Source organism: Phascolarctos cinereus, unplaced genomic scaffold (assembly GCF_003287225.1).
Source record: "Phascolarctos cinereus isolate Bilbo 61053 unplaced genomic scaffold, phaCin_HiC Scaffold_3;HRSCAF=262, whole genome shotgun sequence".
NCBI classification, from domain to species: domain Eukaryota; kingdom Metazoa; phylum Chordata; class Mammalia; order Diprotodontia; family Phascolarctidae; genus Phascolarctos; species Phascolarctos cinereus.
In genome coordinates, this window is record NW_027555736.1 from 23884125 (window position 1) to 24028303 (window position 144179).

At 39.5% G+C, this 144179-nt stretch overlaps 1 protein-coding gene across 1 annotated transcript; it reads right to left on the reverse strand.

Annotated features, from left to right (window-relative positions):
* Positions 1–419: 419 nt before the first annotated feature.
* Positions 420–81180, reverse strand: RTKN2 (rhotekin 2). The gene is given in 13 exon segments (XM_020998247.2): positions 420–5793; positions 5795–6143; positions 7947–8054; positions 13721–13886; positions 19916–20047; positions 21565–21671; positions 27147–27241; positions 41431–41628; positions 44243–44360; positions 46110–46163; positions 57267–57325; positions 71375–71571; positions 80956–81180. Coding segments are annotated over 13 exon segments (1803 nt in total). The 5' UTR covers positions 81004–81180; the 3' UTR covers positions 420–5621.
* Between the last annotated feature and the right edge of the window lie 62999 nt (positions 81181–144179).

The window sequence follows — 144179 nt, forward strand, 5'->3', positions numbered from 1 at the left end:
CAGAGCTACTTAGACATTGGGGAAATTCCACATCAATAAGCTATGAGTAAGCTTCAGAGTTTCCATTTCATGGATTGCTGATAGTATGGACTATGAAAAGAGGAAGTCTAGTATTCAAGGAAAGGTTATATGCGAAGAGCGTGGGATGCTAAATACACCCAATTCTGCATTTGACAAATGTTAGCTTCGTCAGACAAGGCTACAAGGACATTAGTTTTACAATTAACACAAGTGCCTGGCATGTCTGTCCATTTGACCGAGCTCGGGTCACCATACTGTTTATTATTGTCAGTATTAACTTAGAGGAGAGTTCTTTGAGGAAGAGGCAAAAAAAAAATGTACTCATGAACTGGTTCTTTGAATTTAGAGTTGCCATGAACTCATGGCCTCTACTTGCTTAAGGAAATAGAAGTCCTTGGTATAATAGATCCCTTTAATCCAAAAATTTCAGTTTAATACAGATTTTAAGCAGAAAAAACATACAGAATACAAATTATACATTTCTCAGCCAAAATAACATTCCTTAAACAATTTCATGTCAGATGAAAACTTTTAATCAAAAATAAAAGTGGTACTTCCTCGTTGTTAAAGCTAAAAAGCATTAACCGCAAGGTTAGACCATCCAGAACAAACCTTTGCCTATGATTGGTACCCATAAAGTAATTAAAAGTAAATACGTAAACATTTAACTTCGGCAATGCCTTTGAAATGTAAGTGTGGAAAGACATCGCCATCTACATTACAGTTTAAGACTAATGGAACATTTAAGATGTACCAGGAAATTAAACTGTCATCAGTTAAAGTTTAATTAGTGTTTTAATATTTCACTCTTAAAACACAATTTGTGTTTTGCTAAATTCCTTCCATACTGAAAAAAAAAATTCTTGGAGCAATGGCATTTGTCTGCCAGTTCAGAGTAGGATTCTATCTCCACTACCTCTCCTCTCCTCACCCCGCATTACAGGTGATTGCTTTTTAAAATGGCATTTCACATAAATTGTACCACACTGCCCTATAATTCCATTTGGGGCTGAACTAATTAACTTCTCAGCAGGTGGCTGAGGTGCTTGAATCCATGCCTGAAGAAATACTTGACTGCTTATACAATACAAACATGTCTAACTGACCTTACGTGGGTTGTCTCTAAATCATCACAATTTCCATTTTTAATAGTAGCAGGTAAAATACATTTAATAGAACCCTAAAGGGCAAAGATAAGGCATTTATAAATGGATTTAACTTTTCCACATACATTTGAATCCACTTAAAAAGGTGCTGTCATAGGTCAGGGGGTACCTGAGAAAGTTAAAATGGATTTCGCAAAACTCGCCAGAGAATTGGTATGTCTGCTATTTCCTGAAAAGCTGTTTACCTTAGGAGGCGTAAATTATATGCTAACCAAATGCCTTCTAGATTTACATCTCCGTCCCCACTCTGTGATTCTATTATTTTTGTATTTAACCACACTGTGACTGTCATTGTTTAAAAATACATTAATGCTATTAGAGGGAATTCACATAGCAGGGCATAAAATGCAAATGTGCTACCAGAGTCATCTTCTGAGCATCAGAATAGCATCACAGAATTGCCATACATCTATTAGCTCTATCAAGTTTCACCAATTAGACCGTCATTACCAAGATTGGGCTGAAGTCTCTAGCCAAAAAAGGCTGTGTTTCAAGTTTATCGTCTGTCTACACGAAGAAACAATTTAAAGGGGCACACAAGGAATGTGAAAGGACAGCCCATTCATTAAAGCTGAACCAGCATTTTTTTTACAACTCAGCATACATTACTCTATATCATAAACTGCCACCCTTTATTGGAAATGAGATAAAACAAACAGGTCTTTGATGAGCATCATGGGTTTAACTCAATACCTTCCAACAGTTTCTTCAAGGGATAATAGAGGCCTGGAAGGTTTTTGTATGACAAGGACGTCTTCCATAGGGTATGTATGTGAGAAGGAAAGAGGAGGGAAATCCTATTCCAGAAACCTTTCAATTCAGTGTGTCTGTCTAGGGGGAAAATAATATTCTTTCTAGTATCTCCCAACAATGACTGTAAATCTGGTGGGGATACAGAAATTTAGAATTAAATTAGAAAACTTGCTTTGGGGTAGGAAGTGGTATAGTTGATTGACCAATACCTACCAATTGATAGGTTATGCTTAAAATAGGAAGATTTTTGGGAGTCATTAATTTAGTCCTATTCCTGTCTTTTGTATGTTTTTGTAATATTTGCATGTTATGTATATGATATACAATCCTCTTACAGGCATATTTCCTAGAAGTTGTTTCTAGGAAGCATATTACTTTATGGAGTTATATTTTCACTTTAACATCTAGAGTGATGACATTTATTAGGCCATGGTATAGCTATGAGACAGTAAAGTCCCTGTTCTATTACAACAGCTATGGAAAGAAGTTTCATTAATTTATCCTAGATTTTTTTTTAAGAGCTAGCAGATACCCTAATGGTAATTATGCAGTTGTCTACACCAAAGCATAATGGGAAAATGTACAACTTAAAATATTTTTTACTAGATTCCATGCTTTTGTGCTACTTAATCTAATAAACCATAAGCAAACAGGGCCCAGATCTCACCAATAGCAAGAGAGGAAGCTGCTTTAGGTTTTTTTTTTTTGTGGGGGGGGGGTTGGAAGCAATTTAACTCTTTCCAGACATTATGGTAACAATAATGAGTTATTTCCTTTAGTGCACAAATGGTGCCAGAGATACCTCAGAGTCAGTGAAACTCTAAAAGGGCAAACAATTTACTTGGGGCTCACAAATAGGATTGGATTACTCTAGACTAAGTCCTTATTGAATCAGATGTTGGGTATTCTGCTTAATGGTCACTCAATTCATATACATTTCTATTAAATTACCATCAATATAAATTTTCCTTTACGTGCTATTTATAATCAATTGACCTCTACCTATTTAGAATCTATTCACATAATTTACCTATCTGTAATCACTCTGCAGACCTTAAAGTGATATACAAATGAGAATTATTATCATTCGCTTTATTTACAACAGAAGTTACAATCCAAGACGAAGAATTAGATGGACATTTTTAGATATGGCCAATGTGGGACATGCTTTGCTTGACTTGTACATATTGATTAAAAGGTCTTTTTTTTCTTTCTCTTTCATGGGAGGAGACAGAAAGAGGGACAGAAAAGATGTTTGTTAACTGAAAGAATAAAATGAAAACTTTAAAATAAAGAGAACCTGTATTATTCTTGGTCTCGGCCCAGCAGTAACCAAGAGGTCATCAGGAAGAATATAAGGGGCTCCAGTTCATCCATGTCCAAAGGCAGAGAAACAGTGGAGACATCTATCTCTAAGACCTTCAAAGTGGCCCACTGAGGAAAGGTACGACTGGTGTGTAAATTATTTTTTGTAGCCAGGAACTTTTAACTCACATCAAACTAAAATCCCTCCCTGTTGTAATTTACATGAGAAATGAGAAGGATGGAATTCAAAAGTTTCCAGAGAGGTTAGTGGTTCCAACTATGAAAGAGAGAATGGCTGAGCCTAGTGACACAAGCCATTCTGCCTCTGGCATAGTCTAGATATACAATTAAGTAGAAACAGATGACAGAAAATACTGCCTAAAACAGCTCTATTTTTTAAAAAGAATTACTTTACATTTTAATGCTGGTATTTTCCTTTTAGACTTTCAATGTCATTTGTTAAAAGGGCAATCAAAACTGCAATTAATATCAACTTCTTTGACTGGAGAAAGGAAGTTAGTTTTATTTCTAGGATTTCATAGGCAGAATCTTTTATAAGTTATACTAGCCGAGTATTCAGGGTTGCCTTCTCACAGAGGATCTTGTCTCTCCTTGTTCCTTCAGTGTTTGGGAAATTCTCCCCCATTCTTTGTATGTATCTTGGCTACGCAAAAAGGTACCAATACCAGATAAAGCAGCACCATTCTACGTGTTCAATTCTACCTAGATATATATATATACATATATATATGTATATATATGTATATGTACATATGTATATATATATGTATATATATAGGCACACATACATATTCTACACTTAAAAATTACATGTAGGGCCACAGATATCATCAGAAAAAATAAAGGCTCCAATTAAATTAACAGAGGCTCTTTTGGCCAAGCATTTATTTTTGCATTGTAATAATGCAGGCCTGATCCAAGATTTGGAGCTTTTAATAGCTTTAAAAAGATCCCCAGAGATTAGAGAACAGGGCAGCAATTTAATCCCTGTATTTTTATTTCCTTCTTCCAACAACATTTAGAATTCGGTAAGATTTGAGATGGTTAGTGTTGCTACTGACACCTTATGGAAAATGCTTTGTTTGGAAATTTGGATCAGGTTTTTTTAAGAAGCCGCCCTCTGTTCTTGCTTACAAGGAATATTATAACAAGAAAAGGGTTTTTTGTTCCTTTAAGGAGTTCATCTGCTCCTGCTGTTTATTCCTCTCCTTGAATTCATAATCCCATTTCTGTCACCATGATTAGTTGCTATGGAAATTACCACCTATGGAAATTATGTCACTGCTGTAAGAATCTGACTTTAGGTAGATAACAGAGACAACACATTATAAACCTAACTAAGAAAGGAAGATCACGTTTAATACCAACACTATTTATCTGAGTTAAATATGGAAAATTAATACCATATTCAACTTCTCTAAGAATTCCTAATCTGCCATCTCCTTTGAACACAACTGCTAATTAAATGTTAAAATGTTGGCCAAGCACTCAATTACAAACCAAAGTTTGAAAATCCAGTGTTACACAATAGGAAATTAGCACTGGATACAGAAAAGTGAATCTCTTGTTCAATAATGCATATAGAACATGTAGTCACGTGTAATTTCTGTAGGCCAAAACTGGGGATATTTGACTTTCAGGGATTATCGGTAAAACACAGCTATGGGGCATATCAAGGAAACAATTTTAAATAGTGTATTAAAAATTCCTTTTAAAGATGAAGAATTCAATACGATTCCAGAATTTATCCCAAGAATTTAAAAGGTCAAGTCTATAAACTGGTGACTAATACTGAACTGGAGCCAGTGAAATGTCAGATGAGAATTCCAGAATATTAAAGAAACTTTCTTGGGCGGATTCGGCAATTTGTGGTTTGAATAAAACTTTTGAAATATGAATTAAAACAAACTTTGATTCCCATTAAAATTCACAGGATGAATATATGACACATATTTAATAACAGAACTAGAGATTCTCTTCCTAACAACCTTCAATTTTTTCAGCTCTTATTTTCCCTGGGGCCAAAGTTTTAAATCCTGGTGTTGAGGTGGGTGCAAGTTAACTCTTCCAGACTCTTAAGACTACGTTTAGAATCTGACTCATTCATTCAGTTGTGTAAACTACATGGAGACAATTAGGCATAGAAAATAAATATATTCCCCCCCCCAAGAAACAAACCAGTTCTCTCCCCTAATAGTATAAAAAATCCCTATCCATTCGCAATATGAATAGTTACCACAGTCATTAAGCAGCAATACATCTCAAAGCCTCTGAAGCAACAATAGCCTCAATGGCTAACAGCAACTAACATTGGCTTTTGTTAAGCCATGTATTCCAGAAGAGCAACATCTAGGATTACAACCAAGATCTTGGGTCAAGAACACTTTTGACGGTTTTCTGTCCTGGAGCTGGCACTGGCATGGCCTCTACATCTGGTTTCATGCCCGAAGAGGCCAAGATCTCACCACCAATGAAACTATTATCTCCACTGGGAAGTGGCTGATGAGGTGAAGCCATAGGTCTGCGTCACTGATGTATCCAAAGAGGAGGTCTGAGACATGAAGCTGGTCTTTTCCCAGACGTTCTCCTTGTCCAACTGGTCTGCCTCTGTCTGTCCTTTTGTACTATATGGTGGCTTATCCGAAGGAGGAAGAGGGGCCCGCCTTTTCTTTCTCTTCCCATCTTTATTACTTAATTCTTCATTTGTTGGAGACACCTCAACATTTTTCTCGAAGACTATTTGACGAGTCCCATCAAAGAATGCACCCCATGGGGGTGATGGTTGTTTTTCACCAATGAGGAACTGCCCATTAGAATCTTCAATTTTCTTCTTTATCATATCAGTTAAACCCTCAAGTTTCACTGGGGAATCAATGCCTATAATGATTTTAAGGGGGAAAAAATGGTGATAAAAATCCAAAGTTACAATAATTTTTCACTAGAGAGTAACTATTCATTTCCTAACTTTAAGAGCTAGTCAGCGTCTTAGATCAATACCTTAGATAAATCTAAATCATTTTAGGATGTTTGTGATAAAAGATGATCAAGTTTAAAAAAACAAAAAGTCAAAATAAAAATTTCATTCATGTTAACGAACATCTCTGAGTCCCAGCTTCCTCATCTGTAAAGTGACGAGTTTGGAATAGATATATTCTATGCTCCCTATCCCCTCAAGGTCTAAAATTCCATGTTTCTTAATCAATATAATTCTCCTGCAAGCAGCTGGTCAAAAGTGTTCCTACTTGTGGATAGAGAACATTGCTAGGGGAGATGTTATGCCCTAAACTAAAACTGCTCCTGAAGGGTTTTCTGCAATCTGGAGTCTGTCATATGTGCACACACATGCATGTACACACACATACATATATGTATAATATGCATATGTTAAATGCATATTACATATAGTATATATGTATTATATGGTATATATAATGTATATCTAATATATTATACTTATATATTACGTAACACACACAAATACACATATACATGTGTTAAATATATTTTATGGTCTACATTTCATATTATATGTCTACATATATTATATATTTAATATATCATATGCTTATATATTATATTATATATACATATACATGTATATTAAATATATTTTATATTCTATATTTCATATGTCTATGCATACATTTATATGTATACATATATGTACACACATCTGTGTGTACATATATTTTTATATTATACATATTTTAGAGAGTATATCTGTACACGTAACATACACATCCACATTCATAGATTTATATACATATATATGAACAGCTCTAGGTGGAAAAGCTCCACCTCACTTCTGAGTAAGGGTAATGTTTCCATTTCCACTGCAGCCTGCATGACAAAATTTCAGACTGTTGTGACTGCATGAACATTTGGCTTCTAGACTGTAATCGCCTTGGCCAGGGGGGAAAAGCCCAGAGCCACAGAGTGAGGCCTCCCCTCTCACATCTATCTACTTTCTTCTGTAAGGAACACGTCCTGAGCATAAATAGCTAGTTGAACATTTACTCTTAAACAAAACATAGTATTTTCAAACATTCTGCCAGGCTTGAGGAGTATGTAAGTTTGGATACATGGGGATGATGATAGATTAAAACAGAAGGTCATTGTGATTTCCTATCTATACACAATATGGCTGAAAACTCACAAAGCTTAGATCTTAAATACCCTTTAAAATATGGTAGATTGGAATATCAATGAGACTGGAAGTTTCAAACTTTTCCAAGTACCAAACATTGCAATTTTCTTTGGCCAAAGATGAAAGCTTTCCTTTCATTAATATTCATTTTCTAAAACCACTTAAAAATGAATTTAATAAAAAAGAAAAAATTACAGTACATGACTGTAATTTGGAATATTGTAAGCTTTCATTTTCAAAATTTTCATCAGCTACTCAGTTAATGTTTATTTCCCCTGTACCTTTATTCATACGGAAGCCTTAAAATTGTGTTTGATCTTAAGCATTCAAGCTATGAAAAATGTGTATTCATTAATTTTGTATTAATTCATATATTAAACATGAACTCCTTAGGATGTAATCATAGTCTTTTTTCATTCATTCTGACGGCCCCTAAAAAATTCAGCATTTTAATGTCAATAGAACAAGCTGTTTGAATACAGACAATGTTGTTTTTGTTACCCTGCAGCTTGGAAAAGACAAATCCCACTTACTCATATCATGGTAGACTGAGGTCGCCTCTTTTGTCAAGAACAAAGGTGGTTTCCGTGGTGACATAATCTCAATTTTCATAAGTTCTTCACAACAATGCTTCCATTGGCCTGAGAAAGAAAAGACAGACTAGACTAAAATATAAATGCAAATCCATATATTTTATTTTTAACAGATGCCAGTAAATTTAATTTGATTTGTGAGTAAACCTGAAAAACATCACCTTTAAATAAACTTGCATAAAGCCCTAACTTTCCTTACTGTTAGTTTAAAAACCCAAATCTTGATGTTATGACAATATTAAAAAATAGAATAATTTTTTTTTAAAAAAAGGAAAAGCCCCTTGTGCAGATATTAAGCTATGACATTAGGATAGTAAACGTTTTATTTCTTTAAGGACAGTAACCACCACTTTGTTATTCCTACTCATGATTAAAATATGGAGATATTCATCTATATAATGAATAAAAGCACTCTGTCTAAGACAAAATCAAAAGTAAAAATTATCTGAGATGAAATTAACTGAAAGCAGAAAATGTGTAAAAAACCCCCCAGTAGTTTTGATGCATAATTTTAATTTGGGAAAATGTAACTAAGAAATAAGAAATGCCAATTTAACAAACAATTGTTCTGTTATCTAAGATGATTATCGTTCTTTTGACAACCATATAATGTTGGAAAATCATTCTATTTTCTTTAAGTGAAACCAGTTATTAATAAAAGATTGGAGAGATATCACACAATCTATTTCTAACTTGAGCAAATTTGTTTTAGGAGAGACATTTTAAAATGAGTAGGCATTGGAATCTGAAAAAATCTAATCTTGGAGAAAGTTAAATTTAAAGAGCTTGGGAAAGATTAACTGTTCTTTCAGAACTTTTATTTTAAAATCAAACCGTCAGATTGAGTTCCCTTGGCGGGGCTCCAGTAACATACATACATTCATCCGTCTGTTCATTTCTTCATTCCAGTACTTATAGAGGACCTACTATGCACAGATAACATCACTGTCCATCACTGCAATTGCTATTAATTACCCAATATAAAGACATTCAGCCATCCTCAGGCACAATGCTCATGTCCTCCACGGGACCAGGAAAACGACTGTAGTACAAATGCATGGAACTTTTTAAGACTGATTTATGGCCCACAGTTCCCTGCATTTTATTATATTCTCAATATCCACGCTCATGATCCAGTCTGACTGGTTTTCCTGGCTTTAAGAAATTAAAGACATCTCATTTTCACTCAAGTTATCTGCACAGTTTTCCGAGCTTTGCTCTAAAACACTAGCAGGTTAATTAATACAGTTACAACTTCTCAATCTATTCACCTTAAGTAAATAAGGAAAATAAAAAACCTTTTGGCATGTTTTAATTACAGCCTGTTAAGTATGGTATATGGTAAAGATATGGAAACAAGCAGGACAGCAATTTATGAAAGGAATAAAATTCCGAGGATAAACCTTCAAGAGTGCTCTAAGCCAAGTTTAAATCTCAGGGGATCTCGGGCCCGGTACTTTCCCTCTCTTTTAAATAAAGACATAAAAGACACAAAAATAAAGACTGCTCCTCCCCGCCCCCCGCCCCCTGCAAATCAACCTCTAGTCTAATGAGAAAATAATGAAACAGATTGTGGACAAGCCAAGCAGGATGTCTCTGCTGCCTTTCTCGACAAATTCTGAAGTGCAGTGTTTTTACTGCACCCGATTAGCTGAAGGAGTTTCATTGTTAAACTGCTGGCTGAATTTTGTAAAAGATACTAATCTTGTTCGAAATTGGAACATAATACCACCTTCCCCACCGTACCCCTCACAACAGCAAAATCTACTAAAGGAAGAGAAGCATAAATTTAGGTGAAATGTTGACTGGCTGAATCTTCACAACTGAACGCAGATACTCTGGCAAGGGAATAAAAATTGGTGCATATGGTTGTGGGTGGCTGCATCTTAACATCCCAAACCAAATCTCCCTCACGAAATATCAAATACAAATGCTGAGCTCACACAGAAGCAGCTTCCATTGTGCAGAGTGAACAGGCGTCTCTAGTCATATAGTTAGTCATCATCTCATGTCCCTAATCACTTACCTGGTTGATGTGCGGGCCAGGAAGCTGGTGGCAGCTAGGAAAGAAGGGCTACGTCCATCTTGGATACAGTCACCCAGACAATCTCCCTGATGCCTCTGCCTGACTCACTTTCTTGTACCCAACCATTCCCAGAGGCTCCCTACTGCCTCTTTGTTGTTGTTTCAGTCATGTCCTACTCTTCACAACCCCACTTAGGGTTTTCTTGGCCAAGATTTTAGAGTGGTTGGCCATCTCCCTCTCCAACTCATTTTACAGATGAGGAAACGGAGCCAAACAGGGTTAAGTGAGTTGCTCAGGGTCACAAAGCTAGTTAAGTGTCTGAGGCTGGATTTGAACTCATGCAGATGAATCTTCTTGACTCCAGGCCCAGCACTCTGCACTACAGTGCCACCTAGCTGCACTCTACGGTCTCTAGGACAACATAGAAAATCCTCAGCCTCTGTAAACAGCCAATGGCCTGGGTCCAAAATGGTGCAGTAGGAGGAGGAGAGAGGGCTGCGTTGTGTTTGGGAAGTTACACAGTGCTTCAAGTGGTCCAATGCTCTAGTTCTCATTGATCTCCTCTGTATTTCAGCCAAACAGCCTAGACATCCCCCCAGCTTCGCCCAGGATTCTCCTACTCTGTATTCAATCAGGACAGACTTTGTCACGGGACTCCCTTCCTCAAGTCTGTTGAAATCTTTTTTACCTCCTATTACAAAATATTTTGAATCAGCCTGTTTTCAAGGGAAAGGGGGGAGAAATCAACTACTTGTCAACAAGCATTTTTCATCCACCTGATTTTTCCTGCATGGATAGTAAGAGGAAACCTTCCTGAGTGATGATGGATCTCATTCAAGGGGCTCTAGCAGTGATACTCAGAGTACCAGCAGACATCTGATTCAGACAATGGTAACCATGTGTTAAGATATAATCAGTATAGTTTTTTGTGATTTTGTTTGGTGCCTGATACACACAGTGCCTCCCAACTTTCTTCCCGACAAACATTCAGGCTATATGGTGTAGTCTACATGCTTTTCGTTGTTGATGCATGTATTTTTCACAGTCCTCCCCTTGCATTGGAGTCTCTGGATATTAAGTAGATGTTGATTTAATTTAGAAAGTCTTATCAAATTCTTGGAAGGATTTTTGTTTCCTCATCCTCTATAATAACTTCATGGTTTTTTTTGGAAAATGCTCATTCAGCCCCCAGCAATATAAGATAGCTATGTCTCCTGTGAAATGGTATTTTTTATTGCCTTGAGGAATATGGTAAAGACAATTGTAACACCTTCTTTATTTGCCATTCTAAGAAGAATCTGTGAGAAACATATCCATTAAGCTGCCATCTCCTTGTTAACACATGTTAATATTGATAGAATTCAGTTACTCCAGTCATATGTCTGGTCATTGGTCAATGGAGAATCCCCAGTTTGGAGCAGTGAATGTCGGTCTCAAACCTCGAGATTATTAGAACGTCTCTCTCCTTTTCTGCTGTTGGTTACCACCAGTACCCAATGAGAAGGTGGCAATATAGAAGCCTTGTTTGTATTCAGTTGTCTTTCTTTCACGGATTGCTATGGCCAAAGAGTGTCTATAAGACTTGCTTCCTCTTTAAAAGAAGGTGAGCTCGTAGCTTAACAACAACAATAACAACACAGACAACTTTATTATGCTAGCAATTCTTTAATAAGTGGGGAGGGAGTGTAAGGAGGTAAAAGGATTGAAGATGATAAATTCTAAATATAACGCTTTGATCCCGGCTCTTAGATATCATAATGTGTTGCATCTTGTTTGCTTGAATCCCATTGTAACACTGTTCTTGGATTCTTAGCCAGAGAATGGGGACTCTCTTGCCAAGGCCAACCCCACTACATGTGCTCTTGGTCCCAACCCCTCACTCTTGTTTCACCAGCATCCCCATCATCTCTTCCCCTTCTCTCATCTTCAAACCCTCTTTCTATTGGTTCCTTCCTTGCTGTCTGCAAACATGCCAAAGTCTGCCCTAGCTCAAGCCATTATACCACATTTTTAACAGCCAATCGGGTAGAAATAGATGTCTATACCATTGCTTTCACTCACTTCTGAACCTTCTACAATCAAGCTTCCCACCTTATCACTCAACTCAAACTGTTCTCTTGAAAGTTACCAGTGATCTCTTAATGACCTTGCCTGATGGCTTTTCTCCATCCATAGCCCTCTCAATCTCCTTCAAGCTTTTGGCCCTGTTGGCCAACATCTGCTCCCAGATGCCAATTCTCTCCTGGCTTGTGACACTGCTCTCTTGATCTCCAGCTGTATGTTTGATTTCTCCTTCTCAGTCTCCTTCACTGGTCCATCTTCCATACAACATCCTTTAACTCTGGGTGGACCCTAAACCTATGCTGGATCCTTGTCTACTCTCTCTCTGTACTCTTGGAGACCGCATGAGCTCCTATGGATGTAAGCATCATTATCTCTATGCAGATGACTCCCAAACCAGCCTTAGTCTCTCTCCTGAGCTCAGACGCCCACAGGCATCTCAAACGCAGCATGCCCACCAATGAACTCATTCTTTCATTATCTTTCCCCATTCAGAAGTTCCTTATGCATTGGCAAGGGCACCACAATCCTGCTCACCACTCAGGCTGGCATTATGCTTGGTTGCTCACTCTTCCGCACCCCACATATTCAATCCATCACCAGATCTTATTTCCACCTCCACAACATTTCTCTTGAAGATGACCACTTCCCTCTGCTCACATGATCACCGCCCTCATTCAGTTTCTTATCCCCTCTCCCTGATTCAGTTTGTCTTCCTGTCGCAAGTCCCTCCACCTCCAAACCAACCTCCAAGCAGCTGACAGAGTAATTTCCCTAATGCATGGGTTTGACCAGATTGCTCTCCTACTTAATACACTTCAATAGCTCCCTCTGTCTCTAGAATTAAATATCAGTTCTCTGGTTAGCTTTTGGAGTCCTTCACAATCTGGTCCCAACCTGCACTTCCAACCTTTTAAACATGTTGGCCACAGTCCATCCAAACCGGCCTTCTTACTGTTCCTCGCATATGACGCTCCATCTCTCACCTCCACACCTATGTACAGGCTCTCCTCCATACACAGGGTTGCCATTCTCTGCCTCTCAGAATTCCCTCGTTTCCTTCCAAACACTGTTCGGCTCCCATCTTCTCCAGGAAGCCCTACTTGCCCTCCTCAGCAGCCAGTGCCCTTTCTCCAACATATTTACCTCATCCATTTTGTACAGATTTATTCGGATACAGATTCCTTGAATAGAATGCATGCTCCTTTTCCCATCTGTATCCTCAGTGTCTAGCACAGTGCATGGCACACAGCAGGTGCAAATGCTTGTTCACCGGCTGACTGACTGGAAGAGGTAAAAGACCTTGCAATTTGAGGAAATCACCGTAAATGAATCTTAAGAAGAAAGGAGAGGAAGGGAATAAGCATTTATTAAGCACCTATGATATGCCAGGCACTGTAACAAATGTTATTTCATTTAACCCTCACAATAGTGGCAATGACTACTACTACTACTATTCCCATTTTGTAGATGAGGAAAGAGAGGCAGACTTGCCCAGGGTCAATACAGTGAGTACCTGGAGTCTTCACCCCTCCACCCCTGGCACTCTGTGGACCAGGGTGCCCCCTGGCAGCAGGATTTATTACACACAACTATGCCCCCCAGAAAGCCCCAAATGTCTACTCACTGAGGTCAAAAATATGCTGTCTGAAAACGCCCATCCACTTGTGAAGCTCTTCCGAGCTCTCAGCAGCAAACGTCTGGGTCACCACCTTATCACCCAGGAGGTTGATCACGAAGAAGCGATTCGGTCTTTTCTTGGGATCGTTATCCACTGTGCGGATTCTGGTTTCCTAAAAGTTCAGATAAAACACCAACTGGCACTTAGCTCAACAATCCATCCAAAGACTGTGGTGCTCGGCTGGCACATTGTGCCCAGGGCACAGTGAGAAATCTGACTACTTAGTGATCAGTCCAGGCCTAAAAGGAGCCCTTCCTAGGACTGATTTTCAATATTCAAACTTCAAACTCCTATCAAGAGTGCAGGGGTTTCCTGCATTGGCTCTCTATACTGACTGAGCTAATTTCTATGAGGTGAAAATCTAGCCACTGTTTGAATCTCCCTTGGCGTAAAGGGGATGGGTCGGGGGGAGACTTATTTGCAGCTCTTAACCTGATCAAGCATATGATAACTGTAATGCAGAGTACACGTTATCTCTATTTTCAACAGTAATAAAATGGAAAAGAATCAGTAACATGCTCCTCATTCTGACATTCATGCCAGGAACCAGAAGGATCAGCTGAGACATGGAACGGACAATACAGTTTCTACTGTAGTGAGATGTTGTGAGGGTTCCCTCATTAACATTTATTTTATATCTACTGTTCATTTATAAAGCTCATAGCTAAAGGTCTATAAAGCGATATTACTCCCATAAGATGTTCAAATTCAATTTTTGGAATGCTAGAAAGCATTAAAAGGAAACCCCAGATTCAAGTCCCTGAAAAGACAATAATTCTACTGGGCCTGATTTGCCCACAGAAAGAGGAAAGGAGAGTCATGGGGCTGCATGCTGTTAGACAAGGTAGATCTAAACAGTGAGTGGGAAGAGGGCTCCCCCTGCCCTCTGGGGGAACACCCTGCTGCGGAAAGGGGATAATAATATAATTAGGTAGATGCAAAAGTGGTTAAGGGAACACACCTCAGAGAGCAGTGACTTTAAAAGTCATTTCAACTTGGGGAGTCACAAATGGGATAAACGAGGGTCATGACCCCTGTGCTGGGCAATTTAAAAAAAATTAAATGTTTATTGATATCTTTGGCTTTTACATTCCCTAAACTTTCTGTTTCTTTTCCCTTATCTCACTGAATAATTTAAAAAAATATTTTTAAAGAGAAACAACCCCCCTACCCAGAAAAATAGATCAATAAATTGAAAAAAAAATCTGACGATGTATGTCAATGTTCTACACCCATGGATCCCTGCCTCTGCCCTCCCCCACTTCTGCAAAGGAGGGGTGGGGGTGCTTTCTTCTATCTCTTCTTTGGTTTCTGGCTTGTTCCCTGGCATTTTGCAGCACTTCCTCCCAACCTCTTTAAATTCTAGTCTGTTCCCTCTCAATTCCTATTTATTGTGTACATAGCTCACTTTGCATGTTGTCTTCCCTGTTAGACTGTAAGCTCCCTGAGGGCAGGAATGGTCTTTTGCCATGTTTTATATCCCGACCACCTAGCACACAGTAGGCACTTAATAAATGTTTGACTGATTACTTTGTGGTTGGGCTTCTCTCCATTCACTGTGTTGTAGCCATTGTGGGTAGATGGGCATTTTGCTGTGGTTGTTTTCCCTTGCATTAGTTCATGTCTTTCCACACATTACATTCCTTACGTTTACATACTTTAATTCACAGATCCTTTTCCCTAATGAGCATCTACTCTGTTCCAAGTTCTCTGCCACTACAAAAAGTGATACAATAAATATGTTGTTGCATTATGGGACCTCGGAATCTCAGTTTTAAAGGACACGTGTATTTCAGTCACTCTATTTGTGTAAGTATAAATTGCTTCCCAAAGTGGTCAACTAATTCACTGCTCCACCAAGGCATATGTATAGTATATGCTTGTCTTTCTACATCTCCAGCATTGACTACTCCCACCTTGGCTGGGTGTGAGGTGAAACTCCAGGGTTGTTTTGATTTGCATTTCTCTTATAATTAGTGATCTGGAGCTTCTTTCAGATGGCTGAATTCTTCCTTTGAGAACTGTTTATTCATATCCTCAGACCACTTATCTACTGGGGAATGCATTGCCTTGTTGTTAGCTGTCCAAAAATCTTGGACAAAAATCCCTTATCTGAGAGTTTAATACCAACATTCTCTCCCCCATTTGACTGATTCTCTTCTTTACCTAGATGAGTTCATTTTGTTTGTGCAGAAGCTTTTCAATCTCATTTTATCAAAATCATCTATTTTATCCTTTATGATTGGCTCTGTCCCTGGCCTGGTTATGAATATATTTCTTAACTTTAACTTTGAAAGATATGTAATGTGCTTTTCTTCTAATTTTTTGTTTAATGGCAGTCTTTAACATTCAGGTCATGTATCCATTTTGAGTAATTGTAGAATATGGTATAAGATGTTGGTCCAACTTTGGCCAGGTTGCTTTCCAGCTAACTACTGGTTCTTATCAAAACAGGGAGTTCTTTTCTAAGCAATTAATGTTTTCAGGTTTATTGTATACTTGGTGATTTACTGTGTTTCATTATTTCCAGTTCTTCCTTGTCCACTTCCTATCACTGATTTATTCATACGTAGTTTAAATGGCTACCAAATGGTTTTGATGCTTGCTGCTTTATAATACAGTTTGAGGTATGCAAGTGCCATTCCCTTCATTCCTACGGTTTTTTTAATTTCTCTTTACAGGCTACATCTTTTGTTCCTTTAAATAAATTGTTTTTCTTTTATTGAGTTCTAAAGAATCCCTTTGATAGTGTGATTGCCATAGCATTAAAACTGTACATTAACTTTGCAAGTATTTCCATTTTTATTATATTGGCATGGCCTAGCCATGAGCACTAAAGATGCTTTCAATTGTTTACATGGTTCTTTATTTTCTTAAGGAGTCCTTTGTAACTGAATCTACATAAGTATTGAGTGTACAACTTTGCTTCTTCCACATTTTATCAATGCTGCAGATAAATGCCCACATGGAATGCCTTTGAAATACTGCATCATGCAAGCACTGAAAGAAAAGCTACACCCTAGATGACAGAAGCAAGATCTGTTGTTTCTCCATAGGGTAATGCCTTGACCTAAATGTGAATTGAATTTAAGTAAGGCAGAGCTCACTTTCTCCTCCAGAACCAAGATCTAAAAAGATTCTGCATTCTAAAATGATGTGCCATAAAGATGGCCTCAACAGCTGATGGGCCAATGAGTGAGGACGGACATGACAATAAAGGGAGAGCAAACTGGAAGAAGGGGAGGGAGGGGGGATAATGTTGATGATGAAGAATGACAAATTCTGAATTTCTCCCTCTCCCTCCAGGGTAAATAGTTCCCGTTCCTTCCCTTCAAATATTTATCTCTGTGTACTTAATACCAAAAAAGAAAGAATTGTCCACAATTTATAAGGAAAAATTTAACAAATCAGACATCACTTAACAGGGTAAGTTAATTAGAAGTGAATATAAAACTAATGCAAGTAGGCTAAGAAGGGGAGAGGTTGAGGCTGTATCAAATCCATAATCAATCAACAAACATTAAGGGCCTACTAGGTCTCAGGCCCAGCCCAATCCAAGGACACCAAAGATAGTCCCGGCCTTCAAGGAGCTCATGGGATATCAGGATCTGATAGTGATCCCAGATAAAGATAACTAAGACATATGTGACCAAAAGCTATTTGCCAGTAGATAGGATGGCAGATAGTAGATCAAACAATTCTCAAAAGAATTTTAAAGTATTCATGGCCTGATGAAAGAATTCTCCAGATCAGCAGGAATAAGAGAAATGCAAATGAATACCACTCCCAAGTTTTACCTCATACCCAAAACACTGGTGAAGCAGACAACAGGGACAATGAATGGAGGGGCTGCAGAAATACAAGCACAGGAATGCACTGTCAACCATTCTGCAATGCCATTTGCGATGATGCAAATGAAAAGATTCCACTGTGAAGCATATACCCTACCCAAGCAAGTCAATGAAGGACAGAAAGAAAAGAGGCCTATATATACACACCAAACCATTTACAGCATTTTTGTAATCAAAGGACAGGAAAAAGAAGCCTAGCAACTAAAAAACAGGTAACCGTAATAGGAGAATTTAATGGAATATTATTGTGCTGAAAGAAATGATGAATACAATAGTAAGTGAATTCTACCAAACATTTAAAGATCAACTAATTTCAATATCAAATAAATTATTTGGAATAATTTGCACCAGAAATGCAGGGATGGTTTAACATCAGGAAAACCATTAATAGAATTCATTATATCAATAACAAAAGTAACAAAAATCACAATGATACGAATAAATGCGAAAAAGGCTTTTGACAAAATGCAACATTCGTTCCTATTTAAAAATACCTGAAAGCAGAGGTATAAATGGATATTTCCTTAAGATGATAAAAAGGATCTACTTAAAATCATCAGCAAGCATTATCTGTAATGGGGATAGCCTTTGCAATATGATCAGGAGTAAAACAAGGATGCCCATTATCACCAATGTTATTTAATATTCTACTAGAAATGCTAGCTATAGCAATAAGACATGAAAAAGAAATTGAAGGAATCAAAACAGGCATTGAAAAAATAAAACTATCACTTTGAGGATGATACAGCGGTATACTTAGAGAACCCTAGATTTACTTGGAAAATCTAGGAAGCTATCTGAAAACAATTTCAGCAAAAGTAGCAGGATATAAGAAAAACCCGCATAAATCAGCATTTCTAGACAACACCAACAAAACCTTTCAAGAAGAGATACTCCATCTAAAATAACCATAGACAGCATAAAATATCTGGAAGTGTATCTGTCAAGACAAACCCATGAATGACATGTATGTAAGTATAAAACACGTTTTATACAAATAAAGTCAGATTTAAGTAACTGGAGAAATATTAATGTTCATGGATAGGCAGAGCCAATATAATAAATGGCAATTTTACGCAAGCTAATCTTTTTGCTAAAAAATTATTTTGAGCTAGAAAATATAATAATTCATTTGGAAGAGCAAAAGGTCAAGAATATTAAAGGAATTAATGAAAAAAAAAAAGGAAGGCTATTTGGCAATACCAGATCTTAAACTATATTATAAGGCAGTAATTGTCAAAACTTTGTGGTATTGGCTAAGAAAAAGAAAGGTGGATCAGTGGAACAGAGTAGGCAAACAATACACAGCAGTAAATGATTATAATAACCTTATGTTTGACAAATGTAAGACTTAAGCTTTGGGGATAAGAATCTACTATGCTGGTAAAAATTGTTGGGAAAACTAGAAAGCAGTCTGGCAGAAATTAGGCATAGATCAATATCCTACAGTATTTACCAAGCTAAAGTCTAAATGGATAAAAGATCTAGATATAAGGAAAATTAGAAGAACGTGGAAAATATTATCTATCAGACTGATGGATGCCCATCAATTGAGGAATGGCTAAACAAGCTATGATATATGATTGTGATAGAGTATTATTGTGCTATAAGAAATGACAAGCAGGTGGATTTCAGAAAAACTTGGAAAGACATGAACTGATGCAAAGTGAAGTGAGTAGAACCAGCAATAGGGTATGAAGAACTGTGAGTGACTTAGCCATACAATGATCCAAGACAATCCCAAGGGGACTCATGAAGCAAACTATCCGTCTCCAGAAAAACTGATATGGACTGAATATAGACTGAAGCATGCTATTTTTTGCTTTCTTTCTTTTTTAATTCCAGTCTTCTGGTACAAACATCTATTAAGCACCTACTACGTGCTGGGCAGTGTGCTCAGCACTGAGGATACTAAGAAAGGCAAAAGAGTCCCTATTCTCAAAAAGCTCACAGTTTAATGGAAGGGACAACATGTTAATAACTGTGTGCAAACAAGGCATATTCAGGATAAATTGGAGCTAATCAACAGCAGTGCATGGACAAGAAGGGGTGTGTAAGATTTCCAATTGAGACAACACTCTCTGAGATGGAAAGAAGAGAAGGGAATAGGTTTCAGTGTTTTAAAAGATGACAACATTTTAGTGAATAAGAGCGTAGGGAAGGTCCCCAACTCAAGAATTTTACATCTGGGGGCAGAACTGAACTGGCTAACTCAGAAGTGACCAAAAGCCACGTCTTTTTTAAGACTTTTTTTTTTTATCCTTACTGGCCTAAGAGCATCATATTTTACCTTGTTAAAAGGCACTACCAAAGTGGGTTCCATTTTAGCTTCAGTTTCTTCTGGGCTGTAATAGCAGAAGAGTTGGCCACTTCTCAGCACACAGTAGAGCCTTCTCCACATAATTAGGCCTTCGACCATTAGCTGAAGAAGAAATAATCAGCAAATTAACAACTTTCTCAGTTTTGCTAATTCTAATAAAGTTTTGAAATTCTCCAAGTTTACCCTATTTTTACAATTTGAAACCAGCACGAGATTTCCCTTTTAATTCTTTATGAAGTAAATCAGTTTCCAGAGATCAAAAAGCAAGTTAGCTTCAGGGAATTAAAGTACCAAATTCACAAAGAATCTAGACTAAACAATAAATACCACAGAGCTATCCCCCCCACAAAATAATAATCAATACATCGTTCTAAGAGATCTTTCACCAAATGAAGCAAGTCCGTTAAAAATCAGTGCCCCAAACACAGTGGCAATCTATTAAATGACCTGGCAAAATTAGAAAAAATAACTGGGTGATTTTCAAAATCAAAGCCACCCTCTGCTGGGAACACTGCAAATGCCAGCTACTCAGTAAGAATGCAAATCTTCTTTTCTTCTAATAATGGAATCTCTCTTGGAAAAAAGCTATTGATTCACTATAGTCCATAATGAATTATTTACTGGATGGAAATAACTATTTATGGTTATGAATAAATCAGTAGTAGGTGGTACAGAGGCAGATTTGGAAGCTCAGGGGCCTCGACAGTGCCAAAATCTCATCTCTGCCAGTAACTGGCTTGTGTGAACGGTGGCAAGCATTTCCCCCTCCCCAAATCAGGGCTTCACAAGAAGGGGCCTTCTGTTGCTACTGAATATCCAGCACAGAGCTGGGATGGGGAAAAATAGGGAAGAGTTCCTTATGCAACAGAAGGCTTCCCTCTGGCCAAACCCTCCCCTCTGACATAGACACCAAGAGTTCCTGACTGTCCTGGAGCCTCTGTGCAATTTACGTCTTCTCAGAAGAATGTTTTTAAATGCATAAAATAAAATACATAGGATTACATAGGAAACCAATTACATTGAAATAATTATCAAACAATTTAAGTTCACAGACATAGCACACATACACACACGTGTGTATATATATACATATATATATGCACATATATATATTATATATAATACACACCCACCCACCCACGTGCTCATGCCCACTTCCCTTACAGTCATGACACTCAGAGAAGTAGAGATGAGCACCCTGTTAATACTGATCATTCCCCATCCCCCCTAGATGTTTGGGGCAGCTGAGCGCCTTCCCAAGCCCCACCAGGGCCAAGCTCTGGACTAGACTACAATCCTGAGCCCAAGAACCCTACAGCAGGAACCTCTTAGCTTCCACTGCATGTTGGACTTTCCCCTTGTAAGCCCCATTCCAACAAAGATCTTTTTAGTTTATATAATGAGTACATAAGCACACCAACATCGGTCTAATGATTGATCAGATTTAGATATGACACTTTAATAACCCCATAAACCACGATATTCCACAACAGACTTTTCCCTATTGGAAGAAGGCCAGAGAACAACATCAGTATATACAGATTTAATTGGCTGTAATATTCTCTAATGCTTCAAACAGACATTCACTACTGCTAAAGGATATGGGAGAGCATTCGAACCTGCTGATTCAGAAATCCTTTGAATGCATCTTCAGCCATGCAAGCTGGCTGAGCAGCTAATCGGCAGCACATGCTGCCATACAAGGGAAGCCAAAATGATGACTCTTCTGTTTAAAAGAAAAAAAAATCAGAAGAAAAATCACACAACCATTGTGTAGCGATAGAAACTCATTTAAGCCAGTTACAAAATCCATTTTAATTTTGTGATGTTTTATCTTTGTGTAACAATAGGTTTTAAAATTCATTTTTAGCATTATAAGCTGTTGTACTGTTTATTATTCCTGTGCCGTCCAAGGCTCATTCCAATCAGAATACCAATGGCATGATCTGATACAAAGAAATGCTAGAATAAAACAAGAGATCAGGATGAAATTTGTAGGCTCGGTCAGCAGGGCCACAAGAAAGAAGTGGTATTAACAGTATTTATCCTGTATTTCTTCTGCTAAAATAAACAAGGGACTTTGTGTAGGTCACCTTTTCTTTTGCTGCTAATAAGTCAATAAAAGGGGGTTGGTCTATTCGTATAACACACTTTATTTACTAGATACAGCCTAAGAAGTTGCTAGGAAGAAGCTGATTTCTCTACTACATCAAATACTATTTTTAAACTGGTGTATATTATGAAAATTAGCTAGGTTCCCCTTTTTAAAAAGCGACTCCCAAATAATAATGTCAAACCTGAGGCTATAGTAAAGCTTTCAAATATGAACTTTAAAAGAAAAATTGCTTGCTGTTAGAATATTAATAATACTATAAATATGAATGTTCAGTAACCAGAATTCAGCCTTCTGTTTGGTTGGGTTAGGTTTGCTTACGGGGCTTACAGGAAAAAGAATAATGACTTAGCTTAACTAAACAGAACAGAGTCGATGGAAAAACCACGGTGCCTTTTGATCAAAGCCCTTCTCCAACATGACACAGCAGGATAAGACCACCACTTCTCCTGGGCTTCGGAGAGACCTCGTTTCTCAGCAGTCTGTGGAAGCTGCTGCCTTGTTTTCAGAATGAATGGGAATCTCATACCCATCAAAATGGAAAACAACGATGAAAAGCAATGAAGGTCAATGCTGGTGGCATTGTGGAGAAACAAACTTACTTTTTCACTGCTGATTCAAGTAGGTTCAAATGTGTTGAACTTTTTGGGAGAATAAGTCAAGACAACAGGTATTTGCTAAGCATGTGCTAATGTGAAAGAAGAGAGGCAATATTACAGTGGTTAAGAAGACCCAGGTTGAAGCCCTTCCTCCCATTCCTACCAGCTCTGTGACCAGGGGCAAGTTAACAAGTCTAATTTAGAAGTGAGTCTGGATTGGTGGAGGGAATTTCCATACTGGGGGTTCTTTATGTGGATGAAATCACCAAAGAGCCACATCTAGCCCCTCAAGAAAAAAAAATTATGGTGGACACTTGGCTAGGTAACAGTATTGAAAAAAAAAACAATCTGCAGGTTATATTGTCTTGGAATAACCTGGTAGCACACAGTCCAGGTTACAAAAGAAATCACACCCTTTGATCTAAGAATGGAATTTTGGGGACTACACCTGAAAGGATCACCAAAAACAAAGAACTATCAGTTTAAAGATTTTCACAGAAGCGCTGCCATTGTGAAAAGTGGGGATTGATCCGAGTTCAACAGGAGGGCAATATTTTTAAAATTGTGGCATATTAACTAAAGAATCAATAAGTATTTATTAAGTTCTTACTATGTGCCAGGCACTGTGCTCAGTGTTGGGGACAGAAACTTTGCTTGAGGCAGAAGGAATGACTGAGACTGATAACAGGGAGGGCAGACTTGCTCAGCTGGAGTTTGCTTCTGATTCCTCTGCCAAGGAGAATCACTACCGCCCTGGAAACGATGGAACAAAAATGACTAAAAGGTGGTTGATGTCCAAAATAAGAAGAGAATGAGAGAAGATCCAGCTGCCCTCGATGAAGTGAATTCACTTGTCGCAGAGGAACTCCATGCTCAGGTCCCAAGGAAACTGGCCAAGGTGAAGGCCAACACTCTGTCACTGAGGAAGGAAAGATCATGGAGAACTGGAGCCCATAAGCTTGACTTTGACTCCTGGGAAAATTCCCAAAAGCATCATTAAAGAGACGGCAGATCATTATCTAGAAAGGGAAGCCGTAATTACCAAGAAAAGGCAACATGGCTTCATCAGGAAGAGATCATGCCGGACTAAACTCATTTCGCTTTTTTTGGACATGACTACCAAACTTGGAGATGAGGCAAATGGTGGAGATGCAATTTATCTAGATTTCAGCAAAGATTTTGATAAAGTTCCTATTCTGACGAAGATGGAGAGATGTAGAGTAGATAATATCATCAGATGGATCCAGAACCAAGCAAACAGCTGGACTCAAGTAATTGTTAATGGTTCCTAGTCAACACGGCAGGTCTCCAGTGGAGGGCCCGAGGCACTTGTGCCTGGCCTTGTGTGGTCAAACATTTCTGACGATGACTCAGATAAAGGGACAGATGGATGGCACGCTTATACAATCTGCAGAAAATGCCAAAATGGTAGGAACTGCCAATACACTGGACGACAGGGTCTGGATCCCAAAGGTTCTTGACAGGCTTGACATTGGACTGAAACTAATAAGATGACATTCAATAGGAATCGATATAAAGTTTGATACAAGTGTAAGTGTAAGATGAGAGTGTGGCATAGTTGGGCAGTGGATCTGAGAAAGATCTGGGGGGCTGATTGGACAATAAGCTTAATGGAGGCTTCAGAGTGATAGAGCCCCCAAAAAGTCTGAGGTAATGCTGGACCACAATGGCAGGAATAGCTTTCAGGAAGGAGGAAGTGGTGGACCCTTCATCAGACCACACATGGAAGACTGTTTAGTTCTCAGCACCATAGTTTAAGGAGAACATAGGTAAGCTAGAGAGTGTCCAGAGGAGGATAACCAGGCTGGCAAAGGGCCTTGAGTCTATGACATATGAGAACCGCCTGAAGGAACTGGAAGAAAAGCCTCCAAGGGGACATGCAAAGGAGATTTGTTCTGGTTGGCCCCAAAGGAGAAGTAAAGAACAAATGATGGTAGGTGCAGAAAAGACAGCATTCACAGGCTCCATGTCAGGAAAAATTTCCTAACAATTGGCGCTACCCAAGATGGAACAGAGGGCCTCAAGCAGAGGCCGGCCAGCTGTGTGTGGGGTGTTCTAAGGGGAATCTCATTGGTGTGAGGGCTGGAGCTCCTCGATCCCCAAGTTTGTGATGCTTGATTCCACGAAAAAACAAAAACACAGTGCCTGACCTCAAGGAGCTTACACATTGGAACACTATATAAATATAAATGAGGAATAAAGCTAGAAGGACCTTTGGGAAATAATGCAAATTAACAAAAGCAAACCCAAAAGAACAGGGCATACGATAACTGTATTCACAAGAGGGAAAATAAAGGAGAATGAATGGACAAAGAAGCAATCCTGATGAGCCCAAGAGAGAGGTAAAAGTTAGGTTTAGGGTGGAGGTAAATGGACCATACCCACAACCATGTAACTTGGAGAATGTCTACATTTAGATTCTGAATAGCTTTCTGAGCCAGCATGGCCTGGAAGCCAGAAAGATCTGGGGTACCATCCAAGCTAACTTCTCAGTGCCCTTGGCCAGAAGTGTTAAACCTCAATAGAGACAAGGGGCCACTAATCTGTACATAGGGATCCCTGCAGGATGCCAACTGACTTAGTTTTAAAATGTAATTTTAAGTATGTTTGGTTGCATTTTTAGTTATTTTGTTAAATATTCCCCCATTACATTTTTAATCTGCTTCAGGCTACACTGGAGGGTTGTAGACAATGTGTCAACCTACAATAATTGAGGGAGTTTCTTCACCTGGAATTTTCCCATACCAGCCAATGAAAGAACAGGTCTCATCTGTGTCCTTATATCCCGTTTCCTCTAAACACTTGCTGCCACATTTAATGGCTAAAACCAGCCCCCTTAGAACTTCAGAAGGAGTATTTCTTTTCCTTTATGTAACCTTAAAATAATCTGTTAGCACACTATTACTGTAAAGTTACTAAGAATGTGCTAAAAGGGGACAGTTCAAAAGTCTTCAGGTGTACCATGGAGTATTTAGAACACATAAAACAAAATATATTATTTTTATGATTAGCTATTTTAGCCTTTTACTGAATTAACTGAACTTTGATTAAACTTTCAACGCCAACATATTAAAACCTTACATTCAACAACACTGTAACTGATCTAGCTCATCCAAAAGAATATAAGCTACTTGGAAAGCAGAGACAGTTTTCCATTTTTGTCTTCATATCCCCACATTAGTACAGCAGCCTGTCACGGGGCCTAACCTGATGGTTGTTGAATGGAACGTAAAGAAATAAGAATGAACCTATCCTCCAGTGATCTGAGATAAATAAAAAGATCTTCTCTTGAAAGCAAACCAGGAAGCTGAAATATGCCACTGTGTCTAAGATGGTGGAAAAAGGAGCAGCATTTTTGTGAATTTTTTTTCCTTGACACCATTTCTGGATTACCAAGCCAGAAAAAAACAGAATGGTGGCCACTGCTATTTATTTTCCAATTTGGGGACGACTGGCGGGGTCAACTCCACTAATTTTGTACTTTGTGGTATCACAGCCCTGGGTCCGACATTTACCATCCAGATCCTAACAGACGAGGAATTTAGGCATTAAATGAGATGAGACCGTGAGAGTTATTTTTTAAGTTTGGATGGTTTCCTGGGAAAGCTGACACTGAAAAAAAATATTCTGCTCCACAGACACTTTCTCATCAGAACCTGAACATGAAATATTATTCTTATGAGTGTACAGTCATTCCACTTGAAAAGTGAGCTTTACTCATTAAACTATTATGTTGATTTTTTTCTGCCTCATTCATGAACTATTATTAAAAATTGTTTAAAAAACAGTACAAATCAATTTACCTTTCAAAAATCAATTTTTTTTTTAACCTCCCATAGAAACCACCTAAGGAAAAGATAAGAGCTGAGCCTTCTAAATTCCCATGCTCCTCTTCCTTCCATTTTCCTCCAAATCTGAGCAGATGTGAGGTGATAGATACTTCTTTCTCCTCAGTTCTCCCCCGCCATCTTTCTTTTGCTACTGCCCACAAGATCCTCAGGTACTAGGATAGGAAGTTTTGGCCTAGCCCCACCCTCTTGCATTGGAGGTAGGCATCATCTGCTTCCTACCACCAGAGGGGGTGGGTGCCTCAATTTCAAGTCTGTTAGCAAACTCTCCAATTGCCCCTAAAGCGGCCCAGGGGAACTGCAATGGGCTTGTCTATTTCACAAGAACAGAAATGGATTCATAACATCTTCCTCTCGGCCCACCTTGTGATGGGAATATCTCAGACAAACACTCCCATCCCTTCCCATCCCATTCCTCAATTGCTCTGCCCCTAGAAAAGTGCAAAGAGAAAAGAAACTCCCAAGTCTAAAGACCAGTTTGAGAGGTCATGTCAATAGTGCTTGTGAACACAAATCCATTGTCAGACTGAAGACAACAGATGCATCTTTGAGAGAAACATGTTAAAATGTGAGCATTGTATTTAGTTATCTGTGTATTTTATAGAACTAAATAGACTTACCATTTCCAGTAACAGTGAGAGTATGGGTCCTGAAGCTGTCATCAATATTTTCCAGGGTCAAAGTAGCATGGGCTAGCAAACTGTACTTTACACCCCTAATAGCAAGAAACAAATTCTAATCAGTATTTCAGAACAGCTCAATATACAAAGAGAAAACATTTGGCTACGTGGAATGGTAGACAGCAGGGGGAGAGGGTGGTGTGGGGCAGTGTCTGATCCCACACCAATCAATACATGCTAACAAACTGTAGTATGTTTATTTCCCTTCTGTGTTTTTAAGTAATGTTTACAAATTATTTGGGAAATTCTCTACAAAAATACAGATAGGCAAACATATAACCGCACAGATAGATCCATTTCTTTAGGACATTTACTCTAGACAGCTGATATTTTCTCTTTTTTCTAAGGATTAATTAGTTCAAAGTTTTGGGCTTTCCTCCATGGTATAAGATGGTTAGGTAACTTGTTTTTAAATCCAATAGTTGTTTTCTTAATTGTTGCGTTTTGCTATGTGCTAAAATAGCACCCTTGTTAAAGCTTTTAGGAATTACAGCAATCAATTTCATCATATTGCACTGAGCATACTCATATAAAATTGATGAGAAGTTAATTTTCCTGTTTTTTATTTGCACCAATTTTCAAAAATAATCAAATTGTAATGGAGAAGCTGGCATCAGCATCAGGAAGACCCAGGTCCAGATTCGGCTCATGTCACATTCTGGATGTGTGACCCTGGGCAAGTCATTGAACTTAGCTGCTACCAGCGACTAACACTGTATGTTGTGGAATAGGTATTGGACTGCATCAGTGGATAGAATTTCTTCACAATTTTCCCCAAACACATTTATTAGTCATTCATGAACACTTTGTGGGTTTCTTTTTTTAAGGATAGTAACATTTAGGATTACCTTTGGTTTAAAAATCAAAGGTATATAATTGGTCACAGCAGAATAAATTGTCTCCAATGATGTCCAAGAATGGTGCTGCTACAGAGTGTTATAATGATGCTAGTGTTGAGGGGTAAGCGGAACACTTGTGCTATTATTGCATGTTTCTATGTTAGGTATGTATGGGAAGGTGGCATAAACAGGAGGATAAGTAAAAGGTGAAGGCAAATAAAACTGCCACAGAGCAAGGACTGATAGTCTCGTTGGGAATGGGCTCTCCTTCCACTGATGATGTTCACAACCTCAATGATTTATTTAGTCAATGTTTTTTGAAAGCTGTCACATCCTCCACATGCATCATCCCAAAGCATCCTACTGAAGAAGAGTTCTGGTTTTGGCTGGCCACATAGTTAAAACCAGAAAGGTTTGGTAGGATCTCTGCTCCCCTGGCACAGCCTTTAAAAATTACCACCATGCCACAGTGAGGCAAGGGAGGTCATCAAAGAGGATGTAACTAAAGCAAATCTTTTGCCAAAGTAAAGAATTAAAAACAAATTAAATGTCAATCAATTAGGAAATGGCTAAACAAAGGATGTGAGTGTACCATAAGAAATTATGATTACGAAGAATTCAGAGAAGTATGAGAAGACTTAGATGAACTGATACAGAGTAAAGTAAGTAGAATCAGGAAAACAATGTACACGACTGCAACAATGAAAATGAAAAAAAAACCCATCACAAAAAACCCCCAAAATCAAAAAAATGAACACTGAAATCACAATGACCAAGCTTATCTCCAAGAGAGTGAGACTTGAAATCTCAGAGAACATGCCTGCCTTCCCTTTGAAGATATAGGGAACCAGGGCTGTGGAACATGGCACTGAAAGCCACTCCCAAACTGCTTTTTGGTTCTTTCTTTCATTTTGTTCATGTTAGACCGCCGGTTCAATGAGTGGGGCCAGGGACTATACCCAATAAATTATTTTGATGAAAAATCAGGACAATAAATGTCTTCTGAAATCTTTTAGAAATCTCAAGTTATGCCAGAACGATCCTTACTATGTGATTTCTAATGTAAACCTTCAGTCTTTATTTCTATTTCTTAATCTGAAAGTAGCATATGAAAAGGCACATAGAGAAACTCCCCAAAGGAGGAGGCACAGACACTGATACACCATAGGTGGAGCTGTGAATTTCTAGGAAAGAAAAGCCATTACACTACTCATTCTTTGACCTAGTGATCTCACTACTAAGAATATGGGGAGAGGGGAGGAAATAAGCAATTAAGCACCTATTCTGTGCCAGGCATTGTGCTAAGCGCTTTAGAAATATTATCTAATCCCCCAAAGAAGTCAAAGACAGGAGACAAGATCCCATATAAAGCAAAATCATTTACAGCAACACTTTTTGTGGTAGATAAGAAAACTAGAAGTGGGTACTCATCAGCTGGCAAATGGATGGATAAACTATAGCCTATGAATGATTATAGTAAAGATAAGGAATTCAGAGAAACCCAGTAAGACTCACCTGAGTGGATGTAGTTTGATAAACAGAACCAGAGTATTCTAGCCAATGACTAAAATAATTTAAACGTAACACTAAGAGGCAGCAGAACTATGATTAGTTATAATGACCAATCCAGAGAACTGAGCAGGAAACACACAGAATCACAAGATGATAGAATTTGGGAGTCGGAAGAAACCGCAACAGCCACCAGGTCAAAGGCATTTTGGATAAAGCTCTCCCACACCCAACAAGCAGCAATCTAGCCTTTCCCACCACCTCCTCAGGCAGCTCAATCCACTTCCAATTATTAGGAAGCTTTCCCTCACGTTAAACCTAAACACACCTTGTTGCTTTTTAACCAGGTGTCCTAGTATTGCCCACTGGGGCTAAACAGCATCAGCTTACTCTTTCATCCATTCAATGCTTTCTCAGACACTTGAAGACAACTACCCATTCTCTTCTGAGTCTTCTCTTCTCCAAGCTAAACATCCCCAGCCCCTCACCAATCCTCATGGCATGAACGCAAGGCCCTTCCCCTTCCTGGTCAGCCTTCTCTGGACACACCATCTTATCAACGTCCTTCATATGATTTGTTTAGAATTGAACACAATACTCCAGATGTGATAGCCTGGATGAGGTAGAGAACAGAGAGCCTGTGACCTCTAACTTCTCTTCATAGAGAGAGAGCCCAAGATCACATGTCATCCTGATGACTCACAGACCAAGTGCTATTGAACCACACCTGTCTCCTCCATCTTACCTTTATAAAGTCAGTTTCCTAATTCAAGTGTTAGGCTTTATAGTTTCCCCTGTTAACTTTCATCTCACTGGGTCTATTAGGATCCAAACTCCGTCATTCATTATATTAACTATTATCCCGAGCTGTGTGCCCTTCAAATTTAATAAGAATGCTGTCTATGCCTTTATATAACAGCACAAGGTCAAGCACAGGTCCTTGGAGGAAATTCCACTACAGATATCTTTCTAAGCTGCCATTGAAGTGGTAATGATTACTCTCTGGGTCTATCCATTCAACCAATTCCAAATCCATCTAACTATATTATCAATCAGCCCACATGTCTCCATCTTTTCCATGAGAGCGGTATGCGGTATCTATCCCCACCCCTCATCTACTGTTTTGGTAACCCTAGAAAGAAACAAAAAGAAAGGAAAAGAATGAAGGGAGAGAGGGAGGAAGGCAGAAATAAGGAAGGGAGGGAGGAAAGAAAGGAAGGAGGGAAAAGAGAAGAAAGAAAGGATGGGGAAAGGGAAGGAGAGGAAGGGAAAAGAAGGGATTAGCCTGGCTTGTTTTGACGAAGTTGTGGTGGCTATTTTTAGGATTGCCACTTCCTTTTATTGAGGCTTACTAAGAAGATCTTTAACAATACACTTTCCCAGGAATTTAAGTTAGGTTGATCTTTAGTGTACAGATTCCATTCTCTCCCATTTTTTGAAAAGTGGGACAATGTTTGTCCCTCTCCAGGCCTGCAGTACATCTCCTACTTTACTGCCATGATCCCTCAAATATCAGACAGTTGTTTAACACACCTGCCATCCCTTCCAATCTCTACTCACGGACACCTAAACAGCCTTTTACTATCTCCTTTTGTGTACCAACTACCAATTAGCCATTTTTAATTACCAAATCAAAAAGTTACTGGCTGCTCTGCTTTGAACAAAGCCCTCCAGCTAAAGTCTGGATAACTGAAGTCGCCTATCATTACTACATCATGCCAGTGAACCAATCTTGTCATCTGTTTCCTGACCAGGTGATCTGTAATAGTCTGAGACAAAATTGCTTCCGCATGTTGTCCCATTAGCTGATATCCAGTCAAACACCCTCTATATTTCTCTTTCTCTGGTTCCTAGAACTCCTGACATAACCAGAACTCCATAATCTACAATGCCACTGCTCCCCCTTTCACCTCTCCTGTTTCTTTTCTGTAAGGAATACCTAGCAGAGCTACATTCCTGTCAAGGGTCTCATCCCCCCAAGCTCTGTGATTCCCATTTCTTCTTGGTGCTTGCCAAGGTTTTCTCTTGGAATCCTTTTGTAGATTGTTATCTCCTTTGAACTTTGGGGTCTGCAGCAGCTACTTTTCCTACATTTCTTTCAATGGTCTCTAGACAGTGATTTTCTCCCTCCTCCACCGGTGCTTTGTAGCTAAAAAGTCTTTTGATTACATTTGCAAGATTTCAGCATGTGCATCCTTTCAAGACTTTGTTGGGTGTACTCCTTCCTCCTAGCAGAAAGGAGGTGGGATCATGGATATAGAAAGAGAATAAGTTTTACTTAAATGTTTTTCTTTGTTCAAGGGAAGGTGCAGTGGGTGACAGCTGGGGTTCAGAGGAAAATGACTAATGTAAAAAACTTTTTATTCTTAAAAAAGAATGAGGCAATCGTGATGGAAAATGCTATCCACTTCCAAAGAAAGAACTATGGAGTTTGAATGCAGATTGAAGTATACTATTTGCAATTTTTTTTCTTTTGTTGAGTTTTGTTTCCTCTTTCTGATGGTTCCTCCTATTGGTTCTAATTCTCACTTACAAGATCACTAATGTGAAAATATGTTTAATAGGGAATGTATATGTATAGCTTATATTAGATTGTGCATCATCTTGGGGAGAGTGGTGGGGAAGAAGGGGGAGAAAAAATTCAAACTCAAAAGCATATGGAAGTGATTGTTGATAAATCAAAATAAATTTAAAAAATTAAAAAAGATCCAAAACAAAAAAGAATGAGGCAAAAAATATAAGCTACTTTAAAATATCAGGAAAATATTTGTAATCTATGATATTGCTTTTACTTAAAGATTCTGGATATTTATATGGACACTTTCAGGCTTATAAAGCACCTCATTTTTGTGATCGTCACATAAGCCCTCTGGGGTGCATGCCAGATATTATCACCCCCATTTTACAGATGAGGAAACTGAATCACACAGCCTATAAATGTCAGAGGCAAGATTTAAAAACTTAGGACTCTCTTGAATCTAAGGCCAACACATTTTCCACTCTAACATTCATGTTGCTTCTCTATCTTAGTGACTCATTATAATTCAATCTCTTTCAGAAAGCTTCAATGTTTTTCACAGCAGTGAAGTATTTTAATAACAATATATCTCACTCTTCCTCTATGCCTCATCTGGGTTGGAAGTGACCCAAGGGGTCTCCAAAGCTACATCAAGTGAAGTTCTAAAAGGTAACCCCACCCCCCAAAGGTAGAAAATGGCCACAGACCCAGCCTAGCTGGAGTAGGAGAGGATACTCATGGCATGATGATCTGGGAGGAAGGCACAATAATCATGAAAACCACGAGGAAGGGAGATACCAATGGAATCACAGACGCTCCAAGGATTCAAGTAAGCACCTCACTTTACACAATAGCTTTATATTCTTGACAAGTCCCACATAAAGCTACTTTTCCAAATTTAATCTCATTGTTAAAAGTACTAGGGCGCTTGCTATTTAAAGGAATCCTAAGGTGACTCATTTTGTAAAATGATCATCTGTTTGTAAAACCAGGCATTCACTCCATGTTTGCTTAAAGCAAGGTATACCTAATATACAATGAAGCAGTGATTTGTTGAAATCAAGCCCAAGGGACATTAACAGATAGCCTACAAAGGCACCCAATCAGTAGGCAGCTAATTGAGAGGCTGAGAATCTAGCGAAAGTTGCGTAAGACCAAACTCCTACGTTTTGCCAATAAAATGAAGAAATGAATCCAATCAGGAAGCATATTAAAAATTTTACCCCTAAATGTTCCGTGTCTTCTTTCAAATAAAACAATGCATGTTGATATTTCAAGTTACCTCATTGTTCAAACATGACTAATTATAACAATTCTGCCAAAAATAACAATGACCTTACTTTAAAAATATTCTTGTCAGTATTCTCCTTTCTTTCTAAAACATTACATTCATTCCTTTCAGCCAACCTCAACACAGAGTTTCCAAAAATTTAATCAGTAACTATTTTTCAAACCAAATAGACTAATCAGCATGGCAATTTATTGTCCAGAAAAATGTCGAGGCAAACAGAGGGGTACTTTAGAAGGCATGCTGGAAAACAACTGCCACATTTCTAAGATTCACAGAATCCCACAACAGAGCAAGGTGGGACCTCCAAGACCCTTTTGTACTACATTGTTTTTCTTCAGATGGGCAAACTGAGGAAGCCCAGGGAGGTGAGGAGATTTGCTCATGGCTAAACTGTCAGTCAGTGGCAAAAGTGGGGTTGGACTCAGCTGGTCTGCTGACTACATATAACTCATATTGTTTATGCCTATTCTATTATTAAAAGATGGATCACAAATTCTCATTCTAAGGGACTCCATCTCAGCTGTTTATTTCCCACCTTGGATTCTGGTAATAGGATGGGCGGTCAAGTAGAATAAATTCCAGGACCTTCTAGGAGACCATTTTCACACTTTAGACTCCCACATAAACCACTTCTAATGTCAGCAATGTTCCCGCTGTATTACAGAACAGCATTTTAATACTGGTGTTTTCATTAGTGACGGCGGAGCAAGACGGAATTGTAGAATTTTAAAATCCTATAACTTTAGGAATGAAAAGGATATTAAATCACCTACTTTAACCCTTTTATTTTACAGAGAGTAAAATTAGTTTTAGAGACATTCTGATTTAAACATTAACAGAAAGAACTAAAGGGATCCTGGAGGTTTTACAGATAAGGCTACTGAGGCCCACAAAGGTAACTTTCCCAAGGATAATCGGCCAGTTAAGTGTCTACGCCAGTACCAGCACTAGAACTCCAGGCTTCCAATCTTTCCACAAACTATACTGCCTTCTTTCTACCTGCTCATGAATGGATCTGGACACACTTCTCCATTCAGGCTGGTTGGCTAATGCCATGGCTTCTCCACACCTACTCCAAATTTCCAATATGTGATTTTGCTATAATGCTCCCTCCAGAGATCACTGCTCAGACACTACAAATTCTACTCTTCCTGAATTACGGCCATAGCTGTCTCTATGTTTGATTTCATCTGGGAAGGAGGGAATTTGTTCCTCTGACATCTCTCTTCTTGTTCTATATAAATAAAAATATCACTAAAAAGCCAAGAAATGAGGTTGTATGCACTTTCTCAAACTGCCATAGGGCTGAGCAGCACAAAGAGGGCCTCCCATACAGCCAAGTAGATGGTTTACTGCTGGTGCAAGGTCTCTAGTCAAATGACTCTCAGCCAACGGCCTAAGTGGGATCTACCAGAGAAGTGGTCATTTATTGTGCTAAGAAAACAGAAGAAAGGGGGGCAGCTAGGTGGCACAGTGGATAGAGCAGCAGGCCTGGAGTCAGGAGGACCTGAGTTCAAATCCAACCTCAGACCAGACACTTGACACTAGCTGTGTGACCCTGGGCAAGTCACTTAACCCTAATTGCCTCACCAAAAACAAACAAACAAACAAAAAACAGAAGAAAGGGGATACAGCATGATAATAGCATTTTTGTGAGGTAGAGCTGGAGACAGAGCCCAGACCTGTAATTTCATTGGAACTGACAATTCCTGGGTGAGGGCAACTCCTCCTAGCAATGACATCTTCTTTGACCCTTATTCTTGGAGTCTTGAAGAGTTGCCTATGCCACTGAGAAGTTAAGTGACTCCCCCAGGGTCACACAGCCTATATGTATCAGAGGCACAAAGATCACTCTCAAAGGTTTTTAGTCTGACTGACGAGAAGAAATGATTCTAGGGCTGCTAGGTGGCGCAGTGGATAGAGCACCGGCCCTGAAGTCAGGAGGACCTGAGTTCAAATGCGGCCTCAGACACATCACACTCACTAGCTGTGTGACTCTGGGCAAGTCACTTAACCCCAATTGCCCTCACCAAAAAAAAAAAAGACAGAGAAGAAATGATTCCTGCCAAGAATAATATATACTTGGCCTTAACAAATTATTTAATTCAAGACATATTAGTCAATGATGCATCTCTCAAAAATCCCTCTCAAAACTCTCAAAAGTATATATTGTTTCTATTATTTGGTCATCTTTTGGGACAAAATGGATATGAATTAAGATACAGATTCTCCATTTCTAAACCTGTGCTCGCTATTCTAAACAGTATTGCCTTGGGGTATGTTGGAAAAGTTTCTAAAGAACACTGGAGAACCAGATGAGCGATTTAAGCTCAACTCTCCCAATGTTCCCCTCCAAACAGCTTTAAAATATCTTCTCAAATAAAGTTTTGGACCAGCAGAGCCAACAAGAGGCCAGAGAGAGACACTGTTCCACCCTAAGAAGGGTCAGCAGGAGACATTCATGACACTGTGGCCGCAAGCCTAGAGCACAGCAGTAGCAATAGCAAGGCCTTAGAGGTGGCTGCAATAAGAATAGAAACAGAAGCTTAGGGAGCTCTTGGCTCACACAGTAAATGGGTTGGACAATGGGTCAGAAAGATTACAGGCAACCTTTGGTGGCACCAAGTGTAGCTGGCACCAACTGGCAACCCTCTTGCCTGTATGCAGGTCTGTCCCAGTTCCAGGGTGGAGAGGAGTGCTTGTGGTCAGTCACAAGGGAGAGTTCCAAAAGCCAAGAGGAGCAGTAGCGCTTAAGGATGTACTAGAGCAGGGGACCTAGGCACAGGTCCAGGGCCAAGAGAAGCACTAGTATTTGTGGCTGCAGGGGAACAGGGGTCCTTCCTGGGTAAAGACCAGAGCCACAGAATGGGAGAGCAGTAACCATACCTATCCCAGGATGTTATCACCTTGGAATCACCAAAAACTTGAAGACTTTTCAGAACTCAGTGCATATAAAAGTCAGAAGCTTGGAAAAGTGCCTCTCCATCTACAGGTAAGCAAAGCCCAACTTTATTTTGAAGTTCAAAGTCAAGAAAGAGGCTGTTAAAATGAGCTAACAACAGCAACAAAAAAGAACTGGACCACAAAAAGCTACCGTGGGAGCAGAGAAGACCACAGAAGAAAGACAATAATATGAAAGCACCTACAAGCAAAGCCTTAAAGAAAAATGCTAGTTGGATACATGCCCAACAATAACGACTAAAGAGTTAACGACATAAAAGTGGTAGACGTAAAATAGGGAAAAGAAATGAGTGATGCAAGAAAATTATGAAAAGAGAATTAATGGCTTGCCAAAAGAAGGCACAAAAATACTGAGGAAAATAACACCTTAAAAAACAATTGGCCTAATGGAAAAAGGTAAAAAATTTTACTGAAGAAAAAAATGCCTTAAAAAGCAAAATTGACCAAATGGAAAAAAAGATACAAAATCTCACTGAAAAAAATAATTCCTTAAAATTTAGAATTGGGCAAATGGAAGCTAATGATTCCATAAGACATCAAGAAACAATAAAGTCAAAAGAATAAAAAGATAGGAAAAAATGTGAAATCTCATCAGAAAAACAACTAACCTGGAAAAGATCTAAAGGAGAGATAATTTAAAAATTATTTGTCTAACTGAAAGCCATGATTAAAAAATAAAATTTATTAAAAAAACAATTACAAAGGAAAGCTGCCCTGATATATTAGATCCAGAAGGTAAAACAAAAATGCAAAGAATCCACTGATCACATCTTGAAAGACAGCCCAAAATGAAATCTCCCAGGAATATTATAGCCAAATTCCATAGTTCCCAGATCAAGGAAAAATACTGCAAGAATCCAGAAAGAAACAATTCAAGTATCACAGAGCCACAGTCATAATCACATAAGATTTAGCAGCTTCCACTTTAAAGGATTAGAGGGCTTGGAATACAATATTCTGGAGGGCAAAGGAGCTAGGATTACAACCAAGAATAACCTACCCAGAAAAATTGACTATATAATCCTTCAGGGGAAAAAACACACATTTAATGAAATTAAATTCCCGATGAAAAGACAGAGCTGAACAGTCAAATACAAGCCTGAAGAGAAACATAAAAAGGTAAACAGAAAAGAGAAAACACAAGGTTAAACTAATATTTAACAAATATTAATTTATTAGTATTTAACAATATTTTTATTGATATTGAAGATTTCCAACAATTCCTGATGAAAAGACCAGAGCTGAATAGAAAATCTGACATTCAAATTGAAGAAATGAGGTAAACAGGAAAGAGTAATCATAAGGGACTCAATAATTGTTCCTATATGGGAAGATGGTACAGTCCCCTAGTTCCTAACAACTTCATTATTAGGGCAGTTAGGAGTCTACATAGACAGAAGGCATGAATGTGAGTCAATTACGTTGGGATGAGCTCCAAAAAAAAAAAAAAGAGTGAGGGGTGAGAGAGATGCACTGGAAAAAGTGTAAAGGGAGAGGTGGAATGGGAAAAATTCTCACATAATAGGCCCGCAAGGAAGAGCTTTTATAGTGAAGGGAGAATGGGTGGGGGAGTTTAGGGAGAGGGGTGGCAAGTATCAGAATCTAACAATGTGGTTTATAGGAAATACACCTGACACAGTTAAAATGAAGGGCTGAAGCAGAAATCTGTGTTTCAGCTGAAGTAAAAAAGGCAGGGGTAGCAATCCTGATCTCAGACAAAGCAAAAAAGAAACCTAAGAGATAAGGAAGGAAACAATATCTCATTAAAAGGTACCATAGACAATGAAGCAATATCAAAAAATTTTATTGCAAGTTTCTCTGATAAAGGCTTCATTTCTCATATAGGGAGCTGAGTCAAACTTACAAAAATAAGAGCCATTCCTCAAGTGATAAATGGTCAAAGGTGATGAACAGGCAGTTTTCAGATGAAGAGATCAAAGCTATCTATAGTCATATGAAAAATGTTCTAAATAATTATGGATTAGAGAAAGGCAAATTAAAACAACTGAGGTACTACCTCACACCAGGGATGAGGGAAAATAGGTACATTAATGAATTGCTGACGGAACAGTGAACTGGTCCAACCATTCCGGAGAACAATCCGGAACTACGCCCAAAGGGCATACTCTTCGATCCAGCAATGCCACTAAGTAGGTCTGTACCCCACAAAAGATCAAAGAAAAAGGAAAGGACGTATATGTACAAAAATATAGCAGCTCTTTTGGTGAAGCTGTGAGTTGGAGAACAACTGAGCTGATGCTCACCAACCGGGGAATGGCTGAACAAGTTGTGGTATGTGATTTGGTGGAGTATGATTGTGGGATTCAGAAAAAGCATAAAGACACATATGAACTGATGCAAACAGTGAGAGGGTGCAGTAAGAGCACTGCTATACTAATCTACCGTGAAAGACTTGACTACTCTGATCAATGCAATGATCCAAGACAGCTCCAAAGGACTAAGGAGAAAAATGCCATCCAGCTCCACAAAGAGAACTGATGAACTCAGAGTACAAATGGAAGTAATTTTTTTTTTGTTTTTCTTTTTGTGATATGACTAATATGGAAATGTTTTGCATGACTTGACATGTATAACTGATACCTTCTCAGTGGGTAAGGGAGGCGTAGGAAGGAGGGAGAATGTCAAGTCTTTTTTTTTTTTAAATGAAGAACAACAGGGAGGCAATATCTACTCTAATCCCAGCTCCACCGCGGCCTAGCCATGCGTGCCTTTGGGCAGGTTTCCTCACCTCTTTGGGCCACAAATTTGTCATCCGTAAAATGCCTGCTGGATTAGATGATCCCTGAGGTCCTTCCCAGCTCTCCCATTACATGAGTCTATCATCCTACCTGAAAACACTAGCACATTTAAAGTCTATGAAGTTTAATGAAAATGAAAATTACATTTCCCTTCTGAGAATATGATTCAGGAGTAGAAGGATTAGCATATTTTTCAATGATCTTATTTTTTTCCTGTACTTCGCATTGCTGGTTTATATTAATAAAGATTATTGGTACTTCTAAGCCTAAAGACCATTTAACAAATGAGTGAAGTGGTTCATACAAAAAAGTAGAAGTTGGGGTGGTAGGAACTCACGCAACAGCAGGTTAAAATGGATTTACCAATGAACTTTGTAAAGTATTACTGGATTAGACATCTAGCTTTCAGTGGTATTAAAAATCTATAAAAACCTATCTCCTCCAAGTAGTATTAACCGTAAAATCATGTGCTGGTGTTTTTGTTTTTGTTTTTAACAAGTGAATAGAGCTCTGGCCTTAGAGTCGGGAGGACCTGAATTCAAATCCAGCCTCAGACACTTAACACTTACTAGCTGTGTGACTCTGGGCAAGTGACTTAACCCTGATTGCCTCACCAATAGAAAAAAAAAAAAGAACAAACCTACTAAAATGCACACATACTCCCTTGTCCATTTCCAAATGGTCATCTGGGAGTTTAGACACGTCTAGACAAAGATGTTACTCCCAATGCTTTGAGTTGCCTCTTTTAGCTTCGCTTTGAGAAATGGAGTGAATGGAAGCAGAAGAACGCTGCATGCAGTAACAGCAATAATTGTATGAGGATCAGCTGCGAATGACTTAGCTACTCTCAGGAATACAATGATCCAAGAATGCCAAATGCTATCCACCTCCAGAGAAAGAACCCATGGCACCTGAATGCAGATTGAAGCATATATTTACTTTTTTTATTCATGGTTTTTTGATCTGCATTTTCTTTGGTAACATGGATAATATGGAAATGATTTGCATGACTGCACATGTATAATCTATATCAAATTGCTTGCCTTTTCAAGGAGGGGGAAGGGGAGGGAAGGAGGCCAAAAATTCTTGGAATTCAAAATTTTAAAAAAAGAAAGTTAAAATTTTGTGTTTTCATGTAATTGAGAAAAAATTTTAAAGCCCCAGAATAAAAAAAAATTCACTAAAAAAATTTCTTTGCTTAAATAAAACAAAAGATTTACTTTGAGAGTCAGAAAAATGTTTCTTAATGACAGAGAGGCAGTGTGGTAGAGTAGAAAGAACCCTAAATTTGGAGCCAGAGAACTTGGCCTAAAAGTGTGGTCTAAGAGGTGAGCTGGTCAACCTCCCTGGGCACCAGTTTTTTCATCTGGTTGATTTAGAGCTGGAAAGGACTGAAAGGCCGTCCAATCCAACTCCTCATTTTATAGATGAGGAAACAGAGAGATGAAGCAATTGCCCCAGAATTATACAGCTACTAAGTGCCAGCTAGGATTTGAACCCAGGCCTCCCTAATTCTACGTCCATTATACACATGGCCCCATGGGGCCTGCCACATTCCTGAGTGCTACATTAGAATACGGCTAATGTTAATATATGGTTTTCTAAGTCAACATTCACAGAATCCTTAATTAGCAGCCGCTGTTCCTACTGGAATGACACCACTGCATTCCATCATGTTACCGCCTCCCCTCTAAGACAGTCAAGTACTTGCGACATTACATCTGGCACAAGGAGACAGGCTATATCCATCGCCGTTATTCATCTTAGAGAAAACTCGTTAAACATTTTCAGGATTGATAATTCCAGGACCTATGCCTTTAATTTATAGTGAAAGTATTGTCTTATGCCAGAGTGCCACTGACATTAAACCCATCCAACTTCGTTAATGGTTTGCCAAAAAAATTACAGACCTGATGGCAACCATTTGCTTGCCAACAAAGGAACATTTTCTTAAGTGACACCCTGTTAAGTTGGCTAAGGGCATACCTTATAATAAGGAGAAGTATAATGTACTTACTGCCTACTAGAAGCAGCAGGGTCCCCAACCATTAAGACAGATAGCATGTAAACACGTCAACACACAGATAACCCTTATGAGAAATGCAGACACTCAGATTCCCCAGCCAAGCCCTCTTCTATAAAACAGGCAGCCGCTAAACTTCCTGACTTCAAAGGAAGTTATCATTGGGAGTACCGTAGCCAATTAATTATTGGGATAACAGTAGCTTCCTTTCTATATCTGGATTCCCCCAACCAGTTTAAAATACAGATGTATACTAAACAGAGGCAAAAAAAAAAAGTGATCCTGTGACATATATATATAGCTATATTTAATTAAAAGACTTACAATTTTGCTGGGTTGAAGTGAAAGTCAGTTTCAAGGTCATTTCCTTGAAGTCCACAATTGATTTTTTTCCCTGTAGCTTTACTGAAAGATGTTCTCAGTCTCTTGGCCAATGTTTTCGGCGCATTTGCTAGAGACAGCTCGTCAGCACAGCAACTATAGACCTCCACCTTTACCTGAAAGTCTGGCCTTGCTTCATTACTAAAAACAAACACATGCATAACTTTAGCGGTTTTAGTCAGTTAAAAAAAAATGGAAAAATGACATAAAAGGCTATTGATAAGAGCCAAGAAATTTCTCATTGATGTTTTCTTAAGAGATACTCTAAATCAACATTTGAGATCGGCTTATGTTAATATATGCTAATAAGTCAGATTCTCAAAGTCCTTATTATTTAGTACCTTAATAACATGAGTTATTGAAATTTTTGGAGTTTCCAAGAACTAGCTTACACAGTTGATTACCTTAGCTCAGAACAGATGCTCAAAAAATAAAAAATAAAAATAAATAAAAAAATAAAAAAATCCCACAAAACCATAAATGGTCTGGGTAACTTGTTTTTCCCATGTTATTATTTCTCTTTGTCATTTCTATCATGGACATACTTTTAATGTATTTACATTACATGCCTCATTTCCTGAAGTGACTATTTCTCCAAAACACTGTCTTTTGCTGAAAGATCTCGTGTCAATACCCCCCTCACAAGGGCTTATTTGTAGGTTTCCACCTGAAGCCTGCCATGTTGGCAAGATCGTCCATGCCCAGCCCCCAGCCTGCCCCTGGCCCCTGGCTACGATTCATATTTCATTATTTGGTTTCATTTGGGGTGCTCAGAGGGTAAGTATACACATACTAGAGGATGATATCATTAACCACAGAAATATGCTGAGGCCACTTTGGCCCACTCCAGATAGCCTTTTCCATGACACCAGCCCCTTTACAACAGAAAAGTATAGTGTTTATAACCAACAAGAAAATGTACTTAGGACCTAAATAAGTGGATCAGCAGCAGCAGATGCTGCCTGCAGATGGAAAAATGAAAAGCCTTAGAGACTTTAAAAATGCAGCTTTAGCCTTTTAAGATTTAAATGAACAATCTATAGTTTGGATAAACCCAAGAAATCACTTCCAGATATTTCTGTAGTTTATTATTTGGCAACTTTTAAACATACAGTATTCCTAGTAATAACTAACAAATGTCAATATTTAGAGGAAAAACAGAGATTCATAAATACTGAATTCTTATTAAAAGAAACAATTATCATAACAAAAAGCACATTCTAAAAAAGCATTTTAAACATTTGTCAGGGTTTATTTTTTAAACAATTTAAAATATTTACCAGGGTGATTTTTAGTATGCTTTTTTTTTCAAAATAACTCTTAATTTGCTTCTTTTCCTACAAAAGATTCTGACTTGAGTTTTCAGAGCAAAAAAAAAAGTTTAGTGATTATCTCACCACATTAGCAAAATAGAATGAATCTTAGGCTAATTCTGGCCTTAAAAGATGGTAAGAAATAGCTGCTAATAGAGGTGAAAATAATCTCAGGTAACCTGAAAGAAGATACTTGCTCCTCAACTTCCAGACTATTTTTAGGAGAGTATTTTTCAAGGCCTGATCTGTCCAGGTAACGTCTTTGGTATTCACAGACACAGCCTGGGTCACACCCATTTTTGCTACTGATTGGCAATAATGTGTTATTTCTATGTTTTGAATTCTCTGTGTGTAAAATGTAATACAGAAAGAGGATTAAAGAGTATAGGCCCTACCACTTACCATTAGGACACTTGACCCTAGGACCCTAGGACCACACATGCTGGGACCAACTCAGCCCCAGCAATGCACAGAGTACAAGCCAAACTTGGATGTCCATCTTGCCTCTTTCACTGACTATCTCTGTGATCACAAGGGAACTCCCTTAACCTCTCTCAGCCTTAGTATATCAATCTGTAAAATGGGGATGATAATGCCTGTAAGCAAACAAGATGGTGCCTATCACTCTAGAGAACTGTGAGCTATCGTCATTCTCTGGCTCCACAGACAGCAGAGGAAAAGAGTGTAAGGCCAGGTTGCTATCAGTCTTTTGAGATTCTAGGAACAAACAGGAATCACATAGTGATGGGGGCTAAGAGGATATAGAAGGGGACAGAAAAGCCTTTTAGTCAACAGTAATTTTTAAGCTTACAAAAGGCATCCTATCCGGCCTATATTCTGACAACAATAAACCTGTAAAACAAACCTGAGCATCACAATTCTATTTTATTCTTTTGTCGTATTGGAGGAAAAAGTATCAACAAGGAGAAGTCAGTAGATCTCAAGTGGCTATTGTCCTCACATTTCAGCATTGCTGTGGAGGCAAGCTTACCTAATAATAATAATAGCCTCCTTGTTTGGGATTCAAGATGCACCTGCCTTAGACCAAAGGTGACTATTTTTTTATGAACTTCTAAAGAAGGTATAATTTAATTATGGGAATAGATCTAGAAACTGAACCCTTATTAATTTTATAAACACTAGTCCAACTCAATAAAACTTTAAATATTCATTGTTTTCATTCATCCACATAAAGGATTTTACATTCAAAATTTTAAGAACTGTCTTAAATTAAATGTAAAGATGTATTCTCTGTAGTCATGTTATTTTCAGATTCACTTCTCAGCATGTGTTCTACCTGAAAAGTATTTAAGCAGTTGAAATAAAATGTCTTATTGCCTCCCAAATAATTCAAAACTTGGAATTCTTAAGTCATGTGCTATTATGCCTTCTTTAATAAGGGATTAGCCTGTCTTTAGTCTTGGAAGATGAAAAATACTCACAATATAGTTAGATTTTCAAAACATATATCAGTGATTGTTTTATCAACAATCACCATGTCGGTGTCAAAGATTTCAGCTTCCATCTTGAACAAACAAAAAATGGCATAGCGCTGTGATCCTTTAAAAAAAAAAAGAACAATATTTTAGCAAATGAAGCTAAATCACTATAATAAGCTTGTCCTTTAAGTATGATAAACAATTTAAAGTTGCAAGTAGAAATTGAAGGTATTATCCCCAAAAGTTCTTATTTTCATAAATAACATAATACAGCAAGCCCCCAATTTATGTAAAAGGTGTGTGCGAAAGTTTTTGTGTTTGAAACTTAAAGCACATTTTCCCACAGAGTCAATGTTATAGGTGGCAGGTAGACTGGAGGAGTACTAAGGCTGGGTCTTTGACAAGGACTCATTGGGAATTCAGGGTAAGATCCAGCTTGTCCTTTGCAGTTATTTCATTGCATGTTCTCTATGGAAGAAAGGGAAGAAGTGCAGCAGAAGGTCGGTGACACTTCTAGGAAGTAGCAGGGGTGTAGAAGGTAACAATGAGCAGCAACACTGGCATGCTTCCTTCTCACCAGGGCAAGGCCAGCTTCGAGAACTAAGGGAGAAGTAGTGGGAACAAGGTTGTAGTGAGGGGCAGGAATCAAAGAAGGAGAGAGGAGAAAAGACAATGACAGAAATCAACAGGAGAGAAGTTCCTTTGGCCAATGGAACTATATAACGGACGAACGTTCTCAGCATGAGGGGCATAATTTGGATACTGCCTGTATCATACTTCACATTTTGTTTTGAATTTGTCTGGCAGCTCCATCAATAGATAGCAGCGCCTCACCTTTCTGGAACTTAAGTATTCCATAACTTCATCTAACTGGAACACGGCTGAAAACCAGTCAAGTAAACAAGAGATCGCTGAGCTGCCAAGACTGATGTTACAAAGTCCATGAACCAACAAAATGCTCATGTATTTTAGTCCCAGGAGAGTCGCTCTGCTAGCGCTCTCCTCACTTCAGACCTGTTTATGCTGATTGGGACATAATTTCAACAAGCTGAGTTATCTGGCTTCTAAACACACATAGAGGAGACTTGATGTAGCAAATCAGAAGGGAGATTTTGCTGGAATCATTGGAAAGATGATCTTCCTCTTTGACACACGCTCCTTTCTAAAAGCGCCTATAACTGCTTAAAGGAAATAGAAAACTAACCAAATTTTAGACCATTCCATGCAAAATTAATCACGCTTAATGTGATCCAGTTATTAAAGAAATATCAATCAGCTGAAAAAATGCTAATATAATATAGAAGAAAAAGTGAACTAGGTAAAAGATCTTTGTTTTTTCTTTGTGGGCTTTCTGAACTCATTGACAACAAAGGTGAAGGCTATGCTGGATAACAGCTGGAAATGATTTGGGGTTAATCTCCGTGACCTTGGAAAGTACATGAATTTGTAAAAACCATCCAAGACGCCACGAAATGCTGAAAATCAGAGACTAAGCTGCAGATTCTTTCCCTACCCTGTGCTACATATTCTGAAATATTGGAATGAGTTATAAATAAGTAAAGAGGCAGTAAAGTATTTCTAGCTGCCAGTCCAATTATAAATATCAACTTTCTTCCTTCTCATGACTTCTCTCCTATTTACTTTAACCATAACTATAGCTTTGCACATTTTCTTAGCAATAACCAAAAATATACTAGATACACATAATCCTTATTGGTGAGAAGTTACAACTGAGAAACGGTATCAGTCTGTTAAATAATTCAGCAAAATTCTTTCAATTAATCAAATGATATCTGCATCTCATTGTAGAAACAGACTGGCTTTCAATAATCCCACGTTTGATTTAAACTAAGAAAATTTTTATACATACCTTCTTTATTACTGAAATGATCAGAGTCTTTCCACATTAATGGTATTCGAATATCTAGAGGGGAAAAAAAAAAGAAATGACTACGTGTAATAATTTTCTTCCAGACTACATACCTTGAAGTAATCTTAGCCTGTGAATTCCAAAACGGATACTGACTACTAATGCCAGAAGAAAGTTTATTATTTAAATGCCCCAGTATGAGCTACCATTTTGCTTTTTTAAAAAAGTGTCAAGTTAGAAATTTTATATCTTACAGGCCTTTAATATTAATGAAAGATTACTAAAAATAATACGACCTCTCTTATTCAGGAAAAAAAACTATAATAAATTTACAATGTAACATTTTCATTTTGTGATATTTTACACTTGAAAAGTAGATCAGCTATGGGAAAATCTATTCATTGAATTTCTGTTTTGTGTAGGCATTAATAACAAATATAATGGAATATAAAGGGCAGCAATATGATTTCGTAGGCTCAATGAATGCTAGAGATAGAAGGAGCCTTTGAGATCACTGCATTAAATCTTCTTTTATTTTTTTACAAACAAGGAAACTGAGGCCCAGAGAGATTAAGTGACTTGAGCATCCAGAACTTTCTTGATGCACTGTTGTTCTAGTACCTCTGACAATCATAGCACTTCCTTCTATGATTTCACAGTTCTACAGCTTGAAAGGGCCCTTGAGGCCATTAATTCCAAGCCCTTCACTTTATAGAGGAAAAAGCTGGGATCCAGACAGGTTGCATGCCTTGTGCAAGGTCACATTTATAGTAATTAACTGTGCTTCTGACTCCCAGTCCAGGAGTTGGCTTTGGACCTTCACTCTTCAGACTGTATCTACTTCTATCCCATGGCTCTCACCAATACACAAAATACTGATGAGAGCACCACGGGCAAACTGATGGGGCCAGAATGATGGAAAATGGCCAAAGGCATTCATGAGCAAGTGAAATGAGTGGCCTTTAAAATAAAAGAGAAAGAATGCTGGGCTGGGTATCAGCCAACAGCTGAGCAGAACCTCCTTTAAATTCCAGATATGGAGTTTTTTATAATATTTCTTTCAGAGACCCTGAAACTGGGACAGGGTTTTTAAAAAATATCCTCCCCCCATTGACAAGCATCTATCTGCTCCTTCTCTTCTTCCTATTCCCCACATGGGCCCCAAAACAAACACAAACAGACAAACAAAGCACACCCCCATGCTGGCCACAGCCAAACATGCTTGTCTGTCTCACACTGTCTCTCTGCTGGATCACCTCTCTCTCAGGAGGTAGGCAATATTCAAAGTCATCAATCCTTTGGAATAATGGGTTGATCAGACTTAATTCTTTCAAAATTAGTAGCTTTTACAATGGTATTATTATAGTACGAGTCAGGGGTGGGGAACCTGCAGCCTTAAGGCCACGTGTGGCCCTCTAGGCCCTCAAGTTTGGCTCTTTTGATTGAATCCAAACTTCACAGAACAAATCCCCTTAATAAAAATATTTGTTCTATAAAACTTGGACTCAGTCAAAAGGCCACACCCAAGGACCTACTAGGCCACAGATTCCCCACCTGTGAACTAGGAAATCCCAAATTGTTGAATTATTTGGACAGTCCTCTCAATTTTCCACTTTGCTTTGGAAGAGGGGGCCATCAGTATTTCTCCCTTCCTGCCCTCTCTGTAAGAATAATCATACAAAACAGAGAAGCACGTGTGGGAACTGAGTGGATGAAATGGCACATGGGCCCCAACCTGAAGGATATAGTATTATCGAACTGTGTCTACAGACAAAGCCAGGTGGAGGGTGAGTTTCGGCTTGAAATACCTGGAGACTTTTGCCTAAATTATCTAGATAATTGCTTCAACCTTCTACTTCAATTTATTTCCTGAGAAACTGCCTAAAGCAGGTCTTTAATCCCTCCTTCAAACTTTTTTTCCCTCTATCATCACTTACCAAGTTTACACATGAAATTTTCACACCTATTAATTATGTCAGTTTTAATTAGTTACAAATCTGTATGGATTTAAGCTGGATACATTTATGAAGCGCTTCCCTTTTAGACCCCCTGGGACCTTGACTGTTCAATTAGAACTTTATCAGTCTGTCATCACCACCCGCTCCCTATTATGTTGGCTTATTTTTACTCTTCTGATCTCAATTTAGCATTGGAATTGACATCTAAAAATCAAAACTAGGAAAACAGGTAAGCTCAACTAATTATTCACACTAGGAATGGATTTTTCATTTCTGTGAAAAGATTCCAGGGAAGAGCCCTGTAAACAGTAAGCTCCCATGGCTCCCACAAGCCATGATTCAATTTGTACAAGTGTGATTTACAGACCTTTAGGAAACATATCTATTGCCATAAAGCAAGGCACATCTGTTGAATGTCATCAATCTCTGAGAATATCGAATGGCTTTGGGGAAAAAAACCGACAACTATTCTCATCCAATAGGGAGAGGGCGGCCTTGCCAAGACTTATTGTCTGAAAAGAAAACAGAAGCCAAAACAAGGCAGCGAGTGGACAGTGAGACAGAACGGTTAATTATCCATTTTGCTTCGTTAATGCAGAGCTGACCCGTAAGTGGCAGAACAGGAATAGGAATCTGAGGTTTCCTGAATGATAATCTGAAAAAAGAAATTAAGACACCTTATAACAAAATAGTCATTTGCTAATTTAAAATTCACAACATGCCCTATCCAGTGTCAAAAAGTGATTAGATGAGGGTGAAAAAGACAATCCATTACCTAAGGTCTTCAGTACTCAAACTGGGAATTAAACTTCGGATAAAAAGGATGGTGTATTGGGGAAAAACATGCCTCTACATTTCACCTATTTGAATTCCCCCCCCCCAAAAAAAAATGTTTTTACTAACAGGGAAGTAAAAGAATCTTTGCTTCTCAAAAGCCAAGAGAGCTATGTTTTTAAAGTAACTGCAAGGAAAATCCAGGTCCAAAGCAAAGCTTTTCATGAGGGATTTAGTACAATGATACTCAACTGATCATCATTAGCTATAAATTAGTTATTTCAGCAGGGCATCAATTCCACTGAGTCACTCAAGGCCCAACCGGTAACTTATTACCCTTGTACACTGAAGGGTGCCATTTGGATAAAAGAATTAGCTCACAAGGTACAAGATCTTTTTGAAAATTCCCTTTGAAAGAAATATACATTTTATTGATTAAGTATTTATTGAATTCTTATTTGTGAGGCAGCAAGGCCCTACACAGAATACCAAAATTAGTTTCTTCCCTCAAGGAGCTTACTCTCTGCCAGGAAGCTAAAGCATATATTCAAATAATGACAATAAGAAATCTCTGCTAAAAGTTATAAGAGCAATATGAAAAGGAAACACTTCTTAAACTCAGAAAACAGATCATTTCATCCTGGAATGATCAGGGAACTCGAGGAATAGGTTATGATTCACCAACTAAAGCAAACTTAATAAAGACGTAGATAAAAATGGAGGTAAGCTCAAATAACGAAACAAACGCAATGGTATGACAAGTTCTTTTTCCTTTTGCCAAGGCAACTGGGGTTAAGTGACTTGCCCACAGTCACACAGCTAGTTAGGGTTACATGTCTGAGGCCAGATTTGAACTCAGATCCTGACTCCAGGGCCAGCATGCTATTCACCGCTCCACCTAGCTGCCCCTGACAAGTTCTTCTAAGGATAATGAAGAGAAGTCATAATCACAGTATTCATCAAAATAATGTAATCAAAGTTAAGATGCCCAAAAAAGTGCTTTAGCTACCAAGGAAGCAAACCAAGGCAGAAATAGTACACCTATTTGAGGTGCTTGAGAAGGTAACAAGAGATCAGAAGGAAGGTGAAACCTTCAAAAAGTTGATCGTGTATTAGGGCATTACAAACCTCATGAGTCAATGCAGAAACACACCAAGCAAAACGTAATAAAAAATTACGTTCGATAAAGGGCCTTTGAAGTAAAGATTAAAAATTAGAAACTAAGTCAATCACCGTTGGTGAAGCTGTGAATTGGTCCAGTCAGTCTAGAAAGCATTTTGGAAATGTGTTGAAGAACCATTAAAGTGTGGATACCCTTTGACCCAATGAAACCACTACTAGGTATGTTACCATCATCCCCCTCCCAAGAGATAAAAATTGAGGAAAAAGAGCCGTACGTACAAAAATATTTATAGCAGTTCTTTTTGTGATGCCAAAGAAAGGAAAGCTGGAGGGGCACCTCATCAATTGGGCAATGAATTAGCAAGTTATGACATATGAACGTGATGGAATACTACTGTGCTATAAGAAATTAAGGAAATGATTTCAGAGAAACCTTGAAAGATTTGCATGAACTCACACAAAGTGAAAAGGAACAGAACCAAGAGAACAATCCATATAACAAAAACAATATTAAGACAAACGACTTTGAAAGACACAAGAATTCTGACCAACACAATGACCAATGATAACCCCCAGAGGCCTGGCGATGAAATTATGATGTTCGTCTCCGAATAAAGGGGTGCAGATTGAAGTATATTTCTCAACGAATGGGGGGTGAGAGTTGGGAGGGAAAAAATCCAGAACTGAAAATAAAACCGAATTTAAAAAATCTTTAGAAGAAATAAGACGCAACTGTAGAATTCATATGTTAAGTCTACTTTTCTACCAAAGAAAATGAATTTTGTACTGGAAAGGATGAAACAAACGCTTATAAGAGACTCAAAAGGCAAAAGATGACAATGGTGAGCTGACCTGGAAGAGTTCCAGTCACTTAGTCCACTTTAATTATGTCTGTGAGCACTGGAACAACTTAGAGATGTGATTACTGACTAGCCACTGGTGATTTCTGAGGAATAAGTGTGGGTAGAAGAGGTGCCACTAGCTGGGAGATGGGCAAACTATAGTCAGTGAACCTGACATTGATTTCTGGTTAAAAATAAAATTCCACACAAATAAAATCAGATCTGAATAATTGGAAAAACATCAGTTGCTCATGGGTAGGCTGAGCTAATGTAATAAAAATGACAATCCTACCTAAGCTAATTTACTTATTCAGTGCCATACCAATCAAACTACCAAAAAGTTATTTTATAGAGTTAGAAAAAATAATAACAAGATTCATTTGGAAAAACAAAAGGTCCAGAATAACAAAGGAACTAATGAAAGGAAATGCAGGGGAAGGTGGCCTAGCAATTCCAGATCTTAAATTGTATTATAAAGCAGCAATCATCAAAACTGCTTGGTACTGGCTAAGAAATAGGGAGGTGGATCAGTGGAATAGGTTAAATATGCAAGACACAGTAGTCAATGACTATAGTAATCTATTATTTGATAAATCCAAAGACCCCAGCTTCTGGGATAAGAACCCACTCTTTGAAAAAAACTGCTGGGAAAACTGGAAAAGAGTATGGCAGAAACTAGGCATAGACCCAAATCTCACACCATATACCAAAATAAAGTCAAAATGGGTTCAGGACTTAGATATAAAGGCTGATACCATAAGTAAACTGGGAGAACAAGGAATAGTTTACCTATCAGATCTATGGAGAACAGAAGAATTCATGACCAAACAGGAGATAGAGAACATTATGAAAAGCAAAATGGATAATTTTGATTACATTAAATTGAAAAGTTTTTGCACAAACAAAGCCAATGCAACTAAGATTAGAAGGAAGGTAGAAAATTGGGAAAGAATTTTTACAACCAGTCTTTCTGATAAAGGCCTCATTTCTAAAATATATAGAGAATTAAGACAAATTTATAAGAACACAAGCCATTCCCCAATTGATAAATGGTCAAAGGATATGAACAGACAGTTCTCAGATGAAGAAATTAAAGCCATCTATAGTCATATGAAAAAATGCTCTAAATCATTATTGATTAGAGAAATGCAAATCAAAACAACTCTGAGGTACCACATCACACCTATCAGATTGGCCAACATGACTAAACAGGAAAGTCATATATGTTGGAGAGGATGTGGGAAAATTGGAACTCTAATACATTGTTGGTGGAGTTGTGAAATGATCCAACCATTTTGGAGAACAATTTGGAACTATGCCCAAAGGGCTACAAAAATGTGCATACCCTTTGATCCAGCAATAGCACTTCTAGGGCTATATCCCAAAGAGATCAAACAAATGGGAAAAGGACCCACATGTACAAAAATATTTATAGCAGCTCTTTTTGTGGTGGCAAAGAATTGGAAATTGAGAGGATGCCCATCAATTGGGGAATGGCTGAGCAAGTTGTGGTATATGAATGTAATGGAATACTATTGTGCTATAAGAAATGATGAACATTCTGACTTCAGAAAAACCTGGAAAGACTTATATGGTCTGATGCTGAGTGAAGTGAGCAGAACCAAGAGGACTTTGTACAAAATAACAGCCATGTTATGCAATGACTAAGAATGTTAAACTGAACCCTTCTCAGCATTACGAGGATCTAAGATATCTCCAGAGGCCTCGGGATGGAAAATGCCATCCACATCCAAAGAAAGAACTATGGAAGTCGAATCGCTATCACTTATTTTTACCTTCTGTTGAATTTTGTTTCATCTTTCTGATGGTTCCTCCTACTGGTTTTAATTTTTACTTACAACTTCACTAATGTGAAAATATGTTTAGTGGGTATGTAAATGTAAAGCCTATGTCAGATTGTGCGCCGTCTTGGGGAGGGTAGGGGGTAGGAAAAGGGAGAAAAATTTTCAACTCAAAAGCATATTAGGCTCTTTTAGTCTGTTCATTGTGGTAAGTTACTTACATTGATTAAACTTCCTTTGGAAATGGTTATAGTCTGTGTCAAAGTCTATTCTTTTATCCGTTTCTCATTATGTGAAGTTAACAGCTTGTTTAAATAGGTCGGGAAGGTGATACCTCAAATATAGGCTATGTCACCTTACTTTGCATTCTTTCATCTATTTTGGTATTGATTTTGACCTTTGCCGTTAGAAGGTGGGGATCTTACTATATGTAGAAAATTCAGGAATCTGAATCAAACTGAACCAGTCATGTTCATCTGCTAAAATGTGATTTTATTTAGTGTTTGCCTGGTTCTATGAATCCTCTTTTCTTAAGAACCTTCTTTCTCCAAAGTTTTCAGTGATCTCTGAATTGCTAAATGTGATGGCCTTTCTTTCTTATCCTTCTTAATCCTCTGCCACATCAGCTAGTGTAGACCACTCTCTCCTTTTGAATACTCTACACTGAATTTTCATGACACGGTTTTGTCTAGATTCTCCTACCTGTTTGACTGCTCCTTCTCAGCCTTCTTTGCTAGTTCATCCATATCACATCTTTTAACTGTAGGGGGAGCCCTCTCCCCAAGATTCTGTCCTAGGTTCTCTCTCTCCCCCCTATCAGCTCACATAGGTTCTAATTACCAAGTCTAAGCAGATAACCTCCAGGTCTACAAATATAGTCCTAGGTTATTTGTAAAGCTCTATTTTCACATATTCAGTTGCCTATTAGAAGCATAAAAATTAAACTACCTCCCACAGACTTCTTGAACTCAACATCTAAAACTGAACTAATTTCCCCCCCAAACCCACCTTTCTTCTACTTCCTTATTTCCGTCTAGGGCACCACCATCTGTCTAGTCACCCAAGTTCATGATCCCATATATGCCTGACTTCTCCTTCTTGCATATCCCACACATCAAGCAGCTGCTGAATCCTACTACTTCTACCTCCACAACACAGTTCACCTTATCCCCTATTCTCCACTCAAATAATCTCCATGCTAGTCCAGGTCCTCATTATTTTTCATCTGCACTATTGAGTGCAAATACTTGTAATTATTCTCTCAAACGCTGTAAGTCTGCCCCTACTTCAGTCCATCTTGCACACCGATTCTCCTAAATTGCAGCCTGGCCATGTCACTGTCCCACTCAATTAACTCCAGGGGCTTCCTACAACTTCCAGGTTTAAATATAAAGTTCTGGGTTTGGCATTTGAAGCTCTTCAAGACTTGGCCCAATCCACCATTCCACTTTTACTAAACATTACTTCCATATACATTATAATAAAGCCAAATTGGGGGTCTTACTGTTCCTTGTACCCTCTGTGAGGGTGCTACCTCTGCCTGGAATGCTCTTTTTCCTCACCTCTGCCTTGTTTCCTTCTAGGCTCAGCAATGGTACCACTGTAGCCCTTCCTGATGCCCCCAGGTACCAGTGCCTTCTTCCCAGAATTATCCTGTCCCTATTTTATATACTCCTCTGCTTGTGTTGTCTTCCCCAGATGGTGTAAATAGCTCCAGGGCATGAACTGTACCACTGTGGTCCTAGTATCATCAGCCCCAGCATGGGTGCATGGATATGCAGTAGGTGCCTAACAAATGAAATGCCTGCTGGGTCACTCTCAAAGCCAGTATTCAAGATATGAAAGTAAGAGGCATTGGTATAGTCTACAAGCCTTTGGCCTTTCTCATTTCTTACTCCTGAACCATGATTTCTAACATATTTGGGGCCATCCTTTCCCCATGCATACTTCTGCACTAAAGTCATGAAAGCATGCACTGAAGTTATTTTTTAAATTTATTTTGTTTTTAATTTATGGAATAAAACAAGCATTTCTATAACACAGTATAAAAGATGGTTTACACTGCAGATCTATTACGTACAAGTTGCTATTCTTTTCAAATATATAAAAGTTATCATGTAAATGTAAATTTTTTTCTTTTTTCTTCCCCCTCACCACATTGCCTATTAGACACAAATAGGGGTGTGTGTGTGTGTGTGTGTGTGTGTGTGTGTATACACACACATATATGTATATATGTGTAAAATTACTCTATACATACTCCTAGTTATCAGTTCTTACTCTGGATGCAGATGGTGTCTTTCTTCACATGTCTTTTGTGTTAATTTGGGCATTTATAATAGTCAAAATGACTTATTCGCTCAAAGTCATTCTTACAATATTGCTGTTATTCTATACAACATTCTTTTGATTCTCCTCTTCCTTATTTCATGCAAATCCTTCCCATGTTTTTTTAAGATCACTGAGCTCATCATTTCTTGTATCACAGTAGTATTCTATATACCACAACTTGGTCAGCTGTTCCCCAACTGATGGGCATCTCTGCGATTTCCAGTTCTTTGCCACCACAAAGAGAGCTGCTATAAACATTTTAGAACATTTAAGTTCTTTTCCTTTTTCCCTAATCATCTTTGGAAGTACACCTAGAAGTGGTATTTCTGGGTCAAAAGGTTAATAAATAACTCTTTGGGCATAATTCCAGACTCCTCTCCAAAATGGTTGGATCAGTTCACAATTTTACCAACAAAGAATCAGTGTCTCAATTTTTCCATATCCCCTCTAACATTTGTTGCTTTTCCCTTCAATCATTTTAGTCATTCTGGTAGGTTTAAAATGATACCTCAAGGTTGTTTCACTTTGAATTTTCCAGTCAATAATGATTTAGAGTGTTTTTTCATATGACTATAAATTGTTCTAATTTCTTCACTGGAAAACTGCCTGTTCATATCCTTTGACCATTCACCAATTGGGGAATGACACATATTTTTATAGATTTGACAAAGTTCTTTACATATGAGATGAGACCTCTGAGAAACTATATAAAAATTTTCCCCAGTTTTCTGCTTTCCTTCTGATCCCAGCTACATTTGTTTTATTTGTACAAAAACTCCTTTATGTAATGCAAAATTATCCTACTTTACACCTAACTTTGCTCTCTCTGTCTCTTGTTTATTCATAAATTATTTGCCTATTCATAAGTCTGATAAGTAATATATTCCATGTTCTTCTAATTTTCCTGTAATATCTCTCTTTAAATTTAGGTCATATACCCCTTTTGACTTCATCATGGTAAATGGTATAAACATATTGGTCTATGCACAGTTTCTGCCACACTGCTTTCCAGTTTTTCCAATGATGTTGATCTAATTAGTAGGGTCTTGTTAAGTTCATTCTCTGAACCAAATGTCAGTGCATAATTGACAATTATTTTCAAAATGGTCTTGGTCAACGGCAAATGCTCATCACATGCACTGTAACAGAAGATGAACAAATGTCTCAAGAAGTTATGTTTCTTTATGTGCTTATCCATACAATAAAACCAACTCCTTTATTTGCCTCTTCAAGAGAAACCTGTGAGTCACTTGTGCACTGAATGGCAATTGTGAACTGGTTTCACGTCAAGTGAAAAGGTCAAGATTTATATGACTCACTTCCTCTGGAAATAAGTCCAATGGTTGGTCACTGATAAGGATCTCTCATTTAGGGATGGTCCAAAAATGGTGACTTATTTTGCTCTGCTCCCAAAAGTGGAGGAGGGGAGGGGTGTGGCTACACAGAGCCATTTAAAATGTTTCTTTATGGTCATTGGGCCCAACAATTCATCACCAAGTGGCCACACTAATTGGGAAGAGTGTCTTTGAACTTAGCTAGGTTGGTCCTCAAAAACAAGATGGAGTCTGCTGCTGGGATCACCTTTCAAGTCTTTCTGACAGATGTTAGTACCTGCTGGAGTTGGCACTCCCCTGGCTAGGATGAGGGTCACACTTCCATGCTACCACGAGGCACAATGAGGCATCTAAGTAGAAAAAACACACTTGTCCTGAAATATAAAAGGCTACAATTCAGGATAAAGAATTTTCTATCTCTGGGCTGCAAGGTGGTGCAACAGGCTCATAACAGGAATATCTGAGCCCAAATTCTGCCTCACACACTTCCCAGCTATGAGACTCTAGCCCAGTCACTGAGCCTCAATTTTCTCCTCTGCAAAATGGGGATATTAATAGCATCTACCTTGCAGGGCTGCTGTGAGGATTAAATGCAATATTATTTGTAAAACACTTTGCAAACCCTAATGCGCCATCTACATGCTAGCAATTATTAGGACCCCTGGAGGTCTTCAGGCAGAGTTTGGGGGACTCTGGGAAGACAACATGAACAGGATCCATGACTTGCGTAGGAGGTTTGACTAAATGATTCCTTCCAAGTCTGCCTATGATTCTGTGACTTGGCAAAGAGGGCAGGTGGACCGTACAAACGAGAGAATTAGCAATGAGCCAAGCAGTGGACAAAACCAGACGTTCACGTGTACAGGAACGGAGAGCAGGGCTGAAAAGATAGGCCTGGACAGCTGACTCAGAGGACTAGGCTCAGGAGTGTGACCCTGTAAAACCTCGGCAAGCTGAGCGGGAAAGCAGTGGGGCATTCCCAAGCATCACATACCTGATAGCGCAATCCTTCCTTTACAAGCAGCCCGTTCTTTAGTTTTGGAATCCCCACACCTGCCAAAAGAAAAGGGTGACTGAATTATTACACTCCCCACTTACCAAGTGCCACAAGAGCAAACTGAAAAACAAAGTTTCACTGACTTCCCAAGTATGTAACTAACTACTAGGAAGTAAATCATTCTGACCAGATTACATATCTTGTATAGACAGGGTTGTGTGCATACTGTTCCCCCCTCCATCAGAACAGAAGCTCCTGGAGGGCAGGGCCACGCTTTTGTCTTTTTTTGTATCCTCAAGGCTTAGCACAGTGCCTTGTACATAGTAAGGTCTTAACAAATGCTTGTTCATGAGCTGTAAAATTTGTGCATATTATATGTGTGTGTATAAATAAATATACATTATATATAATATATGTATATGAACATTTATATTGTGTATATATATATATATATATATATATATATATATATATATATATGAACATTTATATTGTTTACAAAGCCCTTGCACCACAACAAGACTGAGGGAGACAATGCAGGTATTATTGTACATAATCTAAATTACTGTACAATTGCATTATTATATATAATTGTATAATTATATCTTCACATTTTTTTTTATTATATTCAGAGATGAAGAAATTGAGGCTCAGACAGGTGATATGACCTGCCCATGGCTACAAAAAGTGTCAAACCCAGATGTCCTGCTGCTTCACTGAAATATACCACATTGATCTGGTCAGCTATTTAGAAATGAATCAAGGGGATGGTTTATGAACACTCAGAATGGGAGGTGATCATTAGGAGCCAACATGGGATCACTTAGAACAAGACACAACAGACTAGCAGATCAGTTTATGATAGATACATAATCATGCATACATCATTATGTGCATATATTATATACACACACTTCCCAAGTACAAAGCATATACTAAAATAAGTTGAGGACTACATGAAGACATGAAGAGATGGGAAGCAATGACTCTTACCCTTGGGGCAGCACCAAATAACACTCCTCAGGATAAACATCTAATCCCTTCTCTGCACATCCCTGAGATTCTATGTCCAAAAAACCTCCAATATTTTGTCTTCTCTAACTCCTATGGGTCAATTCTCAAATTTGTGGTGAAATGAGATTTTTTTTTGAATATGTGTATTTATCTAAGTCTTATCTGATTTTAAATAAAGGCTTTGGGGGAAAGATGGAGTCAGTGCTTACAGGAGGAAGTCATCTCATTTATTTTCTACAGTTTAAAAATCATCCTCTCACTTTTCAACAGGACTGCCAAGAGAACTATTGTTGGGAACCAACAGCCTGGTTTGCTTTATATCTCTAATTAAAAGAATATATATTAACCTTCCACTTTAATCCCTCATTTCATATACTTGGGCACACAAATGCTTTGGTAAAATATTTTAAGTCATTAGGAACCCTTTCTGTTACTTGGGATACTTGAGTTGATACGTGACATGGGAGATTTAAAAAGACACAAAACTGAAATTAGAATTGCCCAGGATGAGGTGGCCTAGATGAGCTGAAAATGACAGTGGTAGAGGGTATATACAAGCATGGAGACCCCAGGTCCACACATATGCAAACCCTCGCCCGAACTAGGCTATAAAATAATGAGACTAATTCTGCAAGCCAGTCATCAGCCTCATTGCTTTATTATCAAATCTCAGATAAAATACATTTTATAGTACATAAAAGGAAATTCATTTTCCTTTGAAATAAAATTACCATTCATAAATTCAAACTCCTATCTTTTCTGACATATAAATGAGATTTCTTTCAAATTTCTGCAATAATAAGCAATGAGCAATATAATCCATCAAAATATGAATTTCACTGGAGATAACGGGAAGGCCTAATAAGCCAGGTAATTTAAACAGCTGAGTAGATGCAATGGAAGGGTTTGCGAATTATTCTAAAGTTGAAATCCATTAAGCCTAATTAAGGATGGCATCTAGATGAATATGGTATGCTCAGGTAGGTAAAGTTCAGGGGTATTTGTTCCCTGAAGTAAACAATGGACATTACCTACTCCTAGTTTCTTTTTCATCCCTCCTCCGTTCTCTTCAGCATTATGGCAGCAGAAAATAAGTTTTCTTTCCTACTTTCCACCCATGTTTGCCTAAATTTTCAAATATAGACATTTCAACTTTTCAAATAAAAAATGTAACAAATGCCTTGGTGGGTATTGGATTCACTGTAAAATCTCACAAAAGAAACAGAAACTTAGTTGTTGTTTTTTTAAATCACTAAGGCAAATGAATCATAAAATCACAGTTAGAAGGGTCTTCAATGTCAACTGACCTAACTCCCATTTGAAGCACTGATTGCCCAATGAATACTCTGTTGCTTCTCCAGATTGACGGGCAACAATGTTGATATCGTTAGAGATCACAGAAAACGATTATTCAGAGGCAAAAATTTGCAGCCCACCCAGCCTCCTATAGCTTCTACACGTTTGTCCTAAAGCTCTAACCTCTGGAGCCAAGAATAAATTGACTCCCCCCTCTAATGTGAATGAATATTTTCCAAAGATTAGACACCTACAACTATGTCCCCTATAAGTCTTCTTCCTAATTCCTTCACCTCGTACTCAATTAAACCATGGTTTTAAGTCCTTCTACCATCTTGACTGATCACCTCCTTCTGGACATACTCTAGTATATTCATGTCCTTCTAAAAATGTAATGCACAGAACCTAGTAAGAGAACCCAGATGTGGTCAGAGTGAGGCAGGCAGCACAGAGGGGAAGGAGCTCCTCTCTCATTGAGGAGGGAACCCTCCATGACCACAAGCTAAGGTGGCACTTACTGCTTTTGGCTCACCCTGAGGGTGCAATCCATTCATTTCAATCCAATGTCTGGTGCCTCCGGTAATGAAGGTGAAAAATGGCAGCCTCTATCCTTAAAGAACTTTCAAAATCAGACAGGGATGAGCCATGAATACAAATAATTATAACATGAATATGAATGTTAATTAAGCCACAAATTAGTGAAGAGCATTGAGCAAGGAGGCAAGGATTCCCTGAAGCTGGGCAGATCAAAAGACCTAATACAAGGGTTGTACCTGACTGAGCTGGCCCTTGAGGGCAAAGGAGAATTTCAACAGGTACTTTCTAAGGGAATGAATTTCAGGACTGGAAGGATGCAGAGGCAAGAGAGGACAAGACAAGATCAGAAAGCCTCTTTCTCAGAGTCATTTGTCTAGAAGTGTCCTTAAGTGTTGTGAAATGAATTGGGCAGCATCAATTGGGGAATGGCTGAGCAAGTTGTGGTATATGAATGTAATGGAATACTATTGTGCTGTAAGAAATGATGAATAGGCTGACTTCAGAAAAACCTGGAAAGACTTATATGAACTGATACAGAGTGAAGTGAATAGATCCAAGAGGACTTTGTACACAATAACAGCCACGTTATGTGATGACTAATATTGTTAAACTGAACCCTTCTCAGCATTAAAAGGATCTAAGACATCTCCAGAGGGCTCCAGATGGAAAATGCTGTCCACATCCAAAGAAAGAACTATGGAAGTTGAATCGCTATCAGTTATTTTTACCTTCTGTTGAGTTTTGTTTCATCTTTCTGATGGTTCCTCCTATTGGTTTCAATTTTTGCTTACAACTTCACTAATGTGAAAATATGTTTCATGGGTATGTAAATGTAAAGCCTATATCAGATTGTGCACTGTTTTGTGGAGGGTGGGGGGGAGGAAGAGGGAGAAAAATTTTCAATCCAAAAGCATATGGAAGTGATTGTTGATAAATCAAAATGAATTAATAAAATTTAAAAAAAAGAAATGAATTGGGCAGGGCATTGAATGCCAACTTAAGTATGTTATTGATCATCTGAGCAGACACTGTGTAGCTCCTGATGGTTTTAGAGCCAGGTAATTCATCAAATGTTTCCATGACGAAGACAGTGCCATGAGGGACAGAATCAAGGAATGAGAAGTAACTGAGCAATTAGAAATAACTTTGATCAACTCAATGACCATTCACAATTCCAGAGAACCAACGATGAAGAATGTTATCCTCCAACAGAGAGGTGAGGGACATAAGGTGTACAATAAGACATCCATTAAGAATATTTGGTTTAATTATGGATGTTTGTTACAAAGTTTTAAATTGCAGTTTTTAACAGGGGCATTGGAAGACAGGAAATTAATGACTGCTAATTTAGAAAGTAAAATAATTTTAAAATAAATAAAAATACTAAAAAGCAATTTATCAAAAAGGTTCTCTTTAGGTCAGGCTAAATCTCTGCCTTTGTAGTCTCAACTCAATGATCCTGGTTCTGCCAGGAAAAGCCAGTCTGATTGTCTTCCCTTATCATATCTCCAAGTATCTGAAAACCGCGTTCGCTCCTCCTCTTCCCCACCGCCCTCCCCCTCCCCAAGATCTCCTCTCTTCTCCAGGCGAACCATGCCAAGCTCCTTCTCACAGGGCACGGCCTCCGTGTCCTCCCCATACTGGTCACTGGCTTCTGAATACATTCCAGTTTGTCGATGTCCTTTATGAAGCACGGCCTTTAGAACTGAGCACAATACTCCAAATGTGATCTGAACAAAGCTGATACAACAGACAATCAGATCTCCCTCATTCTGGATATATCCTTGTCTCAGCGAAGCCTAAACTCACATTCATTTTTAGGTATCATTCACTAAAACCTCCGATTCACCCTGTACTTATGATCTTACTTTTGTCTTTATTAAATTTCACTTATTAGATTACCATCAGCATTCTCGCCTCTTGAGATCTTTGGATTTTGACTGTCATACAGTGTATTAGCTTTCCTCCTCGATATCTCTGTGTCATCTGTAAATTTGATAAGCATAGTATCCTTGCCCTCATCCAAAAACAAAAGAAAAAACGAAAAGCAGAGACACAGATCCCTGGGGCAATCCATTACAGAACATCAACCTATAACCTTTGCTTTGAGTCCATTCATTCAACACATAACTGTCCTTCTATCTAGCCTAATCAAATGCTTTGTTATGTCTATGGCATTCCCTTGATTTACCAATCTAGGAAAATGGAAATTAAGTCAGAATGAAATGGCCTGCCCTTGATGAAGCTGCACTGAGTATTAGCAATCACTACTTCCCTTTCTAAATGTTCACAAAACAAGAATTATGCCAAGAATCAGTCAAACTTACTGAACTCTAGTTGAACTGTCCTCCCCTTTTGTTTTTGTTTTTTTCAAAAAAGACTATTGATTGAAATAATCATGTGGTTTTGGATGTTTATTTAATATGATTAATTATGTTGACTCTTTCTCTAACGTTAAATCAGAGATTCCCAAACTTTTTTTTGGCCTACTGCCTCCTTTTCAAACTGGAAAAAAAAAATTACGCAGTGCTCCCCTGGATATCTACTTTCTTTAATGGCTTTTTTTGAAATTTGTGTCATTTCAAAAAAATATTTTTTAAAAAAAATGACACATCTAAAATTAAAAATCTATTGTAAATTTGTATTTTTCCTGCATTGAAATTTTGATGATACAATATTGTGTCATATAACTGTATAGTACTGGATTGTAAGCAAGTCATTACATGTACATATTCCTGCTGATGCATGCTGGACTTCCCCATGACACATGACATGCTCGCCTGCCAACACTTACTTGTTAAGACCTGTTGACAGACTTGACTACTGATGCATTATAACTTGCATTTTGTGTGTTTATTTGGAAAATAATGTAATCACTACAACTTTAACTCTTGTTACACAACAGATGAAACACATATGAATGGTTTTCCAAAATTTTCTTATCTTTTCTTTCCTTATTCTTCCACAGCCCCCATATTTTTATTCAAGGTCCCCTAACCGCACCTGAGGTTCCTACCACCCCCCTGGGTCGTTCCAGCTCCCCCAAGGGGGTGGTATCGCCTACTTTGGGAACCTATGTAAAAATCATCCCTGGTAGAAATCCAACTTGATCACCACGATTTTTTTGGATCAATTGCTGTGATGTTTACCAAGATTTTATCAAAAAATTTGAATAAAAATTGATTAATGATATTAGTCTACAGACTCAACACTTTTCCTTCTTTGCTTTATTAGTATTCTCATAAAAGGAGTCTTGGTAGAGCGCTTTCTTTCTCCTTTTTTTTGAGAATAATATGTATGACATTGATACTAAACTGTTCTTTAAAACTTTGATAGAATTCTATGAATCCATCAGGACCAAGAGTTCTCCACCCCTCTTTGATAGTTCCTTACAGCAAGTTCTATTTCTTTTTCTGAGATTGGGTAATTTAAAATCCCTTCAGTTTGTTAGTTTGGGTATTTTCACGCTGTTTAACATATTCCTCTGTTCCTGAGGTGTTCTCAGTTTTGGTAGCAGATAGCTGTGATTAACAGGTTCTGATGGGATTTGACCTTGTTCATTTGCTATTTTTTTGACTTTCTACCCTCTCCTTTTTAATTGGATTGGCTAAACAGTTCCCTCTAATCCTCTTCTTCCTCAACTTCACCTTTTGGCTTCCAATCCCAGTTAAATCTTACTTCCTACGAGAACCCTTTACCGACCTAACTTAATGCCAATGCCTTTCCTCTGTTAATTATCTCCTATATTTTCTTTGTGTATATAGTTGTTTGCCTGTTGTTTTTCCCATTAGACTGGGAGATCCTTGAGAACAAGGCCTTTCTTTTATCTTTCTTTGTATCCCCAGGGGCTAGCCCAGTACCTGGCACACAGCAGGCACTTAATAAATATTTATTGACTGAATGACTAATTTTTAATATCTTCTTTTTTGTGTTTATTTTAAATTTATTTGTTGGGAGTTTCACATTTTTAAAATGTGAAGTTTAAAATGCAAGTTCAGTTCATTAATACTCTCTTATTCTATTTGGTTAATGTCTGTTTATAGGGATAATTATTTTTCCCCTACCAATTGCTTTAGCTGAATCCCAAAAATTTGTTTATTTGCTATGGTGTTTCATCATTACCCTTTTCTTTTACATAATCATTTTTTAAAATAAATTTTATTGATTTTTTATAATGCCAGAATTTCCTTTGCTATCCCTCCCATTCCTCCTCCCAAAGAGCTTCTCCATAACAATATTTTAAAGACAAAAGAAAAAAAAGCAAAATTAATACATTGAAAAAAATCTGAAAATCACATAATTACTGTTTCTATCATTTGTTTTTTGACTCATTATTTAAAATTTCATTGTCAATCTCCACTTGTGCCTGTCTTTTGTTTCTGGTCCCTGAACTGATGACTATTTTTGTTCCATTATGTTCTGTAAAGAATGTGTTTACTATTTCTGCCTTTTAACATTTGCAATATCTTTGCTTGCTACGGCCAATTTTGGTAAAAGTTCCATGTGGTGCTTAAGAATATGTATATTCTTTAGCAGTGCTATTGAGAATATACCATACGGTTTTTGCCTCCAGTTTATCTAGCAGTTTGTTCATTTTTATATTTTTCCTTGTTTATATTTCTATTATATTTGTCCAGGAACCTTACAATGTTCTGGCCACCACTCTATTACTGTAATTCAGTTACTTTTCCTTTATGAATTGAGATGCTAAGGCATTTGGCAAATATAAAGTTATTATTTTGTTGTCTATGGTTTCTTTCAAAGTAAACAAAAACATTGAAAACCACATGATTATCTAAATAGATATAAAAAAAGCCCTTGACACAGTACAACAGGCACTTAGGTTCAAAATCTTATAGGCATAGGGGAAACCTTTTCAAAATCATAATAATTCTCTCTAAAACCACAAGCAAGTATCATATGAAATGCAAATACACGAGCAGCTACTCCATTAAATACAGGAATAGAGCAAGGAAACCCATTCTCCCTATCATCTGATATAATTCTGGAGGTGCTCATTTTAATAATATGACAAGGGAAAGAAATTAAAAGCATAAAGACAAGGAGGCAAAACTCTCCTGATTTGCTGATGACATGATGGTATACTTAGAAAATCCTAGCTAATGGGCAAGACTATCAGACAGTTAATAGCTTTAGCCATGTTACAGGCTATAAAAATAAACCTTGGAAAATAAGTAGCTTTTCTATGTAACAAAATCCAAGAGATGACAGCAGAAAGGAAAATTCCATTCTAAATAACTACAAAATGCATATCTGGAGATTAATCTGCAGAAGTTCACAAAGTACAGCTTCAATTATAAAATGCTCCTTAAAGATAGGAAGAAGTTAAAAGAAGCACTTATTAAGTGCCTCCTATGTAGGAGGTAGATGCTATTGTTATCATTCCCATTTTACAGTTGAGGAAACTGAGGCAGATAGGATGTGACTTGCCTAGGGTCACACAGCTAGGAAGTACCTGAAGTCCAATTTGAAGTCAGGTCTTCCATGATTCAGCCCAGCATTCTATTCACTGAGCTGCCTACTTGTCTCCTGGCAGGGTAGATGTATTTTTAACCAAACAAAAAATAGAGGCAATCACTAAAGATAAAAACGATCACTTCTATCACATGAAACTGAAAACTTCTGCACAAATCAAATTAATGTGCCTAGGAGTAAGAAAGGAAGACATGGCATGGGAAGCTAGATGTTACAATGGACAGGCTTGAGTTCAAATCCTGCCTCAAGACACTAACTAGCTATGTGACTCCAAACAAATCAATGGTTCTGAGCCTCAGTTTCCTCATCTGTAAAATTAGCATAGCAAGGTTGCTGTGAAGATCAGATATTTAAAGAACTTTGTAAATGTTTAAATGCTATAAATATACTATTAGTATTGTTATTTCTGATGCAAACAATTAATAGCTATATCTAAGACCAAAAGCCATCCCCCAATGGAGTAGTCAAAAACAAAAAACAGTTCAAAAGAACTGCCAACTATTAAGGACCATATGGAATTACTAATAAAGAGAAATGCACATCAAAACAACGCTAAGGGGTAACCTCACACACTGCAAGTTGACAGAAGACAAAAGACAGGAATGGTTATTGGAAGGGGTGGAGCTGTGAAATGGTACAAACATTTTGGAAGCAATTTGGAATTATGCAAATAAAGTCAGTAATATATCCATACCCTTTGACCCAAAGATTCCACTACTGGGCTTATACCCAAAGAAGTCCACATATACACCAAAATACAGACTCTCCCCGTCAACTGGGGAAGGGCACATGAATGTAATGGAAATGATAAAGAGGATGACAACAGAAAAGCATGGAAAGATTTACATGAACTGATGCAGAGTGAAGTCAGCAGAGCCAAGAAAATCAGACACAAATGACTTCAATAACATAAACGGAAAGAGGCACAAAACTATAAAAAGTGAATGTTTGCAAAATGACAAGGAACAAGCCTAGCCCCCCCCAAAAGACAATATTCACCCCTTTGTAGAGGTCAACAAGGGTAAAACACTGGACATACGGTCATATTTTCCACTGTATTATTATGTAGGGTGGCTTTTAGGGAGTGAAGAGGGAGGGGAAAATCTTGTGGATAATAAAAAGAGAAGGTAAGAAAAAGGGGAAGGGAAAGAGTCACCATTTGCCTCTCTCTAGTCCTGTGGGACCTCTCCTGTTCTCCAGGATTGTTCAAATTTTCCAGTCCAAAAAAATAAAGGTCAAAAAAGGAAGTGTCTTGTTGGCTTAGTACAACCACATTGGTTCCAAGTGATGACTGGGTCCCTTTTGAAGCACTCTCAAACCACCCATTTAATAATCCATTCAAATTTTTTTTTTCTAGGAATTGGCATCTAGTAGATGAATCAAGCTCCTTTCTTTCTTTGAAAACTGAGCCATCCATTTCCATGACTCCAGTCCCAAGGAACCTTTGCACTTTCCTATTACTCCACAAAAATCAGATCACTGGTGGCTGTTTAGCAATCCCTCTCAATGTGAAGTTACCCTCCTCCTAAGATGAAACGTATCTAAGCCAAGAAGCTTTGGGTATGCAAAGAGGCCATTTCATTGTCTCTGAAACTATTTGGTGTTTGAATTCCCCCTTAAACTCTTGTTGACTAAGGTAATTTAGAAGAGGTTAGAAAAGTACAGAAGGAAACTCAGCCAATTAAATGCATCAGTAACGTCTCCCTATAATTCTGCTTTACTTATGTAGCTATCTAAACAAAAAGCCTGAATTAGCTTAAATTGGATATTAATGTTCATGTATATGAGTAGCTAGGCAGCAGAGTGAGTTAGGGACTGAATGTAGAGTCAGGAGATGAGTTCAAATCCTGCTTCAGACATATACTAGCTGGGTGACCCCAGGCAAATCACATAACCTGTCTGGAAACCTGAATTGGGAATAATAGTACCTACCTCCCAAGTTTGTTATGAGGATCAAAGGAGATAATATTTGGAAAGCACTTTGAAAACCTTGAAGGGCTTCATAAATAAACGCTATCATTGTGTACATAAACTTAAATCCCAAGACTAAGAATTAAAATACGACTTCCGATACAGTAGTTGACGGTTAAGCAAACATGTGCTTAATCAATCTCCAGTTACTATCAATAAAGAGCTCTATGCTTACAGAGTCAATTGGTGGACATACAACAAGCCTGTCCAAGCAAAAAAAAAAAACAAACCTCTGGTAGTGTTCTTGGAATCACAGTTTGCAAATGATCTTGTGCTGAGTTTTAGGTGAATATTTATCTTATTTTTACATACAGAAAAATGTTTAAGGTTGAAAGAATTTCTGAATGTAGGTACTGGTCTACTTGCAGTGAAGTGAAGTGACCAGCAGAGGGTGCCAATTAGGCATTTTCTTTCAAAACTCTATTAAGTAAATATTTTTACATTTTATAGTCATCCAGGTGCAGATTAAACACAGCGTCACCTTGCTAAAATTAATAAGCTACAGTACAAACCGGCCAATGAAAGCATCTACACAGAAAGACTGGAAAAGTGCTGCCTCCTAGGCTGATTATACAATTCTTTCGGGCCTCAGGTGTTTTAAAGAGCATTTTAAATTACGGGAGAGGGTAGACATGAGGGATCCACACAGATCACACACAGTCCTTTGGACAAGTCTCTGCTTCACCTCTTGACCCTTCAGAGATGCAGCAACGGAGCTCGTTTGTTTTTTTTTTTATTGTATTTTATTGACAATTTTCATCTTTACACATCAGTCATTCCCCAGAGTCAACTTCCTTTGTGACAAAGAAAAAGAGTTAAGCAAATGTATCCACTTTGGAGAAGACTGACTGGGCCCTCTTTTCACCAGGAACCAAACCACCAAAGCTTGAAGGGCACAGTCAGACCCACAGGCTTCCTTTGAGCTGCTTTTGTTTGGACTGAGCATCTCTCGCCTCCTAACCACAGCGCCCGGGATGCTGGGAAGTTGTTTCTGGAAGAGCATATTGTATGAACAACCCACCGGGAAGGCTAGAACCATGTCAAGCCTGTAATGAAGCTAATCTGACATATTCATAACAAAATGCAGCCCTGCCCCTGTACTAGATGCTAGGGAGGGATGGAGAGGGATGGGGACAGAGGCTCTCAGAGAAGACAGGGCCTCTATCAGCGCAGGTCGGCACCTGTCTACACTTGACTGTCTTAGAATGAGGGGTCTTGGCACTTCTTGGCATTTCAAAGGAGGGACTCCCTCCTTGAGTTCACATCTGGTCTAGCTGTACAACCCTGGACAAGTCACTTAACCCCAAATGCCTCCACCCCCAAAAAATAAAAGAGAGTTGCCTAAAACATCGAGTCTCAGTGACTTACCCAGAGCCACACAGACAATGTGATGGAAGCAGGACCAGAGCCCAGGTCTTCCTGGCTTCAAAGTCAGACTCTACTCACTCTGGTACCCTGCCCCTCACTGTATGACAGGGTATAAAAAGTAAGCAGTTCATGCAAATAACTAACCAATGTTACTTTTATACAAGCATTCCTAAAATAAGACAGAAAGAAGGAACGGGGACCTGCAAAAATCTGAAAGCCCCTCTGAATGCCCCTGTCCAGACGCCTAGACAAGTACAAAGGCCTTACTCACCTTTGTGCACCATTCCAGTTTGGGGCCACAGAGGGACTTTCATCTATGTTATCTCATAACATCCAGTCAGGGTGAGAGATGGGGAAACTGAGGCACAGGAGATCACATGGCCTATGGGAGCTCACACTATTAAACACCTGCATCAACTCTTCCCTGTCTCACAGAGACTCCCTTCTGGTCAAACCACGCAGCCTTGGAAGCCAGCTGACCAACCCAACTATCCTTGTCACTCTCACGTCACTCAAATGCCATCTAGTCAGAGACCTTCAAACTTGCCCTAAGCCTGTCTTGTTCACGTCAAAGGGTTCTAGTCAAAGTACCTCCCATGACAGATGAAGAGACTGAGCCCAGGGAGTGAGAGGTCTGCTGATGGCTAGGGAACAGAGCTGGAAACTGAGCCTTGACTAATTCCAGCCTTTGTTCATGCTGTTTCCCAGCCCTGGAATGCCAGACACTCCCTCCCTTCAACCCAACCAATTGCTCTCAGCTCTTCTAGGGAGGCAGGCACTTCACACTCCCAGGGAGGAGCCCGTCCACCTCACCCGGCACATGGCATCTGTAGCCAACATGAATTCTGGTACAATCCCTGAATCAGAGGGTTGAGATGATGTCATGACGTAATTTTCAGATTCTCTCTACAATTAAATTAATTGGCAGCTGACTACCCACAATCTCATTTGTATATGGTAGAGCAATTTACCAGCTTGGAATATGGGGAAATCCTAACTTAGCAATTAACATAGTGTCCTATATACAGTGGATCTCCGGGAGTGCGTGACTGCCTAATTCACCTAAAAAGAATAACTTAATTTTCACATTAACATCATTCTTCCCTAGCTTTGTGACACTGTCTCTTTAAGCCTCACAATCATCTGATGTGGAATGGGTGTGGTTTTCTCCAGGTTACATTCCTAACCTTTTTTGGGGGGCCTGAATCCCTCTGGCAGTTTTTGGACCTTACTCACAATAAAAAATGAATCAAATCACTGGGGATACAAAGGTTAGTAAAAATAAATGCCCCATTCAAGTTCAAAGGCCCCCTGAAATCTCTATATAGATCCCTGGAGGTTCATGGACCCCAGGTTAAGAACCCCCCCCCCAGACAATAGAAATAACTCAGGACCCATTTTTACATGCAGAAGAGACTGAAAATCAAGAACAAGGAAATCACTTCAATAATTCAGAAGGGAAATTTGGTTCAGAAATGGACAGATAAATGAGTAGAGATGTATGGATTTTTTTTAAAAAAATATTTAATTTTAGGTTTGTCACTTTGCTTCAGCTATCCCCATAGTTCCCTCCATCGGCCGCTCCCCTTTCTACATATAAAGGCAGTCAGAGAGAAGAAGGTAACCTTCCCAACAGCATTCAGTGGGAAGCTGGGAAATCACATGTGTTCTCAGCTCAGCAGCCTTTTCTCCCTTTTCTCCTGCCTTTGTTACATAACAGACAGCAGTGCTAGGACCAGCCTTATGTAACATTTTTATAAATGAATAATTTTAGAGCAGAGGTAACACTGGATTATGAAACAGCCACTCCCTACCTCCCTGTGCCTGAAGATTGAAGGAGCATCAGATGGGGGAGGGGAGGCAGGATAACAGACTCAGCTAACAATCTGAAAAGGGTACCATTTTGGATGCTGACATCTTCCCCTCTGAGAAAGCACTGGTGGGTGCAGCAGAGAAGGAATCAGTGGAAAGGCAGACAAATCTCTTTTTTCATCTAGATGTATGTATAAGTCTGAGCAAGTCAGCCTTTGTGGACCTTGGTTTCCTTTTCTGTATTGAACTACATCACCTCTACAGCCCCTTACTGCTCTAAGATGCTATAAAATTCTTCTGCTTACCCATTTCATTTTCCATAGTGGTCTCCTTACCACGAACACTTCCTAACAATTAGCTGTCCAAAATGGCTCCAGGAGGAAGTGAGCTCCTCCTCCCTATCTCAGAGGATAAAAGTCAGGAAAGCACTTTGTAATTCAGAAAGAGCCATCCACGCCCTTCTTTAGCATTCACCTTTAAAGCAATATTGGATGCCTTGACACGTCTACCCTAAATTCTAATCTAAATTACACCGTTTTCATTGAAATGTTTTAAGTTCCTTCAAAGCTATAAATTACACTTGGAAGAGCAAACTTGAAGGTGCAACTCACCATCTTTCAGCTCCACTTCCCATTTGCTCTTCCAGTTTGTGCAGTTCTTGCCTATAAGCCGTAATTCGAGCATCGCAGACCATCAGATTTTTCACTGCCTGCAAGAGTTGGTCTTTTTGAGTACTCAGTAAAAGGAGTTTACATATTCCCTCTCGCATCCGGGTTTCAAAGTTCAATTTTCCTTGAATGCTGCTGTCCTAAAGGAAAGCAAACTGATGGTTAAAAGATTAAGGAACAACATTTAGAGAAGGAAGGGAAGGGAAAGGATTTTAACCTCGTACCTCCAGCAGAGGGCATTGTATCTGGTAGACAGGAAGATAGTTCATATATTGAATTATGCTGATTCCATATATTTAATATGAGAACGCAAAAGGCTGATTGCATTTCCACTTATGTGACTCTTAATGAAGCTAGGGAGTTGGAGTTGGGGGAAGGGGGAGAGGGAAGGAAAGGGATCATAATCCTAGGTGCCAACATTCAAAGCTTATCTTAACACTTCTCTTACTAGAAATCTTCCTTCTGAACAGTTAATAATAGATAAATAAAATGATCTGAATAAAAAGGATGAGTAAAAAGCATAAAAATTTTAAACTGCTTTTTTATCTTAAAATTGATCAGAAAATATGAATGAAATTATTCATTTAGAAATTCACTATTTTAAGGATGCAAAACAGCCCTCTACAAGAAAAGGAAACTGATGGGTAGAGCACTTATACATTTTGGAAAGATTACCAGGAGAGAGAAACACTACATTTCTCAATTTCACCATCCAAATGCATTAACACATGCCAAAAAAAGACATTTATTTAATGACAGTGTCCTTTGGTATAAGTATATACATTGCAAAACACTCTGGTGCTGTGGTAAGGTAAGCCTGAACTTACTGTGTAAATATGTCATACAGATGTAGTTTTTCTCTACCAACAACGCCTTTACATCTATTTCGTTTTAATGGTCCAGGGTCTTTTCTTTTTTCTAAACAATCTTTACCAGCCCCCCAAGTAAACCTTAAAAACAACCAGCAAACAATTTAGTCTTGTCCTCTTTGGCTGTGAATAAGTCACTTAATGCTACTGGGTCTCAGTTTCCCCCTATATACGTTGGGCGTAATGTGCCTCAGAGTTAACAGGACTCAAATGCTTTGTCAATGGTAAAGCATTGTAGACAAAAGTGACTTGTTTTGCAGCAAGAAAAACAAAAGCAAGCTTGTTGAGGAACCAGAAATGTGCATGAGGCCACAAGGGGTCGGGGTGAGCATTCTGAGCTTCCCCAAGGACAGCTCAAGTTGCCAGCAGGCCCCACTTTGGGGCCCAAGGCCCTCTAACAAGAAGCAAGCCTGAAGCACGGAGGGAGCTAAATTTGCCAGCACAGGAAATGGGTTTAAATCCCAGCTGTCATTTACTACCTGGATGACCTTAGGCAAATGACTTAATCCCGCTGACATTTTATTTCTATAAAATGATTCAGACTAGAGCTGGCATTCTTAACCTTTTTGGGGGTGATGGACCTCAGTGGTAGTTGGGTGAGACCTTTCATTACTGTTCTGTCTCCAGCAAATGCTAAATTTCAATGAGAAGCTAGGGGAAAGAGTGACGTATTTTTTTTCTCCATCCAACTTTACAGACCACCTGAAGTCTATCCATGCACCCCAGGCTGGGAAGGCCTGGAGATAATCTCTGAAGTCTGAAGTTCTGCGGTCCCTCCCCGACTCACGTCATTTTGGAAAGCTGTCATACTTCACAGGCGCCACCAGATGGCGACAGCTACACAGAGGAGAGCAGCTTTAAACTCTCATCCACAGAGGCGTCCAAATAAAGCACCAGGTTTTGGCCAGGTGCCTCCTAAGATATCTCCCCACCCCCATGGCAGATCTCGGACTTGAAGAAGGCTGCTGTGGACCCTGGCTTTCCCTCATTTGACACAGAACAGATGGGATGACTATGGGCTCACATTTCTGTGGGCAGCACTTAAGTCTGCAAAGTGCTTGACACTTTTTCTCATCTGATTCTCCCGACAACCTTGGGAAGTGGACATGATTATTTGCCCCATTTCACAACTTACAACAGGTATTAAGTGACTTGCCCAAGGTCACACAGCTAGTAAGTAATTCAGATCTTCTGGACTCAACATCAAACCCTCTGAACCAAATCACAGAAGGGAAAGGAGCGCATCGAACAAGAAACAGATCCTAGCCTCAGGAAGGCTGATCTCAGGCTGTTTCAAGTCAGATGGATCAAGAGAGAGAAATCAAGGAAGAGTGTGAGTCTCTGAATACATTCAAAGCCAATTTAAACCACTTCTCTTTTTAAATGTGATCAATCAGCAAGTTAGTTCTCCACAGACAGACAGGTAGAGATATAATAAGGTAAATATATAATACTAGTGACATTTATATAGAGCTTACTCTATGCTAGGTATTGGCTCTTTACAGCTATCTCATTTAGATTCTCACAATAACTTTGGGAGGCAGGTGTTCTTATAATTCCTATTTTACAGATGAGGAAACTGAGGCAAACAGAAGTGACTTGCCTAGGGTCACATGGCTAGTAAGTGTCTGAGGCCAAATTTGATAGATAGGAGAGGGAGATAAAGAAAGAGGGAAGGAGGAGGGGAAGAGGGGAACAGAGAGAGAGGGAGAGAGAGAGAGGGAGGAAAAAAGAGAAGGCGGGGGAGACAGATACAGATACACACATAATCATGTTTAACTTTATGGCAGAAAAGACTCACTGACCTGGAGTGGATGTGGAGTTGAGACATATTTAATTTTGGCCTGTGCAGACAGAGGAAGATGGGCTTTGTAGCCTTTGAGGAATCAAAGGGGCCTGTTACCGATAGAAAGTGTGTCGGGGGAAGAGAAAGATGCCTGGTGACTTGGCTCATGGTTGTGGCCACTCTTAGATAAGTGAGTGCAAATCCCAGAGTGTGTCTTTAGTCCATGGTGTGTGCTAACCCCATGGAGGGGAGGAAGAAGTCCTAGAGGGGCCCTCTGCTACCAACTGTGGCTGGTCTCCCCGACCCAAGGCTCTCCCCACTCCTGTCCATCCTCCACTCAGCGGCCAAAGGCATCTTCCCAAAGCCCAAGTCTGACTATGTCACCCTCTGTCCGTACGCAGTAAACTGCACTGGCTCCCTATTACCTCTAGGATAAAAGATCAGATCCTTTCTGTGGCCCTGGCCCTTCCCACCTCCCCAGATTCACTGGTCCTGCTGCTCCTTGGACACATGCCTCTTCACTGGCCGCACCCCACCTCCTGCTCCCCTCATGCCCGGGGTGTTCCCCCTCCTCATCTCCAACTGGCTGGCTTCTGTTCAAACTCGACTGAAATCCCACCTTCTGCAAGAAGCCTTGGTCAGGATCTGCTCCCCCCACTCTGCTTCACCGCCAGATGCCCTGCTATTTAGGCTGTACATGATTTGTACGTACAGTCCTTTATGTGAAGTTTCCCCGTCAACACGTAAGCTCCTTGAAAGCAGGGACTGTGCTTTTATCTTTCTTTGTATCTCCCCAGTGCTTAGTAAAGTGCCTGGCACACACTAAGTGCTTAATAAATGTTTGCGGCAAGGATATGAACAGGCAGTTCTCAGATGAAGAAAGTAAAGCCATCTCTAGTCATATGAAAAAATGCTCCAAATCACTACTGCTTAGAGAAATGCTAATCAAAACAACTCTGAGGTACCACATGACACTTATTCGACTGGCCAACATGACAAAACAGAAAAATGATAAATGTTGGAGAAGATGTGGGAAAATTGGAACGCTAATGCATTGTTGGTGGAGTTGTGAAATGATCCAACCATTCTGGAGAGCAATTGGGAATTATGCCCAAAGGGCTATCAAAATGTGCATACCCTTTGACCCAGCAATAGCACTTCTAGGGCTATATCCCAAAGAGATCATACAAATGGGAAAAGGACCCACATGCACGAAAATACTCATAGCAGCTCTTTTTGTGGTGGCCAAGAATTAGAAATTAAGAGGATGCCCATCCATTGGGGAATGGCTGAGCAAGTTGTGGTCTGTGAATGCAATGGAATACGATTGTGCTATGAGAAATGATGAGCAGGCTGACTTCAGAAAAACCTGGAAAAACTTGTATGGTCTGATGCTGAGTGAAGTGAGCAGAACCAGAGAATGTTGTACACAGTAACAGCCACTTTGTGCAATGACTAGTATTAATGGAGTTTGAATGCAGATGGAAGCAGACTATTTGCTATTTTTTTTCCTTCTGTTGTGTTTTGTTTCCTCTTTGTGGTGGTTCCTCCTATTGGTTCTAATTCTTGCTTACAATATCACTAATGTGAAAATATGTTTTATAGTAATATAGCAGATTGCGGGGCGTTGTGGGGAGGGAGAGGAAGAAAAAATTTAAAACTCAAAAGCTCATGGAAGTGATTGTTGATAATTCAAAATAAATTTTAAAAAAATGTTTGCCGCCTGACTACCATAGCCCCGGCAGCCTGACCTGCCTTGGCAGTCGCACAATGGCCAGCAGCCTGCTTTTATCCTTTCCTGGGAGTCCTTCAGACAAACTGGAAGGACAAGAGAACACAGGAGGACCCACGGGATTCCATCCATGGTTGCCAGGGGCACAGAAGCCAAAGATGCTGTGCATAAGAGCCTGCTGGAGCCCAGGGCAGAGAGCAGCCTCTGTCACCAGCCACAAGGCCCTGAGACCCGAACTGCCTTGAAACCACTGAGGGAAGGAGCTTGGCCACGGCACTGAGGGAGGACTCACTTTAGGGAAAGGGAAGCTGGGGTGTCCTGCTCATAGTTGTAGGGCTGGAAGAGCCCTGGAATCCAATCCCCTCATTTTGCATATAAGGAAACTGGACTTGCCCCAGGGTCGCCCAGCTAGGACGAATCCGGGGCAGAATTTGAACTCAACTGCTTCAGTAGAGAAGGGTGAGGAGCTGGGGAGACCCATGGGACAGCTTCCACGATCCCTAGGTATCCTTGAAATGCCAAAATATCCAATGTAAAACCCCACAAATGCAGCTATTGGAGATTTACATGGGTACTCACTACATGGGCCCTACTAGGGATTACCTACACTGATGAAATTGTAAATTCAGCTAAGAGAATGAAGCTATGCCAAATGGGGATGGGGCAGGCCAAGTATTAACCATTCAGGAAAAGAACTTTAACACGCCTGACACTCACGTGACTGTAACATCATTAGCTCATTTGAGCCCCATAACTTCTCTGCAGGAAAAGGTGGGAAAGGGATTAATTACCATTCCCATATTACAGAGGAGATAACTGAGGCATTGGTTGGACCCCAAGTTTTCTGACACTGTGGCTCTCTAATGTACATGAAGTACACTCAATTTCCAGGAATTATTTCCGAGCACTGTGGGGAATTTAAAGCTATTACCTGCATTTTATATTTGCAAAATAAAGACAACACTTTTACCCAAAAGTGTAGATGATGATGGAAGGAACCCTAGCCATTATAATGTGAAGGGTGGATTGGATTCTATCCCCCACAAGGCCACAAGAGCATCCCTGCAAGTATTTATATTAAATTTCCAAATAAATTAGCTCCCTGGACACTGGGAAATTTGCACTATGGTGACTAGGGTGGAAAAGTGGGTACAACATGGAAGACTTGAATTCAGAAAAGCTATGTCAGATACCTACTGGGTAACCTGAAGCAAGTCGCTTAACTTCTCTGTGCCAGTTTCCTCATCCATAATTTGGGGGTAATTAAGGTATCTACTCAAGGAACTGTTTGGAGAATAAATATGTAAAGGGCTTTGTAATCCTTAAAATGCCATATAAATGCTTCCAAGCATTATTATTTCTACATTTTGATGATATAAGTGGCATTTTGTCTGTACCTCCCCCTGTTAAAGTCTCATTTCTTTAGGAAGCAATAAATAGGGTATAGTGGCGGGCAGCTAAGTAGTGAGTGGATAGAGTACCAGGCCTGGAGTCAGGAAGACTCCTTTTCCTGAGTTCAAATCTAGCCTCAGACACTTACTAGCTGTGTGATCCTGGGCAAGTCGCTTAACCATGTTTGCCTTAGTTTCCTCATCTGTAAAATGAGCTGGAGAAGGAAACGGCAAACCCCTCCAGTATTTGCCAAGAGAACGCCAGAAGGAGTTGAACACAACTGAAAACTGACCAAACGACAACCAAGGAGATCTGGGAAAGAATATGGCCCTCGGAATCAGAGCCTTTATTTGAACTCCAACTGACCTCTACCACCTGCATGACGACTGACATGTTATTTGTCCATTTAATCCATTTATGTCCATTTAACCACTGTGCCTCAGTTTTGCTACCTGTAAATCCTTATGGATTTTCCAGCTATAGCCAAGAAAGTGCTTTGTAAACCTGAAAGCATTATAGAAATGGGAGCTATGAGCAGTATCACACTACCCCATCACTAGAGCAATGTGCCAAAAATCACTGCCTGAATAATGAGCAAGGACAGGACCTGGACAATCTGGTCTAGCCTCAACCCATGGGGGAAGAGGAGGGTGCTAGAAAATCTTACTTAAATTATACTAACAACCCCACCTTGAATTTGCATGGCATTTTACAGCTTGGAAAGCCTAAACATCTGGGGGCAGCTAGGTGGTGCAGTGAATAGAGCTCTGGCCTTGGAGTCAGGAGGACCTGAGTTCAAATCCAGCCTCAGACACTTGACACTTAACACTTACTAGCTGTGTGTGACCTTGGGCAAGTCACTTAACCCCAATTGCCTCTCACCCCCCCAAAAAAAAAGAAAAAAAAGAAAGCCTAAATATCATCTCCAGTGATTTTCAAAACAACCCTATGAGGAAACTTGGAATTCCTTTGGGATTTAGTTTGTGGTAGGTTAAGATAGCTATAAACCATTCACAAAACACTCAAGGCATTTCAGCATCTCAGGTGAGATAGAAACCACTAGGAAATAGCCCTGAAGTCTATCAACCAACTTATTAAGCACCTATTGTATGCAGGCACTGAGGATACAGTACATTGAATGAAATGATCTTACATTCTACTGAGAAAACTTGGGGTTTCTAAACCAAAAGGATGGATCAGAAACTAATAGAGTCAGGGATGAAAATATAAGTAAGAATCCACTTTAAAAAGCAACAGCTTTTGCAAGGTTCTAAACGTGCTGGTACACGGACACCCAGTGAGGTTCCAAAAGCTGAGTTTTAGTTACCAGGATGGATTCCCGCAAGGAAATGTGGAAAGTAAACTGAACCACAGACAACTAGGAAGTCAGAAGACTTGACTGAAATTCCAGCTGACCCATGCTCTAATTACATCATCAAAGCAAACAGTGGGATCCCAAGGAACTTACAGCATTGATCTATGAGCTAGCTCACTTGACAGGAGGCCCCACAAGTGAGGTCTCTTGCCCAAGGTCACACATGGAATGAGGGACAGACCCCCAATCTGGGGGACCAAGTGCCTTCCCCTCTCTACAATTATGCTCATCAGTAGAATGAAGATGCAGAATCAGGATTCCAACGAGGTGAATCACAGGATTACAGAATGGACCTGTGGGAAGGTCCTACTGAAACGAACCTTGGAAATCGTAGAGGCCAATCCCCACAGAAGAAAAGGAGGTCTACAGAGCTGAAGAGACTTGCCCAGGTTCACACAGGGTAAAAGCAGCAAAAAGCCAGGTTTTGAACCCAAAACTGAAGACTTCTGTCATATTACGCTGTCCTTCTCTGAACCTGTTTCTTTATCTGTAAAATGGAGGCATTGATACTTTTACCACCCACACATTGCCAAGATATCAGGCAAGGGTTCTGTAAACCTTAAAACAACATTTAGAGAAGTCACTGAGGAAAATTTCTGTTCAAACTACAGGGTGTCCCAAAAGTCTTAGTGCAGTTTTAAGCTTTTAATAGCTTTCACTGGATCTATTTCTACCCACCCTGTTGAACAAAAAAGTTAGTTTTCCCTCCTTCAGTGACCTTGTCTGAATTGTTCACTTGGGGTGTAAAACGAGTAAGAGTCCCCATTTCAAACTTTGGGCTTTCTCTAAAATTCCAGTTGTGAACTGTCTAAATAAAGATGTTGGCACCTTTCTCTCCTGTTCGACAGACATATCTGCTGAACAAAAAGCCTTTGGCCCAATCAACCAACTTCCTTTTGCTATTGCGCCTTGGGTTAATTTCTATTGAGTTTCCAATCAACTTCATGAACGGTGAGTTTTTGATCAATTTCATCAATAGGCAGCTCTTTCTTTGGTGAGCTGGGGGGGGGGAGGCAGGTAGTGGTGGGCTGGGAAAACTCACAGTACCTTTCACTTAGTTTTAAGTGAAAATACTCTAGAGGGGTTGGGCCAGCAGTGGAAAGGGCAGGAGAAATCTGGACTGGGTTCCCAGAGCTGCGTGCCCACTAACAAAGCCCTAAACCACTCCGAGGTGTTACACTGGAAACAGTCCTCATCTTGGGGATGTTGTAAGGAAAAGCGCTTTTTAAGTCTGAAGGTGCTCTAGAAAGGCAGTTCTATGATCAGGAGTATTTTTATTTTAGCATTATATTTACACTACCTGATTTATTTGTTATTGTCTTATTTGTTATTAGTCCATTTGAGGCTCCCCTCTGAGCTCTTTCCATCTACCTAAGACTTAGGGGTAGAAGACATCGAGGAGACAGATTTATCCCAAGGGATCCAAGACGCAAGGGGTGTAAGCTCCGGAAGAGCCCCCAAGTAGGACCAGGGAACTGGGTCCTGACCCAGTTACAAATCAATGGCCTTAAGCAAGTCATGCCCTTTCTCTGGGCCTCAGTCTTACCATCTGCAACGTAAGACAACCGGAGTAGACGACCTCTAGGTCACCCGGAGGACCCCTCCCCACTCTCATTACTTATTATAAAAGTTTCACCACCGGGAAGGGATTGTCCCTGTAGTCCCAGAGCTTAGCAAGTCTTGGCTCACAGTAGGTACTTGACAGATGCTGGCCGATGACTGGCCTAGGCTAGGTGGGACTGAAACTTGGACGTCTATATTAAGAACCCCTTGATATGGGTGTCCCAAAAATCTTAATGCAATCTTAAGCTGTCAGAGCACTCTTTACGATATCAGGGGCTCACCACAAGTTTGGGAATCGTGGTGATGACGACAACAGAGCACTAGCTAACATACACAGGAGCTGTGCTTTATCAATGTCTCACTGGACACTCAAGGCGGAGGGCGGTAGGGCTACCATTATCCCCATTTTACAGATAAATGGGCGGGTGGATTTCTGACCCTGCCACTTACTCTTGGGGGGGGAGCTCCCTGGCGTCAGTTTCTCCACCTGTGAGATGGGAGAGGTGTCAGCCCAAACGTCCCCGGGGTCCCTCCCGCAGCCCCGCATCTGTGCCCCCCCTAAGGCTTCCAGGCAGGTGCCCAGACGGGCAGCGGGGCACCTCCCCTCCCAGGCCTCAGTTTCCCCGTCTGTAACGGGAGGTTCCCTTCCAGGGCTACCCCGAGGATTCTGGGGCGGGAGGAGGCGACAAGGGAGCTCCTTCCAAAGTCCGCTGGTCCCACCCCTCCACCTGCACAGGGGGAAACTGAGGCCCGGGGCCAGCTTCTAGCGCCCGCGCGGGGACAAAGGGGCCGCCTTCCCGCACTCACCGGCTGCTGCGCGGGGTCCCTCGCCGGACAGTCCGGCGGCCGCTCCATGTCTCCGGCCCCGGCTCCAGCCACCGCGCACCTGAGTCCGTGCTCCACGATCCAGGCCAGACCGCAGTGCCCGGGTCCGCTTGGGTCCGCTCCGTGCGCTCGGTCCAGAGCCCTTCCGCGCTCCCGCCGCCAGCTGCTCCTCCGAGAGCGATTTGAAAATCCCGCCCCCTGGCTCCGGGCCTGGCCACCGCGCGGGGGACGGGGGGAAGCGACCAACCGCTGGGCCGTACCAAGTCGCGGAGGGGGAGCTTGGGCGGTCCTGCGCGTGCGCAGCCCAGGCTGGGGCGGGCCGAGTGGAGCGAGCTGGTCTATGGGCGCTCAGGGAGCAAAGGAAGGGGCGGGGCCTTGGTTGCAGGGGCGGAGCCAGAGCGCTGGAGGCGGGGCCCGAGGGACTGCACCTGCCCTCTAGACAAAGCATCCGCCTTTTGCACCAGCCCCAGCCTGGAATTTAAGCAGGTTTCGGTGCCCTACCCCCGCCCCGGAGCAGAGGCTTCCCACCCCACGCCCTGGGCGTTCTTCAGGAGTCTGTGATTTCATCCCCGTGGGTGCTTCTTCTAGCCCAGACCCGGGTCGGTCCCCATCTCTGAAACATCAGTCTTGCTTCCTGTTCAGAGCCTCAGTGTCCTCATCGGTGGCAAGAGGCTACGCAGACCTGCAAAGATCAATAAAACATTAAGCGCCTACTGTGTGCCAGGCACTGTCCCAAATACCAGAGCAGGCTTTTAGAGAGCAACCGAGAGAACGAATGCAAAGAGGGCTGTGAATGCACCTCAGCTATTACAATCATTCAGCCAACAAGCTTCTATTAAGCGCTTACTGTGTGCCAGGAGCTGCGCTAATCATCCATCCTCTGATTATCTAGTCCGCTTCATAATAGCCGAGTGTTTTAAAAGGTTTTAAGTTTACAAAGAGCCTTGTATACAAATGCTCACAGCAGCCTGGGAAGATCTGCAGGTATTGTCAGCCTCCTTCCAGGACACCAGCTGCTTCCCATCAATCAACCAATCAATGAAGAAAAGGTATTAAACGTGAATGGAAATCCCTAAATGTCATAAATATACGCGTAGCCCTTGAAGCTTTACAAAGTATCTTCTTCCCGAGAACTCTGGGAGGCAGGAACCATAAACAAAGTGGTTAGATGCATTATATGCAGCCACCCTAGCTGACATTTATCACTTCATGGTTCAAAGTCCTAGACATCATTATCTCCTTTGAATTTAAAAATTGACTTGGTGCCTCCCACAACCTCCATTTTAAAGAGGAAGCCCAGACCAATCCTGACTTCTCTTCTGCCATGCCTCTGTCCTGGGGGTACCCCAGTTCATCACCACCCTCATTCCTTTTCAGCTGCCTTTTATGTGTTTTTCGTTATTAGTATGTAAGTTCTTTGAGGGCAGAGACTTCCCAATGCTTAGCACTATGCCTAGTACATAGGAAGGACTTAAACGCTGCTTCACTTGACATGATATATGGGATGGGAATAGGAATTCTTTCTTTCTTTCTTTCTTTCTTTCTTTCTTTCTTTCTTTCTTTCTTTCTTTCTTTCTTTCTTTCTTTCTTTCTTTTCTTCTTTCTTTCCTTCCTTCTTTCTTTTTCTTTCTTTCCTTCCTTCCTTCTTTCTTTCTTTCTTTCTCTCTCTCTTTCTTTCTTTCTTTCTTTCTTTCTTTCTTTCTTTCTTTCTTTCTTTCTTTCTTTCCTTCTTTCTTTCTTTCCTTCTTTCTTTCTCTCCTTCTTTCCTTCTTTCTTTCCTTTCTTTCTCTCCTTCTTTCCTTCTTTCTTTCCTTTCTTTCTTTCCTTCTTTCTTTCTCTCTCTCTCTTTCTTTCTTTCTTTCTTTCTTTCTTTCTTTCTTTCTTTCTTTCTTTCTTTCTTTCTTTCTTTCTTTCCTTTTTGTTTTAAACTTTGTATCTATTTCCAGCACTTTACACAGTGACTGGCACTGTGTTTTACAAGTTTAACAAGAGCTTTTTGATTAATTGAAAAGACAAGTTGTATCCCCATTTTATAGATGAGGAATACAGAGGGCAAGTGGCACAGGCACACAGCAGAACCAATAATCAAAACCCAGTCCCCCTGACAGAGATGCTACTTTTCCCAATTACACTTAGATGCCTCATAGTAAAAGGCAGTACAAGTGTTATTATTGTTATTTAAAAGATAAGGAAACAGAGATGAAGGGACTTACCCAGAGTCACTCCCAGCCCTAAGTGTCACAGCTGGCACTTCAATGCATTTTTTTCTGACTCCAAGACAAAAATTCTTTTCCACTTTGCCTCAATGACTCACCTCAGCAGCATGCAACCTTCAGGATAACTAATCATAGAATCACAGAATATAGATTAGAAGGGACCTTAGAGATCTCCCAGCTCATGAACTAGAGAAACTCAGAGCTGGAACATGTCCCTGAAACACATTTACCATCCCCCTCCCACCAACTCACCTCCAAAGTCTCAGATGAATAGTCAGAGCCAGGCTCCACTTGAATACTTCTGGTGAAAACATCTCTTATTACAAAAGAGTTCTCTACCGTACCTTAAGGTTTTTAGATGTCTTTCCCCACGACAACTTTGAGCAATGGGCAGTGCCCACCTCCTAACTGAGGTGTGAGAGAGATGAGAGACACACTGAGAGACATCTTTGTACATGGCCAATGGATGGGTTTATTTTGCTTGACCCTGCTTACTTGTCACAAGGAAGGTTTTTTTTTTGTTTTGTTTCATTTTGTTTTTTTAAAGAAGTGGTTTCAGAGATGAATGATAATGAGGTCTAGAAAAAAGAGTGAGTGGGAAAGAAAACGGTCCTTGGAGTATTAAAAGACACAGAAAAGAACAGCAGGCAATTTGGAGGGATATACAGATTAAGGAATGCAGCTTTAAAACTAATGAGTTGAATTTATTATATGCTTTTTAAAAGTGGACAAGCTGTTTGTAATGAAAATTCATGGTGTCATGTCTTTTCCTATTATCCATTGCATACAGAAATGAAAGTGTTAATTGGAGCTTGCCAAGAATAGGATAGGGACATCTGATGGACCTGGGATTGCATGGATATAAGGACCTACCAAGAGAGAAAGTTCCTCTGCCAATGCAGGTTGGCATCTTGTCTGCAATTTATGGTCTTAAAAGAGTTGCCTAGGAGGAGGTTAAGGGAATAGAATAACAAAAAGGATAAAGATTAAAATTTAAAAAAAGTCGGTAGCACAAGGATCCATGATTTCAGCAGAAGGTTCCCAGATCAATACAGACCCATCTAAGTTTATACAAAATAAGTCTAAGAGAATTGTTCAATATCATCTAGTGAATACTAAAGGTAGGATTTGAATTCACCTTCTCCTCACTTCCACTCTAACATATAGCTCATGACACCATACCAATTCTCACTCAAGCATTATTACAGGCAACATGGCAAAGAAGAGAGTGAGTTGGACTAAAAATCATGAAGATGGATGCAAATCCTGTTTCAGGCACTTACTAGCTGTGTGACCTTGGGGAAATCGCCTAACTTCTCTTAACTGTATATGTTGCTGAATATGTAAAATAGAAATAATAATCTATTAACAAGCATTTATTAAGAGCCTAGTACAAGTTGGGTGCTGTCCTAGGTACTGGGGATACAAATTAAAAACTGTCCCTGCTCTCAAAAAGCCTACATTCTATCTAGGAAGAAGCATGTGTACATATATTACAACTCGGATGCACAGTAACTCAGGAGGTTAAGAGAGCTAATAGGATCTTGGAAGATGAGGAAAGTTTTGTGTGGGAGGTAGCTCTTGCCCTGATTTTCAAAGGAAGCTAGAGGCAAAGGTGAGGAGGTGCACAATCCAGGCATGGGAGACAGCCTATGCAAAGACAGAGATGAAGGATGGAATGTCATATATCAAGGCCAGTTTGACTGTACTGACAAGTGAGGGAAACAGAATAATGTGAAAGAAATCTGGAAAGATGAGTAGGAGCCAGGTTGTGGAGGGCTTTAATTGCCAAACACAGGAGTTTGTATTGGGTCCTAGAAGTAACAAAGACTCATTGGAGCTTGGAAAGTAAGGATGTGACTGTACCCCTGACCTTACAGAGCCATTGTGAGGATCAAATGAGATAATGAATAAAGTGCTTTGAAAACCGTAGCTATACATAAGCCTGGGCAGGAACAAAGGGGTCAGGGGCTTATATAGAAATGCCAGTTATTAACAGTTATCCAGCTTACACATAAGGAATCTTTGCCCAAGGTCACACAACCAACATGGAAAAGACAGAGCCATAATTCAAACTTAGATCTCCTACCTCTAAGAACATGGCGTTCTCCACGGTACCATTTTGCCTCCCTTTACCTTGGGTCTTTGAGAGTAGCTATGAATAAAAGATTTATCCCCTATCAACCAACCTAGTGATGAGCCTCAGAGCTAGACTGGTCCTTACATAAGGTCAACATCACACACCAAAAGCCTATACTTTGAGTAACAAACAGCTGTTAAGAGCCTGCTATGCTCTGGGTGAAAAAGTCTGAATCTAGGCCTGAATCTTGTCTCAGCCAATTAGTGGCTGTGTGACCTCTGTGACCCTTCTTCCTCATCTGCAAAATGGGGACAAATACTTAGCTTCTTAACTTCTCCCAGCCTTTCTGCTTATCTGTAAAATGGGGATAACTACCCATCATTGTTATGATGACCAAATAAATGAGATAAAGTATGTAAAGTGCTCTATAAACTTGAAGCTTTTCTTGTTTGGTAAGAGTTCTGCAGGAGCACCTCCAGAGTCAATGAGGAGGAGTTGAGTGGAGTCCACGTTTGGGAAAAAAGTCACATGTTTTGTCAAAATATGGGCATCAAGTTTTGGGTTCAGAAAATATGGTCATAGGATTCTAGCTTGAGAGCTGGAAGAATCCTTGAGCTCTTCTAATCCAACAAAAGAGGAAACTGAGGCCCAGAGAGGAGAAGTTACTTGGCTAAGGTTGGACAGGTATAAGGAGCAAGGGTCCCCATGTGAAGCAGGAAGCATGTGCTTGTAAGAATCATCTAGTGTGAGACAAGGCGGTTCGGAAAAAACGTGCGACTGAGGTGCGACAATCCCAAGCCCACACTCAGCCCCTGGGCACGTTTCCTTATCAATTCCATCCCCTGGTTCAAATGCAGTCTCAGGGATGCTCTGTAGCAGGAGCAGAATTACCCCAAATTGTAGAAGCTCTTTTTCTAATCAGCTTGTAGGCTAGGCCTGGGCAAAGCTCTTACTTTTCCTTTATCTTGAAATCATGGAATTCAAAGGTCTAGTAAAAAAAAATCACTATTGGCAATTTATTAGTATGTTAATATCATAAAAAACCTATATATATATATATACATATATATATATAACCAAAGTAGAGCATGCTGTGATATCACTTGAGATCAAAAGTTGACTTTTTTCCTTTCCTCTCTACTGGTGAGAGTGGGGTAAAGTGGGTGAAGCAATCGGGCTAACAAGCTGTAGTGAAGCAGATATAGGCTAGGGGGAAAGACCAAGGCATGGTCTCTGCTCTTCACTTCCAGTCTGCTGGCCTGGTCTGCTCCAATGTGTCCCCTCTTTCTCTTCCCTTTCCTTTTACTCTGGCTGTCTGTCTTACTTACTTGCATCTTCTTCTCTTTTCTTCCTTTGGTGTGCTCAGCATCCCACTTTCACTTCTAAAGTAAAGGTTTTTGTGTTTCTCTGCCTTTGGCAAAAGTAAGACTATATATCTACCCCAAGCTTCCCGCCAGGCTTAGTTGAAAAAGAACTGAGCTAGATGCAGCCTCACTTCCTCTGGGAAAATAAAGTTAACCCAGGGCCCCAAATTTGGAACTTGAGGCAATGCACGCATATCCCCAAACCACACTCCAGGCTACCCTGTCTCTATGGCAACATTTCTGGGGAAGTGGAAGGTTACACAGGTAATAAGTAACAAAAAATCCAATTCTTTTCCTATGTAATTCTTGCCTATTACTCCTATACATTCACCCATGGAGGTCCACCGAAGGTTCCTTGGACCTTCCTCACTGTCCTTTGACATCAAAAGGTAGCATTACAGCCCACAGGCTGCCACTTTCATACATGCACACTCAAACATTCATACATGCACACTCAAACATTCATAAATTTTCATTCACATGTTTTTGGGTGACATACATTATCTAGGCTCCAATCTTAGCTCTGCCACTTATGATCTGTGTGACCTTAGGGGAAATAATCACTTTTGTTCTCTGACTCTCAGTTTCTCCATCTCTAAAATGAATTAATTGAACTAATTGCCTTCTGAGGTCTTGTAATCCTAAAGCTACACATTACTCTTCTTCTCCTACTCTATGGTCCAGCCATCAGGCCTACACAGGCTATCTCACATGTATATAGCTTAAAAAAAACACAGACTAGATTCCAAATGAATGTAAGTACAAGTACATATATGTGTAATATAATATAAGTATAGGGGTAGTAACAACTGGGCAACCCAGGGGAGGACTTGTATAGGAAGTAGAATTCAAGTAAAGACTTTTACAGAAACTAGGGTTTTCAATAGGCAAAACACTATGGGCATGGATGACAATCAATCAATCAATCAGTAAGCATTAATTAAAGTTCTGCTATGTGCCAGGCACTGCCAAGTACTAGAGATACAAAAAGAGGCGAAAGAGAGTCTCTGTCCTCAAGGAGCTTACAGTTTAATGGGGGAGGCAATATGCAAACAAATATATAAAAAGCAAGCTATATCCAGGATAAATAGAAAATAATTAACAGAGGAAAAGCACTGGAATTAAGAGGGGTTGGGGAAGACTTCCTGGGGGGCAGGAGTGGGGAAGGCCCTGTTCTTTCATTGTGGGATTTTAGTTGGGACTTAAAGGAAGCCAGAGAATTCAGTAGAACAAGGAGGGCATTTCAGGAATAAGAGATGACCAGAGGGATGGAGTGTAGACACAAGAGAAGAAGATAGAAGGTGTTTTAGGTCATTTTGGTGGGGCCATGGAGTGCAGTGATGTAATGTGTGATGTAATTAGACTAGAAAGAGAGAGTGGGCTCAGACTCTCAATAGTCAATAAACATTTATTAAGGACCCCAGGCACTGAGGAAACAAACACGGTAAAAGAAAGAAGACCTGTCCTCAAGGAGCTTATAATCTAATTAAGGAAGACAATACACAAAAGCAAGGTGAAAAGGAAGGGAAGTATTCTGCTAGATGGGAAATGAGGAGATATCAGTCCTGTTTTCCTGCTCAAATGGAAGTATCATCTCAAGGATGAGTTAATGGGGGCATGGTGGAGCCTGGAAAGTCCAAAAGGAGTGCAGTTGGGCAGAAAATAAGAAGACCTGGATTAAAAGGGGCAGTAAATGCCCAACAGAGAAGTTTGTATTTTGTTCTAGAGATAGTAGGGAACCATAGCATCTTCTCAATCAAAGTTATGACAAAATAATAGCATCTCACATTTATTTATCACTTTAAGGTTTGCAAAACTCTTCACATGTAATATCTCATTTGATACCCACAATAACAGTATGAGACAGGTGATACAGTTATCTCCATTTTTTAGATGGGGAAACTGAGGCAGGGAGATGAAGTGATTTGCTCAGGATCACATAGCCAGTGTCTGAGGCTGGATTCAAACCCAGGCCTTCCTGGCTTTAAGTCTGGAACTCAATTCATTACATCATCTTGTTGCCTCAAGGTCAAACCTATGATGTAGGAATCCAAATTTGGCACCTGTGTGACCGTAGTGAGCCTGACTGATGCACACATAGTTTTTGCATTTAATATTTTAGAGGGGGAAAACATTGTTAGCATCCACATTTTACCTCAGAAATCCTGTTCTCATTGGGTTCTGCAGAATACAGCTTGAAAACTAACCTAGGAGGGGGCACCTGACTTGGGGATTCTCAGGCTGCCTGTCTGAAGCCACACCAATGGCTTAGAACTGGGAGTAAAAAGACCTGGGTTTAATTCCCCTGTTTGCCCTTCACTATGTGTATGACTTTGGCAGGTTACTTGAGGGTTCTGTGACTCAGTTTCCCCACCTGTAAAATGAGGAGTTGGATTGGATGAGCTTCACCTGACATCTCTCCAAGCTCTAAATTTATTTTCCTACCCTGTTCAAGTATTGTTGACTTCTTTCCCAGGCCCCTCCCCCTTTGTTCTTATCGGTTGCAATCACTCTTGATCCTACGGTTTTCTTTCTTTCTTCCCCTTTGTAACATATGGAAACTAGCCAGAGGTTAAAATTTTCACATGCAGTCCTTTGTATAATTTGAGCAATTGACCTACTTAGCAATACCTTTTTCTATATGTATTTGCAACACCCAGAAAATGGGTGGGACATGCAGCCTTCTGTTTTTAAACCTTGCAACCTCTTGAGAAATAAGACATGGGCATCTGTTCCTCTCTGTTTCTCTCTGATTCTCAATCTGTGTGTCTGTCTATCTCTGTCTCTGAGACCTTTACATCTTTCTCCCCTACCCCTTACTCTTTCTCTGTTTTTGTCTGCTATTTCTGTCTCTGTCTCTGACTCTTTCCCCTGTCCTCTCCCTCTCTTAAACACACACCCCTCTTTAATTGTGCTGTTAGATTTTTTTTTTCTAAATAAGTAAGGGTTGTCATAAAACAAAATTTCATCCTTGGAAGGGACCTCAGGGACCATCTAGTCCCATCTGTGGGCACACCATAATCCCCTCTGCAACACTGCCAAGTGGTCATTTAGCCTTTGCCTGAAAACCCCCAGTGCAGGAGAAGCCCCTGCTGTCCACAGCAGCCCATTCCATTTTTCAACAGCTCTAATTTTTAAAGAGGCAGCTAGGTGGTGCTGCAGTGAATGGAGCTCTGGGGCTGCAGGCAAGAAGACATCTTTCTGAGTTCAAAGCTGGCCTCAGATACTTAAATAACTGAGTGACCCTGGGCAAGTCACTTACCCCTTTTGCCTCAGTTTCCAAATTCCTCAAATGGGGGCAGGAACAGTCTGAGAGGACTAAAATACAACAACAAAAATTTTAAAGACGTTTTTCTATTATATCAAAGCCTAAATAAGCCACTTGACAACTTCTTCTCATTGTTTCTAGTTTTGTCCTCTGGGCCAAACAGAACAAATCTAATCTTTCTTCCCCTGGATTACCTTTTAAAACTTGACAATAGCTATTATGTGTTCAGCTGTTGTTCACACACTCTTCGTGACTCCAATTGGAATTTTCTTGGTGGAGATACTGGAGTGGTTTGCCATTTCCTTCTCCAGATCATTTTACAGATGAGAAAACTGAGGCAAACGAGGTGAAGTGACTTGCCCAGGGTCACTGAGGCCAAAGTTGAACTCAGGAAGATGAGTCTTCCTAGCTGCAGGCCTGACACTCTGTCCACTGTGCCTCAACTATTATGTGAGCCATCTTTTATGTTAGACTAAATACCTTCAACCAATTCTCGTATGGAATATATGATTATTTTACTCTTTGTATTTGTACACATCTCTTCTGCCCCATCTTCCCTCAAGTAGCATAGTGGCTGGTATAGAGCAGGTGCTTAATAAATATTTACGGATTGAATAATTAATTCATAAACTCAGATCCATCAATAATCCCCTAAAAGCAAAGAGATATATAGCCTAAAAAGTTCACCCAAACAGTTGGGTGAGAAATATGAGAAAATAATTTAAAATAATAATGATGTTAATATTGCTAGCATTTATATGTTACTTTAACGTCTGCAAAGTACTTTACATATATTATCTCATTTCAACCTCACAAGAATCCTGGGAGCTAGGTGCTATTATTATCACAATTTCACAGGTGAAGAAACTGAGGCAGACAGGGATTAAGTGACTTGTCCAGGTTTTTGGAACTTAAAAGTGTCTGAGGCAGGATTTGAACTCAGGTCTTCCTGACTCCAAGACTCTACTGTGCTGTCTAGCTGCCATTGTCATTCTTCTTATCAAATGTACCTACCTACTCCACAAGGTTGGAAGAAAAGAGCTTTGGAAGCCTCCAAACCTTGTATTAATATAAGTTATTATCAACAGGGAGGAGGAATCCATTTCTGTCTCAGTAACCTGGGACAGGCCCTAGGGTGTCAAAGTATTTATTCTTCCCCTACTTTCAAAACGCATAACCATCCTTTGAAGCTGATGTAGCGTGCAGCTGGGACCAGCCTTCTCAATAAATCTTTCCCTAAAGACAAGAATCCTTCTTTCCCTTTGTCCTATCATAGCCTTCCTTTTTCCCAAAAGAGAGGCAAGAGGAAAAAGAAATCAACTCAACATTTTTGCATCAATTTTTATCTGTTCCCAGGAATTTTGATTATGAGTATTTGTGAGAGTATGTGTCTCACCAGCAATGGTTAATTATGAAAATGTAAATATCCAACTCAGATCTATATATATCATCTCCAGAAGGCAGTAGATCAAAGGATTCCCCTGATCACTCTTATTACATATACATATTTAAGGTTTACAAAGTACATTAATCTGGGAAGAGCCTTACCAACGGGAGAGATTCATAGCAGCCAATTTGCACCTTAAAAAGTTGCTGAAATCTCTGGGTAAGAACCTTGAAAAGGGGCTAAGAGATTAGACTTGAAATATACCTATTTTGGATAGGAAGCCTCTCCTGGGAACTGGGAGGTAGGTATATACAAGGCCAGGATTCTTAATCTGGGGCTACAGACCCTCAAGGAGTCTATGGATAGATTTCAGTTGGTCTATGAACTTGAATAAGGAAAAAAAATTGCATTTTTTAAACTAATCTCTAACAGAAATTTAGTATTTCCTTCAATTATTTAAAAACATCGTTCTGAGAAGGGGTCCACTAGCTTCCCTAGACAGGCAAAGGTATCCAGGATAACAAAAAAAAAAGTTAAGGACCTCTGATCTCAGAGAGTGATATGCATAAGGTTTTCTCTTGAGTTAAAATGCCAAGGCCACACTAAATGGGAGAACCTCTTATGGTGGCCTTTTTGACCAGATTGGGCATATGCTGCACTTGTGGAATGGTTTAAGGATTACAGTGTACTTTACAAGTGCCTTCTCTTTTGAAGGTCACAATTCAGTGAAAACGGGTACTACTAGTATGTTCTCTCCATTTCATAGAAGAGAAAACTGAGGCTCACAGAGGTCTTTCGTAAACCTCTTTGGGGCAGCTAAGTGGTGCAGTGGTTAGAGTGCCAGTGGATAGAGTACAGTATTTCCAGGCGACCATCTAGCCTTTGCTTGAAGGTCCGCAGTGAGGCAGAAACCATAGCAGCCTGTTCCATTTTTCAACAGTTCTAATTTTAAAGAGGGCCACTAGGTGATGCAGTGGATTGAGCACTGAGCCTCAAGTCAAAAAGACTCATCTTTGTGAGTTCAAAGCTGGCCTCAGACTCTTACTAGCTGTGAGACCCCAGGCAAGTCACTTCACCCTGTCTGCCTCAGTTTCCTCATCTGTAAAAGGAAAAGGCAAACCTCTCCAGTGTCTTTGCCAAGAAAACCCCAAATGGGGTCATGAGGAGTCGGACATGAGCAACAATAACCTCAGGTTCAGACAGCCCTAAGTGTCCGAGGCTGGATTGGAGAGTGTTGAATTTGGAGCCAGAAGACTGAGGTTCCAGGGCCTCCTCTGGGACCAATTCTGTCTGCTTTAAGTATTATCTAGGATCCTCTCAACGTAGAAACCCAATTCTCTCCTGACTTCCCGGCCAGTATTCATTCCATTGAGCCTCTGGGATAAATATTCACGGCATTTAAAGTCCTTCCTGGTGAGGCTCCCCTCTTCCTTTCCAGACATATTTCCCATGTCTCTTCTGTAATCTCTCAGCAATCAGGCCAAACTGACCCACTGGAGCTTTCTTGAACGTGGGGCCTGAGTTCCCACCTCCTTGCCTGGTTAGGGGTTGTTAGCCATGCCTGGAACAAACTCTCTCCTCACATTCCCCTTTTACAAGGCTCTTCCTTTCCTTCCAGACTCCACTCAGATGGACTCTGTCTGAGGAAAGCGTCTCCGATCCCCTTCATTGTCAGCCTCTCTTCAGCCTCAGATCGACTTGTGCTTACTTGAGTCTGCCAATATTGGGTCTGCCTCAAGAGGACATGAGGTCCTAGAGGGCAGAGATGCCACTGATAATGTGTGGGCATCTCCAGTGCTTAGCTCCTGCCATACCCAGGGAATGGGACATTCAGCAGCAGAAGGAATGTGAGAGTCCAGATGGCCTAAACCTCGGGAGGTTGAATGATTTGCCCAAGATAGTAAGAGGCAAGGCCGAAATTCAAAATCAGGTCCCATGACTCTAAAATCAGTACTCTGACCACTGGATGGCATGGCTTCCACACTTGGGGCTTACTAAATGTGTGTTGGTTTGAATTGAATTCAATGTTCCCATTTCTCAAATGAATGGGTTAGACTAACTTGCCTCTAAGGTCCCTTTCAGCTGTAAATCTCATCATACTAGGACCCTATGAATATTTTCTTCTGGGATACTGGTTTCATTCTTATGGTGCATGCGGGCTCTCTGTCTGTCTGTCTGTCTGTCTGTCTGTTTGTCTGTCTGTCTCTCTGTAATGTGACTGATGGTCTTTGAAAATTACCTGGCCAACTGAGTCAAATTTATAAGAATAAAAGTCATTCCCCAATTGATAAATGGTCAAAGGATATGAACAGGCAGTTTTCAGATGAAGAAATTAAAGCCATCTATAGTCATATGAAAAAATGCTCTAAATCATTATTGATTAGAGAAATGCAAATCAAAACAACTCTGAGGTACCACATCACACCTATCAGATTGGCCAACATGACAAAACAGGAAAATGATAAATGTTGGAGAAGATGTGGGAAAATTGGAACACTAAAGTATTGTTGGTGGAGTTGTGAAGTGATCCAACCATTTTGGAGAGCAATTTGGAACTGTGCCCAAAGGACTATAAAAATGTGCATACCCTTTGACCCAGCAATAGCATTTCTACAAGGGCTGTATCCCAAAGAGATCATAAAAATGGGAAAAGGACCCACATGTACAAAAATATTTATAGCACTTCTTTTAGTGGTGGCCAAGAATTGGAAAATGAGGGGATGCCTATCAATTGGGGAATGGCTGAACAAATTGTGGTATATGAATGTAATGGAATACTATTGTTCCATGAGAAATGATGAGTAGATGGATTTCAGGAAAACCTGGAAAGACTTACATGAACTGATGCTGAGTGAAGTGAGCAGAACGGTGTACACAGTAACAGCCACATTGTGCGATGACTAACTTTGATAGACTTAGCACTTCTCAGCAATGCAAGGATCTAAGACATCTCCAAAAGACTCATGATGGAAAATGCTATCCACATCTAGAGAAATAACTATGGAGTCTGAATGCAGGTCGAAGCATACTATTTGCTCTTTTTTTCCTTCTGTTATGTTTTGTTTCTTCTTTCTTGTGGTTCCTCCTATTGGTTTTGAGTCTTCTTTGCAACATGACTAATGTGAAAATATGTTTAATAGGAATGTATTTGTAGAGCTTATATCACATCGCATGCTGTCTTGGGGGGGGAAGGGGAAAAGGGGGGAGAAAATTTAGAACTCAAAATCTTATGGAAGTGAATGTTGAAAATGAAAAAATAAGTAATTAATTAATGGGAGGGGGGTCGGGGAAGAAAATTACCTGGCCAAAGGCTATATTACTTTGTGGTCAATTTGGTGGATCTCTGAACTTGGCTGAGCTAGTCCTTAGATGGTAGTCTAAGGTCAGACTGTATTCAAAGCAGTTCCAGCTTAGTAAGACTTGCCAAATCTTTCCATCCATTGGTATAATTTTGGAGAACCCAGAGTCATCTTCATGTTGCTATGAGTTATTGGAAGAGGTCTTTGGGGAAAGTCTATCTGTAAATTTATTTAATGCTTACTTTCCTTTAAATCATGGTAAAAACTCTTTTGAAGGAAAAAACATTTCTGTTTTAGTGCAAAGCTTGGTACATAGTAATCACTTAAACAAACCTTAGAGACTTGACTTCTATGTGATAAGGGGAGGTAGGGGTTAAACTGGATTAGGCAAAGCCTAGCAATACTGGTGGAAAGCTTCTACGTTCCAGAAAAGCTGGTGTAGACTTCAGCAAGTTTTCAGTGTAGCAGAGAAAGAAAATCTGGGGTATGAGGCAAGGGCAGGGAGGGGAGAGAGGCAAGTCCTAGGGTCTGGCCAATAACCATTCCCTGCCTGGGGTCCTGATAGTTGGAAATGCCATATAAAATCTGACATAACAAATGCTTTTTGGTGATATCAGCAATAGCCTCTCTCCTGAACTCTAGCTGATTCAGTTTCCTGTATCTAATCTTGTCCACTGGACCCTGGGGAAATTATGTTAAGTCTACAAATAGAATCATATAAAAATTAAATGAAAAGCTGAATACATTTAGCATGTCAAAGCAATGATATATTATTCTATCTCATATTCATTTAGTGAATTGAGAGGGAGCATGGTACAGTGGCCGGAGGACTGGGCTTGGAGGAAGGAAATCCTGGGTTCAAATTCCTTCTTTGTAAACTCAGAACAAATCACTTGACCCCTCTCAGCCTCAGTTTCCTCATCTAGCAGATGGGACTAACCATACTGGTATTACATACTTCACAAAGTAACAAAAGTGTCTGCCAAACTTAAAGGCAGTATGTAAGTGCGATTTCTACTCACTGGCCCCTCTACCTTGGAAAGAAGGAATAATGGAGTCTTTCTATTGGAACATCCCCCAGAATTATCTTTCAGTCTGCCTGAAGATGAAAATGGGGACACAGCTGCAGTTCTTGTCATCGAAGTAGGCTGGCATCTTGAATAACGTCTGCCTGGCTGTTTGACAGCTCAGAGGAAGAGACAAATGACTGTTGAAACTGTGTGTCAGCCAGTGCAAAGTAGCATCAAGGCACACCACAGAGAGGACCGTTGTTTCTGCTGTCGTCATTTACTGGGATCTAGATGGCAAGATTAGTGGACAGGGAGACTGTCTTTATTTGTGCTATGAAGTACTCTGCTCAGCAGAGCCATCTCAGTAATGCTGGTAATGACTGATGGATAATTACAATTGAAATGCCGAGGCCCCATCCTCTTTACAAGCTATGTTTTAACTGATTCCATGTTTCTTACTCATGCCAGTTTACAGTGGTCTCCTCGCTTCAAGTCACTTCCCACTTAAACTCTTCCTTCACATAGCTGTCAAAATGAAGGTCAATCTGACCATGTCATTAGTCAGTAAGTTCTGGTGGCTTCCTATTACCTTTAGGGCCAAATACAAACTGCTCTGTTTGGCATGGCCATTCACAACCTTGCCCTAACCTACCTTTCCATCCTTCCCACATGCTATAGTCCAGCCAGACTGACCTCCTCCTTCTTCTTCACACATGGTCTTCATTTCCCATTTCCATACACTTGCATACGCCATCCCCCATGCCCAGAATACATTATCTCTTCTATCTCTTAACATCCTTACTTTCCTTTAAGACATAATTAGAGCACCACCTTCTACACAAAGCTTTTCCTGATCCCTCTAGTTTCTGGTAACCTCCCCACCATCACTTTTGAATTGAGAATATGCGTTATGGACCCAGTTACTTGAGCTAAGATCGACATAGACCTGGCAAGGACCCTGTAAGTCATTTAACCCACCTCCTCTCAGATTTCACAGATGAGGAAACTGAGAGGCCCAGAGAGGTCAAAATGACTTGTCCAAGGTCATGCAGATATTTGTTGGTGAGCCACCTCAGGATCCTTTGACTCCATATCTAGCCCTCTTCCCACTATACCAATTGCCTCTTTGAAGTGAGATAAGATTTTGATATCTGATAAAGGATAACTTTATAACCTGGCTTTATGACATCCCTAATATTTTAATTAAAGGCTGTGAATTGGTTGGTAGTATTGGACCACCCCAATTGCTCTTATTTTTTCCATCATTTTAAAATGGTCGAACACAGTATTGGGAAGGGCTTTCTCAAGACTCATTATTACTCAAATGGCTCTCTCATTATGTTCATAGACTTAATGATATAATGATGTAGCCTATGCGACAGTGTTCCGAAAACTCTTGCAGAGGTTGGCTTTTTTTTTTTTACTAGTGCGGTTTGGGAAGCACAGACAGCTCAGCAAAAGAAAAAAGATAGTCATTGAAGCCAGGCAGCCCCACTGTGATTTTTGTATTTTTGTCTACCCTGCACAATCATCAGGATTTATATGAGATTCATAAATCAAGGAGGAGCCCTGTGTTTATGACAATGGCGATGTCCTTTAAATAAGATGCTACCCTTAGCAACCCATGACAGCATTGTGGCACAGATATACCAACTTTGCAACAAACACATTCATTCATTGATCAAAAAGGAATTTTTCCCCTTGCAACAGCAGTATTTTGTCCCTTCAAGAAGCACAATGAAATCCAGCACTGACGCTTAGTTGTCAGCTTTAGAGGGGTAAATTAATTTTCAGTGTTTGGGAGGGTGGGTGTGGGTACAAGCACATCATGAGAATTTGATCAACTCAACAAACCTTTGTAATATCACCTCTGAGGTCACTCTCCTGCTCACTCACAGGTTGAAGTCTCTGTGGGGTTCAGCTGACTACTTTTACTCTTGGGATTCTAGAGATTACACTGAAGGGCTCTGGATTCTAGCATTTGAGCCCCAACTTGTGTGGAACCTTAGGATTTGTGCATCTTCTAAATTTGCCAGGTTTCCTGGGTACTCTGACTTTGCTATCACCTGGAAAACTGTCATAGTGATACAATATCTTAGCCCTTAGCTCTAATAACTAGAATTATCTTTATGAAAATTTCCACAAGGTTGGATTGGACTGAAACCAGGTGTAGAATATCTATGCTTCAAGTACTATTTCCCTACCCCTAATAGTCCAACCCAGCCCAAATAGACTTTTATTAAGGACCTACTGTGTGTTAGGTGTTCTGCCAGGTGCTGTGGATACAAAAATGAAAAAGCCTAGTTTTCACAGATCTTATATCCTATTGGATGATGTGACATGTAACCCAATAAATAAATTCAAAGTACAGTTGTCCCTTCCACATCACAGGAGTTAGCAGTGCAGCACCCCTGTGATCTGGAAAATCCACATAAAATTTGTTGGCCTTCTCTTTGTATCAGAGAAGAAATCTGAATTTTTTCTTTTTCTTTTATGTGGTGTTTACAGTACCTTATTGAAAAATTTGGGTTCAGTATTTGCTCATAGGCTCTGTGCTGTTTGCTGGTCTTTGTGTATCGTCTGCAGCTTCCACAGTACTCCCTCAAAATTCCCATTTAATTTCTTAGGCAGACACACAATATATTGAAATCACAAAGGGGAAAGTCGTAATGTGGAAGGGATAACTGTAAATAGAAAATAATATCAAGAATAAGAAAATGCTACTAGCTGAGGTAGGAGAAGGAAGGTAAGGTCTCATGTAGAAGAAGATGGCCCCTGAATTGTGCTTTAAAGGAGGCTGGGTAGTCTAAGGGGTGGCTAGGTGGTGCAGTGGATAGAGTGCTAGGCCTGGAGTCAAGAAGACCTGAGTTCAAACCCGACCTCAGACACATACTAGTTATGTGACCCTGGGCAAGTCACTTTACCCTGTTTGCCTCAATTTCCTCATCTGTAAAATGAGCTGGAGAAGGAAATGGCAAACCACTCCAGTATTTTTGTCAAGAAAACCCCAAATGGGGTTGTGAAGAGTTGGACGTGACTGAAACAACTGAACACACACAGAAAAGGGAGTCTACGGGGTAGAGCTGAGGAGAAGGGGAATTCCGAACAAAGGCAGGAGATGGAATGCCCTGGACAGGGAAGACCTTGAAGGCTAGTATGACTAGGGCAGAGAATGAAGGGGGCGACTTTAAAATGACTGGAAAGTTGAATAGAAGCTAGATGATGACAGTACTTAAACAATCAGTCTGAAGAGTTTAAATTTTGTCCTCTAGACAAAGGGAGCCACTGAAGAGTTTTGAGGGATGGAGTGGCACATCTGTTTTAGGAATATGCCTTTGGTGACAGGAGAATTAATGGATTGAGGGTGGGAGAGATTCAAAGTCTGGAGACTAATTAGGAGCCCATAGTAATAGTTGGGGTGGGGGGAGATACTGAGTGCCTGAGCTAATGTGGCTGCTGTGTGAGCCGAGACAAGTTGACAGATACAAAACAGATCATGGAAATAGAATCAGATATGGAGTTGAGAAAGGGGGCAGGGTCAAGGATGAAGCAGACGTTAGAAATCAGAGAGTAATTCCATCGGCAGAAATAGGGGATTTGAAATCAAAGGTGTAAAATTGATCATTGCGGGCAGGCAGCCAGGCCGTGATTTTTGTATTTTTGTCCACCCTGCATATCTACAGGTAAACCCTAACTAATATTTCCGTCTTCCATCAAGGTGAAGGGAGTGATCTAGACATATTTCCAATGTTCTTTCATGCTCTAAATATGGGATCTTATGATCCTTCCAAATAGACTTATAGCCTCCCTGAATGATAATGATGATGATGATGATGATGATGATGATGATGATGTCAGTTGGCGTTTATATATAGTGCTTTATGGCTTGCAAAGCACTTTACAGGTGTTAACTCATTTGATCCTCATAACAACCCTGGGGGTGGGGTAGGTGCTATTTTTATCCCCATTTCACAAATGAGGAAACTGAGGTACAAATAGGTTAAGTGACTTACCAGGGTCACACAGCAAGTAGTGACTAAGGGAGGATTTGAATTCAGGTCTTCCTTGTTTGCTCTATCCACTGTGCTACCTAGCTGCCTCTGTATTAACTCTAAGATATTGTATGTTCAATTAAACCAAAATAAATTAAGATTCTATGTGTTAAATTAAACACTTACTAAGGGTTAACCAAAACCTATTTCTATGGATGAGTAAACACTGAATTAAGAGACTTAAATCAAAACAATCAAAATCCTTGAAAAAATACCAGACAGTGGGGAGTAAATAAAATCCTAGACATCCAGCAGGGAGGGACCTCAAAGGTCCTCAAAGATCTTGCAGATGAGTCAAAGGAGGCTCAGAAAGGGAAAGAGAGGTGCCTAAGGTTTCACAGGGAACCCCTGGGGGCAGGATTTGAATTCAGGTCTTGAGATTTCAAATCCAAATCTTCCCACACAGTCTCCCCAAAAGCCAAACCTAATGCAAGTGACTCCATAGCTGAATATCTTATTTAGGATTCACATTTATCATTAGATCAGTAAATTTATTCATTTTGGGATATTAACAAGATGTCTTTCATGTATCATTAGAATAAATTATGTCAAATACTCCATTAAATTATTGAGCTATTTTCATTATTAATGACCCCATTCAACTGTCTAGCAAGACTAACCAGTCAAAGTTAATTAATGATCAATTAGGACAGATTATTGTGCTTGACTCTCATTTGATTTCCTACTTATCAACTCACTTTTCTCTAAACCAGGTCACTGTAAAATGAGGCCTGATACTTTCAAACTTCTGTTTGCTAACAACACAGACACAAATAAACTCTCTCTCACACACACATACAGTTTAAGGAACTGGTGATTTTTGTAGGTCACTGATTGATCAGTATGGAATGGAAATGCATATAGCACCCATAGGTCCTTCCCCATTACAGGCATTTGTTACCAAATGCTTCATGAGTCAATGGATGAATAAATGGCCTTCCCTTTTGATTTCGGTATCACATTTAGGATGAGAAGGTGTTTTAGTGATGCTGCTTGGGTACCCACCAAAAAGAAGCTGCCAACATACCATAAGCATACTGAGCAGGCTTACAGATGCCCAAGGAAGCCATCCCAGGCACCTATATTAACAAGAAGTGTTTCTTCTTCACTGGGAACTTGTCCAGAAAGATGAAGATGTAGACTGTCAGTCACTGGGACTGCTGGTGTTAAACCCAAAAGTATAATTTAAGAGGCACCATGAGAACATGTTGGGGAGCCTTCCAAGAGTTCCAGACTGGGTACAGTATAATTGGGGGTAAGTGCTGGCCCCTTGGCCAGATGGTGAGGTTCAATGTCCTGAGGCTCACCAAAGCATCTGAGACCAGGGAGCCATTCCAGACCCCTCCTCAAAGCAGGTGAGCTGGTGATGGCACAGGGTCCGGCCTGTAATGTCCAGCTGCCCTGCCAATAAAGGCATCCTTCCTCTTCCTCTTTCCCACTCCAAAGACTGTGAATCAGTGTCTTTGGGGTGGGGTAAGAAGTCAGAAGACTTGAGTTCTAATCCCACCTCTGAAGCTTACTACTTCTATGCATGGCCTTGGGCCATTTACTTAAAATCCCTGGACCTTGGTTTCCTCCTCTGTAAAATAGGGAGTTGGGAAGAGTTGGCCTCTGAGATGCCTTTTAGTTTTAAATCTACGATCCCATCCCTTGAGGCAAATGGACCCCAGAAAGAGATGAGAGACACAGGAAAATGTTGGTGGGGGAGGAAAGAAAAAAGTTACAGATCCATTTGGGACTTGAATATCCACAAACAGGGAAAACGTATATTTATTGTCATTGTCATTCAGTCATTTCAGTAGTATTTGACCCATTGTGACCCCCTTGGGGGTTGTCTTGGCAAAGATACCGGAGTGGTTTGGCATTTCCTTCTCCAGCTCATTTTGCAGATGAGGAAATGAGGCAAACAGGATGACGTTACTTGCCCGCGGTCACCCAGCGAGTAAGTTTCTCAGCCCAGATCTGAGCTCAGGAAGATGAGTATTCCTGACTCCTGGCTCTGGATTCTATCCGCTATGCCACCACCCAAATATACATACTCGGCAGTATATTCCAGCACAAGTCTCAGGAGGAGAGGATTTGGTGTAACTGGGGCATCAGGAGCCACTGAGTTCTCCTTCGTTATGCCCCGACCCCCAAGGTCATTTCTGGATTCCAGCTGTGCCCTTGTCCTCTGGATGGTGACCATGACCAGACCATATGTTTCCTGCTCCCTCCAGAGTCTGGTTATCTCTCTTCTACCACCACCTCATCCCCCACCCCCTTGATCATTTCTAGTTAAATCACCCAGCTCTCCCTTCTGAGTTAACCTTGCCAAGGAACAAGCCAATCTCTTTGCATCACTGAGCTGTGTAATTTTTCAGTCAAGTCTCAGAAACAGACCACATCAAGCAAGTTCAGTTGAAGAAGGCAGGGCAGTATATAAAATGTTTCAGGAAAAATAACTTCTTCAAATGTGGTAAAAGTAAAGTATGAGTGAGTTTTGGCATTTAAAGGGGGAAAGCATCTGGTATCTGAAAATTCACTCATGTGGAACCCCCTTTCCAGGCATTGCCTAATAAATGATGTATTAGCATCTTGTACATTTGTGTAATACTTTTAGCTTATGAGGGGTTGACATGTTTCATTTTACTGTATCCTCACAATTCACTTATTATTATTATCCTCATTGCCCAGATGAAGAGAGGCAAAGAGAGATGAATAATGGGGGCTGAGGTCAAACAAAAAGATAATAGAGTGGAACCTAATTAGAGAGATATATGGACAAAAAAGAAAAACAAATGGAATGGTCATTTAGCAATAGATAGCACTGTATCTGATAAATATTGAAAGAGCTAAGGGAAAATCCCCAGTCCATTGAGTAGACCATCTGTGGTAGACTTATAGGAAGCGATGGCAAAAGCTGCATGAGATGGACAGAAGTGGATGGGTTGTGATTTGTATTGCCGAAGAGACTATAGGTTTAGAACTGGAATTGGGTTCTTAACTTGACACCCATAGATTTCAGGAGATCCATGAGCTTGAATGGGAAAAAAATAAATTTTGTTATTCTTAACGTCTGACCAAAATTTAGCATTTCCTTCACTTATGAATGTTGGCACCAAACCAGATTTGTATTAGCAGTAATCGTGACTGTTCCCAACAGAGAGCACATATACAATCCTATCACAGTAGAGTTGCTGCTGATAGCCTGAAATTTCATTTATGCTCTTTACTACTTGGAAATTACTGTAGTTATTAGACTAGCCTCTAGAGTGCACGTGATTGTCGTCTTCAGCCTATATTTCAATATAAATTGGTTTTGGTTTTCTTTATAATTTGAGGTATCCCATTTTATGCATTTTTGGCTTTGCCAGACTGCCAAAGGGGCCCATGCAAGATGTAAAGAACAGGCTCCAGCTCCCAGAACTAGACCAAAACCCTCATTTTAAAGATGAGGGAACTGAAGCCCTTAAAAGTTGTCACACGGATAGCAGAGCCAGGGTTCAAATTGAGGGCTTGACTTCCAATCCTGCATTCTTTGCACCATACCACAGTCATAGAGGTTGTGTATCCACTGAAGTTTACAATGGATAGAGTAATGGGCTTGGAGTCAGGAAGACCTGAGTTCACATCCAGTCTCAGACACTCACTAGCTGTGTATCCCTGAACAAGTCACTTCACCCTGTTTGCCTCAGTTTCCTCATCTATAAAATGAGCTGGAGAAGGAAATGGCTAACCTATCCATCTAATACATCTGCCAAGAAAATCCCGATGGGGTCATGGAGGGTCAGACCTGACTGAAACCACTGAACAATACCCTCACTATTATTATACCCATTTTACAGATGAAGAAACTGAGATCAACAGTGGCTTCCTTAGGGTTACCGAATAAATTAATAGAAGAGACAGTGCTTCTCAATCCTCCTAGACATGTGTTGGAGCCAGCTGTAACCCCTCTCAGGGAGATCTTATTGTAAAATCATCAAGGTAAGCATTTATACACCTTAGAAATCAGCAAATCAGGGCTTAATTTATTGTTTTGTTGATTGTTCAGTCTTAAGAGAACGATGAAGAAAATCTTAATAATGATTAATAACGAATAATGAAGATTAAACTTAAAAATATGTTGAGGGTATATTTTTTTCAGAGATCCAATTGTTAAACATTTAGCGGTATAATCCTGATTCCATCAAATAAAACCTCAGGAATTAACTGTCCATAATTCAATTCACTTCAGAAAGTAGGAATTGTCTACACAGTATGAAATGGAGGTCTACCCATTAGCTGGCCACGTTCACCTATTTTGGGGTCAAAATCATTGGCAGACAGGGTTAAATGACTTGCCCAGTGTCACCCAGCTAGGAAGTGTCTAAGGCCAAAACTGAACTCAGGAAGAGAGTCTTCCTGACTCTAGGTCTGGTGCTCTATATCCACTGGGCTACCTAGCTGCCCTTCAATAAATATTTACTAAGTACCTATTAAGTTCCAGACACAGTGCTAGGCTATTGTAATTCTCTCTCTCTTTCTCTCTCTCTCTCTCTCTCTCTCTCTCTCTCTCTCTCTCTCTCTCTCTCTCTCTCTCTCTCTCTTTCTCACACACACACACACACACACACACACACACACATACCCCACCACCACCACCAACAACAACCCCACAAACAAACCTAAAAAAAACCAACAGAAAGCGTCCCTGCCCTCAAGGAGCTTATGTTCTGACTACTCTAGCTACTGCTTTCATTGACCCTCACCCCTACCCCAGGAAGGACTACAACAATGCAAATGGAAGGAACAACAATAACAGCGATGCAATTAAAACTGAAATTATAATAACTAGGCTTGGCCCCAGAGAAGAGATTGGAAATCTCATTTCTTCCCACTTTTCTTCTAGGAGGTGGAGGACCATGGGTGGGGAACTTGGTATGCACAATCAGACATTTGATAGGTATTGTTTTTTCTGAAATATTTTCTTCTTCTTTTTTGGTTCATTATAAGGGTTGGTTTTTGGGAAGGAGTGCATTGGGAAACGTAGGTGCTATTGAAAAAAGCAAAAGATAACAATAAAACCTTATTTCAAAAATAAATAAATGCTTGTTCATTCATTCATTCATTCATTCATTCATTCATTCTACTGGCTATCTGAGAAAGCTGAATGTGATAGTGTAGACAATTCAGAACAAAAATTCAAAGTGTATATACTTCTTCAGGGAACTACTTGAGTAATTAACAACTGGTATCAATTAAACTACGAAGAATTAAATTCACCAACATATGGACAGTGCTTGATGCTAACATCTTTTTGAAGAGATGGATCTAAATATTTTGATCATCCTAAAATGTAAAGGCCTAATTAACTGCATTAAATCAAGTTTGATTAGGTTAAGCACATAATTGAAAATATGGCAAGGGCTGAATAAAAGCCCTGAGTGATTTTTGAAAGAGGATAAAACTGCAACTGGGACCAACCCTCACTTTTGTTCTCTAGTTGAATTATGTTTTTTACTATTTCACTGAACTATTCATGCCCTCGTGGAAGTTTGCTATTCACCATAAAATCAGGAATTCTGGGACAGAGCCCAGCCTTTATCCTCCTCCTGCTAATGTAGCCCAGCTGCTGTAGGACAGTGGCCATCCATTCTGCTATGCACAAAGAAAATGATTTATTTTGTCCCTCATGTTCTGCAAATCTTTTAGCAGGTCATTCCTTAAAAGGCAGTTCATAGACTTGTTTCTCCCTAACGAATACAATTCTTTCAGTAAACACAGGGCTATTTCTTTCATTAAATTTCCAGCAATAAATTTCTACTTTAAACCCCACATAAATTAAACATTCCTTCTAACTCTGAATATCTTTATTTTTCTCCCAAAGCAACAGAACTGTAACTAGGGTGGGTCAACTGAGACTTTGTCGAAAAACATTGAAATTTAGTGGTGTTTGACAATCCGATCCCTTCGGCAGTTAGAAACAACAGAGATGAACACCTATTTACAAGAATAAGTGGTTAAAATGGGAAACTACCAGGTGGTGAATTTCCTTCTCTGCCTTGGCACTCTGGGTTACTTGGAGATATCCGGTGCCTTCATGACCCAGATCCTCACCCCAAATAATTTACCCAAAGCACCCAAGTTTTCTATATAGAGCCTTGAGGGTCAGGACAGAATTTAATTTTAATCTTATGACATGGCTTAGATTTTCTTTTTGGGAAGAGAACATGCTACCATGGTAACAATAACAACAGTAGTACAATAACAGCTAATGTTTCTATAGTACTTTAAGGTCAGTAAAGCATTTTATATACATTGTTTTGTTTGCTCTGTTCTCTTACCAACAATGCTATAAAGTAGGTACTGTAAGTATTATTGGACCCATTTTATAGATGAGAAAATTGAGTCTTTGCTCTCCCAGACTAAAGTGACTTACCCAAGGTTACATAGCTAGCAGGGATCAGAGGTTGGATTTCGTAGTCACAGAATTTGAGAGTAGGAAGGGATCTCAGCAGTCATCTGGTCTGATCCCTATGTGAAATGAATTCCCACTATAACATATCTAGGTTTTCCTGACTCCAAGTCTGACACTTTAGACACATGGAGTCCAAATTACATGGATGAAGAATGTCTGTGTATCAGACTTTGGTAATTAGATGGACTGCATATAAAGTGGTCTGGGAGGACATGGACCAAATTTACACACCATGAGAAGGTGTGGGTGGGTTTTGATGGACACCATTACAGGGAATAACAACATTGATCAAGACACAACACGATATAAGAGATGGTGTGCTAAACTGGGAGCCAGGAGGATGTGGGCTTGAATTTTGCCCTTGGGACTCATTAGCCTAATGACCATGGGCAAGTCAATTAGCCTCTGAGATCTTCAGTTTTCTTAACTGTAAAATGGGGATAATCATAGGATCTACTTCACAGAGTGGTTGTAATCCTCCTATGAGATGATACAGGCAATACACTAAGTCAGGGACGGGGACCCTGTGGCCCTTCAGGTCCTCAAGTGAGGCCCTTTAACTAAATTCAAACTTCACAGAAAAAAATCACCTTAATAAAAAGATTTGTTCTGTAGAACTTGGACTCAGTCAAAAAGGCCGCACTGGAGGACCTAGAAGGCCACATGTGGCCCCACCCCTGCACTAAGTGGTCATAGATCCAGTGAAGAAGTTATAACATAACAATGTAAGCCTATTCAGTAGTTTTCCCTTTACTCTTCCTCCATAACTAGTCCATCTCTTTTTTTTCTCAACCACACATTTCACTGATGACATCCTTTATTCTTCTTTGGCATTCTTCCTCATTTGTGATGTGTTGCAATGTGCTCATACCCAGCATGCACCCTTCCATTGTGTTTTGAGGCATTTTCCCCTTTGGACTACAGTGTCTTGTGATATGCAGTCATATAAGATCATCAGAAGAAGATTAGTATCAAAAAGATGGCCTTCCTTTTAGAAAGATGCTTGGGGTCACCCACGAAAGCCACATAGGAAAATGATCAGGAAAAAGTCTAAAGCCTGTTAGCTGTGACATCTGAAGAAGATGCAATGAACAATTATGGGAAACTATTCTCTTTGAGGTTTAATATTCTTAGTGGTCTGTGCTCTTGATGTAGTCAAGACATTATCCCCAACAAAGGGTATGCTTCTGCTTTTCTGGGAGAAATTAGAGTTTAAATAACAGAGACTACTGAGATAGTCTGCTTCTTTGCATGTGTTAATTTCATGGACAGAAATTGATGGGGAAATTATTTTAAAAATGGGATGAATATTAGCTGTGTGACATATCAATTTAAAAACATTCATTATGACAAATAACAAGAGGAATAAAATGTCTTGTTTATTTAAGTGATCAGAAAACGCATTTAGAAGAGTAATGGTCTCTCTCCAGAAAGTGACATGTCAAGCTAGCAGAAAGCAAAGCCTGCCCGGTTATGTAAGACTGTTTCTGAGAAGAAAAGATTCAACCTCAGTTGGCCAATCAATCCACCAGCAAGCACTAATTGAGTGTGCCAAGCATGCTTCATCACAAGTCCTTTGGAACTGTAGTTTGTCATGGAGGTGATCAGAGTCCTTAAGCCATTCAAGGTCGCTGGTCTTTACCACGTCGTCTTATTGTATAACTTGTTCTGGTTTTGCCCATTCACTGCATACAGGCTTTTCTGAAGCTGTCTCTTTCATTATTTCTTAAGCCAATATATAATATACCATTACATTCACATGACATAATTTGTTCAGCTATTCCATAATTGATGCACCCCCACTCTAGTTTCTAGTTCTTTGCCACTTTAAAAAGAATGGCTATAAAGGCATATATGGGTCTGTTTCCTCTTTCCTTGATCTCTTTAGGGAAAAGGCCTAGGGATGGTATCGCTAGATCAAAGAGTATGCACAGTTTGATGAAACAAATCAAAGAAATCCCATTAGTAAAAGGATTGACTCTGTGAAGTTTGGATTCAGTCCAAGGGCCACACTTGAGGACCTAGAGGGCCACACGTGGCCTTGAAGACACAGTTTCCCCACTCCTGGTTTAGTGCCTCTCTGGTTATAGTTCCAAATTGCTTTCCAGAATGACGAGACCACTTCAAGTTCTAGCAAACTGCATTAATGTACTTGTCTTTAGCATAGCCCCTCCAACATTGATTATTTTTAGATCAATTTTGTCAATCTGAAGATTTGGAGGTAGAATATCTGAATTACTTACATTTGAATTTTTTCTTATTATTAATGATTTGGAGAATTTTTCATATGGCTCTTGCTAGTATGGATTACTTCCTCTGAAAACAGCATATTCATATACTTGGACTATTGATCACCTGGAGAATGGTACTTATTATAAATTTGAGTTAGTTCCTTATATATCTTGGAAATGAGAACTTTACCAGATTTGTCATAATTTGCCATATATATATATATATATATATATATATATATATATATATACACACACACACACACACACACACACACACATACACACACACATACGTACATACATATATACATATATAATATATATATGCCAAAGTTGCCATAAACACTTTTACCCAGTTACCTGTTTCCCTTCTAATTTTAGCTGCATTGGTTTTATTTGTGCAAAACCTTAAAATTTTGTATAAAGAAAATTGTATATTTTCATCATTTGTGATCCTTTTTTATCCTTTTTTTGTGGTCATAGGTTCTTCCCCTATTCACAGATCTGAAAAGGATTTTCTTCTTTGGTTCTTTAATTTATCTGTGATTTTACCATTTATGTAGATGTCATATGCTCATTTGTAGCTTACCTTGGTATGAAATGTTGTTCTATACCTAGTTTCTGCCAGACTGTTTTTCCAGTTTTCCCAGCAGTTTTTGTTAAATAGTGAGTTCTTACTTGAATGGCTGGGATCTCTGGATTTTTCAAAAGGTAGGTTATTGTGTTCCTTTGCTTCTGTATATTACGTGCCTAATCTGTTCCACTAAGTGACCTCTCTATTTCTTAAATAGTACCAAATAGTTTGGATTATTACTTTACGTATAATTTATAGTACAGTTTGAGATCTGGTACTACTAGAACACCTTCTTTCTCCCTTTTTTCATTGTTTCCCTTGAAATTCTTGACCTGTTGTCCTCCAGATGAATTTTTTTTTCAGGTCTATAAAGCATTTATTTGGTAGTTTGATTGGTATAGTTCCAAATAAGTAAATTTATTTAGGTGGTATTGTCATTTTTATTATGATGCTATTTTACCTTGCACAAAATATCAGAAAATTCTACTTGCCTAGAGATATTTGGGGTGTGTGTGTGTGTGTGTGTGTGTGTTTAGAAAGACCCTGGGATTTGTTTTCAAAGTTAATTACAATTCAGAAATGGATCACAGTCTTCTAATCTAAAGACCATCTCATCCGTTTACATGGAGGAGCCCAATTTTCCATTATTCAGAAAGGAATAGATATTTCCTAGAGGCACTGGAAGGAAGAGTAACCCTTTCTTTTCCCCAAGGCGTAATCTAGAGGAAATTTCCCAAGTAGGTTATAATAGCCTATATGGCAACTCATGCATCAAAAAACCTGGTGGAATATTACCACCTTCTCTCGTATGCATAGAATTTTTCCAAAAATGACATTTTGAAAAATGTCATGTACAAAGAATGCTGGATATAGAGCTCAATCAAATAAAAATCCAACAAACAATTATTAAGAGTCCTAGGGGCCCTGAGGAGCAATATCTCTTGTGGTTGCAAAGGAACAGGGGCCCTTCCTAGGTAAGGAGCTGAGTAAAGACCAAGAGAGCAGTGATCACACCTCTCCCCAGACCACACCACCTTGGAAGCACTGAAAATTTCCAAACCCTCAGAATTAGCTCTGAAAACAGCAGTGCAAAAAAGCCTGAAATTTGGAACAGATCCCCCTGATCCCCAGGAACAGAGTCCAACTTTCGTTCAATCATTTCAGTTGTGTCCAACTCTTCATGACCTCACTTGGGTTTTCTTGGCAAAGATACTGGAGTGGTTTGCCATTTCCTTCTTCAACATATTTTGCAGATGAAGAAACTGAGGCAAACAGGGTTAAGTGAGTTTCCCAGGCTCACATAGCTAGTAAACGTCTGAGGCTATATTTTAACTCAGGAAGATGAGCCTTCCTGACTCTAGGCCTAGTGCTCTGTGCACTATGGTGCCACCTGGCTGCTTGAGCTTACCTTTCACATAAAATAAATTTCAAAGTCAAGACATAGACTGACAAAAATGTGCAAACAACAACAATAACAAAGAATCTGAACATAAAAAGCTACTGTGGTGACAAGGGAGATCAAGACAAATATTCAGAAGAAGACAATGAGATCAAAACAGGTACAACCAAAGCCTCAAAGGGAATAAAGAGTGAATTGGACACAAACACAACAAGAATTCCTGGAAGAGCTAAAGAATTATTTTAAAACTTAAATAAGAGTGGTAGAGGAATCATTATTGATTAGAGAAATGCAAACTAAAACAACTCTGAGGTACCACACCTATCAGATGGACTAATATGACAGAAAAGGAAAATGACAACTGTTGGAGGGTGTGTGGAAAAATTGAGACATTAATGCATTGTGGAGCTGTGAACTGATTCAACCATTCTGGATAACAATTTGGAACTATACCCAAAGGACTTAAAACCATGCATACACTTTGACCCAGTAATACTGCTACCAGGTCTATATCCCAAAGAGACAAAAATCAAAAATGAAAAGGACATACATGTATGCAAATATTTGTAGCATCTGTTTTAGTGGTGAAAAAAATTGGAAATTGAAGGGATGCCCATCAATTGGGGGATTGCTAAACAAATTTTGGTATATGATTGTGATGAATGCTATTGTACTATAAGAAATGATGATCAGGATGTTCTCAGAAAAACCTCGAAAGACTTACATGAACTGATGCAAAATGAAGTGAGCAGAACCAGGAAAACATTGTACATAGTAAGAGCAATATTGTAGAATGATCAACTGCGAATAACTAAGATCTTCTCAGTAATACAATGATCCAAAACAATTCTGAAGGACTTATGATGAAAAATGATATCCATCTCCAGAAAGAGAACTGATGGAGTCTGAATGCAGGTTGAAGCATACTTTTTTCATTTACCTTCTTTATTTTCCTTTTTGGTCTGTGTTTTCTTTCACAACATGACTAATATGGAAATACGTTTTGCATGATTGTACATGGATAACCTATATCAAATTGCTTGCCTTCTCAATGAAGGTGGCAGGGAAGGAAGGAGGAAGAGAATTTGGAACTCAAAATTTTTTAAAAAGAAACATTAAAAATCATTTTCCCATGTAATTTGAGGAAAATAAAATACCAAAAAAAAAATTTAAAAGAAACTGGTAAAGGAAAAATTGGGAAAATAAATGAGAGCAATGCAAGAAAAGACAATTAACAGCTTGGTAAAAGTGGCAGAAAAATACTGGAAAAATAACACCTTAAAAAAACAAATTGGACAAATTGTAAAAGAGGTACAAAACTTCAGTGATGTAAATAACTCCTTAAAAAGCAGAATTTGCTGAATGGAAAGGTTCAATGAAGAAAATAATTCTTTAAAAATTGGAATTGGGCAAGTGGAAGCTAATGATTCCATGCAACACCAAGAAACAATAAAACAAAGTCAAAAGAAGAGGAAAAAAACTAGGAGAAAATGTAAATTATCTCACTGGAAAAACATCTGGCCTTGGTAAATGGATCAAGGAGAGATAATTTAAGAATGATTGGACTACCTGGAAGCCATGACCAAAGAAAGGGCTTAGAGATCATATTTCAAGAAATTGCAAGTGAAAACTGCCTTGATATCCTAGAATCAGAGGGAAACACAGTGATTGAAAGAATCCACCAATTACCTCCTGAAAGAGATCCTAAAATGAAAACTGCTCGTGATTTTCTAGCCAAATCCCAGAGCTCTCAGGTAAAAGAGAAAATATTGTAAGCAGTAAGAAAAGAATACATTCAAATATCGTGGAGCCACAGTCAGATAAGCCACATATAGCAACTTCCACATTAAAGAAGTGGAGGCTTGCATATAATATTCTGGATGGCAAAGGAGCTAGAATTACTACCAAGAATAATCTATCCAGCAAAACTGAATATAATCCTTCAGGGGAAAAAAGGATATTTAATGAAATAGAAGACTTTAAAGCACTCCTGGTGAAAAGACCAGAGCTGAATAGAAAATTTGACTTTCAGATACAAGACTCAAGAGAAGCATAAAAAGGAAATAGAAATCATAAGAGACTTAATAAGATCAAACTGCTTATAGTCCTATATGGGAAGATGATACATGTAATGCCTAAGAACTTTAACGTTATTAGAGAATTTAAAAGGACTATACATAGAGAGCATGGGAATGAGTCAATTATGTAGGGATGATTTAAAAGAAATAGGAGGGTGAGAAAGAGGGATACCCTGGTAGAAATGGGAAGAAAGAAGAATGGGAAAAATTATCTCACATAAAAGAGGCATGCAGGGAAGAGCTTTGTAGTGGAGGGGAAATTTAGGAGCATGGGCAATGCTTGAGCCTCACTGTCTTCTAAATTTATTCAAAGAGGGAAGAATACACACACACACATACACTCAATTGTGTATGGAAATCTACCTTACACAACAAAGTAATAGGGTGGGAAGGGATAAGAGAAATGGTGGATTAAAAGAGAGTGGTCAGAAACAAAACAGAGTTTTGAGGAGGGATAGTGAAAAAAAGAAAAAGAGAGAAGGAAAAACAGAAGAAAGTAGGACAGAAATGCCCAGTTAGTAATCATAACTGTAAATGTGAATGGGATGGAATCAACCACAAAATGGAAGTAGATAGCAGAACACATTAGAAATCAGAATATGTTGTTTACAAGAAACACACTTGAAACAGAGAGATACACATAGAATTTTTTTAAAGGGCTGGAACAGAATCTATTATGCTTCAGCTGAAGTAAAAAAATAAATAGGGACAGCAATCACATTCTCAGACAACACAAAAGCAAAAATTGTTGTTGTTTGGTTACATATGACTCTTTGTGACCCCAGCTACCATACTGTCTGTGGGGTTTTCTTGGCAAAACACTGGAGTAGTTTGCCATTTCCTTCTCCAATGGATTAAGGCAAACAGAGGTTAAGCAACTTGTTCAGGGTCACACATCTAGTGAGTGTTGGAGGCCAGATTTAAACATAGGTCTTCCTGACTCCAGGTCTAGTTCTCTATCCACCTAGCTGCCTAAAGTAAAAACAGAATTAGTTAAAAATGATGAGCAGGGAAACCACATCTTGCTAAAATGGTACCCTAGACAATGAAGTAATATCAATACTAAACACATATGCACCAAATGGCAAAGCATTCAGATTCTTAAAGGAAAAGTTAAATGAGTTACAGGTAAAAATAGACAGCAAAACTATATTAATGGGGGACCTCAACTTGTCCTTCTCAGGGCTAGATAAATATAACTATAAAATAAATGAGAAATTGAGGAGATAAATAGAATTATTAAAAAGTCAGATATGATATGCCTCTAGAGAAAATGGAATAATAACAGAAAGGAGTATACCTTTTTTCTCAACTTTCACAAAAATTGACCATCTATTAGGGCATTAAAAAAAGCAGAAATATGAAAATCCCCTTTTTTAGACATACATGCATAACACGATACAAATTACATTCAGCAAAAAGCTTTGGAAACATAGATAAAAAAAAATTGGAACTTGAATAATTGAATCCTAAAGAATGAGTGGGCCAAAGAACAAATCCTAGAGTCAATCGATAATTTCATTAAAGAGAATGGCAACAATGAGAGATCATAAAACCTGTGGAATTCAGCCAAGACAGTACTTAGGGGGAAATTTATATCTCTAAACATTTACATCAATAAAAGAGAAAGAGAAGATCAATGAATTGAGCATGCAACTAAAAAAAAAACTAGAAAAAATAAATTAAAAATCCCCAATTAAACACCAAAATGGAAAAAAAACCCTAAAAATCAAAGGAGAGATTAATAAAACTGAAAGTTAAAAAACCAAACAAACATTGAGCTAATAAATCAAACTAGGAGCAAGTTTTATGAAAAAAAAACCTGTCACATAGATAAACCATTGATTAATTTGACTGAAAAAAGAGAAAGAATAAGATTACATTGGACACTGAGGCACTGAGGATACCAAGATGAAATGAAAAGCAGCCCCTGTCTTTACATTTTCCTGGAAGGATAGAATAGGGTAAACTGCTAGACCAATATGTCCATGACAATGTGAAGATGAGGTAGAAAGCACTAATACCTTGGAGAATCAAGAAAACCAAGCCCCAAACAGCAATCCTTGCTCCTAAACAGCTTTCATGTTACTTAAAAACACAACATGTGCACAAGTAATTATAGTACAAGGAAAGATGACGAGGGAGGCAACATTACCAACATCCCTGGAGAGCAGGGAAAGCTTCATAGAACATGCTGAATCTTCTTGAGTGGAGTTCAACAACTGCACCATGAGGTAAGTTTGTGCCTCATTTCCCCACTCCATGACCCATTCCAGAAAGGAAGAGGTTATATCTGACTTCAACTTTGTAGCCTAAGCATTGGACACAGTGTTCTCTTCATATATCAAGAAGCTATAACTTTTGTGACTCAGTAGCCCTGCAGAAATCATTACAATATGAATTGGACGATAAGTGACTACAAAGTGCCATGAGGCATTTGAACTGGAAAAGAGATCCCGTTAACTCTAATTACTCTAATTCTTTGAAGCATTGGGTTTTTTTTTTAAAGATTCTTCTTTTTAAGAACCATTTGGCTTTTCTGAACATCTTTCCTTTACTTTTCAGACTTCTCCACCTCTTCTCCAGCTCATTTTTCAGATGAGGAAAAAGAGGCAAATAAAGGTTAATTGATTTGCCCAGGGTCACACAAATACTAAGTATCTGAGGCTAGATTTGAACTATGGAAGATGAATCTTCCTGACTCTAGGCTCAACACTCTAACCACTGTGCCACTTAGTTGTACTATAAATACTGTAAGTTAGGAGGAGTTTTTGATTCCTAGGAGTGGTCTGGCTCACCTTAACTCTTACCCAAAGGTAAAAATTGAAGTTTCTCTAGTCATGAAACAAATCAAAGCTCTTCTTGGGAGGTTCTTTGCTCAGAGAGAGGACAGAACCAGGGACTGATGTAATGTGCCAAGCAGAGGGACTAAGAAGAGACCAGATCAGAAGTATTACTCAGCACCATAAAATTCATGAGGGTTTCAGTAGTGCGTAAGCAGACATGATGTAGGGTCAGCCAAAAGTTTCAGATATGCAGACACAAAGAAGTTCTGAGTGTAACAATGAGTCCAAGATGATTGTCTACATTTTTCACCATGTAATCATGCATATATGTTTTTGTTTCTTCACACATGAAGTCAGGCCTCTCTTCTAACCAGTTTCTGCCACTGCTAGTGTCTCAAAGCAGCAATACACAAAAATGGTGAAGTGAAAAATCTACCAGGGGTGGGGAACCTTCAGCCTCAAAGCTTGATTCTAGCCAGTTAGCAGTTATGTGGTCTGCATGGTGCAAAAAAGGTTTCCCTTTTCATTCACCTGACTGACTTTTTGGCTGGATGAAACTCTTGTCTTGATCTGATGTGGCAAAGCCTGTTTCACAGAAATGGTCCATTAATATTATGTCTTAACTTATTCAAAGGAACTGTTTCTCTTATATCAATAAAATCCCCATTACAGAAATGCTTCCTTGATAAGTAAGCACTTAAAAAATAAATTCTTGAAATAATTAAGGAGAGAACTCTTAAGTAGATTACATTAACATGGCAAAAGGGTAGATAAGGCTTCTTGAAAAATTCTTCTGGCAATAACATGACAAAAATTTGTAATTACACCTTTTTGTGTATACTCTTAAATTCTTATGTTCTTGTACCCTTACCTATTTCTCACTGCCATCAATCCCATCTTGTCCCACCACCATATAAATAAAAAAAATGATTTCCTTGTGGGAATTAAATATTTAAATGTATTTAATTTGAAAATTTTATGAGGATTGAGAATGTGAACTTGTATATTAGCAACAAATTGTAAAAAATTCTTTAAACACTTTTTGATTCTGAAATCTTATAGTGGATGCTTCATTCATATATATACATATATTTACATACATATACACACATACATTTATTTATATATACATACATATACATGTATGCATACATAGAGCTAGCCAGCTAGACAGATAGATAGTGATGAGTCGGAGCACACTTTTTCCTACCTACCATTAATCTGAGATATTTCCCAGTTTCAAGAATCTTTGTGGGAAAGGGCAGAGCCAAGACAGCAGAGTAAAAGCAGTGACTTGCTTGAGCTCTCCCCCAAACCCCTCCAAATACCTATAAAAATGTCTCTAAACAAATTCTAAAGCAGCAGAACCCACAAAAAGACAGAATGGAGCAAGTTTCCAGCCCAAGACAACCTGGATGGTTGATGGGAAAGGTATATCATGCTGGGCAGTGAGAAGAGCGCAGTTTGGAATGGGCATGCAGGCCTCAGTGAGCATGGAGCAGGCCTCAGAGGACTGAATCTCAGGCAGCTGTGGAGGATTCCAGACTTCTCAACCCACAAACACCAAAGAGAACTTAGAAGGTCAGTGGGAAAAGTCTGTTTCTGCAGTGAGAGAGGAGCTAGGTCTCAGTTCCAGTTCTCAAGATACTTCCAAGGGCGGTGGCTGCCTGCTGAGCTTCTGGCCCACAGACTAAGGGGGAATCGAGTGGCTGATCAGAGAGGGATTTCAAGGATCTTTTTGCCAGTGCTGAGGCAGGAATCCCTTGCTTTGCCTGTGCTTGGATCTGGGACACAGTTCTGGGTAGTGGTTATGGAGCGAGGAGGAGCGCTGGCGTGATGGACCTTGTAGCACCTGTGGAGAGGAAATCTTTCTTACAGTTCCAAGACAGAAAAGAGAGCTTGTGGTCACTTATAGACCAGAGCACAGGCCAGGAAAGGAGTAAACACCTTGCCTCTTGTCATACCACCTTAGAAGAACTGAAAATTTGCAGGTCCCTAGAAGTATCTCTAAAAACAGCTGTATAAACCCCCAAAGTTTGGGACAGTACATTTCTCCACATTGGAAGCAGACCTCTACCTTAATAAAGAGTTTATAACTCAAGTAATTGGCTGGGATCATGAACAAACCTTGCAAGAAGTGTCAGACCATAGAATCTTTTTTTGGTAACAAAGAAGATCAAAACATACAACCAGAAGACAACAAAGTAAAGGCTCCTACATCCAAAGCCTCTGAGAAAAATATGAATCAGTCCCAGGCCTTGGAAGAGCTCAAAAAGTATTTTGAGAAGCAAGTAAGAGAAGTAGAGGAAAAAATGGGAAGAGAAATGAGAGTGATGCAAGAAAATCATGAAAAACAAGTCAACAGCTTGCTAAAGGAGACCCCAAAAAATACTGAAGAAAATAACACCTTAAAAAATAGCCAATGGCAAAAGAGGTCCAAAAAGCCAATGAGGAGAAGAAAGCCGTAAAAAGCAAAATTGGCCAAAAAAGAAAAAGAAGTCCAAAAGCTTACTGAAGAAAATACTTCCTTAAAAATTAGAATAGAGCAACTGGAAGATTATGATTTTATGAGAAATCAAGACACTCTAAAACAAATCCAAAAGAATGAAAAATTAGAAAACAATGTGAAATATCTCACCAGAAAAACAATAGACCTGGAAAATAGGTCCAGGAGAGACAATTTAAAAATTATTGGACCATCTGAAAGCCATGATCAAAAAAAAAAAGAGTCTAGACATCATCTTTCAAGAAATTATCAAGGAAAACTGCCCTGATATTTTAGAACCAGAGGGCAAAATAGAAATTGAAAGAATCCACTGATCTCTTCCTGAAAGAGATCCCCAAAGGAAAACTCCTAGGAATATTGTAGCCAAATTCCAGAGTTCCCAGGTCAAGGAGAAAATATGACAAGCAGCCAGAAAAAAAACAATTCAAGTATTGTAGGAACACAATCAGGATAACACAAGATTTAGCAGCGTCTACATTAAGGGACTACAGGGCATGGAATATAATATTCTGGAGGGCAAAGGAAATAGGATTACAACCAAGGATCACCTACCCAGAAAAACTTAGTATAATTCTTCAGGGGAAAAAAATGGTCATTCAGTAAAATACAGGACTTTCAAGAATTCTTGATGAAAAGACCAGAGCTGAATAGAAAATTTAACTTTCAAATACAAGACTCAAGTGGAACATGAAGAGGTAAACAGGAAAGAGAAATCATAAGAGACTTATTAAGGTTGAACTATTCACATTCCTGCATGGAAAAAATGACATTTATAACTCATGAGACCTTTCTCAGTATTAGGGTAGTTGGAGGGAAAAAAATTATATGTATGTATATGTATAGATAGATAGATAGATAGATAGATAGATAGATAGATAGACAGATGGGGGACACAGGGTGAGTTGAAGATGAAGGGGTCATATCTGGAGAATAAAATTAAGAGGTGAGAAAGGATTATACTGGGAGAAGGAGAAAGGGAGAGGTAGAATGGGGTAAATTATCTCACAAAAAAATGGAAAAGAAAAGGCTCTTACAGTGGAGGGGAAACAGAGGAAGGTGAGAAGGAATGAGTGAATCTTATTCTCATAGGATTTGGTTTAAGGAGGGAATAGCATACATCAATTGGGTATGGAAATCTGTCTTACCCTACAGGAAAATAGGGGAGGAAAGGGACAAGAGAGCAGGGGAATGATAGAGAGGAGGGCAGATTGGGAAAGGGGGTAATCAGAAGCAAACACTTCTGAGGAGCGACAGGGTCAAAAGAAAGAATAGAATAAATGGGGAGAGTGGGTTAAGATTAAGGGAAATAGAGTTAGTTTTTCACAACATGATTACTACGGAAGTGTTTTGCATAACTGCACATGTATAACCTATATTGAGTTGCTTGCCTTTTCAATGAGAGTGGGTGGGGAGGAGGAAGGGAGAAAATTTGAACTCAAGTTTTAAAAACATGTTTAAAAAAATGTTTTCACATGCAACTGGGAAATAAGAAATACAGGAAATTAGGTACAGAAATCTATCCTGCCCTACAGGAAAATAGAAGGGGAAGGTGATAAGAGAAGAGGGGGAGAGATAAAAGGGAGGGCAATCTAGGGGAAGGGATATTCAGAATGCATGCCATCTTGGGATGGGGGAGGGGCAAGTTAGGGTGAAAATTTGAAACTCAAAATCTTGTAGAAGTGAATGTTGAAAACTAAAAATAAATAAATTTGAAAATTAAAAAAAAAAGAATCTTTGTGGGAGCAGCTAAGTGGTGGCTTAGTGGATAGGGTGCTGTCCCTGGAGTTGGGAGGACCTGAGTTCAAATTTGGCCTCAGAAACCTACTAACTGTGTGATCTTGGTCAAGTTACTGAACCCTGATTGCCTCAAAAAAAAAGTCTTTGTGTATAACCAAGATGTCTGAGATCCTTAACTCTCTGACCACAAGGGTCTCATGACCTAAGAACACTCTAACATTAAGTGTAGCACCCTCTCTGGACTACCTCTCCAATCTGATGTTCGTAGATTTCAGGTTAGTCTTTAGGGAGTGACTACCACCATAGGCTCAAGACAGTGGTGTGCTGGTAAATATTTACTAACCAACTTTCAGGGGCGGGGTATACACAACATACTTTTCGGTGTAATCTGCATTATTATAAGCATTTTATCCATCACTTTCTTAAGTTTAAAGTAACAATCATGAAAACAATAAATCACGCCTTGATTTATAGTGTTTGTCAATTTCAGGGCCGTAAGTGCTCGTGTGAAAATTTAAGATTTAACAATTGTCTCTATCGAGGCTGTTGAAATTGGCTGCAGTGCATTCCTGGCTCAAGGTGCTCTGTAAGTTTGCGCTGCTATAATGACAGCTCACAAAGTAATGTGCTTCCTTTAATGGTCAGCCAAGAGACATAATTGTCTTTAAGCAGATATTTATTGAGATGGCATAGGAAGAAATGAGGGCGCATTCTTCCATATCATCCACAGAGAGAGTACACACATGTGTAGAGTACACTGTTCAAAAGGCACATCAGTATGGAAGACATGTGGCCAAAGAAATGCATACCTTTGACCCTGCTGGTCTCTAAGTCTTTTCTATTCAATGACATCCTCACATTGCTCTCCCCAGATGTGTTGTCTCTGATGGCTAGGTTGCTCAGCTGGGCTTCACACCCCCTCAACACACCCCACCACCCTGCCTCCTGTCCTGATTGCCAAGGCTAATTCCCTCTTGAATCCACAGCCAGTTCTCTTTTCTGTTGCAGGGGCCATGCTTTTCAGGACTGTTTTCATTGACTCCCTGAGCCTGCTCCATGCTGGATTCAGTATTTCCTACTAGGCAAGTAGCTCTCCTGCTAGATTGCATGGTGATGGAGGGTGGTAGGGGAGAGAACTCCCCCTCCCCCTAACATACTTGAAACTTCTTTCCTAGAGGTACAATTGCAAGGGCAATGATTGATCAATCCCCTGCCATTGGTTGGGTTCTTCTTCCATAGATGACTCTTCTCTAAACTGCCAGGGTTCCTATTCCTTGGAGCTTCTTTCAACTTTTTCTCAAGCCAGAAAGTTTGCTTTTTATAGACCATCAGGGGCATTGATGTATTTCAACCAGCCAATGGCAAGCTGCCCCTCTAATTCCACCAAAGAGAACTTCAAACCTAGAGCGGCAACAAAGTGAAAATCCTTCTTTTAAAACTTTTAAAACATTAACACCTCATCTCTGTTACCTTCCTTTTCTGCAATTTCATCAACTGAACTGGGCCAAGAAGATCAATTGACCAAGGTGTCCCAATCAACATAAAGAAGGGACTGGAGGGTTATGAAGGATGCATAGCTACTATTAACTTTATGACCCAGGATCTCTTTGCCTAGAGCTTCAGGCATTGTACAGCCCAGTCCAGCACGTATCATATAACATTGTGAAACACGAAAATACGCAAGGAAAGCCACCAAGAAACAAGAATAGACGAGGAGCAGTGCTGCTCTGCCACACAGAGGTATCAAATGATTCTCTATCTGTCTCTTACACCCTCCCTCCTTTCAAGACAACTATCTGTTGTTGTTAAGTCATTTCTCAGTAGTGTCCAACTCTCCATGACCCCATTTGGGATTTTCTTGGCAAAGATACTAGAGTGGTTTGCAATTTCTTCCTCCAGTTCATTTTACAGGTGAGGAAACTGAGGCAAAAAGGGTTAAGTGACTTGCTCAGACATTTGCTCATAAGTGTCCCAGACCAGATTTGAACCCATGGAGACCAGTCTTTCTGGTTCCAAGCCCATTGTTCTATCCACTACACCACCTAGCTGCCCAACTATCTCTAGACCAGTCTTTAAAGAATCCCATCTCAGAGAGTCTGTTTGTCCCTGATTTTTTTATATTTTACTTTTTAAATTCTAAACTTAAACACTCCAAACAAGAGCGTTTTCATATACACAGCAGAACACAAAAATAAGCTTCTATATGAAACAATGAATCACCATTTCATACCACTCGCTATTATGTAAAAGTATATAATAAATTCTGCACAATATTTTCCAAACTCTCCTGTTCGTGTTTCCTTCTGAACTTCCTTCTATTCTCTTCTGTATTACAACGGCTCTCCGTTTTAGGTAACACTATTGCTAATACCCTTCTGACACTCCCTCTCCATTAACCAAAAGAAAGAAAGAGGAAAATAAACCTTGTAACAAGTAGGAAAAGTTAAGCAAAATGAATCCACACAGGGGCCATGTCCAAAACTGTATGTCCTTGCATGTTGTTTTTATCATATCTCTGTCAGAAGGTAGGTAGCTCAAATCATCATCAGTCCTCTGGAGACATGGTTGGTCACTGCACTGAGCAGAGTTCCTAAGTTTTTCAAAGCTGTCTGTCTCTATAGTATTGTGGTTTTTGAATACGTTGTTCTCCTCGCTCTACTCACTTCATTTGGCATCAATTCATTCTACGTAGGATTCTCCAAAATCACCTCTTTCATCGTATCTTAGCTCATATTCCACAATTTGCTTAGCTAGTCCCCAATAGTCTAAGAGGCAATATAATGTGCCCCCTTAGATTCTAGTTCTTTTCTTTTTTCATTCCTTTTAATTTCCTCTTCAAGACCTGGAAGTTTGTTTTACCCGCGACTATTCCTTTTAAGTTATTGTGCTCCCTCTTACCTGATTCCCTATCCCATCCCCCCTTGTTTCCCTGTTAAACTTTATGTATTTCTCCACCAGAACATTTGTGTTTCTCTGTGTGTGCTGAGCTCTCCTTGGTGTGCCTCACATAACAGTGAGTTTCATATGAAGCCCACTTTGTCTGACCCATTTCTCCATGTTTGTACATTCTTTTCATTCTTTCATCTTTAAGAAATAACAGCTGCTATTACCTTCCTCCTCTTTTCTACACTAGCATATTCCTCCTTTTACCATCTTTTCTCTTTCTCCTCTTGAAATCCACAGGACAGAACCAATATGTCTCTTTCTAGAGCTTCTGTTTTTCTGATTTAACTCCCTCAATATCATTGGAAGACATTTAGATTCAGAAGACACATGTTTCTTCTCCCTCATTAGAATATTAGCACTACAAGTGAAATATTTGTAAAGTGCTTAGCACAGTGCCAGACACATAGCAGATGCTCAATAAATGCTTGTTTTCTTCCTTACATCTTTCCTTCTTACATCATTATCGGACAGCTCCTTCTAATTGCTCAAATAAATTTACCTTTCTAGGTTTCTCTAGACTCTTGCGTTTGCATTTCGAAGTTCCTAGGCTCAAGTCTGGTCTTTGCATCACAAAGGCTTCAAGGTCTTCTAATCTATTCAAGGTCCATTTTATGCCTTATAGTAATATGCTCAGCTTTCCAGGATAGAATATTCTTGGTGGCAAGTCTATCTCTTTTGCCTTTTGCAATTTTGTACTCCAAGATCTTTTCTCATATTTAGAAGAAACTTCCAAGTCTTGTGTGATCCTGACTGTAGCTCCTTCATACTTGAACTGTTTCTTTCTGGTGAATGGGGTGTTCAGGGAGGACTAGCACCTCTGGTGTGAGGGTTTGTCAGGCCCTTTTCAGAGCTGCTCATCTACCTTCGGTGGTCACCTTTACCCAACTCTCACCTGTGGTTCCAAAAAGCTGTAGCATGCACAGGGGCCATATCCTGGTAAACCATTTCAGCAGATGGGCTAAATCAGGTTGAAGGTACCAGTGGGCCTCAAACTGTTGGTGAGATAGAGGGATGTCTACCCAAAGCATGTGAAGACTTTCCCAGGTAGAATAGGCAGATCAGAACAATTTGTTCTATTTTGTTCTAATGTCCATGAAGGTAGCTGAAGGAGGTACTGTGGAGCATTTAGAGCTTGGTCAGGTATCAAAGACACTAAGGTCATCCACTGCATCCCTGGCCATCTCCAGTTATCTTGACCTCTGTCTTGCCACTGGACTTTGATGCCTCAGGAAGAGAAAGTGAGGCTGAGAACTTTGTGCAACTCTGCCTTAGTTAAATCTAATTCACCCACAAGTCAAGACATCACCCATGATGTCATTGGTCCTCTTCTAAAATGAAAGATGAACAACAGTTATGTGATACTGCTGGAAAATTTTGTCACTAAAGGGAATATTGGTAAGGACTCATCATATGCCACATTTTTTCTGAGGATTAACTACATAATTTGATGACTAAGAGCTTTTGGGAATGTTTCTCTTCATCTTTAGAACACCATGAGGAATCTTATATTATCTGTAAACTAATATTAGATATTTCAAGAAAAGTATACCTAATCAAGAGACTTCTCTGTTTCAGCAAATGCTGTGTTCTAGGAGGCTGTCAGAGAATTACTGTGAATGTACTCTAACCTGTTGTCTACACCACCTTGCCTCAGTACTAGCCAAATGAGCTGGAGAATGAAAGTAATTATCTGAAAAATTCAAGAAAAGAAAACCCAGTGGCTTTAATTAGTGAGCTATTTTAAAGGAAATACACCATTATTTTAACTGTTCTATAAGGCAGTCCCATGTCATTTAATGTTTTTAACTGCTGAATTTTGTCATGATGCTTTTCAGAATTAGAGAGAATAGTTCACAACTGATAGCATTTGGGAATAGAGTTATTTCTCCTTTTCTCCAACTTGGGAAGCTAAGAATGAAAGATGGTGTTGTGGGAGGTGGCTGGACTTAGAGGCAAAATACCTTTAGGATCTTGAGTTCAGTGCATGAGTTTAAATCCAGCCTCTGACATTTACTAGCTGTGTCACCCTGGGCAAGTCATTTGTCCTCATTTTGCCTCAACTGTAAAATGGGGATGATAACAGTATCTACCTTGGAGGGCTGTTGAGAAAATATTTGTAAAATGAGATAATATATGTAAAAGCTCTAAGCACGGTTCCTGGCACGTAGTAGGTGCTATGTAAATGCTAATTCCCTTCCCTTCCTCTTGAATGCCTGGATATGAAGCATATGATGGAGATCCAATGAAGGTTTTTGAGCAGAGAATTTACACGTCTATGAAGGTTTGAATGTTAACTCTGATCCTTACTATTTATGAAACATTAGCCTCCTGAAGTACAAGGGGTACCTGTTTCCTTTGCATTTTTCTAGATCTTTAGTTGCCAAAGAGAAATGGACATGAAATGTAGAAAAGACTTAGGCCTACTATAAAAATCAGCTGTAATGTGATGCTTATTTATAATCTGTGGCACTATTTTTAAAAGGGAAGTCAGTTAAAAACTATTTATTAGGCACCAACTGTGCGCCAGGCATTGTGCTAAGCACCAGTGCTTCACAGTATATGTTTTGGGATCAACTTTCTGGCTTATTTGAACTCCTGGGGTATGGCTGTGGCATAGGGAGATGATAAGGATATATTTGCCTGGGTGCATGGCCTGAGCAAGGGGTAGATAGGGAGTGAATTTCCTGGATACAGTCTATAAAAGCCCCAAGAGGCTGACTTCCTTTCAAGCTTCCTACTTGACACCTGGCAGACGTAGAGAAAGAAACTTGACCACATGCATGACCCAGGTAAGTTTTCCTGGAGCCAGCTGCTGAAATATGGAACAGCAGGTCTATAATTAAGGTAAGGTATAATTAAAGGTGACTACTAGCCTTCAAGGACTATATGTGAACTGGAAGGTGGTGAGATGGCTTCCTCTTCTCCTTGGGACCTTAAGATCAAGTATGCTTGCTAGCACTTCTCTCTGAAGTCTTCCTTGTGAGAACAAAGAGGTTTGATGCCAAAAAGAGTGGGAAAGAATTGAAATTTCAGTCATTATCCAAAACAACTGATAACCATTCAGAGATCAATGCTATAGTACTTGAATTTCCTTTTCATCGTTATAAGTGTTGTTTGACTTATATTCAGAGTAACTGAGTTCTCTGGGTAAACACAGAAGGGAAGGGAAGATTGGCATCCAAGTGGGTGGCAGCACAGCCAAGAGAATGATGAGTTATTACTGAGATCGTTCTGTACTTCTAGATTGAAACTAGAACCTTGGAGAGGGCATCTAGTGGTTGGAAGCTGTTGGGAGATTATGGAGACAACTGGTCCTGTTTGAGCTTTAAGCACCACCTGAAAGTTTGCACAGGGATGGCACCTGAGCAGCTGGTCCAAGTCATGCTTTCTTAGATAGTGTAGACACACTGTCCTCACAGCATCCTGACTATCTCTGTGCAAGGGGAAATAGTGTTATCTTTCTGTGACTCTAGTCAAGTGATTTCACCTTTCTGATTTGTAGTTTTATCTGTACAATGGGGACAAGAATAATTGTAAGACATACCTTGTACTGCATCTTGAAGAAAGCACTTTGTAACCTTAGAATGCTATAAACATTCAGTCATCATTTACAATGTCATTCACAGAATTTTTGAACAGGGTTCTGTCAGATCACTTGGACAGAACTTGGATGATGAAAACAGACACACATTCGGAAAGTAATTATAATGCATACCTTGTGGTGTTGTCTTGAAGAAAGCACTTTGTAACCTTAGAATGCTATAAACATTCATTCGTCATTAACAATGTCATTTATAGGAACATGTGAATTTTTGAACAGGGTTCTGTCAGATTACTTGGACAGAGCCTTGGGTGATGAAAACAGACACACATTTGGAAAGTGGCTGCGTTTAAACATGTGGCTTGGATGGAGGTTTCATTTATATGAATAGAGCTATTCAGTCATTTTCTTGCTTGCCAAGAGTGACGGAAACAAACAAGTTAAGATTTTAAATGTGTGCTGTCTGGGCCTTTGAGAACAAACAAAATGGTGTGGGCACTCCTTTGAATGTAGCTGACTCTTTTCCTATTACAGTGGAGAAAGAGAAGTGAAATTACTCCCAACCTTGAATGCTTTCTCTTCTGCTTACCTTGAAGGCATTCAGAAAGATAAATTATATATTGTCAGTTGATAATGATATTTGGATTTGTGTAGGCTTCTCTTCACATACAGAACGTAACACTGAGCACTCTAGTACAATACAAAATAGAATTGGAACAAGAGCACGTGATTTGTTTCTCCCTTACTATTAATTCTATACAATACCAGAAGAATTCCTCTCCTACTGTGGAATGAATGTCTTACATCTTGAAAGACACGGGGGAAAAATATTGCCAGACATCTCTTGACTTTAGAGTACCCCGCCAAGCATTTCTCACACAGCAGCACCTAAGAGCAATCAATCAGTCAATCAACCGATCAACAAGCATTGAAGTGACTGTGCCAGGCACTGTCCTAGGTCCTGAGGATACAAAGACGCAAAGAAGCTCTATGGGAGGTTGTCCTGTTTCCCAGATGTAGGACCAAGATCCCACATAGCTACAATAGATAATCACCAACCTAATAGAATTTGAGAGGCAATGTACTTTGTACTTTAAAATTTGCTAGTTAGGAAAATGGAAAGAATTTAATGCTGTCATCTGAGCTAACAGCTCCAGTGCAGAGATTCCTACTCAAGTTTGTTATGCTGATGAAGGTCATGGCCTTATTTCCTACCTCACATAAGAAAAATGTTCCCCTAACATACAGCTCCTTGCTCTCTGTGAGGTCTGGCTCAAAGTCTGAAAAATACTTTGTCACCCATGAATACACAATAGAAGGAAGAATATGGTTATATAGGGAAAAAATAATGACCTAGACATTTGGTATTTTGTTCTGACTTTCCTATTCTCACTCATTTATTTAAGAGAAAAAATATTTTGGAATTGGGAAACTGAGGGACCCCAATTACTGACTAGGATAACTGCGGGAAATTAAACAGTGAGCCATATAGATTTAAGCAAAAACATGGTCTGTGGAGGAGATCCATGGCCCTATGACCAATAAATGTAGTTTAAAAAAATAGAATGAAGCCTGGAGGCATTAATTAGCTGTAAATGTTTCTGCTCAGATTTCCAGAGAGTTTGGCACCTGGTACAGAGTGGCCCTCTTCTAGGGCAGCTGCGTGGAACAGTGGATAAAGCACTGGATCTAGAGGCAGGAAAACCCAAGTTCAAATCTAGCTTCAGGCACTTACTAGTTATGTGACACTGGGTAAATCACTTAACCCTGTTTGGCTCAGTTTCCTCTGTAAATAGGCTAATAATACCACACCTTCCAGCACTGTTGTGAAGATAAAATGAGAAAATATTTGCAAGGTGCTTTGCAAACCTCGAAGCACAATATAAACGCTAGGTATTCTAATTAGCTAAGTCTTTTAGAAAAACACATATTATTCTTCATGGGGGGAAGAGCCAGAAAGGGGCTTTTCTCCTCTAGTTCTATGAATGGATGTGTTAGGCATTATGATTTCTAAAGGAACCTGTAGAGAACCCCAGAGCTTTTTAAAAAGATCATGAAAGAGCCCACTTTTCACATGAGGAAGAGATAGCATTGCCACTGAAGCCAGAAAGTAGAAGAGGAGGAAACCTCAACAACATCCTTCCCAGTGGAAATATATATAGCTGGCAGCAACCAACAACAGACTGGCAGAGCAGTGCTGAGCACCAGCTATGCTGCCCAGCATGATGCAAGGCCTGAGGGACATTGTGTGTCCCACAGAGACTGTGCACTGGGGAGAGGTACTGCTCCATAAGACCAATGGGGAACTGACCTACTGGGAGCTGTGTGATCAGTCACTCTAGAATCAAACAAAAAGTATTTACTGAAGGACTGCTATGTTCCCAGCCCTGTGCTAGGCACTGAAGATGACATCACTGGAAGACATCAGCAGCCATGCAATAACAGAGAACAAATTGACGCTCCACAAATTTGCCCCCGCCACATTGATTGACATTTGATCTTTATTGGCTTGCCCCTACATATATGCATCTTAGCTACATTTGTTACCCACATGCATGCCTTTTCAGGAATGTTGTCTCTGTGTCCATTCTCTCCACCATCTGAGAGTGTACCCCAAATTCAGAGGGGAAATGTTCTCTTGCTATGTTTCTTATCATTCTGTTTTCTCAAGTGCTTTTGCTTAGAACTAAATTAGATCTCCAGCTGATTAACAAAGGTAAACAAGGATGGGGGCATCTAAACCATGGTTTTGAGTGAATACATAACCTGGGATTGTTTTAGCTGAGGCCCACGTGTGAGTTGGGGGATGCCCTGAAGCGCTACACTGGAATGACAGTCAGGCTTCTTTTAAAGATAGGGTTCTTGATTATGTCACAGACCTCTTTGGCTTTCTGATGAAGCCAAAAGACCCCCTTTACAGAATGATGTTTTGAAATGTATAAGTTCATAGACCTCCTGAAATCTATCCATGAACCCCTTAAGTGTCCATAAACCCCAGCTTATGAACTCTTGCATTGAAAGTATCCTGTTATATCAATCTTTGCGCTATGCATATAGTAGGTCTCGAAGGAAGGTCAGTTGAATCTGTATCTTCAGTGAAATGTGGGCAAGCCAAATGAATTGGAGAGTTGAGGCACAACTCTTGTTCTCATCCTCACCTTTCCAGTCTCTTCACCTTTGCTTCTGTCATCCTCCATGCCAAAAGGCATTAGTCCATTAGTCCAAGGTGAGAGATTCCTCATTCTTACCCTCATATATCTCTCTTCATTGAATTTCCTCTCTTCCTTTCAAGACAATGCAGATGCTGCCTCATTCATGAAGCCTTCTTTCTTTTTCTCTTCCCAGGTAAAAATGATTACTGAATTTCTCATAACATGTTGGTTGGGCTTTCCCTTTGCATCAGTTTCATTCTCTCTTCTATCATAGTTATTTGTTTATATGTTTCTACCCTTATTTAGGTGTAAGCCCCTTGAGAGTGGCCCATATACTAGCTCTATCTCTGTAACTCTAACAACAACCATAATTGCTGAACTATTTCTGGGAAATGTGGTTTTGAGTTCTGAATTTTCCAGAAGACTCTCTAATCCCCTGTTCATTTTATTAGTGTGCCACAATCAGGGATTGAATCAAATTCCAACAATCCCCAAAGTAGTTTTTCTAAACAAGGACCTGACTTGAATCTGTGAATTTTCAACTGTAGTCATTTTGAAAGTATAACTCATAAGCTTACAAAGGGGAAAAATATTCGTCTAAATATTTATCCATCAGACAACAGAACAAGGCAGGGTACAACAGAATTAAGGTAATGGATGAAGGGTAGAGCCAGGATAAAATATTCTAAAGAGAGTAAATAGAGTTTGGCAATTGTTTTAGTAACAGAAATATGGAAATATTTTTCTTTCTTTTCTTTTTGGAAGGCTCAGTGGCACATTCTATTTTTCATACCATAATCTTTTCCTAATACATCACTGTCCTCCTACCCCACAACAGTCCTTGCAACTAATCTGAGCATCATTTTCATCTATCCTGGACACTGTCTATGGCTGGATTACTTCTGGTTATATTGAATTTCCTTTCTTTAAGTTCATTCATGTCTTCTCATGTTTCTTCAAATTGTTTCTTCAAATTCATTGATTCATCTGACAAAGGATATTCTAATATTTCTATGATCACTTGTTCAGCCATTTCCCTAATCAATGGCCACCTTCTTTGTATAGAATTTTTTGCTATTAGACAAAGTGCTGCTATGAGTATTTTGGTATGTATGGACTTTTCTTTCTGACTGACTTCTACAATAATAGCATATATTTGTATAGCATTGCAAAGTTTATTCACTAGAAGCAATAGTGGGACAAAAGTATGAACTGCTTAGAAACTTCTTTCATAAATTTCCAAATGTTATTCCAGAATAGTTGAACCAATTAAAATTCTGCTAATATGTTATTATTCTTGTCTTCACACAGCCTTTCCAACGTTGACTTCTTTGTCGTCATCTTCTTCTTCTCCTCCTCTTCCTTCTTCTTCTTCTTCCACTTCTTCCTTTTATTCTTCCTCTTCCTCCTCTTGCTCATCATCATCATCATCATCATCATCATCATCATCATCTCCTTAATTCCCACTCAGTTATTCTCATTTTGGACTTTTTTGGCTTCTCTAGCTGCATTCATTTTGAATTGATTTCTCCACCTTGCCTCCAATAAACTCATGCTTGGGGAAGTCTCATCACCTTGCAAGATCCAATAATCCTTGGTGCTTATACCTCTTCAATACTCTCTGTCCCTCTGATTGGAGGCTGGGTCTATAAACTCCTTAGCTTCCACTGAAGGAGGGGGGACAGCATGATATCTCCTCAGACATCTCCTGATTTCCTTGTTTCATATCTGTAAGAAAGATTTTGGGGGGTAAGCCTTCCACAGCAGGATAAGAAATTCCGAGATCTTGTAGACAGTCCCTCAACCAATCAGAAATTATTCCAAACTTTACTATAAACAACTAGTTCTTAAGAAAGAGCCCTAGAGGCTAAACAGGTTACAACCAGCCAGGTTCAAGGACAGGACTTCAACAGGGCAAAGGCTTTTCTCCACTGCACTTCCTTAATAAACTTATTGAATATGAACTGACACACCCCAAGGGTGGAGATAGCCGCCATTTTCGAGCATGGGACCCATGAAGGGGGCAGAGCAGACAGAACATGAAAGAACATGGGATGGGTGGTTCAGGAAGGGTGTAATGAAGATGAACCAGCCCTGATGGATGGAGTATGGATCTTATTAATGGTTTAAAAGTTGATTCTACCACTGAAACAGTGCTCAAGTGCTACTAAAGTGCATTGTGTCCGCTTCTCTCAGGAGAAGCGTAATAAAGACTTTCCTTCACTCACTCACTGTAGTAGATTTTTGTTTCAGATTTTTCTAACAACATCTAACTGCACTCAGTCATGGATTTCTTTAACTTTTCCACCCATTCTCACAGGACACCTTCCCTCTTCTACCAGCCTTTTCAGCTTTCTTTTGTGTGCTGTGTTCTCTCAGCAGATTGTAAGCTCCTTGAAGGGAGGAGTTGTATTTTTTTTTAAATTTGTATCTCCAGCACTTAACACATTCCCAGGAATATAGCAAGTGCTTCATAAATGTTTGACTTTTGACTAATAATAATAGCTAGCATTTATACAGTGCATTAAAGCTTGTTAAGCACTATACAGATATTAACTCATTTGATCCTCACAACAACACTGTGAGTCAGGTTCTTTTGTCATCCCCATTTTACAGATGAGGAAAGAGTTATTAGAGCAGGAGTTCTTAACTACTTTTTGTGTCTGGGACCTCTGGGTGTGTTGGAGCCAGCTCTAACTGACTCATGGGCAAATATTCTAAAAATCAGAGCTTGATTCACTGTTTTCTTGATTATCTAGACTTAGGAAAATGACAGAGAAAATGTGAATAATGCACATTAATTTAAAACTGTCCCATTTATAGGAGAGCCAGTGGTTAAACATTTACCAGCACACCCCTGGGCAGGAGTCATATGACTTCTCTGGGGGTTGTATAGCTTGTTATTGTCTAAAGCAGGATTTGAATTGAGGTCTTCATGACTCCTGCAGCTATCCAATGTACCAGCTAGGTGCTAATTTGAGGTGTGAGGTAAAACATCAGAATTTGAATTTGCGTTTCTTAAGCATTTTCTTTTTCAAATGAGATAGACTAGACCTGTGATTTCATTGTAGGGAACTCCCTGGATGAGGAAACTGCCTCTACCAAACCAAGTCAGTACCTGCTTTGCAATTTATCATCTTAGAAAGTTGTTTGGGGGCAGTGAGAGGTTAACTGACTTGCCCAGAGACACACGAGTATGTATCAGAAGCAGAACTCAAACTCAGATCTTCCTGGCTTTGAGGCCAGTTCTTTAACTAGCCTCAATACCACAGTCTTTCCCTTTTCATATGATTGTTGACAATTTGCATTTCTTCTTTCAGAATCTATTTATATCTTTTGACCATTTACCGATTGGCTTTTCTTCTTACATGTTTGGGTCAGCTTTCCTATTTATGTTAGAGGTATTAGAAGCAAAGTTTCTCCTCCTCCCAATCAACTGTTTCCTTTTTGATTCTAGCTGTATTTATTTTATTGATTCAAAATATTTTTTCCACATTATGTAATTAACTTTGTCTATTTTTTTCATTTATGATCACCACTACCCCTAGTATAGTTAAGTATTCTTCTTTGATTCTCTGTCCTTTTTAAGATATTTTTTTTCTGCTCTCCATTTCAAAAAATGATGTGGCCTTTTATATTTAGGCGTTGTATCCATTTAAAACTTACTACATTGTATGGTATAATGGAAGGAAATATTCCTAAGAAACATTTGCTATGAAAAAAGATTTTTAAAGAGTTTTAAAAGCTAAGAAGTCCAAAATATAACAAGCTGATAAATATTTACCCTGTACCCATTTTTTTAATATCTCAGATTTTGGCCTCAAGTGTTTTCTTAGTCTATCTAACAGCTGAAAAATGTAGTTGGAGATCACTCTTATTCTCTCAGGGTTCACTTACATAATTCAAAAATTGTTTTCTCATGAATTTAGAGGCAAGTTTCTTAGCTATTTCAGTGAACCACATTCAAAAATGACACATTTCATATAATGTTAATTTTTCAAGTATGAGTCGACTCAAACTGAATCAATCCTGATATCATGCTGCAAAAGTAATGAACTGTTTTGTTTTGGCTTGAGAATCTTCTTAACTTAGTTTTGTTGGGTCTTAGTTTCCACAGTCAATAAATATTTATTAGGCATCTATTGTGTGTCAGGCACTGTTAAGTGCTGGGGATACAAAGAATGGTAAAAGATAGTTCCTATACTCAAGGAGTTTACAGATTAGATAACTGGACTAAATGATCTCTAAGGTGCTAAACAACTTTGATAGTTTGTGAAGAAAAGGAATACTTTTATATTTGAACCCAAGTCTTGATTAATAAAAAAAAATAAGTGGCATGATTTTCATGATCATGTGAATGAGTTGTATAGAGTTTCATAAGTAAGGGACTTAGAGAAGTTGGTAAGGAAGCACTTGTAGGTTTCAGGGAGTGGTGGTTAGAGTACCCAATGACTTGTAGAACCATAGCTAAGAGCTGGAAAAGACTTCAGTGGCCAACCAATTCACACCACATTTGACCAAGAATCCTCAAACGCAGTCACCTGCCTTCAACTGGAAGATGGCCAGTGAAGAAGAAATCCCATTCCACTGTGGCATGGCTCCAATTATTAGCAAGGTGTTCCTTACTCCAAGCCTAAATTTGTTCCTTGAATCTTCCACTCCATGTTCCTAGTTCAGTCCTATGGGACCAGACAGAAGGACCCTAATTCTTTTTCCGAGTGATAGCCCTTCAAGTGCCTGGAGATAACTTCACTCCCCTTGCTCCTGCCCCACCCAGTCTTCTCTTCTCCAGGCTAAACAAACTCACTTGCTTCTCTTGATCCTCATGTGGCGAGAACTGGAAGTCCTTCACAGTCTTGGATGCCCCTTCTCTGTATGTTTTACAAAAAATACTTCATGCTCATAGTCCGAAATCAGATCTGTGATCTCATCAGTCTGGGTTTTCCCTCCAATGTTAAACAGGAAGGGAAGGGAAGGGAAGAAGCATTTATTAAGTACTACTATGTGTTAGCCACTGTGCTAAGTTCTTTATAAATATTATCTCGTTTGATCCTTACAACAACCTTGGGATGTAGGTGCTATTATTACAGCACCTATTATTATTATTATTATTATTGTTACTATTATCATTCCTTTTTATAGTTGAGGAAACTGAGGCAGATGGAGGTTAAGTGATGTATCCAAAGTCATACAGCTAGTGAATATTTGAGACTGAATTAAAACTCAGGTCTTCCTGACTCCAGGCCCAAAGCTCTATCCACTGCATCACATTGCTGCCTCTGTCTTCAATGATAAAAGATCACAATCTGTCCCTGTTCGCCCACCCTCTTTTACTCTTGTCCATGTCTTTTTGTAAGTTCCCCACCTGGACTCCACTTAAAGTGCTAAGAGCCTTCTTTGCTTTCACCCAACATGGACAGGTTACCAGTGCAGGAAAATTCTGGCTATCTACCATCACACCTTCTCTCCTTTTCATATATCTTCTTGATGAAAAACTTTATTCTTCATCTTCTTTAAAATTCCTCATTGATTATACACTGAAGTTTCATCACACCCACCATGTGCCTCCCCATTGCTTTCTGTGAGATCTTCACTATTTGGAAATTGTTATAGTCTGTGTCTCACTGCTATACAGCAACGTCAGTTGGGAAATGAGTGTTTAGAAGATGAACTTTTGTTTCCATGGGAAGCTTGGAGTCCCTAAATAGACATTGTACCTTCCTGAGGCAATCTAAACTGTTCTCCACCTTCTCTTCAACCCCAGTCCCAACTTGTTGTCCACCTTGATTATATGCATACTGATTGATCAGCACTATAGGTCATCCATACAAATGCATATTGCAATCTGGGCAACAGACATTCTTTATCCACTTGGTCTTTCACCTGTGGTTGGTTGGATAGTCAGGCCAAACTCTTTTGAGCTGTTACAAATTTCTTCTTTAAATAATGACAATAACAATTGACTTTAATATAGCACTTTCAAGCTACAAGTTGCTTTACACATAGGATCTCATTTGAGCCTCAAAATAGCACTCAGAAATGGATACTAGGCTATCAGTAATCTTCCAGAAATGTAGCTTGGAAATCATTTTTAAAAAGAATTCCATAATAATAATAACAACAATAGCTAGCATTCATACAGTTCTTACAGTCTTGCAAATCACATTACATGTACTATTTTATTTGATCCTCAAAATAACTCTATGAGATAGACACTATTATTATCTCCATTTTACTTATTAAAAAAATGGAGGCTGAGAGGTTTAATGACTTATCCTAGATTATACAGATAATAGGTGTTTGAGGCTGGATTTGAACTCAGTTCTTCTTTACTCTAATACTATCTACTCTACCACTTAGCTGCTTTTATAAGGAAAAACAACCTTAATAATGATGATATGCCCAGTGTAAACTGGACTGCATCTCAGGATAATAAAAATGAGAGGTAATGTGGCACATTCACTGGCTCTGGAGTCAGAGAAGACCAATGGGAATTCTTGTCTCTTTCTTCCTCCATAGCTCTAGAATGGAAAGATCATCAAGACCACTCCTTTCATGTTTTCCTTAGAATAGCAGCTTCTATTTCTGTAGAGTTCTGAGGTCTACAAGGCATTCTTCTCCCAATAGTCCTGTGAGCTAGGCAGTATTATCATCCTTGTTTTATAAATTAGGAAATGTGTCATAGCTGATCCCAAGCCTCCTAACTTTGAGTCTGCCTAGGACCATGCAGCCTCTGGTTTAATGTGGTTATAAAATTCTGTGTAGCGTTTGAGGAACTTAGTTGCCATATAAATATAGAACATTTGTTTCTGCAGATATGATCTTGCCTGCCTTGGTGATCAGAGCATTAGTCGGTCTTTGTGAAGTAACTTTAAAATGAGTCCATAATGAAATGAAACAGACCATTTGAATCTTCCTCTTTGGATTTGTCTGGTAATCTCCAGTGATTAATTTTTATAATTAAAGGAGATGGAGTTTATTCTGCAAAATCATCACTAGCTCCCAGGCTGGTCGAAATCCTCAATTTTGCACTATGCCTTTTAGCCTAGTTTAATGGAAAATCCTCCATAATTTCCCAAAACATCCCTTGGATTCACAGGGCGTGAATACGTCAGTGACCATATTGGCCAGCACTTTTATTTTTTAAAAAAATTTTTGAGACTGAGTTTCCTTTTCTTGCCAAACTGGAAGTGTGGTGGGTCATTTCCAATATTGACCAATTTTTCTGACATGGCTTGGTTTGTCCCTTCTCAGGCAGACTGGTGTCCTTGTGCTCCATGGGATGAACCACATTGGTAGAACCACTTAATTAGCTTTAGCCTCCTGCAGTTCAGAACTTCCAATCTCAAGAAATCCACCAACCTCAGCCTCTTCCAACAACAGGGATCACAGGTATGAACCATCAGACCCAATATTAAAGGTCTTATTGAAATTTTGACAGAAAAAAAAATCACTGTCATTTCCAAATATCCCTATCCCTATAGTGAAGCCCTGCATGTAACAAAGACAAAGTAGAACAAATAAATGGATGCCTCATAAAGTATATGCAGCATTCTGCATCCATGGTCCACAGCCTACCTGCTCCTAGGTAGGAAACATATTTCTTAGTCCGTCTTTTGAAACCAAGATTGATCATTGAATTAATTTAATTCTGAGCCTATTAGTTTTGTTTGTGTTATTGTAGTCATTGTATATATTACTCTTTTGGTTCTTCTTTTTTTCTGATTTACACATCTCTTTCCAAATTTCAGTCAATTCTTCACAAGCTTCCTTCCTCCCTCCCTTCTTCCTTTCTTCCTTCCTTCCCTCCCTCCCTCCCTTCCTTCCTCCCTCCTTCCTTCCTTCCTTCCTTCCTTCCTTCCTTCCTTCCTTCCTTCCTTCCTTCCTTCTCTTTCTTTCTTTCTTTCTTTCTTTCTTTCTTTCTTTCTTTCTTTCTTTCTTTCTTTCTTTCTTTCTTTCTTTCTTTCTTTCTTCCTTCCTTCCTTCCTTCCTTCCTTCCTTCCTTCCTTCCTTCCTTTCCTTCCTTTCTTCTTTCTTTCTTTCTTTCTTTCTTTCTTTCTTTCTTTCTTTCTTTCTTTCTTTCTTTCTTTCTTTTTATGTCTTCCTTCTTTCTTTCTTTTTTCATCTCATTAGTATAGGGAACTTCTGGTGAGGAAAATCCTTCTACTGAAGCAAAACAGTTCTACAACTTACAGTATTGTAGAATTGGTGGGGGATGTGAGGGGACACAGTGGGGTGATGGTGGAGAGGGGAATAAGAGGTTTGGTGACTTGCCCATAGTTACACAAACAGTATGTGTTAGGGGCAGGTCTTAAGCATGGCTTTTAATTTTTTCCCCACTGTAACACAATGTCTCTTCTGTTCATATTCTTTGACCACTTATCTGCTGGGCAGTGATTCTGGTATTGTGTTTGCATCCACCACGAAGGCTTTCCCCCACAGAATGGCCCCTTGTCTCTTGTCACATGCACCCAACATGTGAGAAGAATCAAGTGGTTACTCACAATGCTGGAAGAACAGGCCAATGAAAAATTCCAGAATATGAAAACAATGCAAACAATTCTATCTGAATGTGGTTTCATTGCCATCTGAATCTGGAACACTTTGCTCTATAAACATTGCCATATCTCTATTCTAGTGTGATGTCAAAACCTGGGCAACAAAGGAGAAATATTTGCTCCCATCATGTTGCTGCCTGACCTGCCTACAAGAAATATTTCTACTTGAGATCTGTCCTTCTGACATTGACTTTAGAGAAAAGTCTGTTTGTTAACTAGCCTGTAGGTTTCACACTGTGTGTAAAGAAGCGTATGGATAAAAAGATGATTTGCTTATGTATTGCATGGCCCAAGGACCCTCAAAGGCTCTGGGATCAATTCTTAGGGTTGGCCTCCAAAGAGTTAATTTCTCTCTACTTTATTGCCCCCACCAGAAGTAAATTGAGGAAATTTTTCCAAATAAAGCCTAGTAACAATTCATGTCAAGCTTTCCATAAATACTGGTAAGAGGGTCTTGAATTTCTGTACAAGCACTCAGTATACAATATGGATATTAGGTATGGGACAGATTCTTATTTTATCCACAGAAAAACTGCACGAGATCCTAAGGACACTTTATGGTAGCAGCAAAGAGAGCACTAGATTTTGAGTCAGGAAGATCTGAGTTCAAATGTGGCCTCAGACACTTACTAATGGTATTACCATAGGTAAGTCACTTAACCACTGTGTCTCAGTTTCCTCATCTGTAAAATGGGGGCAATAATAACTCCTACTTCTCAGGGTTGTTGTAAGGCTCAAATGAGACAACATTTATAAAGCACTTTGCAAATCATAAAAATCTATATAAATTATCATCATCATCATCATCATCATCATCATATCATCTCTCTGGAGCCCATGAACAAATGGAAACATAAAGAATTCAGCCTATTAGCTTCTTCAGGAATGGAACTGACCTTGGGATTCCTGTCTGGGCAACCCTTTCTCATTCTAGTGAGTGCCTCTTTCCCCTAGAATCTTACATGTTCTCCCCAAGACTTGTACCCTCCTGTGGCTTCAACTCCTGCCCCTGCAATGTAAATGTACATTGGATCTACCTTCTCCTTTAATTTGAAATGGTATTATCTCTGTCATTCATCCACTTAGCTTTTGAAGGAAGATGTTGCGCAAGAAATGTGTGAATGATCTCTTTAATTTTTTTTTTGCCATGATGTGATATGCATCAGGAAATCTCATCTCCCCAAAATAAGGACTGTTAATCTTTTTTTTTGTATTATGAACCCCTTGATTAGTCCAGAGAAGTCTATGAACACCTTCTCAGAATCATATTTTTAAATTCATAAAGTAAAAAAAAATATTTTTCCCCATCCAGGTCTGTAGATTCTCTCACTTGTTTGAGGGACTATGGATTCCAGGTTGAAAACCCCTGCTCTAGAAGGTCTTATACCTGAACTCTTTTGTCATATATGGGATTACTAATGAATCTCCTTCCCAAGTTGGTATTGCCCAGTACCTTCTTTGGCTAGTTGCTGGGGTCATGCTAATTAGAGAATTTGGGGTTCAGTTGCAATTTCATTGAACTCTTAATAGGCTGCATTTGTATTGGTACCATATGCTTCTGCTGCAAGTCAACATTACTGTTCTTAGATGGGAGGATGGAGGAGGAGTGAGAAATACTCCACCTCACCCCTTTGCTACAATCAAGGGGCGGGGAGGGAGAAAGGAACAGGAGGAATAAATAAGGAGAGACAGACAGAAACAAAGAGAAGGGAGGGGGAGACACACAGACAGAGAGAGAGAGAGAGAAATGGAGGCACCTCATTCCCAGATAGCCAGTCATAAGAAGGAAGGCAGCCCTGATTTCTCAAACCCAATTAATACAATACCAGTGGGTACAGTCAGCAGGCTCACCTCCTGCTTTTGTGCTTAACAATAACTGAATTTGTGTGGTATTTGAAGGTTTGCAAAGCATTTTATAGGCATGTTCTCATTGTCTGTATACTTTAATTACCCTGTGAGTTTAGTTGGCTTATCCCTATTTTTCAGATAATACTATTGAAAAATGAAGCAAATTGCTCAGGGCTAATGCTTGTCAAAGGTGTGATTTATGCACCATTTAATTCTTTCTGATTTAGTGATCTTTCCATTCCATCATGAGATACAGCTTCCTTGACACCAGCTTATTTTACTCAGTAAGCTAAACAGTATCATATGGACATTTTAAATCCTATTAATTTAGCTAAATGCATTTTGTTGAAACAATTTCTAGGAGGATATGGTTTCACTCTGAGGAAACTTCTACCCACATCTCTATGTACTGAGTAATTCTTTCCCCTAAAGTTTGCTAGCAAAAAGCCTGGCAGTTGGTAGACACTTAATGCTTTTAATTGTTTTTTAATTTATTTATTTTTAGTTTTCAACATTCAGTTTTATAAGATTTTGAGTTCTGAATTTTCCCCCTCCTTCTTCTCTCCCCTCCCCAATGTGACATGCAATCTGATATAGGCTATGCATATGTATGATCATATTAAACATACTTCCACATTAGTCATGTGAAAGAAGAATCAGAACAAAAGGGAAAAACCAGGAGAGAGAAAAAATAAAAACAAAAAAAGAGAGAAAATAATATGCTTCAATCTGCATTCAGACTCCATAGTTCTTTCTCTGGATGTGGATAGCATTTTCCATCATGAGTCTTTTGGAATTATCTTAGACCATTGCATTGCTGAGAAGAGCTAAGTCTATTAAAGTTGGTCATCACACAATGTTGCTGTTACTATGTACAATGTTCTCCTGGTTCTGCTCGCTTCACTCGGCATCAGTTCATGTAAGTCTTTCCAGGTTTTCCTGAAATTCACCCGCTTATCATTTCTTATGGGACAAAAGTGTTCCATTACATGCATATACCACAACTTGTTCAACTATTCCCCAGTTGATGGGCATCCCCTCAATTTCCAATTCTTGACCACCACAAAAAGAGCTGCTACAAATATTTTTGTACATATGGGTCCTTTTTCCAATTTTATGATTCCTTTGGGATACAGACCTAGAAGTGGTATTACTGGGTCAAAGGGCATGCACAGTTTTACAGCCTTTTGGGCATAGTTCCAAATTGCTCTACAGAATGGTTGGATCAGTTCACAACTCCACCAACAATGCATTAGTGTTCCAATTTTCCCACATCTTCTCCAACATTTATCATTTCCCTGTTTTGTCAGGTTAGCCAGTCTGATAAGTATTTTGTGGTACTTCAGATTGTTTTAATTTGCATTTTTCTGATCAATAGTGATTTAGAAATTTTTTCATAAGACTATAGATAGTTTTCTTCATCTGAAAACTGCCTGTTCATATCCTTTGACCATTTAGTGACTGAGGAATAAATTTGACTCAGTTCTCTATATATTTTAGAAATAAGGCCTTTATCAGAGACACTTGCTGTAAAAATGGTTTCCCAGCTTTCTGCTTCTCTTCTAATCTTGGTTGCATTGGCTTTGTTTGGAACTTTTTGGTAGATGAAGACAGAGCCCAAACTAGCATGGGGCAGTTGAGGCTTGGCCGAGACACTGGCATCAGGGGAAATCTATTTCCTCCCTCTAGCAGAATGAATATACCTCAACCAGCTTGATCCCTCTCCTGTCTCATGGACTACCTCTCCAAGGCTCTCCTTAGACCTTCCCACTAGGCAGACTGCCTCCAATGAGCTGACTGTCCTGGGGACCCAAACTACAATGGACATAAGTGGTGAAGGTATCACTTGCTGGTGGCTGCTACTCTCTGCCCCCTTTAGGCAACTCTGTCCCATGTCCTCTGTGATACCTGTGATCTTTTCACTTCCACTATTTCTTCTAGAAGCCTCCTCTATTGCTAACAACAGAGGAGGAAGTTGTTAACAATTCCCCTTCATTCTCTCTCTCTTTTTCTCAAATTCCCTCCATATCTGCTCGCCCCTTCGTTTCTTACTCTCTACCTATCACATTCTTGCCTTGCTGCCTGAGACAGACTGTAGCCCTGGTGCTCTATTATCCTACCTGGAGACTGCTTCTCTCAGACTATGACTTCTGACTGGTTCCACCAGGGCAAATATAGAGGCTGTGAAGCTGCACCCAACTGAATCCATGATGTATTTTTGCTGAATAGCCTTTCCATGCTATCGTTAAAGAAATGTCCTTTTGTTTATTTTATGAAGGTATTATTTCAATCTAATGCCAAATCTGAACCATCAGACTGGCCTGAATCAGGCCAGGGCTAGAACATTTGGTATTAGTTGGCAGGAATGGATCAGAGTGACCTTGTGACTGATCTCATTCGTTCACTTCTCTGTTAGGAGGTTGGTAGCACACTTCATCGGGAGTGTGTTTGGTCATTGCATTGATCAGATTCCCACCCCCCTTTTTACAAAGAATGAGAGGGTGGTAAGAGAAAAAGAATCTGCTTAGCACCAGTACTCAAAGTTTGATGCCATCTAATTTTGCTTTTTTCCCCTCTCTTTTCTTTTCCTCCCCAGAGCTCAAGCACATGTTCTTATCCTTTCTTTCTGTCTCTTTAAACACATCTTCATGATCTGTTCTCCTGGGTTAGAGTTTGTTTTGCTTAGGATAAATCCCTCCCTTAATCTATCCTCCCTCTTATTCTGCCCACACACTACTTCCTTCTCTCCTTTCCCTCCTTTTTTTCCTGTCAGGTGAAATGAATTCAACTTCATTTTTATAAAAGAGGATACAAGGCCCAGAAAGAACCAGTGACTTGCCCATAGTCATACAAACAGTAGAATTGGGATTCAAACCCAAGTCCTCTGATTCCAGAACCAGTGCTCTTTCTACTATGCTATGTTACCTCAAGTTACTACAGAAGGGAATTCTTATGTGGTGAGGGATGGACTGGTTAACCTCCAACTAAGGTCATTTTCACTTCCTATATCCTGTGATTCTGATTCAATTTGACTTACCAAGATATGGATATGGCGATAGTCATAGGCATGAACATTGACACGGGCACGGACAAGAATTGATACTAACACAGTTATAGATATAGACATGGAAAAGGACATAGACATAAACAGGGACACAGATATCCCACAGATATGGAAACAGATAGAGGATATAGACATCAACATTGACATATATATCTATAAATGATATAGATATAGAAGTAGATATGTCACAAACTTACCTTTTGTATATCTATCACTTCTCACAAATTGAGTAGTAACTAATGTGGAACAAACAAGGCTTTCCTCAAGGTTGCCAACACTCAGTAAGGTTTATTTTCTCCCCTACTTGATCACTTCCCTGTACCTTGGGTCATTCTGTAAAGCATGGATCAATGCCCTCATGGCCCTATCATCCTGGAATCCCAAGGGAGGGGGAAGGGAAAGAGGGCTGTCTTCCTTCCACAACCTTGGATCAAAGGCCAAGGTCCTGGCTAAACTCACTCTTGGTAGGACTGTACCATACAAAAAAAGTGTTCTCAGCTACCACACCTGTGCGCCTTAACAGTTTTCACTCCAGGTGAAAGAATTCCTACTTATGGCTGTGATAGAAATGAGTTACATAACTATATAAAGTGAATAATTTTACTCTTTGGTTTCCCATGGTTATGACTTCAGTATCAAATCAATTTTAGATCTAAATTTGTCTGTTATATTTAAGAAATCATAATGACATTTAGGTAGCCATGGCCAATAGCTACAGTTATATTGAGTTCTGGCTATTTTTGAAGGATTGCTAATCACTTTGATGCTGCACTTTTCACTAAGTCATCTGAATTTTTCTTTAAAAACAATTTGGCATTTTTTTCACTCTTCAGAGTCACATTTTAGAATAGGCATGACAGAGGGATAAAAATATGTGGGTGATGTTGTCAAGGCTCAGCTCTAAGAAAATCTAATGTAAGGAGATCCAAACATAGAAAAAAGATAAATTACAGATTCACAGTATCTCAGATTTACAAGCAGCCTCAGAGACGATCTAATCCAACCTGTTCCAGAACTAGCATCCCCTCAACAACATATGTAACAATTAGTCACCTAGCCTTTTCTTGAAGGCCTCCACTGGGGGGGGAACCCACCACCTTCTCTTTCCGCCTTTGGAGAGTTCTGAAAGTTAGGAAGTGTTTCATGATGTCAAGCCTAAATTTGCCTCTCCATTACTCTGAGTTTTACCTTCTGGGGGTATGGAGAACAAGGCTATTTCCTCTTCTCATGGCAATGATTCAGATATGTGAAGACAGCCAGCATGTTCCCCTGAGTCTTCTGAGAGCTAAATATGTCCAGTTCCTTTACCCAATCCTTATATGACAAGAACTCCAGGCCCTTTGTCATTCTGGTTGCCTTCTCTGGATACTCTCCAGACAATCAATGTCTCTTTAACCTTGGTCCCTAGAAGTGAACACAATATTCCATATGAGGCATGATAACAGCAGAGGACCATGGGACTACCCCCTAACTATTCACAGAAGTGTTGCCCCTCTTAGTGCATCCCATTAATTTTTGGCTCTCATTAATTCTGGGTTTTTTGAGAGGGGGGCTGCCACATCCCATTGTTGATATATATTGAGCTTGCAGTCCACTAAAACCCTCAGATCTTTTTCAGTACATACCTCCTCCAGCTTATATTTGTGCAGGTAATTTTTTTTTTAA